At 44.9% G+C, this 105,000-nt stretch overlaps 6 protein-coding genes and 1 long non-coding RNA gene across 14 annotated transcripts; 2 read left to right on the forward strand and 5 right to left on the reverse strand.

Annotated features, from left to right (window-relative positions):
• The first annotated feature begins 685 nt into the window (after positions 1 to 685).
• On the forward strand, positions 686 to 21,483 carry zcchc2 (zinc finger, CCHC domain containing 2). The gene is made up of 14 exons (XM_027021169.3): positions 686 to 2,194; positions 4,617 to 4,728; positions 4,973 to 5,043; positions 10,236 to 10,307; positions 10,734 to 10,831; positions 11,760 to 11,854; positions 12,654 to 12,737; positions 12,972 to 13,032; positions 13,142 to 13,262; positions 13,368 to 13,459; positions 14,543 to 14,634; positions 17,794 to 17,871; positions 18,121 to 19,191; positions 19,415 to 21,483. The coding sequence occupies exons 1-14, from the start codon at positions 1,430 to 1,432 to the stop codon at positions 19,474 to 19,476; spliced, it is 2,874 nt and encodes a 957-aa protein (XP_026876970.2). The 5' UTR covers positions 686 to 1,429; the 3' UTR covers positions 19,477 to 21,483.
• Positions 21,484 to 21,907: 424 nt separating this feature from the next.
• Positions 21,908 to 28,634, reverse strand: exoc3 (exocyst complex component 3). 2 transcript variants are annotated; one of them, XM_035527849.2, is made up of 13 exons: positions 28,503 to 28,634; positions 27,771 to 27,937; positions 27,318 to 27,537; positions 26,249 to 26,930; positions 24,939 to 25,056; positions 24,642 to 24,767; positions 24,414 to 24,514; positions 24,205 to 24,315; positions 23,923 to 24,064; positions 23,709 to 23,831; positions 23,244 to 23,405; positions 22,994 to 23,115; positions 21,908 to 22,685 (listed from the first exon to the last, which is right to left on the reverse strand). In XM_035527849.2, exons 2-13 carry the CDS (start codon positions 27,912 to 27,914, stop codon positions 22,496 to 22,498), a joined length of 2,241 nt encoding a protein of 746 aa, XP_035383742.2. In that variant the 5' UTR covers positions 27,915 to 27,937; positions 28,503 to 28,634; the 3' UTR covers positions 21,908 to 22,495. The 2 variants fall into 2 exon arrangements, with proteins under 2 accessions (XP_035383742.2, XP_081578677.1); XM_081722551.1 differs by lacking the exons at positions 27,771 to 27,937; positions 28,503 to 28,634 and having other exon boundaries at positions 26,249 to 27,034; positions 27,318 to 27,455.
• Positions 28,635 to 28,930: 296 nt separating this feature from the next.
• On the reverse strand, positions 28,931 to 48,560 carry ahrrb (aryl-hydrocarbon receptor repressor b). 4 transcript variants are annotated; one of them, XM_027021164.3, is made up of 10 exons: positions 47,775 to 48,560; positions 47,556 to 47,638; positions 47,178 to 47,266; positions 46,277 to 46,461; positions 36,268 to 36,374; positions 35,255 to 35,344; positions 33,454 to 33,565; positions 32,945 to 33,078; positions 32,526 to 32,707; positions 28,931 to 30,805 (listed from the first exon to the last, which is right to left on the reverse strand). In XM_027021164.3, exons 3-10 carry the CDS (start codon positions 47,237 to 47,239, stop codon positions 29,824 to 29,826), a joined length of 1,854 nt encoding a protein of 617 aa, XP_026876965.2. In that variant the 5' UTR covers positions 47,240 to 47,266; positions 47,556 to 47,638; positions 47,775 to 48,560; the 3' UTR covers positions 28,931 to 29,823. The 4 variants fall into 4 exon arrangements, with proteins under 4 accessions (XP_026876965.2, XP_081579876.1, XP_081579875.1 ...); XM_081723750.1 differs by having other exon boundaries at positions 28,932 to 30,805; positions 47,178 to 47,318; positions 47,556 to 48,000; positions 48,406 to 48,560; XM_081723749.1 differs by having other exon boundaries at positions 28,932 to 30,805; positions 47,178 to 47,318; positions 47,556 to 48,000; positions 48,255 to 48,560.
• A 69-nt stretch (positions 48,561 to 48,629) lies between these two features.
• On the reverse strand, positions 48,630 to 55,590 carry mcm6l (MCM6 minichromosome maintenance deficient 6, like). 3 transcript variants are annotated; one of them, XM_081723746.1, is made up of 18 exons: positions 54,856 to 55,590; positions 54,638 to 54,776; positions 54,377 to 54,523; positions 54,125 to 54,235; positions 53,489 to 53,738; positions 52,923 to 53,088; positions 52,688 to 52,833; positions 52,281 to 52,431; positions 51,895 to 52,036; positions 51,656 to 51,797; positions 51,444 to 51,551; positions 50,897 to 51,052; positions 50,603 to 50,731; positions 50,228 to 50,389; positions 49,984 to 50,098; positions 49,554 to 49,724; positions 49,027 to 49,166; positions 48,630 to 48,844 (listed from the first exon to the last, which is right to left on the reverse strand). In XM_081723746.1, the coding sequence occupies exons 2-18, from the start codon at positions 54,730 to 54,732 to the stop codon at positions 48,722 to 48,724; spliced, it is 2,454 nt and encodes an 817-aa protein (XP_081579872.1). In that variant the 5' UTR covers positions 54,733 to 54,776; positions 54,856 to 55,590; the 3' UTR covers positions 48,630 to 48,721. The 3 variants fall into 3 exon arrangements, with proteins under 3 accessions (XP_081579872.1, XP_026876973.3, XP_081579873.1); XM_027021172.3 differs by having other exon boundaries at positions 49,990 to 50,098; positions 54,638 to 55,590; XM_081723747.1 differs by lacking the exons at positions 54,638 to 54,776; positions 54,856 to 55,590 and having other exon boundaries at positions 53,879 to 54,235; positions 54,377 to 54,414.
• Positions 55,591 to 55,725: 135 nt separating this feature from the next.
• Positions 55,726 to 67,178, reverse strand: cul1a (cullin 1a). Its single transcript, XM_081723748.1, has 22 exons — positions 66,953 to 67,178; positions 63,591 to 63,980; positions 62,832 to 63,009; positions 62,281 to 62,448; positions 62,125 to 62,175; positions 61,889 to 61,979; positions 61,459 to 61,622; positions 61,124 to 61,286; positions 60,735 to 60,865; positions 60,463 to 60,570; positions 59,984 to 60,090; positions 59,802 to 59,850; positions 59,509 to 59,640; positions 59,132 to 59,249; positions 58,955 to 59,031; positions 58,522 to 58,653; positions 58,063 to 58,155; positions 57,901 to 57,948; positions 57,371 to 57,453; positions 57,079 to 57,184; positions 56,742 to 56,855; positions 55,726 to 56,504 (listed from the first exon to the last, which is right to left on the reverse strand). Exons 2-22 carry the CDS (start codon positions 63,728 to 63,730, stop codon positions 56,424 to 56,426), a joined length of 2,334 nt encoding a protein of 777 aa, XP_081579874.1. The 5' UTR covers positions 63,731 to 63,980; positions 66,953 to 67,178; the 3' UTR covers positions 55,726 to 56,423.
• A 416-nt stretch (positions 67,179 to 67,594) lies between these two features.
• cntnap2b (contactin associated protein 2b) lies at positions 67,595 to 103,281 on the reverse strand. Of its 2 annotated transcripts, XM_027021188.3 has the most exons (25): positions 102,775 to 103,281; positions 86,577 to 86,687; positions 85,606 to 85,799; positions 84,650 to 84,797; positions 83,949 to 84,152; positions 83,471 to 83,655; positions 82,587 to 82,730; positions 81,860 to 82,118; positions 81,349 to 81,498; positions 80,526 to 80,688; positions 79,178 to 79,284; positions 78,679 to 78,798; positions 78,345 to 78,463; positions 78,119 to 78,203; positions 77,082 to 77,238; positions 76,617 to 76,744; positions 76,233 to 76,403; positions 75,770 to 75,988; positions 75,269 to 75,505; positions 74,641 to 74,844; positions 73,990 to 74,123; positions 73,264 to 73,357; positions 71,583 to 71,813; positions 69,899 to 69,973; positions 67,595 to 69,710 (listed from the first exon to the last, which is right to left on the reverse strand). In XM_027021188.3, exons 1-25 carry the CDS (start codon positions 102,860 to 102,862, stop codon positions 69,511 to 69,513), a joined length of 3,927 nt encoding a protein of 1,308 aa, XP_026876989.2. In that variant the 5' UTR covers positions 102,863 to 103,281; the 3' UTR covers positions 67,595 to 69,510. The 2 variants fall into 2 exon arrangements, with proteins under 2 accessions (XP_026876989.2, XP_035383690.1); XM_035527797.2 differs by lacking the exon at positions 81,349 to 81,498.
• On the forward strand, positions 69,980 to 71,680 carry LOC145659947 (uncharacterized). Its single transcript, XR_014126136.1, has 3 exons — positions 69,980 to 70,093; positions 70,269 to 70,388; positions 71,544 to 71,680. It is a non-coding gene; the product is annotated as an uncharacterized LOC145659947 (long non-coding RNA).
• Positions 103,282 to 105,000: the final 1,719 nt, after the last annotated feature.

Genomic DNA, 105,000 nt, shown 5'->3' on the forward strand with positions numbered 1-105,000 from the left:
CGATATTTTCTGTATAAAAGTCATAACTGCGGCATCGAAATCGACATCTTATAATACAACTGTTCGAATATTAATCGGTTTAAATCTCCCAGTAACTGGTTAATCTGTCGCAGTTGGAGTTAGGCTAAATTATAGATGAGCACACAGGTAAGAAGGATGATTCAAAGTATAATAGATGGGAGTCATTTTACAATCATCTGCTTATATATATTGACTTTACAACGACACAATGTTACAAAGTAACATCACTCCTAGCATATATTATGCACAAACAGATTAGCATCCGAAACTTCATATTGATCTATTGTTACAATAAATTAATTAAAGCTGAGGAAATTGGAGTGGAGACACATTGTTTTTTATAAGCTTGCTATTCAGTATGTTAATGTATAGGTGTTCGTATTCACTTCCAATAGAGATGATCTCCTAATTTTCTTTGCATATCTCAAACAGCTCTAAGTTCTGATATCCTCAGTTATCTTTTGGTAATGTTCTTGTCTGCATCCATATTCTTCTTGATTATTTTTGCATTATATCTACGGCCTCTTTTCTAATACTCACCGTAGGCCCTTCACTAGCATCAAAGCCACCAACAAGACGTCTGTAAGCCTCACTGCCCAAATATGATCATGGCGCTAGAAAGATTTCTAGATGGTGTCGGGGATTCTCCCGAGGAGAATTGCGAGGCATATTAAAACGGGATTTATTAAAACAGGAGCACGGTGTTTTTATAACACCTATAAAATCGCTGAGCACATAGTTTAGTATTACTGGCGATTTTGAGCAGGTAGATTTGAACTCAGCAGTGATGCAACATCGCCCCATAGTGGAAAGAATGAGCTTTACATTTTTCCTTTTAGATGACTACACCACCGTTATGATGGACCGTTTCAAAAATGTTGGCAGAATTACCTATAATTTAACACGAAGAGACTTTTCATGGGATTTTGTAGACCTTCGTGGTCAGCATGGATGATGGAGAGATGCGAATTTCTCACCAAATGACGAGGGCTTCTAAAGTTTCGGGGGCGAAAAGCCTCTGCGATACTCGTGACATATCTGGCTTTACTAATAGAGGAATGGTAACTGAAGGTTTATAACTGTTGTTTATTATTTATCATCAACTGTCGCCGAAAACACCGTCACTTCAGTAACCCTTACTAGGATAGAAGTTTAGGACCCAGCAGTCCAGTGGCTGGGTGGGCGGAGTCCCACTTGATTGACATAATTTTCTGGAGGCACGGCAAACGAGTAATCTGGCGAATTGACCACAACCGCGCCGCCTCGCTCGCCACCGTCGTTTTTAACGAAAATTCCGACCGAAGTTGTCAATCGTTTCTTATCGAATGTATAACCAGCAGTTAGCGGACGATATCGGTGGATTCACATTACTGATGCTCGTCCAACAGACCGTCTTTCGGAGTTGATCATGCTTACGATGAAGCCGCCTGTACGCGCGGCGGAGGAGGGAGACGACACGTTTGAAGGCAAACAACAGGAAAACGGCGAGTGCGGGTTCCACCCGTTTAATTCGTCGTTAAACACGGCCACTTGCAACGGATCTGACGAGCCGGCCAGGAGCCCGGGGCATCCTCCTCGACTCGATAAGGAGGCGGTATTCGAGTGGTTCGGCTTACACCTTAGCCCGGCGAAACGAGTGGAGTTCATGTGCGGGCTCCTCCATATGTGCCAGCCGCTGGAGCTCCGCTTCCTGGGCTCCTGCCTCGAGGACCTTGCGCGGAAAGACTTCCACGTCCTGCGGGACTTCGAGTCGCGGGCGAACAGTCCGACCGACCTGGGGCTGCTGATGGACGTTCGCGACCCCGTCGTGCTTTCGAGACTGCTGGTCTATTTGTCCCTTCTGGGATCCAAAAACAGGGAGTGCGCAGGGATACTGTATCGGACGTTGAGCCATGTCGACGCTTTGCACTTGAGGAACTGCGGGGTCGCTTGCCCACATGGACTTCCCAGGCACCACCACCCCGTCCACAATCGCCGTGAGAGCGCGGGGGACGCCACCGCCAGATCGGAGCTGTTGAGCATGTCGGAGCCGGTGTCTCTGGAGCAGTTGGCGTTGCTCTTCACCATGGCCTCACTACACCCGGCGTTCACTTTCCATCAGAGGGAGGTCGTCCGGACGCGGCTAGAGAACGTCGACGCTCTGATCGAGGAACGGAAGAGACCTCAAACATTGGTAACCAGCTAAACCTCCCCGACTCACGTTATCTCGCGTTTCCTACGTTTCAGTTAAACATCCGCGACACATGTTGTTTAAGCTTTTATTTCCTCTGCGTTCATCCCAATCCGGGATGGAAAAATATCCACAGGAAGCTGCGAAAGATCATTCACTTGTTTGTTTGTTTCCAATCTGAATTACAACGGCAACATGCTCGTCTTCTCTTTGAGACTGGCCAAGGCCATGTTTTGCTGGGTATTCTTGTTATCGTGATCGGATGACTGAGTAAGGAGTTTCACATGACTGACAGCTGGTCAGCAGGCATTCATTCACGTGTTAGCCAGTAGTAGTCACTCTGTCTGGAGTGGGTGTGCCTTATTAAACACAGGACGTCCTACTGGTCACGCATGGCAATAGGAAATACCTGGGGAAATCCGACGAATTTGTTAAAGCTCATTCTGAGGTTAGCGGTCCATGGGTAGGTGCAAATGTTTAACCATAACTTATTAGTTTGTTATATACGTGTTGAGCGAGTGAATCTGGATTTGGAGCTCGAATGTTACGGGATGGATATTTTATAGCTCTGAATTCTGTCATGGATAGACTACTACCTACTCATAAGAGTTTAAGGCAATATTATGTTGTCATGCAAGTCCTAAAAAGTAACTGTTAAGAAATAATTAGATTTTTGTGAAGTGTGTGTTCTAGGTGAGTCTATAGTGTAACAGCTTTTATGGAATTGTCTTCATACACCTCATTTGACCGATAAGGAAAGACAAAGGTGCCATTTATCACGTGAATTAGATTTATTAATAGTATTAGTTATCATATATATTCTGCTGTGATACCTTTTCTGGATAACAGTTATCAAGAAATAGGGAAGCCTATAAAGATTGTGGTGAACCAAGATACTTATCCACTTAAAGTCACACACTTAGACTCTTCTCATATATCTGAGAACACGCTTCTCTTTCAACATTTCTCTAGGCTTCGATTTCTGAAACAAAGATGGCTGTATCACAATAAATAAATTAGTCATGAGAGAATGAGCATTCTGATCATCTTAGACTGTCATCCTGTCTTTTCAGTAACGAGCCGTGAGCACCTGTTTTCCGCCCAGTATGTGCATGGTATGTCTCTGTCAGAATTCCACCCACTTTTCAGCTTCCGGTCGCTGTTGATCGGATACCTCGGGCGTCTATGCAGAACGACCCCGTCTTGGGCTCCGCTGGCATTGGGCAACCAGGACGTGAGGCAGCTTTGTGGTGTTCCAATGGCCTGATGGATAGAGCCTGCTCTAGTCATTAGATCCAGTCAAGTCTCCTAAATGACTCAACCTCTACTGGCCAGCAGGTGTAAACCAGGCGCCGTTTATGTATGTTGTGTCCGGATTGCCAACAGCTAAGGTCATGCTCTTCCCGGTGTGTTGTCGCGGTTACTTCATTGTGTGATTGTGAAATTCTGATTGATTTGATGGAGGGATTGCTTGGTCACGTGGGTCAAACATCATTGGATTTGGCCCTGAACATCATCGGATTAAACTGAACAGAGGCACTTGGCATTGATGGTATTAAAAAACAATACAAAGTGATATGAAAAATGTCTGAATACTCAGACAGAAGCACAATATGAGGACCTAAGCCAAGCGGCTCCTATAGAACTGGCACGCAGATATAATGGGCTGACCTTGTGCTATCGCGTTTCAATGGAGGGTGTGGATTGGGTTTTGAACGGTGGCAGAAGGTTTTGATCGGATGTTCTAGTTCAAACCGATGTCGCCTTTTGCAGCACCAGTGCCTTTTTGACTTCTAGCCCCCCTCGTCCCTTTCTTTGCGATCGGACTACTCTCCATCCCGCTGGAGTTCCCGCTGACCCTGCGCATGTTGTGTCTTTCGGTCTGACCTTTAGCTGCCGTGACGTGGTGGATAAACCACTCGGGGCAGGAGAGAGGAAATGCCTTTGGATATTGGCCTGTGTGTCCTAGTATACACACACACACACACACACACACACACACACACCCAGGACCAATTTGTCCTTGTCCATTTTTAAGCATGTGAATGAGGGAACAAGAATGTGTGCTTAACCTCCTCGAAGGCCCCCTTAAAGGAGGTTTATTTATTGATTTATTTATTTTTTAATTACTAATGTGACCAGCAGCAAAATGCAAATGGGAATTTGTGAGCTGTCCGTGTTGGCACTTCGACTCTCGCGCCCCTTTATTCCATTCACAAGTAAGACACAGCATGTAGCCCTTATGAAGTCAGATTAGCCTACACTTTTCTAAACTGGGGGCCTTAATCCTCATGACAGTGGCAGATCGTGTAATTTAACATGCAACCTCAACAGAAGGCAGATGTTTCTAATAAGGAGCATACACTGCAGACAGTGTTGGTACCCTCACTATACAAAATTCACTCCCTCTTTTCTATTCTTTTAGCGGGACCAGCTTTCCCGGCCAGACTACCTTTGCCCCCACGCCGACGGCAGCCGAACGTGGTCATCGTGTGCTGGTCCGGTCCGGCACCTCAACAGCACACCCCAGAGGCAAGGTACCAGTATTCAGTTCTTATATGATTACACTGTTGTGTCTCTGCAAATGTAGCAGGTATTCCACAGTGCACTTACACACGCACATCATGATCAATTGTAAGAGCACATATTTTTATAATGAATGAAATTGCTATTAAATATTCCATCTTCAGCATATCCCTGGATTAACACATATTAACTGTTCCTGTACTGTTGCTTAGCGATCCTTAGAGCTGTGATCCGTCTGCTCCTTTGTGTTTTCAGTGGTGCACATTGAAAAGGTCACCCTCAAGGAGATCTCGCTGGGAGCAGACCGCGGACAGTTCAGTTTCGAGGTAGGTTTGCTCTCTGTCTGCCAGCTCCCATCCAGGTTGGCTAAAAGAGGCTTCTCTCAGTGGTTGTGCTGACCAAAAACGTCATGATGGTGGGTGTGGATGAGCCAACTGTTTGATGAAACCAAATCTGTCCTCCAACAAAAAAATTTTTTTAACACCGTTGATTCCTGCCAGTCCTGCTGATGACAATCAGTACAATCTAGAAAAGCAACCAGAAAGTAACAGAATGGGGAACACCGATATAATGTGTGTATGTACTCTTCGCTGTTGTTGTATCTGGGTGCATCTTGCATCATTTGCAAAACCCCTGTGTAATGTGTCAGAAGTGAAATGTGGTTTCCCACATAAATGCGCGAAAGCACTGTGCTGTGTCTACCTCAGCCTCTTCAAACGCTGCCAGCGTCCTTGGTGGCATGGGGAGGCATTCACATGTTTGTCACAGGCTCGTGCCACGCTTCTGTTGCTCTTCGTTCCCTCTGTGTTACTCTCGGGGCGTCTGAAGGGAAACGGGAAAGGCTTTGTGCTGCGCCCCACACTACAGCGATGCCTCCTTCTGTTTGCCTGAGGCCAGGGCTTCAGGGGGACAGCGGCCCGAGGCGTGAACATCCGCTCGCTGATGGGGGTTGGAGACGCTCTGGGCCGGCGGCTCAGATGGAGCGGGGGGAGGGATTGGCCCAGTGCCTCTGTGCTGACACACACATACACACACTGACCTGCTGGAGGATACAGTGGGAGGGGAGGAAAACATCTGTATGTTGGCTCTGATTTCGCCTCCATATTGGCTGCTGTTGTCGCAGGCCGTGGTTTCAAGGGGAAAGTGTGTACGTTTATCCAGGACTTTCCTTCCTCTTCCTCTTTTGCATCCCGCCAGATTCCCGGATGATCCCTTTTCCCTGTCAAAGTATCATTGAATTATGTTACGTTTAAGTAGCATTTGCATCACCATTGGTCGCCGCCCCTAAACGAGTCACTCTCCGTTGTCACTGGGTGCTGGACTGGGCCACAGCACTGTTCAGTGTTCTGTCTGCTTCTGCAGACCACAGTGGACTGAGCTAATTGTCCAGCATTGAGATGAGTCAGATGTTCTTGTACCAGGTACAACAACAACAAAACAATGGTTTGACCTATTCTGGAATAACGCCACTGTTTTAGACTTCACCGTTTTGGTCAATAGGGAGACTCATCTCTATCACAAGGTCCTAGATTTGGGGGGGGGGGGGAATCTGAAGAATCTGGTGAAAATGTGTGGCTTTATGTAGAAGGTTCCAGCTTCTCAGCACTTCAGTTTGGCCTTGGAAAAGGTTATTCTAAAACAGAATGTGCTTCCCTGACACGTTACAGCTTTTTCTCAAATCTAAAAAAAAATACTTCACACATCATTTTGTTCTTTCAAGTTCCATTAAAAATAACAATAATAAATCTGATGTCATCTTCTCAGATGCAGTTATGCCTGCTGCCAACCCTTCATATCAAAGGAATAGATTTTGATTTGCTGTTCCTTGAAATATGCAGCTCTTGGCTCTGACAGGAAAGGCGTTTCTCTGGCCTAGCTTTTTTTTTTCTCTCTGAGAAAGGAGTGCATCATTTCTGAGGTTCCTCATTTGCCAGAGGTGCTCACCAGACATATTGAGGACAGGCTTTTGGCCACCTCCTTAGCTTTACCTGACGCCAGGGGAGTGAGGAGGAGAGTCACTATATCTACGGAAGCTGTTCTGGGACACCCCTACTAGTCGCTACTGGGTCTGCTAGTGGCAGTAACCACCAGAAGCGAAGCAGTTTGGTCTTTTGTGAACAAAAGAAGAGAAAGAGAGGCCTTGGTAGGTTTCTGTCTTTGTGCTACCTTGTCTGGCGACGTGAGATGTTTGGGTCATTTTTGGATTGGGTCATTTCGGGTCCTGAATGCCAGGCCGGTGTCGGAAGCGTTTTGGGTTAAATGTGAAGGAGGCATTGACTTCTGACAACTAGCTCTCCCTGGACACACATGCAGACACACGCACATGCACAGGGCTGCCTACTTGAAGTGAGTTGGGGCTTGCTGGGCAGTACCATCTGCTCATGGGTATGGTGTGCGGGGGTGGAACTTTCTGCCAGAACATCCATCTTCCTTAGCTCACTCTTGGAGCAACAACAGCGGCCTGCTAGCAAAACCAACCAATAAAGGACTGTCGTCTCAAATTAGCTAGTTTTCTGATCGTAGGTTTTTTTTTTTTTTGGTCAGAAAAAAGGGTCCAACTTATCCTTAGCACTTTATTAAAATTGTGGGCTGTTATTGATGCTCAATATAAACAATTGCATACAATAGTACTGATGGTTTCTTACAGTTATAGTGTAAGCAGTTTTGCAGTTAAAAATAAACAGAAGAAGTGTGGTAGCTCCTGTTTCATTACAGGTAAACAGGCCTAAATGTGTTTAGTGCACTTCTACAAACGTGTGTGCTCATCCAATGACGTTACACTAATTGGTTTGTTTTCTGGAACATCAACAGGTTCCCATGTGGGGGTTTTACACATTTAATTATAATATGATGTTTTCAGTAACATTTTAAGAGTTATTCATTCAAGACATCGTGCCTCACTGTCTTCAAAACAAACAGATTCGGTCTAAAGTTGCTCTTAAAAGTGCTAATTCACAGAGTCATTAATGACACGCTCATGTGCGAACGCGTGTCCTATTTAAATATCTGTTTTTTTATAAGGACTTGCAGACTAGTGGGCTTAGCTAGCAGGTTCCCGATCAGGTCTGACAGACTGAAGTGCTATCCAATTCTGTGGTTCATCTAGGCTGTTGGGGGAATCTTCAGTACATTTTGCATGTCGAAAGAAGAAGGATTTTGGCCAAATATTTTTATTATTATTGTTGTTATTTTATATATAAATGTTTTTTATATTTAAATTAGCTTTATATAAGGGGTCATTTGGTTTGTTGTTGAATTGTACATGCTTAACATCTATTATAACTTCTGATCTTCGATAACAATAACACTAGTATGATTTTATTCTGTTATCTGTATAAAAATTATTCGCATAGCGGTCCTGGAAGGCAGAAACTTGAACAACAGGATCAGGTAATAAGCCTGTATGCCTCCGCTTGGTCGCAGCGGTTATTAAATGCAGAATAACTTAAACAGGGTCTACGATGATCTCATATTTTGGTGTCAGTGTTAACCATAGAAACTAGTCGTGCCAAAGTCCCTTTGGCACGTGGCCTATCAGACTGAACGTGATGTTGTTGACCGTTTCAGCAAATGTCTCAGAACGCAAGTCCAAAGGCTGTGAGCCCCGAGTCCATAGTACGCAGATAAACATGGCAGAAGTTTAAAGATTGAAAATATGGAAATGATTTTACCTGAAGACATCACGTACTACATCAAACATATGCTTCCTACCACAGATCTGTTATAAGTAATATCGCCGAATAGCTTTATTAGATCAGTACTATTGCATGATTACAATAACAACAGTCCAGTATTGTCAGTATTTGGCTAATAGGGATAAGTAGACATTCTTAATTTTGGTTATTTATCTCCAAAGGATGGTGGGGGGCGTGCATCGTGGTTCAGTCCACTTCCTGTTTTAAAAGCACAGGAAACAATCTCTGCTCTCTCTCCAGCTGAGCAGCCAGGCGCATTTCAAAGAGTGATCCCCATACATTACTGCCCGGCAGAGTTCTAATTTCCCAACCTCTCCCATTCTAGTTACAGAACCTTGCCTTCCTCTGTGTGTGCTGGCGAGAGCCGTTTTGCGTGCTGGCCTGCTATTAAGACATCAGTATGCACTCGGGCTCCTGAAAGCCTTACAAACAGTCCGCTGGCAAGCGGGGACCCAGACAAAACAGCTTGCCGGCCCTTATTAAGGCCGAGATGTTTACCCGGCGCTACGGGCTGCCTCGGTGTTGAAAGAGGCCGATTTAGAGTCACAGATAAACACTTCGACACCCTCTCGTTGGCGTCTGGGGAATGATGAATTGCTGTAATTACAGCCGTCCTCTTATCGACTCTCACAGTGCGGGTAACTGCCAAAACGTTTCCTCGTTGCAAGGCTTATTTCCCGCCGTTTGTTTTGGCTCGCCGAAAGAGCGTGGGTCGCGTTGACGCAATGCTGACATGGAAGCCCTGTCCACCCCGGCATTACTGTAAATCCCCAAACGTGATTGGAGTTTCGCAACCTTTTTTATTATTAAGGGGAGCTCAGGAAGGCCAGCAGTCCATGCACTCATTTCTGCAGATGAGAAACGCTTAAGTTTCATCCTCCCATCTTATAGCGGATCTTCCGGATTATTCAGAAATCTTCAGCGATTACTTGCCACGTGCTGAAGCGATGACCTCGAGTTCTATAGTGAAATTAAGACTCTTGCTTGGTTATCTTGTTTGCAGCGAACTGAGACAAGCTCTGCGAGTCTGGACTCGAACAGGGAGGAAGTATTTAGTGGCTGAGCTGCGCTGTGGTTTTCACACGCAATCTAGGCTCAATCTAGTGTAGTTTATATCTGCCTTAGTGATAGACAGTTCCATGTCTGCAACTGCAAGCCCGTTGCCTGTGTTCACTGTTATCAATGCAAACGGTTGAAGGCCTTTGTGTAAAAGCCCAAGCTAGCTTGTCCCCACTAAACATATTTTCTCATACGTTAGATGGGTTACATATGTTTCTCATTTGTACAGCGAGTGTAATTTATGTACATATGCACGCAACAGATTTCGACATGCGGGTTGTCCATTCTCAAGAACATTAAAGTGCCGTAGAATGTCATTGGCCCAGAGATGATGTGTTGACATCCTGTGCTGAGCTGGTTGGGCCGCACTGTCCGGTTCAAACACTCTGGTCGTTGCACCGCGTAGTTAATGTCACTGTCATGACGCAGGCTGGCTCTGATGCAGCAGTACGGCCAAATCTCTTTGGGAAATCAGCCTAAAGTTTGTCATAACCTTTATATAACCTATATTAAGTAAAACATGAGGTGATGGTGAAAAATTTCATTTGACATTTTATGTCCCCGTAAGAGTTTCCGAACCACGAGGTCATGTTGCGCTCTATATGCTGGGGAGACGCGAGTTCCGTCAGCTGAAGGCAGCGAGAGAATTTGGCCGGCGCTGCGAAACAGCGGAGAATCACCTTCCGGGCAAAAGCAGCCGTGGTGCGCAGCGTGGTTTTTCCGAGTGACCCGCTCTAAACCTGTCCCCGTCTCATCCTTTCCAGGTGCAGTGGTCGGACTCCACGTCTACCGTGGTGAGCAAAAGTCGCCGCGAGCTGCAGGAGTTTCTGCTGAAGGTACGTCTCCTCTAGGAGTGTGGCCGCCTCAGCCGTCGTGCCGGGGGCGGCTTTTAAATGCGACTCACGTTCGTGCGGCTCGTGCCTTTTGGTTAAGGTTCTGGCGTCTTTTTTTTTTTTCCTTCTCATCGAAAATTGCGCCTTGCGGCTCTCATGGCTGTAGAGCCGAAACGAAGCCGTTGGCCCTGCCGGTGCACAGACGGTGGGTGGTAGATGCCCATGCGATGGCTGTGCCTTCCAGCAGGCTTTTTAATAACAGCACATTGCCGGAAAAGACAGAAGTGTCCACAGTCAGGAGTTGGGGTGTTTCAGGGTGCCTCCTTAACTCAACCCAAGTTTTCAATCTCTCTCTCTCTCTCTCTCTCTCTCTCTCTCTCTCTCTCTCTCTCTCTCTCTCTCTCATGCCCTAACTATCTTGCCTGGCAGCTGTGTAAAGAACAGGGTACAGAGGGCTTCCAGCAAGGCATTGTGGGACTGCTGAGTCAGCCTGACGGGGATCCTAGGGCACTGGAGAGAACACTCAGGTGACTGACCCTTGACCTCTTTTCTCTTCCAGCACTCTCCACACAGGTTCCAGTGTTGCTCGTCACAGCGATGGTCACCCACTCAGAAATAGCCCTCCCAACTTTATATTAATAGTGCACTTAGTTTCTGCTGCTGTTCTAATTCCTCTAAAGTACATTTAGACTGCCGATACCACGTTAGATGGAACCTCGGAGCTCTTCCTGTAGATGGAAGACGAGTGGAAAGTACATCAGGATCTGCCATGGAATCCAGCCTGCGTTATTTGTTTAACTGCACTGGCTGCGTTAACTCCATATATCTATAACGCAAATACTGCCCGGCTCCCTATACAAAACGAGACACTGCACAGAATAAATGTTTCTGACACGAGTTATTTGTCACCCTTCCGTAGCGTGAAAACAGGTTTGGAGATCATGATTTGTGTGATTACAATCCTGCGTGAGGGGGTGTGATTGTATACGTTGCTGGCTAGTCCAGAAATGGTTCGGAATGTACATTTGGGAGGGGGGTGTGGGGTTTTTACGGGTTACGGCTCTCTCCCTTCTTAGCACACTGCACAGCAGAGGGAGGCAGGACCTAGTCTCTGCAGCGTACAGACTAAAGCAGCAGGGAGTCGTGAGTAGAAACGGCGGTAAGCTGAGGGAAAGGATGGGCCGTGGTCTTCCGCCGGGCAGGGGTCGGAACTCCTTTCTCACGTCATCAAGTAGTCGCGTTAGAAAACAGTAAATCAGTTCTGTTCATTTCAGAGCTGCCTTCCTGGCGTACTCGTTTAGAGTGCCACCAAAGGACTGAAGTCAATCGAGGTTGCTCCACCCCCCCACCCCCCCTTTAAAAAAATATTTTGTCACTCGGTCAGGCTAATTGTTTGGTTCTCTTTTTCCTCTCTCTCGTTCACACTCCTTTCGTCCGCCTGCCTGCCTCGCCCAGGGAGCTGTTCTGGGCCGTGCCGCAGGAGTTCCTGCGGACGTGCCAGCTCTCGGGGTTCTTCCCGCCTCAGACGCCATCCCTGCACTGCAGCCACTGTAAGCTCCCACACACACTTGCGCACTCTCGCGCGCACACACACGTGCGCATGCGCTTATACCTCCAGCGCTAACGAGCGCGTCATTACGTCGTAAAAATGCAGCCAGCGCCTGCCAAGAGATGGCGAGCAGAGGCCACAGAACGCACCGCTCTGAGATAGAAGAAACGGGTCGTTTCTTAGTGCTTAGTGACTTTTGCTGGATTATAGCAAAGAGGAGGAACATAAAGGCCCTGCTCACTATGGTGGTGATGTCAGGACACATGTGCTGTTACTGAAAAATACATGCAGTATTTAACGTATGATATACAGCATATCACATAGTTTCCATGGTAATATTGTTCTAGCGTCTTTTTTTTTTGCTCCATAGAACTGTAACCATGTAAATGTATTCCCGTGAGAGCCTGTTTAGGAAGGACTGGATTGGTAGGTTGAGACGGCTCGTGTAAGTGAGCGTTCCCAGTGCTGGCACTGGTGACAGGGAAGCGGTGCCAGAGCCAGAGGGAGAGGTGGGAATGGTAACGCCATGTCTCTGAAATGGAAGAGCCAAATGTGGCCGTTCTGATCCTGATTCTGTCCCACATGTTCGAATGCCATCCTGACATCTGCAGTGGGTTTGAAAAATGGCAACAGGGGTGAACGGTGTGTTACTGGAGGTTCCTGTTTTGTGTGTGTGTGTGTGTGTGTGTGTGTGTGTGTGTGTGTGTGTGTGTGTGTGTGTGTGTGTGTAAGCAAGCTTGTGCATGCGTGTGTGTGTCCCATGGGAGTTGTATTTACTTCCAGTTGGCTCTCCTTTGCAGGTAACAACGCACCTGCAGCCAGAACACGCCAGCCGGCTCCCCGATTCTCAGAGGACTGCTCAGAGACCTCCAGTCTGGAGGAGGGTGAGAGAGAGAGAGACACACACACACTCTACACACCACAGCGCAAACACCTTGGTGCTTCTCACATCTGCCACTCCCAGATGTTTCTATCATTTATCTTCCCGGAAAGATTCAGTCAGATGTGTTTGTCTGCTGGGCTTCACTTTTTTTAGCCCACTATTCTGAGGTTCTGTAACATGTGTGTGTGTGTGTGTGTATGTGTGTGTGTGTGTTGTGTTTATGTCTCTCACTCAGATGTTGAGGCATATAGGCTTTCCTGTTCGAGGAGCCACAATGTCAGGAACACAGGTTATGGGTGAGTTCTACACGCACCCAAGATGTTCTGAGCAAATGAGCACAATTGCATTCTAACTGTTGCACTGATTTATTTATTTATTTATTTTTCTGCGTGTGCGGGTGTGCAGGAGGGCGTACCCCGATGGCAGCCAGCGGGAGTGCGGCAGGAGGAGCCTCCACGCCGAGTTGAACGGGGAGGTGGCTGGACGGAGACGCAGCTCCCCACAGTGCAGGACCGACCCAGACCAGGTCGGCTCCCTCTCGCTCCCACTCACCGTGGCCCCTGGGGCCCCTGGGCCCCGGGACGTCTGCCTGCCGCTCTACATAGTCTCTGCGCCCCTGTCTCCCCTGCAGGACTATGCCAACCCGGCAGTGTGTGTGTTGGCTCAGAACAGCACAGAGGAGAGGACCTCTCTGAAGACCAAAGGGAGACCGGCAGGCAAAAGGTACACACACACACACACACACACACACACACACATTCCATGCTTCTTTTCTTTCCCTCGCATTCTTTTTTGGAATGAATGAGCGTTTTTTTTTTTGTTTTTTTTTTCCTCCACAATTGCTTTGCTTGTTGAAAGGGTGGAGGGTGAAACCCACTACCCCACCCTCACCCCCACCTGCAACATCTCCTCCCGTAGGCCCCAGTCGTCTCTTTATCTGAGACGTAACGGGGGGTGGTGTCGTGCTGCTGGCCGCAGACGTGAAACCCCGAGAGCTTCCAGAGCGAAACGGTTCCATTTTTATTACAAACCGACTTCCCCGCGAACAAGAATAAGAAAATCCAAACTTGTGAATTCAAGGAGGAGGTTACACGTCGATTTGGCAAACCTCACGTTGCGCTACGGGACGCGCTACGGGAAAGCTTCCGGCAGTACCCGCAGGTTATACGTTATAATGGCTGTTTGGAAAGGAAAGGAAAAATAGCGTTGGAAGAGTGGGGGCTGTTTTCACACTGCATGGAATAACACGCCGGTGTTGCAGCGACTGTTGTCAGGTGGCCGTCGAGAGTGAGACCGGCACGTTTTCTTGCATGTAGACTTTCTCGTAACACCGCCAGCTTCTTAGGACCTGCGGTCGGAGTAGTAAGTTCCCCTTACGTCTGAAGTCAGTTGGTTAAGCTGCACAGAGCTACAATGTGATGTGAGGGGACTTCATATCAAAGGCCAGTATAAGCCAGGGGTCATGTAGATGTTTCTGGAGGCACATTGAATTGTTAGTGAAATCAGCTCTTTCATCTCTGGTTATAGCTGGTTCAGAACCAGCTGTTTTGGACTGCGACAAGATGTCCCACTCTATCACAGAGAATTCTGACCAATTGGGTGTGAGGCCCCAGACACCGAGCAAGCTGGGGTCCTCCAAGGGGTGTGAGGCCCCAGACATCTAACAAGGTGGGGCCCTCCACAGGGTTGTGTGGCCCCAGACACCACTTAGGCTGGGGTCCTCCACGGGGTTGTGGGGCTCCAGACACCACGCAGGCTGGGGTCCTCCATGCTGTGCCATTAAACTAATTCCTGCTTGCCTCACAGGGACCGAAGTAGGAGAGGTCTGCCCGGGAAAGGCTCCATCGCCAATGGCAACCTGAGAACACCTGCATTACAGATGATGGGCCAGGCTACAAGTAAGTGTGTGCGCGCATGCGCGTGATTGGACAGTGACACAGTTCAGTCTTTTCGCTCTGTACAATAGAACATTTGATTTGAAACACTGACATGCAGAATTTCAGCTTTAGGGTATTAAAAATCAACACTGAGTAAACAAGATTGAAATCCTGTGCCTTTTCATTTCAGGAGAGCAAGCACGATTGGACAAATGATCAAAGCTTTAACTTAAAATGTCACGATTTAAAAAAAAAAAAAAAATGTTGACTTTTTTTTTTTTAAAGTCAACATTTTTTTTATTTTTTTTATTTTATTTTTTTTTAAATCATTTGAAGTGGATGTCTGGTGCTGCTCAGCTAGAGGCCTGCCAGGACATTTTCAGTTGTTGCTAATTTTAGGGGCTTTCTGCCCTCGGTCCGAGGGAATGGAGTTGGGTTTGAGTGACTGACTCCACCAGCAGCGATCCATTCATGTGTTCCTGTTTGTGAGAGCCATTTCTGAGCAGTTAAGCGGTTCTCGTGAGCCAGTTCACTCGTTCATAAAGCCATGGGAGCCGGTTCACTCGTTCATAAAGCCACGGGAGCCGGTTCACTCGTTCATAAAGCCACGGGAGCCGGTTCCACTGGCAGCCCTACACGCCCATGTTCCCATGTCTCCCAGCTGGTTTTAATTTGTTCGTAAGGGTTTCTCCCCAGAGCAGAAAGTGCAGAGCTTGCATTTTTTTGTTTGTTTGTTTGATGACTTCTATTAAATTCATGAGACCTTGCAAAACCATATATCTAGTCCAGATATGTTTTTCTGGTTTTTAAATTTGGCGCTCTGAGCTAAATTTAATCACTCTTGCACTTTGTTGTATGTGTGTTCTAACCCTCACCAATTGCCTGTTTTTCGCTGGGTTGAAATATGTAGTGAACATCCAGGACACCCTAAGGCTAATGTTCAACATGTATTTATGTAAAGATTTATTGATTTGTTAGTTTTACAGTAATCCGATTAATAAACATAAATCATTTTACCCAAAGAATATTGGTATCTCCATTTAGTTTTCACTTTCTTGCAACCAAAAGTTTCTCTGTAGGATTAATTTAGTTCTGTCACACAGAGAAGTGATTTTGGTGCTGCTTTAGCAAACACTAGCACAGATCTGCTTCATGTAGCTGGATTGTTCCTATTTCCTTGAACATTTTTTTTTATGGGAAAGTGTTATTCATTGGCAATATATAAAAGAATTGGTGCTGTTGGATTACTCCATCATTCAATATTTTTTTGGAAAATGGCTTTTCATGATAATAGCTGGCTGTAATATTACTTTTGTCATAGGTAGATATTTGTACTAAGTTGACTTCAAGCTTTTCTATCTCTGTGGATCCTAAGGAGCCTGTTTATCATCGGGGTCAAGAAATTAACAAGTTACAGTTCATAAGTAGATTAGTACAGCTGAACTAATTTCTCACATCATCAACTAGTCGCATTAGAAAACAATAAGTCAAGCCTGGGCTCACACACCACCCCCGAAACAGGTTTGGTCTGATTGCAGAATTGCTACGTACCCAGAAGTGTATATACTCAGAAGTGCAATCCAAAAGCACTGAATCATAAAGCAGCTCGACGTGAGGGTTAGATGGTGGAGCCCTGCTCTGTGTGGAAGAAGCGCAGGAGAAAGGAGAAACTCAGAAGACAGTCGACACTACTGGAGAATTTCATCTTTCAAGTTTGGCTGAGTTGGGAACAGAGAAGCAACTACTGAAGTGGAGACATTGCGGTTCTGACTGGTCCGATGGTTCCATAGTTTGTTTGTTTGATCGGAAACATTTTTTGGTGAACTATAGTTTTCCTCAGACACAGATGCAATGCCGTCAACTTGCATCCTACTTGTATTTCTCAGCTTCAAGAACATTTGAATATGTAATGATTCTTTTATTTTCTGCTTTGACCGCCATTACAAGTGTAAGAAATGCTCATTAACAGAAAATTATTAAATGGAGTAATATCACATATTTAATTTGTTTATACATCAACATTTTATATATTAAAAGCTTATAACAGAGTAATATAGCAGCTTTAATTCTTTTGTATATTGCCAATGAATATTAACACTTTCCCATAAAAAGTAATTAGAATAATCCTTCTTGGGAAAATATTCATTTAGAGCATCTTAAAGGGAGTTTTTCATGTGACAGAACTAAATTAATCCTACAGAGAAGCATGGATGTGAAACGTGAAAACTAATGGAGATATAAATTTTTGAAAATGAAAGATTACTTCTTTGGGAAAGAAATAATTTGTTTATTGATTTGACTACAATTTAACATTCAGCAACAAATATTGAACATTATCCTTTTTATTTTTTTCAATACCAATTTCAACCCGAAAAATAGGCAATTGCTGAGTATTAGGACATGCGTACAACGAACTGAAAAGGTTTTTAAAAATCATACCTAAAAAGGTATTTTGAGTAGAGATAAAGGGTTTTGCAATGTTTAATATTTTAAACACATTCTATTAAAATAGGTTTTAATAGAAGCTTTCAGAATTTTTTTCCAAGAAAATAGATGTCATGAACTGGGATGTCTAGGCAAGTTGCCATGGGTGAACCCTCTCCTTTACTTGCTGTGGTGCAATCTATCTTTGGATAGTAGTGTTCCAGACATCTGTGTATGTGATGGTCTCTGTATGGTCGTCTTTGGCACATCTGTGCCCACTTGCTGGATGCTGTTCTTAACTGATTACATCTGGTCCGCTAAAACAAAATTGCTGTGTTTGTCATCAAATACCTTGAAGCTGATATTATGCGTGTGAACGTAACGTTATCCACTGACTTCCTGGTACGGCAATGGGGATAAGAGGGTGGTGTATCTGTATCATGGGAGTGAATCACGAACACACATGTCTGTCTTACAGTCAGATCAGGAAGACTTGCTGGTGTCTGTGTGCCAGTGTAGTTTTGTTTATGCGTTTACTGATGGGCTGTGTGTGTGTGTGTGTGAGAGAGAAACAGGTGAAAATTGCATGTGTCGTAGGATGGTCATATGTGTCTGTGTGCATCATGTAAGGGGGTGTGTGTGTGTGTGTGTGTGAGAGAGAGAAACGGGTGAAAATTGCATGTGTCGTAGGATGGTCATATGCGTCTGTGTGCATCATGTAAGGGTGTGTGTGTGTGTGTGTGTGTGTTGGTGCAGGCAGGGATGTGTATGGAGACACGTCGTCTGAAAGCTCCAACTCTGTGCCGTCCAGCCCGGTTCACCAGCAGCCACAAGGTCGGTCCTCCCCAGTACTGCACATGCTCTTTGATTCCATCTCTGACTCGCTGTCTGACTCCGTCTCTGACTCCCATAAACTGACATGCATGCTAGAGTTGTAACCCTAGCAAATCCTCAGCGGCAGCATTGCCAGTATCTTCTCTGATGGATTTCGCTTTGATTTAGTGCTTCATTTAACAAGAGAGAAGGACGGAGAATTGAAGTGGCATTAGACGTAATCGCGTGTGCGCGTGTGTGTCTTTGCAGATACAGAGAGTCAGTCGGATAACTCCACCCAGGAACCGGCCAACAAGCCCCACCTCCCCAAGAGTCTGGGAAGGAAAGCGGTTGCCATGGTGAACCCGCTGAAGGCGGAGCCCGAGCAGGCGGGGGCAGAGCCGGCCCTAAACCCCTGCCTCTCCTATGCCCTGCAGTACAGCCCCGCCCCCAGAGAGGCGGACAAACCTGGAGAGAGCAAGCTCACCGTCACCCCGCTGACCAAGCAGGAGAGGAGAGCGGGCCGCTCCGCCTCTAGAGACCCCGCGGAGCCGCCTGCCGTCCCCCAGAAGCAGCAGCTCCCCCTGGGGGCCATCAGCGTGCTGTCGCCCTCCCAGTGCCCGCTGCAGCCCGCCGGCCCCGAGCTAACGCAGGCTGCCGCGTCTGCAGGGAAGCCGTGTCCCAAGACTGCCGCCCAGCCCCTCCCACCGCCGCACACCTCCAGCGCCTGCTCGAGCCAGGCCCCACCTCCTGTCGGCGTGCCCGTCCAGACGCCCGGTCCGGGGCTGCCGCTGCCCGGCGCCCTCCCCCACGGCGTGGCCCCGGGCGAACCCGCCGCCTACGTGGGCCCCGTCGCGCCGCAACCGCAGCCGGGCTGCAACGCCTGCGGTTGCCGCGGAAGCTGCGGCGGGGGCAACGCCCACCAGTCCACCAGCTTCTACCTGGCGCCCCACGCTGCCCGCCAGGTGTTCGCCCCGCCGGCGCCCTTCTTCCACGTGGCGCCCTCGCTGGGCGCCGCCCCCTTTCCTGGCCAGGCACACCAGAGCAACGGCACGCCGCTGTCCTTCTACACCCACGCCTCGCCCGCTGCCGCAGCTGCTTTCGCCGCCGGCGCCCTCCTCCACGCCCACGCCGACCACCTGCTGGCCGCCCAGCCGGGCTACGGCCTGCCGCAGGCGGGGCCGTTCGGCCGCTTTTACCCGCCCGTCTTCCCGTCGGCGGGCGCGGTACCTGGAGGGGCGGGGCCCAAGAAGGGCGGAGCCGGGTCCTGCTACAACTGCGGCGTGAGCGGCCACTACGCCCAGGACTGCAAGCAGCCGTCCATGGACGCCGGGCAGCCAGGTAACGGCAGGGCCAGGAGGTGACGAGGGGCTGATGCCATGTCCGCTTTAGCCGCGCAGGGTCTGTGTGGTCACTGAGCGCGTGGGGAATCCGAGTGAAAGCCATGTTGCCTGACAGAAGCCTCGCTGTTCCTCTGGGCCGTTACGCTGACTGCTCCTTTGTGTGTTCGTGTGGTTGTGCTTGTTTCGTGGTTTGTCGTGTGGTTTGTGCGTGTGCGTTTCAGGTGGCTTCCGGCTTAAGTACGTTGTCCCCCACTCTTCGGAAGCGCTAGACAAACCTGACTGACAGCGAGCAGAGGCCCGAGGAAAATCTCTGTTCTCCAGCCATTCCCTATATTAAAGACGCCAGGCCCCCCTTGATAAAGCGATGGCATTTCTGTGTCCTTTGTGTCGGCCGTCTTTAAAAGCTCAGAGGCAGACTGGAAGAACCTGCCCTAAACGAGTGCAGCGCCATCTCTCTCCCCATTTTTCCAACATGGTCTCACTCATTCATGACACTGCAGGAGTAAGTAAAGGTGGACGTGGGTGTCTGTGTGCAGATTCTGTAATGTTTTTAGTGCTCGACTGGGTTGGATGACCGGAGTATTTTGTTGTATATTCACAATGCTTCCATGTTTTATTTAGTCAAAAGATGTTTATCTCTCTGGATTTCAGCTAGTTGGGGGGAGGTGTGTGTGTGTGTAAAATCTGATGCCAATACTCATACTAAGTACTGGTCTTGAGTACTTGGTCTCCTCTACTTTTTGAAATGGACAACTTTTATACAGCCATTAAGAAAGAGTTAAAATAATTTTATACTTGCTATGAGCAGCTATGAAGAGCTTAAGTTTATTTACCATTTATCTGAATTACAACCCTTTTTTATGACACCTGAGTATTTTCTTTCCTGATAGTCATGAAAAAAAAATCCCCCCCCCCCCCTCAAAAACACAGACATTCCCATTTTTTTTTTTCTTCTAGTGTGAGTGTTTTGAATGTAAAATGTATGGCTAATCTAGTCAGATATTGTACTGTGAAATGGTCTGAGTTTAAAATCATGCTTTGGTCATTCTGTTATATGCTGCTGGTTTGCTCTGTTTAGTTTGTTTCGATATTATGCACTATTAGTATTGTTCTCAGATGAAGCCTGCGTGTAAGTGTGCCAGGTGTCTTAAGTGCACTGATATAGCATATTTTGCTGTATACTCACTGCCTCCCGTTATTCGGAACATGCGCCGCTTGTGGCCACCAGGAGGCGCCGAAGCGCCTCGCTTTCCTGAAGCTGCCTTGACCGATGCATGACGTGCAATGCATGCGTTCAAAGCCCAATATCACGACGGACCTTCCCCCGAAAAAAAAAAAAAAAACCGCATGGGGCGGGGACGTGCCATACGAAGCAAGCGCACATTTCACGTCGCGATGCCGTGCTTGTGAAGGATTTTAGATTTCAGAGGCGATCCTTTGTGTCCTCTTTCAAGCCTTACGAATAGAAAAGTTACAGAGACTCTCCTGAGGAAAACGGCACTCGGACAGAGCGAGGGAGAGCGCGTCTGTGTCGGGGGGAGAAAAGCCCCTCGTTTGGCGGAACTCGGTGAAAAACTCGATGTCACTTATCGTGCTTGCTTACTTATCAAAAAACAAAACAAAAAAAAAACAAACAAAAAAAAACAACAAAAAAAAACACCCACCCACCCCCCCCAATTCTAGAAGTGGTGGCATATTTGTGCCTGTTTTCATAGACGGCTAAAATATTTTGACTATAATTCCAAGTCTTGGTTTGCCCAAGTGTCGAGGTTGTGATTTATTTCGAAAAGCAATCGCCAAAGCAGCAAAAGAAATCGCTTTTATATAGAGATTTGGCATGTTTTGTGCTGAATCATAAAGGGAAAAAAAAAAAAAATTTGATGTTCAATAGAAACATTGTCTAAGAACCGAGGGCCTTTAACTTATTATAGCACCTCCATAATTTGCAGTGGCAGATGCTTAGCTAAGCGATTCCTTCTATAGCAGTGTTGCCAGTTGCCACCTTTCATTTCACTTTATTTGGCCCTGTACTGTAAGACTTGTCCAAAGCTGTTGGATCTCTGAGGTGGAACCCAGAAACCTGCCAACTGTATTAGTTTAAGGTATAAGATGCTGTACTGTATACAAGAGGGCTTTATTTCTTAGGCCTCAGTTTGTTTACTGTATTTCATATGTAAATGTTGATTAATACATACTGGAGAGGTTACAGTTTATCTCTGATATTTGCATTTTAAGCAAATTGAGCATTTTCTCTGTGAAGTTAGCAATAAATGTTGGAAAAAACATCCCATTGACCGCAGTTGTATTGCTGTATATCCACTGCATGGCCAGCTATTGGCAGTATTTCACAAATCCTGTTTAACTGCAGTCCTACTTCTGTCCATTGTTATAGATCAGAGCTCCAAGATGAGGCTGTTAGCGGTCAAAAGCATTTTAAAGCAAAGACTGTTAAGAATCCTTGAGTCAGTGTGTGTTGTCAGGATTACAGCTTCAGATCTGCACGACCTGTTTCCTGAACACAGCAGTGTGCCACTCCACAGATTGGACCACTTCATTTCACACACACACTGATGGGAACCTGGGAGAGCGATGGGAGCTGACCAAGAGGCGAGAGCTGATCACGGGCAGCATTTAACCCTCACCCACAGCCACTCCCACCACATCACTGATGTGTGTATGTATGTATGTGCACGCTGAATGTAAACGCAGTCCAATTTCATCATAAATCATTTTATTTTTGATTCATCTGAGTGGAGCTGCTCCACTTGTACTACCTAAACTCTGTGTGAAAGGATCATGCGTGACTTTCCTGGGATCGCTGCAGTGGTGAGCTTCCCTTACCTAGGAAAGGGTCACGGGGAATGTGGAGCATTATGGTGTTTCGAACATAACGCACATTGGTGAATGTGCGTTGTAAAAAAGTAAATTATTCAGTGAAGCCAAGCACCTACAGAAGTATTACAGTGAGAACTTTGTTTGTTTGTTTGTTTGTTTGTTTAAAACAAAACCAAACGAAATCAGAGATGAAATGGCAGCGAAGCAATTATCCAGTCACATCGTGTCCAGTGTTAAGAAAAGCAGGAAGAAGGCAGGGTATTTTTAGTGTTCAACAAAGAAAACAAACAAACAAACAATACACTAGGAATTTCCTGTACATCAAGTCATCGTAAAAACAAACCAAGTCCTGACAGCCCTCTTCTTATTTATTGCAAAGTCCTAAAGATGGCACGCCCCTGCCTTGGCCCGTTAGTCTGGCGCTACCTCAGAGGTGAAACGGTCGGCCTCCCCAGGGGCCCCGATTATTATTTCAGCAATTTAGGTACGGCCATGGCTGTCATGGTTGCGATGGTTGGCACGGTGATGTCCCTGAAGACGGGTGATGAGCGGGTGGAGATGGAGGGCTTGCTCTGGTTCAGTGTCTCCACGATAGTCTGCCTCATGTCGCGGGAGGCGTCACCCCGGACGGCCAGCAAGGCCACGATGTGCTCCTCCCTCGTGGGGCATGCAAGACAACAGTCATGTGTATCAGAGAGCCGCACAACCTCACGGTCAGACTACTGGCCGCAGTGGAAACTGACTTAACACCAGCTCCTCTAAGACACCCTCACTCATGTCGACAGCTAGGTGTGATTCCAAGTCGAAGCTATTCCTAATGAACTGACAAAGCGAGGTGATTGACAAATCAGTCACACCAATTAGCCTAATAGCCAATGACTGCTGAGGTTTGACTGGGGAACCAACAGAGAAGCACGTCAAAGTCATGGAGCTACAAACAATGACAACAGTGAGTCAGGGCTGACCTGATATCTGGGTATTTGGAGACCAGGGTGGACACCTCCAGAAAGAGTAGACTAGGGTCAGTAAGCTTGAACACCTCCGCAATGGCAGTGATGGACCCACACAGCCAGTCTGTATCCTCACCCTGATCGAACACACACACACACACACACACAATCTACGGCAGGCATAATAACCATTCACGGTGACAACATCTAATAACCATGCTACACTCAGGGGAGAGCAGGATGAGGCAGAGGGGGTGCAACTCACGGCAGAAAGCTTCTTAAAGAGGAAGCTGAACTGCTCGGCCTCTTTGATCATGCGCTCTGCTCCGTCCTTCCTCTCCTCTGCGTTCTTGAACGTGATGCGCTTCTGCACCACCGCCTTCAGGTACTCCACCACCACACGCCGGTGGGCCTCCGCCGTCATCTCCTGCACGCACGCGCGCGCTTTTACTTGTGTGGGGTTTTGTTTTTTGTTTTTTTTAGCTGAGTCTCTATTTCAGTTGTTTACATTTTCATGTTTTATAATTCCATTTAGCATAGCTCTAACATCACCTCTAAACATGATCAACACTAACAATTATCTCCAAACGTGTGAAATGGAGTTATGTTTACTATGATGTTACATATATATTTAAGGTTTCTTACACCTTACATCCACAATAATGACTGACAATCTACAAGAGCTGGGGAAAGCTTTCCTGTCCTCTCCTCCTGTCACCCAACAGCACACCTGGTTATAAGGCTTCTTGATCTTAGCAAAGTCGTTGAAGTAATCCTCCACCGTCACGCAGATGGTGTCCACGGCGTGACAGCCCGTCAGCCACTTCCGGGTCAGCAGGTCGTTCAGATGATTCTGTTCGACAGGCAGGAAAAATCAGTTGAGGATACCGTGGTAAAGGTAACAGCAGGACTGGCAACCTGTGGTCCAAGATCCCCCGCCTCACCTCCAGGTCCAGGAACACCTCATCCAGCAGGAACTGGCAACCCTCCTTGGCCACCTCGCTCAGGGTCTTCTCAATGGCCGCGTCATTTGGAGTGGGATCTGTCGAATGCGAGTACTTGCGCTTCAGACTGTTTATAGACTCCCTAAAAAAATGTGTAAAAAGGGTGGGGGGGTTTCGGTGTCAGGGACAAGACCCACTTCAACAACGCAAGAGGATACCGGATGTTGCTGTTCGGCTAAACCAGTGATACTTGGACGTCTGCGGGTGTTGGGTGAAACGTACTTGAACGTCTGGCAGTTGTTGATGATGGCGATCATGTACTGGACGTAGAACTGGGGCAGCTGCCGGTCCTTCAGGTGCTCTTCCTTGTAGGCCACTACCTCGTCCCTGTACCTACACCACACGACGGGATGGGGTTTGTGCAGGCACGGGTGGAGCGCGAGCATGCCCATGCTGCGGAGGAGAGGCCTGGGAAAAGCGAGGTGTCTTACCGCACCAGGAACGAGGTCATCTGCTTCAGGCAGAGCTTCAGCACCTCCTCTTTGAACTCCTCGCTAATCTGAGCGGCCACCTGCAGGTTCTGCTCAAACATCTGACAGGGAGAGAGGTGGGTGTGTGTGTGTGTGTGTGTGTGTGTGTGTGAGAGGTTCTCTTCGGACCCAAATTACGCGGACCAGTAAGGCAGCATGGTTACAGTACCCGGCCGGGGCTGTGTTTACCTGGAAGACAATGGCGGGCAGGGTGGTCTGGTAGTAACCGTCCTGGTCTGCCTCCGGCTCCGTGTCCCTCTGCCAGTCTTTCTTATCGGTCTCCAGGGCTTTCCGCAGCCATCCCGTGATGTTGGACTGTTTAACGAAAGGCAGGGTGTGCTTTAGAAGAGGGGCCACGCCTGTGTCTCCGAGGCAAACTTCTGCTATTTACTGAGAGCACTATTCCAGTTCATAACGTGCAGAGATGGAGTGTGTGTGTGTGTGTGTGTGTGTGTGTGTGTGTGTGTGAGAGAGAGAGAGACTCACAGTGAAGGTCTTCATGTATTCACTGAGCAGCCTGTCCACCACTTCCTGTGGCAGCAGAGGCTCCAGCTGCTTTATGTCGCACTCGGGCTGCAGGTCTGGATGGCCCATCATCTCCACACTGGTATACAACCCACACATGGAAGTGTACCGCAGGTAGCGGAAGTGAAGAGAGTGTACACTGTAGATGGTTTTGGCCAGTTCTACTATTTGTTAGTGGAACCAAGATTGCTGTGCAGTGTCTTTGCTCTGTCCAAACACTATCAAAGCATCAAGCATTTTAAATAGGCATAATGTGAATTTCCAGTGTTTTTACTGTCACTTAATTTACAAATAAACTGTAACTTGTAAATAAACTAACTAATAAATTGTAAAATGTTTTAAATGGTGTTTAAATTGAACTTTTGGAACTTTGATCCAGTCACACTGCACAGTTTCCAAGTGTGATAACAGCAGTGTGTGTTATTTTTGTCTCAGTGGTGCCGGTATAATAACAGCATTGCATTTTTGTTTTACGTTTTTTAATTTATGTGGATGAATTAATAAAACTTCATGGAAGAGACAAATCTTTAAATGAGAAATCCCATAAAAATCAAATCAATATATACTAAAAATATCTGAAAACAGATCTGGATGGGCTTAATGGATAGCCTTACCCTATAGTGTAATTGCCACCAGAAGCTGATCCACAGACAAAATAACATCTTATTTAAAAGTCCAGACAACACAGACACACTCGCATACTTGTCCAATCAAACAGCATTTTTCAAGACATTTCTGCTTGAGATCAGTACTGCATCCCACCACCTCTCTGATTCTCAGACTGGCCACCTCTGCCCAAACACCTCAACCCCACACACAAACTGGACTGAACACAATTCCGTGCACCTTTATCCCGGTCGTGCCGCACGCAATACACACGGCTGTAATGTACTCTGCGGGACACTGCTCTGCTAGCTTGTGTGTTGTGTCCACACTACTCAAACTCTACAGAAATGGGGAAGGTGTGAGCGCAAACTGCCAAGGGACACATAAACCAATCGTGCCGCTACAGATCACAGCCAGAATGCTCCACATTCCTTTCAAGTGCCATCGGCTGTCTAATAACACTGCCAGTACCTGATGTTTCAAATAAACAAAAGGTTTTGTTAAATCCATGTTATAAATATATAAAACATAACCACAGCAGCTTTCTAGATGGAGTTGCCATTTCTCCACAAGCCATCCAGGCCATCAGAAAACCCCACTCATTAATTGGCACACTGGTTGCTACAGCGCTCCCTCTGCCTGTGTTCGCCCAGCCCAGCACTGACCTCTGGTACGTGTTGAGCACCCATGTGAGCAGCGAGACAATCTCGTTGGCCTCCAGCTTCTCGGTGGCGAGCTCCTGCACGCGGGCCGACAGCGCGCAGCGGTACAGGTCGAAGAACAGCTGGAAGGTGTTGTAGTGCGGCGGGAAGCACTGCACCACCAGGTTCTTCACCACCACCAGGTCATCCAGCACGTACTTGCGCGTGAGCTCCAGCAGGCGCACCAGCCACATCTTGTCCGAGTCACGCGTCTCCGACTGCGTGCTCTCGATGCGCGCACTCACCGTCCCCTCCAGCACCTCATTCATGCGGTTCTTCCATGCTTTGGGCCGTCCGGGCGGGATAAAGCCCGTCTGCCGTTTGCGGTCCAGCATGCGCCGGTCAATCTTCTCCTCACGCTCGATGACGCGCATGGCCGACACCAGCAGCGTGGGGTCGCGCCGCACCGTCACCAGGGTGCGCTGTATGACCAGCCACAGCTGCTTGGCCAGCTCGTCGGACAGGCCCTGCACATGGTCGAAGTAGGCGCGGATCAGGTTCATGTCGTGTGCGTTCCTGCTGTCCATGCGGTACTGCTCGTACATGAGGTCGTCGCGTGAGCACTCCAGGTCCATGAGACGCCGGTGTGCCTGCAGCAGCTCACCGCGCTCAATCAGCTCGTGCGTCTCCTTTACGATCTCGGGCACTGCCATCAGGATGGAGAGCCATCCAGGTGGAAGAGAGAGACAAGCTCATTTCTTTTACCCAGGATGCAATTCAATGGCATTCTATTTACTATACTTATTCAGCCTGAGACACAGAAAGATGTGGACAATGAGCATCAAGAATCCAACTTCACAAACACAGAGCATTAACATCTATGGGCAGTGCCATTCCTGCAGTTATAACTAACATGAACTAGACGTCAAACATCTGCTTTCACCTTTAACGCAATGTCACAGACAAATAATGAACATGGTCCTCACTAAACACACGTACAGATTTGGACATTTTTAAGAACTCGGTGGGCCTTTAATTTCATGTCAGACAGACAGATTATACAGTGGTCTTTAAAGCCAGTGTTAGGCTTCACCTGAGAAGATGTTCTTGAGGTTTTCCACAGCAGAAGCCAGCTGACTGTGCTGGACTACAGCATCCTTGACGTCTTTCAGGTTCTCTATCGTGTTGATGCTCTGCCTCCAGTCCTTACTGACGTCAGCCAGTGAGTTCTGGATGTCCTTCACGTCGCACAAGGCGTTGTGCAGCTGAGTGAGACCTGTTCTCACTCCGTCCAACTGGGACTGAATGGCTGCCTGCAGAAGAGACAGAAGGAGCACTTCACAACCAGTGGAAAAGGCTGCACATATTCAAGCCTCCTTGCCTTAGCATCAACTGCAGACACCATCACTGTATAGATATATAGTACTGCGATATACGGATGAATGGGTCGAAATGAGTACTGTACAACTAAATGCCGTAGTTTAACAATTTCAGAGTAATAAGACAGAAGCGAATACGTAACCAAGACACAGACAAATCTCCTTACTTTAAGTCTGGCCTCTACAGATCCTTTTTTCCGTGCCTCTCTTCGTCTGTACTGCTCCACTTTGTCAAGCTGGTCTGAGCGCTGCAGCATGCCAGCCACTCGCTGCACAGCCGTGGCCACGGCCTCTCTGTTCGTCTCCTCCATGACCCAGCAATAGCGCTGATGGACTGCAGTTGCGCATATGCAAAGTGACAGGCTTAAAAGAAAGAACTAGCTAGCTAAGTAGACGCTGACCACCTAGCACTCTTAGTACCACTAATAATTTTTGTATTTGAGTACTAAGACTCTTGGAAAATACTAACGTAACGCTACCTAGCTAACAACTCGAATATTGTTGACCGTAGCTAAAATAGCTAGCCAACTACATTATTGAGCGGTTCGCGTCAGATTAGCAACATAGCTAATTACTACAAACCTTCCTTCACTATTCCATTCCTGAACATACACTGACCACCTAACTAACTAGCTAGCTACTGGATTCAACACGAGGGACAATGTTTAGAAATGGAGTAGGACTGTTTATATAAAGCTTACATAGTTGACTAGTTGGCTATATTTGCATAGCTGGTCAACAAAACACACTGATCCGACTAGCTTGCTAACAGCTACCACTTCAGGGACTAACGTTAAATACGTTAGCGTCAGCGAAATGACTCTTCATTTTATTGACTCTTGATTTCATTCAAAAAATTCTAGTAAGACAAGACAAAAAGAAAGTGTGAAGTAACGAACCCAGGCGCTGCTTTATGTTCCTACGGGGTGTGCGTCGCAACTTGAGGCATTAATTTCATATTATTTGCTAGGTAGCTAGCGGGCTTATCTCTCGCTGCTACCCTTCCTGGTTGATGAACCGTGGTGCGGTACCGCCCAACAACAGCAGCTGACAAGCTGTGTGTGTTACTCAATGTGGTGAAGTCTGCAATTTATTTACGCAAGGGCATTGCAACGTTATCTAATAAGACGAGTACAAGCGTTCAGTATTATAGAATTGTAGCATTTTAAATGGCTGACTGAATTTATCACTCAAAGCTGTACATAACGCCCTACAAGCATGGACATTTGGAATAGAAGCATGCTTTCATTATGCTCTTCCAGGGTTTTCTTGGGGACTATTAGAGTATGCTAGGGAATTTTATAAAACATTACACTTCTGATCCAATATGAAGTGTCCCTATTTAATCTTTTACATTATTTTAAAATGTATATTGAAAAGACTATACATCAAGTATGGAACAATATATACAATGAATATAAAAATACAACATAAAACTTACATTTTATTTATTTAGTTTTTATATTTAATTCATCCTTGCATTAACTGTATTAAAGACTGTATCAAAAAGGAACTGAAACCAACAAATCAAATCGGCAAATATTGATCCTTATAATTACACCATTTTAAAACAACTCTGCAGGAAATGTCACTTTGCATGGTAAAAGACGTTTCAGCGATTGTATCTTAGCAGCTAAATTGTGTACAAGAGTATGTAAACCATGTTTAGACTCCAAAAACATATGATTCATAAAAAGACAATTAACAGTCAGTACAGGTACACAGCACAGATGGACCATTAGTGCTTGTAAACCCAGAAATATTTGATAAAAATGCTCTAACATAAAAAATACTGCTATATATTTACTTTTTGATTATTGTTACCCCAAAACTGTCTCTTTTCCAACTTTAGTAAATTATATAAGTATCAACAAGACATAGCCAAAATAACACTATTTCTTTTACCTAAAAAGTTTAAAATCATTGGACACTGACATGAGAAGATCCAATGCAACATTATATGCAATCTAAACACTCATCCCTATCGAGTTAACACAGGGGTTTTAATATCACATAATTACATGTTACATACATATATTCAAAATGTTAATATTTCTTTATCACTGAAAAAGTGCCAAAATATAGAACCCCTTAAAGATCAGTATTGCTATGGACACTTGCCTCTCAAAAGGGGGTAAACCTGAGCAGTTCATCCTACACGTCTAATACACTTCGACTTCAAAAGCATATCTTGCACAGAAATGAATTTAGCTCTTGGGATTATTGCATGTACAAATAGGAACTGGCTTTGTTCGCTGCTGCGTTCATTGTACAGTTGTACATGTTCCTTTCTGCGCGTGCTCGACTGAGGTTACGGCTGCTGTCCTGCCAGGGCGGGGGGGAGTCTGCTGGCTCTCTCTTGATGGAGTGGAGAAGGCCGTGTCTCCTGAACTCATAGCTCAGCATGTAGTCTAGCTGCATGAAGACCTTGGGTTCGGCTGAGCCGTCTGCATACTCATGGTTGTCGAGACAGCCTGGGCCCTGGTTGCCAGGAGGATCAGGATGCACAATGTCTTTGTTGAGGACGCACATGGCGGGTTTGCTGGCCCCCGTGCAGAGATACTTGTGGTGCCCGTTGACAGGAGGGCTAACACCAGCCTTGCTGCACTGGCACGGGCCGTAGTGACTGTAGTGGTCTTCCTCCATCTTCAACTGCCGTCCCTCGGGAAAGGTGGAGCTGTAGCGCCACCCTCCGTTATGGGGCGCGGTGTAGGCGCTGCAGCTGCTCTCCGAGTCGGAGTCGTGCTCCGTCTTAATGGCAGTCTCGGGCAGAAGCAAGCCATGATTATTCTCACTGTGTGCCGTGTACCTGCTCTCCGCCTTCCCAATGTAAGCCTCCCTCGCGCTCTGCCCATGGTGCCTGCCCTGCGATGGCGCAGCAGAGCAACCCGGCAAAATGCGGAACGTTCCGGGTTGGGTGTGCTTGTTGAACTTGCCGGGGGAGGGGCTGGCGGGCGCAGTGCGTGAGAGCGAGCGCATGTCCCAGGGACTGTCCGCGGCCTGGGCTTTGGGGAGCTCCGTGGAGGACAGGCAGAAGTTGAGGGGCTCGTCCCGGGTGTAGACGTTGTTGCTCCTGAATTGGGTGCCCTCTTTGGCAAGGGCTGACCACAAACCCCCATGGCAGTGGTCTCTGAAGGGCGTGCTGGGCAGCTGCATGCCCCCCACATCACAGGAGCCACGGGAACCATGAAGCCTCTTTTCACTACAAAAGAGTAAAAAACCCCTTGGGGATAAATATAGCAGCTGTGGGAGAAGTTCAAAACCCCCCATGTCTAGAGCAGGGCTGCCCAACTTTGATCCCGAAGGACTGGAAGTCCAGCACACTTTGGTGAACTCCTTGCTCGACCATTTCTACATAATTATTAACCTGTGCATTGAAAGATGTGTGTTTGAGCAGGAAGGTCACTGAAGTGTGCTGTACTCTAGTCTTCCAGGACCAGTGTTGGGCATCCTTGGCCTATATGGTAAAATGTTCTCCGAGATAATATCTAATCACACGACAAATGCTACCAGATACACAGTCAGTTCTTTTTGTTCAACACTTTTCACAGTGCTTTTTGGGACCAAGCAGTTTTGCTACACCTTAACAGAGATGTGTGGTGTTGCCTACAACCATAAGTAAAATATTGCTACTTAAATGAAATAAATAAGAACTTGGAGGAAAAGGTAGTCTCTACCAAAAAAGGTTGAGTTTGAATATAAAATTTAACTTGTATTATCATGTGGTGATTCTCCTTTTTGATATTGGTATTTTAATTCTTATTCTGCTAATTTCCTAAGACAACCTAAGTCATGACACTAGTCATTCATTTGACTGAGCTTCAAGGCCACTGGAGCAAAGGCCACAGGAGCAAAGTGGATTATTCCAGTTTGTTTTAGCAACAGGTATCAAGTGTCATCAATAGTAGGTGGGCAAAATTAGAATTTTTTTTTTTTTTTTTTTTTTTAAAGAGAAGCCTCTCATTTGAATGTAATGGTACCAAACTTCAGCTGGTATAAGTATTAAATATCAATCTGCACAGTGGTAAATAATGCATGATTTGGATATTATGGTGGAAACCTCAAAGGTCAATATGTAAAAAAAAAACAAAAAAAAAAAAACGCGGGGCAATTATATAATCGGCCTTGGAAAAGTATATAAAAACTAGAATTCTGCTCAGACATTCTCTGGAGGGCGCCTGAAATGCATGTTAACTTGCAATAAAGAGCGGGACTGGCTGTTCTCTTCCACCAATTCCTGAGTCTGCATCTTTAATTGCTATTCAGAATTCTAAATTTAAAGTCAGTTAATTGGGAATTTAAGGAAGACAACACCTGATAGGACATTGCCACTGGTCACAACACGTATTTGGTCGTCCATCTTCCCTTGATCTCCTGTTTTAGTTATCTTTTCTTTGTTTGGCATGACTTTTTTCATTCTATTTTTATTTATTTATGTTTCTCTCATGTCTGTGATGATACGGATTCCTTGGCTTCATCAGCTCTTAATTTCACTATTGATATTGGTAATGTGGGGGGGGGGGGGGGTGTTTGTTTGTTTGTTTTTTATATAAAAATTTCTGAAAACGAATTTTTTTAACCCAATATGACAATTTATGTAACTATGTATCTGAAAAAAAGGTCACTGCTAAAATATATGTAGGTAAAATGTAATCCTTTAATAGTATTTAAAATCGTACATATCCATCAAAGTACATATCCATCAAATGATAGCTTAGTACTGGTAACTGATTAAATATAACTATTGACTCCCACCCTTGAAAAGCAATGAGATAATACAATTATCCATGACATCAATTATTGTTGGCTACTAATGCCAAAATTAGAAGCTGTACATAGCCTATTTTTATAGCTCACAGCTATAAATGAGTTGTTCAAATACTCCAACTTGAGCTCTGAAAGAAAAGCTCTGAAGTTCAAACCTGCTGCTGGGGCCTTTAAGCTTGCTCTTCATCACCGTGTTCTTCATCTTGAGCTCGATGGAAGGCAGCACGAGGGGCGTGGCCACGCAGAACAGCGCCAGCCGAGGGGGCAGCAGAGTCCCACACTCTGCTTTCTTCATCTGACCCTGTAGGACCTTCAGACTACCCTGGAACTGCATGTTCTAAGGGGGAGAGACCATCCAATTATCACTGCGAACTCACACAAACTCACAAGCGTGTAAAAGGGCACAGGTCAAGTTGTGGTTCCTAACGTGTTGTAGTGCCAACCCCAAACGACATTCCAGACATTTTTAGGCACCCCCATTCAGTTACGTTCAGCAATTCAATACAGGCTCTCACAGGATGTCGTTTTCGAAGAGAACTAAACAGAGCCAAGCTCGCGAGGCCGGCGTGACTACCAGAAAGCCGGAGGTGGTGTCGAGCAGGCAGCGCACTCGAACGACGAAACAGCGCGTGAGGAACGGCGCGAGTTCAGGAGGGACGCTGCCCGCCTCCGGAGTGCTCCTCAGACCTCTCGCCACGAAGTCCTCGCCTACGCCATCAAGCACAAACCGCAGTTACATACTAAAGGCATTGCAAGCGATTAAGAAGCACTGGGACACATTCACTGATCGCACCCAGTATCGTTTTGCCTTTGTTCAGAAGTTAACACTAATTCAGACATTGCGCTACGTACATGACGGTGGCCTTATATCGGACAAAACTCAGACTACATCAATTGAAAGCAAATTATGTCACACAAGGTATTAAATGAAAGTTATTCTGTAACAGGCTGCATGGAACTGAGTACAAAATCGTGTTAGTGCTTGGACTTATCAATCACAGTTAGTTCACCAATAGGGCTTTAGCTGTGTGGCTAGGGTTCACACACACACACACACAGACACACACAGACACACACACACACCAGCATGGTCCTCCTGTGAGCTGGGGTTCATAGCCCAGTGGAGCTGTCTTCTAAATTCCTGCCTCTCTTCCACATGGATGTAATCAAAGACGTTCTGGTGCATCACATCCGTCTGTCACAGAGAGGAAAAAACACACACGCACACGCAGGCGCGCACACACACAGGCGCACACACACACACGCAACTTTAATTATGGCCTTTGTGTTTGGGACCTTTGTGTTTGGCCGCAGCAGCGGTCAGTTGGTATGTTGGGTGAACAGTGCATGGCAGCTGCCCGCTGGACCAACGCCGCTAGTGCCGGTGGCGAGAAAGCCACAGAGCCGATGCCGCCGTCCTCCTGTCCCGCTTACAGAAAGGACGCACTCACTCGGAAAGTCCGCGCTTAATGCCACACTCTTGAAGAAGTCTCGTTAATCTTGAAGAAATGTTTTCTGTGTAAAGGGCAAAAGAAAACTGAAACACTCTTGCTCCTACATGAATGCCATGGGTCACTCGAGAACAGCCTAAATTCAACAAGAGAGTGTTCTGTCTGTAAAGTGTCCTTCAGTCTGAGAAAGGCACTATATAAATGTAACTAATTATAATAATTATTATTATTATTGTTATTATAATTCTTCCCAAGTTTTCTCTCCAAGTATTCTCCCTGAGTATTCTCCCCAAATATTCTCCCTGACAGAACAGTTAGACTCTTGCTACTCCTTGCTGCTTTCAAGACTGTGATTGGCCATCAACAACTCTAATGGTGTCGACTTACTAACAATTTTGGGGACCAGTTAAATGCACTCACACTTGTCTGGTGCTAACTGGCTCCTGATGGCTGTATTTTATCATCAGCCATGTTAAAATATTTTAACGAGCTGAATGCCACAGTTTGCCAGTTCGAGGGATTTTCCTCTTTACAATAGGATGTGGGGCTAGAGACATGTTTTTGTGTCGCGTGACACCAATTCTGCTTGCATGAGGAAAGATACATCCCTGCTCTGATGATGAAAGAGATGGGGGGGGGGGCGGGGGGCGTGAAAGGCTAGCACACTCATAACTCCCCAAGCTACGGCTGTACTCAGTTTATAAAACAACAAAACTCCTAAAATGTTCAACCTTTCCATTATATCCTCGGCCCGAGTCACGCACTGCTCTAAACGCTCTGTCCCACAAGGCCGCGCTCGCATGCCCAACGGTGCAGTCTCAGTTCCTGTCACCCAGTCACATTCCTTTTATTTAGGGAGTTGTTTTACTCGGGTGCCAAAGAAACGTGACACTCCGGTCCCCTGTAACAGACTTGTGAATGAACCATGGGGTGAAGAGAGGTGACTATTTTGGTTCTTCCTGGTGGGAGAGACTAGAGGCGAGCTGTTGCCAGCCCTGGCCTTGGGCCTTTTACGGCCAGACACACATTATTGCTGGTTTGATGTCTGAAGCTTGGGAGACTCCACATGCAGAGGGAACACAATCTCCCAGGACTCCGACACATTCCGTGCTGTTATGATTTCTAATATTTTATTGAAGGACTTAGAGATAGGTGTCTAGTTGTCAGGAGTGATAAAACAATACAGGTCATGGTGTTTGTATCATACCTTTCATCAGCGTTTGTATTTAATGGTAATTGTTTTGCATACTACACTCTCTTTAGCTAAAGTTTAAAATACAACTTCCAACAAGTCAAGATCGCTTCTGAAATCGTTCCACGTACTTAGCCTGTATCGGTTTAAACACAGTCAAACAAATTCCTGCCTGAAGGTAAAAAAAAAAAAAAAAAAAAAAAGGCCCAAAGTTTTGTTGGTCCTGAGGATGTACATTTACCTGATGGAAGCCCAGGTAGTCAGCGATGGTGGAAGAGGCATAAAATATCACTCCATCTGAGCTCACAACCAGAGCAAACCCTGTTAAAGACTGGAGAAAAGGAATCACCTGCATGAGTACCCATCAAAAGATCAGACAGATCAAAAGAACCTGCCTTGAAGTTACCTTGTATCAATCAATAAAGACCTTACATATATGTGTGAAAGCTCCGTTATCCTATACTGAGATGCTGCAAGTTCCTCCAGCGTGGCAAAGTCACCGGGCATAACACAGACGGTCCCCTAGCCCATCAACCCCGGAGGAAGGAGGCGGAAAGTCTATGCCGCTTTTATCTAGCGAGCGTGCAAGGGTGCAGGCGTGGGACGTTCCGCGTGACGCTGCTGTACCACCTCACCCCCACCCCGAAGCTGGCTGGGTCACTCCGGGGTCAGTGCTAGCTTCCCTCCCCTCCCCTCCCTGCCCCGTGGCACAGAGACAACGCCCTCTTGTGTGCCACACAGGGCTGGTCGCTAGGCTGTTTTGTGGTAAGAGAGGAAATGCTATAAAGGTGAATAAAGGAAGGAAATACTTCAGCTACTCTTTCCACTTCACTGTTCTAATAACGTTCAACACTATGTTTCCTAGAAAATACCTGGAAATATGTCCGTAAGAGCTTCCTCTCTCTACTGCTGAAGAGTTAAGAAATGCTATGTTGATGGCTATGGTGGGGTGAGGCAGTGTTTGACAGTATTATGGTATATGTCCACTCAATAAACTCACACACGCGCACACCCAACACCCACACACCCACACCCACACCTCCTTTAAGGATTTCTATGTCATTTACATTTGCAGAATAAATCACATGACAATTTATCTGACTTTTATCCTCCAACATTAATTTTAAGGGCTTTTGTTTTGTATTGTTATCAGGCTGCTTTGCATCAACAGGGTCAGCCTGGGACAAGCAGATCGAAATCCCCCACACCTACTCCATCCCCATGATAGCTCACACACCCATCCACCTCTCTCACCTCGAGCAGAAGATCACTCTCTAGAACGCTGCTTCCCAGGCTGGGTTTTCTTAACTCCGGGCTGGAGGCCTCAATGCTGTTCTTTCTGCACGGTTTCTCCTGAATAGCTGTGTGGAAACAAGGCAGAGAGAGAGAGAGAGAGAGAGAGAGAGAGAGAGAGATAGATATGGGTTCCATGCATGTAGCCAAGGCAAACCTTTCCGAATGAGGTATGTGGAGAGGTTTACGATTACATTTGGAGAACAGCAAATCCACCAAGGAGTCCACTTTAAAAACATCTTTCTCCAATGTACACACACTCCTGACATAAAACAACAGATCACACTCTTAGTCAGCCTTGGATAGTATACACACACACACACACACACACACACACACTGTACACAGTAAACCATAAGCATGCAGTGTAAAACACTAAACTGAATGAACTGTCAGGGGTGGTGAATTGCAGTGTACTTGGCGGTCATAGTTCCCCTTAGTGGTCAACAGTAAGCCCCTGCCTCCAACGCCCCCGCCCCAACTCTCCAGACTCCAGCAGCAATAGCCGCATCCTGCCCTGCTCTCCCAGGCCACAGTGTCAGTCTGTGTGGGATTCCAGCCCCCGGGCCATCAGCCTGGTGCGGAGGTCTGCGGCGTCACTTTTTCCTCTCTGAGATTCTGCTCCTGATGGCTTTCTCAGAGCTCGCCACGCCGCCGTTCCGTGACTGGTCGAGGGAGTCGGAAAAAACAACTCCGAGCGTGCGTGCCGTTGCGGAATACGACAGGTCGAGTGGCCTGCGTTTGCTCTGCAGATTAAAAGGGCCGAATTCCTCTGCCCCGGCTCTATGGTGAAGAGTGGCACTAAAGGACAGGCTGTGTGCGGAACGTTCCCTCAGCTCAACATGTTTTTTTTGTGGCCAATGGCATGAGAACGTTCGCTTTTCTTTCCTAGGTTTAGATGCTTGATGATGATCACAGGGTTACTGCAAGAACATTTACAGAGCTATGCATGTTGAGTTTCACTGTGGAGTAAACACATTTGAGATTGTTGTTTTTTTTTTGGGGGGGGGGGGGCAGTTAAACTGACCCAAGTAAAAAAACCCACTAACGCTTCTGCACCCGAGACACCCTCCAGCACGGCACTGCCGTGCATGTGTTGATGCTGTGTTGAGAATGTCCGTGAGGAAGTTAACAGATGAGCTACAGCCTGTTTTTCTACATTGGAAAAACCTACCAATAATATGTATGTCAAATTGGCGAGTATAGTAAGTGTAAAAATGTTTCTAATAAAGTTCTTGGTGAGCAAGATTATTTCAGATTATTGCCAAAAGATAGCAAAACTGTATAAACCAGTTAATTACGAACCATTTTTGTTCACAGTCGCTGTATATCAAGTTCAAGTTTGGTTTATTATATTGGTTTGGTTTATATGAGCGTACCATTCAATTTTCAGTAATTGTAAGAGTGCACCCTACTGGTCAAAGAGCAAAACTGCAGCCTCCCTCTTCCAACCACTACCGGCCCACCGTCCAAACCCCGGACCCTCAGCTCTATTTGCGCGCTCACGGCACAGACGTATTTACCAGCGAAACTGGAGGAGATCTTCACTCCTCACCTATTTACTAACTCGAATGTGACGAAACTGGCCTCCCTTTTTAAAAGGTACAATCTATGGCCATAGACTGACATCCCTGTAGACCATTTTAAGTGAGTTTTTGTGTAAGATGTTAAACAATGCACTGGACCCCAGTCTACATAGCAATGTATCCTTCTGTGTGAAATACTAGTACAGGACCATATACATCTATAATACTGCTCTTCTGAATATATTCTACAAATCAAAAATGATAATATAAAGAGTTATTGCAAGTTTTATTTTTAAATGCCCACATGAATGAAGTAAGGTATGTCTTAATAAAGCATATTTAGCATTTTAATGTAATTTTAATGTAAAGGTTGTACAAAATCAAGAACTAAAATAACTGATTACATAAAAAGGCAGGAATGGCTGATATATGGTTTTCTTTGCAATGGCTCAAATTCTTTTCTCTCTTATAGAAGAATGGGATGAGAGCTCAGAGCCGACACACACACACACACACACACACACACACACACACACACACACACACACACGGATACATCCATATATATACAAAGGAGGCTGTACGGTGGCTGTTGACACAGGACGGAAAAAATTACAGCCATGCTTTTGAAATCCGTGGCATGCTGGGCCCAGTCACGGAGAGCAAGTCTGTTTCTATTGGAGAAACACATTTACTGCTCTAGATTTCTATGGAAGCAGCACAAAATATCAAAGCGGGAGAGATGATGGAAACTGAGTCACTGAGCGGCCATCCCGACTCTAAACCGAAGGTGTAGTGCGATTCGGATATTCACTTTCTCTTTTTTTAATTACTGACAGGGTCATGAATTTGGCCCACGAGCACTTGTTAGTCAGCATCCTTCTCACGCAGGTATCACATGTACAGTATACAAATTAAACTGATGAACTGACGTGTTTTCCTGGCTACGCCCACAGCGCATTACAAAAGGTTCTCGCCAAGTCGCCTGCCCAGCTGCAAATGGACTTTTTGGGCTGGGCAGACTCTACATCAGTGTTCAGTGCCTTTATCTGTCGGTGTGAGTGCATCTTTGCTTTAAGGGTGAAGGAGGGTTGCAAGAGTGAGAAAAAATTCTGAACTGGAAGCAGCTAAAGTGTCATGGACACTTTCCCACAAGGCCTGTTTGGCATGTACCGTACCAGGTAAGAGGAGAAGCGTTACGACTTAAGATCATCCGGTCACTGACATGGATGAAATGCATGGCAAAGACATTTTTGTCTTCCATTAATTCGCATCATATTTTTAATAGGATAATGTGACAATGTCACATTAAGTCATTTTAAAGCAAAAGGTCAATTAGCACTTTCCTGAGCAGAGCGAATCGAGGCTGTGTGGAGTAATGGCGACCGGGAGAGAGGAGTTTGCGTTAGATCCCCGCAGCTGTGCAGGAGAAGCAAGTGATTTCACCTGATTTATGTTTGCTGCGACAGTTTCCCATCAGTTCCAGAGAAAAGTCAAGAGTGGAGAAGTGGGGCTGACGGACAAAGCGAAGACACTCGTAAAGGAAGGGCCAGGTGAGGCCTTCTCCAATTCATCCTGAGATGATCCTTAATCCTTCACCTCTCTGGAATGAGAGGGAGGGAGAGCAGAGGTTGGGGGAGTGCTGCAGACGTGTAGACACGGCACGCCAGAGCGGAGCTGGCCTTCCTCTTACCCCAAAACAACCCCCCCGGGGTGAGAGTGAACGAGCGGTAGGCTGTGAAGAACGATCTCTTCAACGGGCTTCAATAAGCTTTCAGTTTGGACTGAACACTTGAGGTTAAAAGCCTGCTGAGGAACTACTTCTATAGTGATCAGGTTCACTTATGGTGTGACACTCCACACCCCCGGACCGCATGCGTGTGTACACACACACACACACACACACGTTTAATCGTTTTTGCAATATCCATATCAACATTTTAACAACACTGATCTTGAAGGCTGCAAAATGGGGCAGTGCGTTTTAACGTATTGCAACTTTCGGTTTCTCAGAAGACAAATCATTCTCCATTGATTCACTCCTAACCCAGAGCCAAAACCTGCAGGTGGTCTCCTAAAGGTAAGCAGATAAGCTACTTTAACAGGACGCTTGTCCCCACGTAGTGGACCACCTCCGCCAGGCAGCGGCCCCCTCGTTGCATCTCACTGCTGGTTTGTTTTTCGATGACAAGACGGAAATGAAAACCAGGCGCGCTCTCCACAGCCGATGTTTGGTTTTTACGAGCAGATGTGTGTTTATGCCCCAGCTAGCTTATATAGCGAGGAACAGAATAGTTCTGCTGCCAAACACTGCACTTGACCCAATCCTAGCTTTTACCTCCCAGCATACAGCGTCCAAAGACCTGGAACCCAGATCAAGTCCTCAGCCCACAAATTCAACTTCAGGGGAACGGCTCGGCAGCCGCTTACTTTTTTTTTTTACTTTTAGGTGTCACTGCAGCCAAAGGTAATGTAGCCTACTGCAGATATTTCGCCAATACTAATGAACAGGTAGGACAGATGAACAGCATAGCTGTTCATCAGTGCTGTGTGGATACCCGCTGATGAGAACCAGGACTATAAATCACACTTGTGCGCTTCACTCGCTACCTGTTCACATTTGTCAGCAGATCAAGGTTCACTGAACAGCAGCAGAAGGGCTTGGAGCAGGTCAAGCCAGAGCAACAGTGAGAGGTTATAATGAAGCAACAGTTAAAGTCTGGTTGAACCTTACTCCTCAACTACCTGTAGTCAAGTACTACTAAGTCCTCGGTGAAAGCATTTCTGAGCGAGTTTAGGTTTCTCCGACCCCCACCCCCCAACCACCACCCCCCCTTTAAGTTCAACCGGTTCAACCCCGCTGTTTGGATTCCGTGCACACTTTCTTAAAGGTGACTTTAAGAATCAAACATGCCTCTTATGCCTTTGAATGGTAAGGTATTGACGTTTATGGTTCAGTTGCGGACTGTAAACATTATGGAGGACAACGTTTTGGCCCTGATGGCCAAGACTAAAAAGATGATCTAGTCTTCACTATAAAAACAGAAACATTTTTACTCCCATAGAGTAATATAACGAGTCCCCTCGCAAAGCAAGCCTTGACCGTGCAAACAAAAGGACCTAATTTTGCCAGTCTAAAGGTAACTAGATTCATGAGGCTCATAATATGTAGATTCATATTTAATAATATGTATATAATATGTATATTTATGCAAGACAGATGAAATAAGCAAAGACAGATGGATAAAGACAGACAGAGACAGAGGAGACCAGGAAATGTTGAGGAGAAGAAGAGGAATCTGTCCAGAAGAAGGCAGTGTGTGGACTCATTTTTGCAGTGCTGGTCTCCGGTGCTCTGACAGACAGATCCGGATCGTTTTTCATACGGATCTCTCTGAGGTCAGGGCCCGGTCTGTTACAGTCACGCAAGCTCTGTCTTACTCCAGCCCAACTACACGAACTGTCTCTTAAAGGGCCAACGCAGCCATCACAATGCCAGCATGATACCGCCACCCGAGGCACAGGAAGCACTACTATTCTATTTTGTCCCCTGTTGTTTCGAGGAGAAAGTGACGAGAGTAGGCTTTGTGGCTCTATTTGTCTATTTGAGCACACAACACCAAAGCTTAGAACAATTCCTCTGAATAAATCGGCTGCTTGTCCCGGCAAGCAATCCTAAAGCAAATAATTCATATGTTAAATATTTTCATGAAATATGAAAATGTGTGACCAGGTGTTTACATGACATCTGCACAGGCCGGAGAGTTCTGCACATTAGGGTTTTGGCCTAATGGTTGTGCCTCCTATTGATCACTTGCTTTGATAAAAAAGATTTAAAAAAAAAAAAAGACATCTAGAATCACAGTGAAGATGTGGTTCAATAAAACAGATATCAATCAGGAAGTCTTTGATTAGAAAAGTAATCGAGGAAAATCTTAAGTGGATTAGTTATGATTAACTAGTGCAAAATCGTGATTCATCTACTGAGCGTCATGATCTGGCACCGTAATCAGTGGGCAGACCCTCCACGGGACAGTGAAATCATCCCAGTGCTTCACTGAGTCGCCAGGAGCAGTTACATCGGCATTGCCCATCATCTGCTGTCATTGAGCGCTTGCCCCTCATCATCACGGGGCTGTGGGAAGAGAAGCCCTGTGTTTGAACCACACAGCCTTCCGCGCTTTGGTCCCAGTAAAGAGAGTGAACGTCTAAGGCTCATTAATAATCATCTGCAGACAAAGTGAAAAGTAAAAAAGTCAGAAGTGCATCGCTGCAGCTGTCGTGCACCAGAACTTTACTCCAAGCTCCTTCGTAACATATTTCGGGTCGTTTACTGCTGGACGGCACGGGATTGTGTGCAGATGAAGCGCTTTCAGCTGCCAACGAACACAAACCCCAGAATAATAATAAAATGTTATTTAGGTTGAATGCTGTTACTTTCAGTGCCATGGCCTAACAGTAATCTCTACGCTGTGACCAGATCTGCATAAAGAGGGATTTTCCATTAGTCAAAAGATGCCACCGAGAAAAAGGGCATGCCTGAGAATTTATCGTCGTCAAAATGAAAAATACATTTAAAATCACGCTCCCTCTCCTTCAGGGTATGTGAAACACCTTTCCAAATGGGTGATAAGCCAGACACAAAAGACAGAGGCATACGGGGAATAAAAGGGCTTAGCCATTTCTCACGAAAAGGTTGTGCTTTTAATGCACAGTAGAAATAAACCCTAGTCATTCACGGGGAGCAGGGCAGTGTTTCGTAAGACATCCCAGCTGCAGTGGGATTTCCGCTCATCTGCATTCCCCATGATCCGCCAAAGAAAGCGTAGTGATGTCAGGTGCCGATCTGAACGCCACACACCTGGATGCCGCCCTCAGCTCCTCAGATGGGTCAGGCCTGGTGGATTCCCAAGAGTTTTTGTCTTTTGAGAGATGTGTGGCTTTCGCATTTTTAAAATTGTCGTTTTCCCAATAAAGAGAAGTTGCTGAAGGGGACACAAATGCTGGAAGTAATTTTGGGCTGCTTGAAAAAATGGTTCAATCTGAAATTAATTTGCTACAGTGTAATAATTACAGAGCTACTCCCCAAAAGGTAAGAATGAGATGACTGAAGGAGTGCATTACTTGACTCTGGGCTGTAATGCAACACACCCAGAGGTTTACTGTGGCAATACCCACAAACCTGGCACCACCTCAAGCACAGTGCGCCACATTCGTTTCAGATCAATTACTCGATTCAAAGCTCGAGAAATTTAGAGAAGGACTGCTCGTCATTATTGGGTTCAGATATGACGCTTAAGAATGGCAAGCAGGTTGTTTTTGTGGCCTGACCACATCTAAGCCAAAGCACCCAGAAGCAAAACAGCAGCGGTGCTGAACCACTTCGGGGGGGACCGACCTCTAGTCAGCTAGACACAAAGCCTGAGGACATGGGACTTTGCCAGGAAGCAGTCACGCAAGCACTCCCTCGGTAGGCACTGGTGCATTCATTACCCATAAGCCCCCTCTCTTGGCGGCTGCCGGCCTCTCCATGTGGAGCTCGATTACTCCCTCATGTGCCAGAGTGCAACCCAGCTTGCTCCTCTCCTGTGTAGATTTAATGTCGTTCCTCCACAACACCAGAAAGCACACTGTGTATATAGTGTGTGAGATTTTATATATATATATATATATATATATATATATATATATATATATATATATATATATATATATATATATATATATATATATATACACACACACACATATATATATATATATACATATATATATATATATATGTATATATGTGTGTGTGTGTGTGTGTGTGTGTGTGTGTGTGTGTGTGTGTGTGTGTGTGTGTGTGAGACACACATACACACCCACACACCACACACACGGCTTGAAGGGATAAAGCCAGGTGAAATACACACTTGCTGGAAGTGATCAGATCTCATCAGGCACACAGTGGAAAAGTTTTACCCAATAAATCACTCACATGTGCCTAAAAATGGCTCAGATGGGGAAAGCAGGGTCCCGTCCTGCTGGCACCAAGTGACACGGCAGCCGAAGGAGCACGGAGACGGATCTTTGGCAGGGCAGTTTCCTCCGCCGCGACGGAGCACAAAGGCACCTCAAAAAACTGCCCAGGCACTGGGCCGTGAGGCAGCAGTATAATCAGTGGGGACGAATAGGAAACTTTAGACTCCCAGACAGACATGTAATATGCAAAAGGAGAAAATACCAACAAACTGGGAGAGGTCATTGTTCTACAACTAAAATTCCCTGCCATTACTAATGACTTTACTCTGACAGTAACAGAAACAGAGCTGTAGAGCACTGAACATATAAACTCTTTTACCTTTAGAATTTATTATAAAAACATCAGTGGATACTTTATGATTTGGAAAGCCTAGAGGTTAACATATTTAAGATGTATTTTGTCAAGCTAAAGAACAACACTATAGTGTTGACATGAGTATTTAAACCGCTTGTCACGTAAAGCACGAGCTCTTGGGGTTGTAGCTATAAGAAGGACTCAATGACTAAAGAGATGGCTGCGAATGGCACCCAGAAACATTAGTCGCATGTTTCTGAGGAAGTAGTAGGACTAAATTTCAGTTGATTTTTTTTCTCTTCTTGTCTCCAGAAATAAAACATCAAAATGAAAACGGTCAACACTGTAAATCAGAAGATGAGCATTCCACAAATGTGGTGAACACACGCAGTTTGACAGGCTTCCCTAAGGATCAAGTATCTTTATTATAGCTCAATTATATTATATTTTTATTGATGTGTTTCCTGCGATGTTCTATGGCAGCGAACATAAACACCGCACATACAGACCAGACAAGGTTTGGGGTCATAAGTTCATGACCTTTGTCATGCTCCAAACTATTCAATAGAAGACAAAACACAAAACTTTTAACCGGGATTTGGTTTCATGTTATGGGGGACAATAGTCAGATCAGGTATTGTTTGAAAACTTCACCCCTCATCAAGTGAATAAGGTGGAAAGGACATTCTAAAAATCTCCTGGGACATGGAGATATGAGTACACGATGTTTATATTGCTGTAATAAATACAGATGATTCATATATTAAAACCCTCTCTCACTTTTAAAATGTCCAGCTGCCTTTTCAATGCCTCTTTTTTTTCTGTTGTTCCACATTGAACTATAAGGTCTTCGCACGTCAACACAGTGCTTGCTATAATTATTTTTAGTCTGACCACATTTCACTGCTTGAATCAAGGCAACTGGAAAGGAGCAGGACAGGGCTGAAGGCACAGGTGACCATGAGAAGATGAGTTTGGAAGAAAAGGGGAGTCTGAAATGTTCAAACGTAAGATGACTACCAATCACTCATAAGGCAAAAGATCAAGGCGACAGCATGCCTGTTATTCATGATTTTTAATAACACTGCATTCAGGGTCATGTGCAATATAAATGATGCTATCAAGGCACTTCTGACATTTATGGCTTTCATTATCCAAAATGGTCGCAAGCTGTCAGAATAGGAAAACACATGGGTCAAATCTGCCATACACATAAACAAGTGCAACCACACCCATATGCATGCACATACAGCCAGTCTCACTCTTCACTCAGTATATAGTACTCCTCAAACACACACACACCCAAATACCCCAGACACCATACAGAACTATAGTCAGTCATACTTATTACTCGTACTATATTCATACTTAGAAAGTATAACAATGCACATCTCAGCCTCTGCAGGGTGTGTCAGTCTTGTGGTGTTAGCGAGAGTCAGAGCTAAATTCATGTATTAGCCCACAGCATAACTACTTTAGCATTCCAGACAAGCCACATTTAGTGTATAGACCTGTCATTCTATCTACCACAGTCTTAGAGCCTGAGAGAGAGAAAGAAAAGCAAGCTCATTTTCAGTTCCTAGCCTAATATATCCCTTCCAGAATTAAATCGCTGTGGACAAAAAAAAACCAAAAAAACAGAAATATGCAGACCCATCAGAAACTTCAGAAAATTCAGATGACATCCATTTGCTTTTAAAATGATGATCCATTGTTCTTTTTTCTGTTACATTTCTAGGCTGTTAACAGTGTGTTTCCAGAGAGAGGTCAGCAAACTCAGTGGGAACCATTAAAGCACTTAGCCTTAATAGACAGCTTATATTCAATAGATTTATTATATGTGGAAGAAAACAGCTACATGAAAGTATACTGCTGGATTTCATAACATTCTCTTAATTACTCATTTACTCTGTACTTGTCATTTATGTGTGTGTGTGTGCGCGCGCACACACACACACACACACAGAAACACAGGCATTTCAGTGCAATGAAACCTTGAGACTGCTAATATAAGCCCAACACGCAACAAAGTCGTGTGGGTACCACATCCTGGAACATTTCCAGTGAATTTACAAAACCTCTGATGACATTTACTGGGCCATCTGGGATGAGTCACTGATCTTACCATGAAAGAAGCTCTTTACGCGGAGGTAGCTCACACTCAGCCGCAGCACAGACAGCTTGTCCAGTTTGGAGATGACATCTGGCGTGAAGGGCAGCAGTCCGGCCAGGCGGTCCAGCTCCGCGTTCAGCCGGTCGCGGTGTCTCTTAGACGGGTTGGGCTTCTGGTTCGCTGCTGTGGCAGGTTTTCTGTTGGAAATTAAGGGAAAGAAAGTCACAAACAACCTTGCCCTACCACCATATGAGGATCGGAAATGAGGTAGCGGAAATTAAAACATAAACTTGCGTTATGATCTAGTCCCACTCAAAAAGAAACCGCAAAGATCTACGTGCGATTTGTAGGAATACCCTAATACTGTATGGAACATACAGGATATTGTGAGGTTATAATCTCTGCTTTTTGAGCTTTAAAAGGTTAGTGCAAAACCTTTTTTGAAAATCCACAAATTGAAACAAATCTGAAAACCACAAATTAGAAATCATACCAAAACAGTCAAGAGGTTTTGTATAACTAATTCATACAAAAAAAAAAACAACCGAAAACATAGAAAACATTCATTTGTTACTGTTTTATTATCATTAAGTATAGTTAATTAACGATTTTAGTTCTTATGCATTATCTAAAAAATAAAGCTCATAAATAACTTCCAAACTAATATAAACAAACAGATCAGACCATGCATGTCTTATGACATAGAAATACACAAGCAGGAATAGCTGTACCACAACAGTAGCCTACATATTTACAAATTTTAAAATGTCATTTGAACCTAATCAATAAGGTGGTATGAGTCTTACTCAAAACATCTACACTGATTCCAGACAAAGAAAACTTGTGAAGTATCATAAGTGGTAAAGATTTAGCTACTTTTAGAAATGCGGCTGTAGACAGGGGATTACTCAACTGTTTTTGAATGGGCTTTCTCCGTTTCCGTCCAGCATACAGGCAATCCCCAGGTGGAATCATGCTTTGCAGTTGATGTTTGGCTAGTCACTAACAAAAGTCATCAGGCACCTGTTAAGTTCTCACTGAAAACGCCTCATATCTTTGGACAGGAGAGGTAAGAAGGCTTTGAGCAGAGCTTTACCTCACACTTAAGTTTCCATTAAAATGTAGAAGAAACTAGGACTGCTAAACAAGTAGCGTAAAACCGAAACACATTCCATTATCAAAACTTTCTTTTTCGATCAATAACCAATTTCTAAACACTGCAAAGACCGGTATAGAGCACAGATAGCTCCGCGCAATTATAACATACAAAAGCAAAAAGCATTTTACTTACCAAAAGTTAACCAAAAGGGCTCTCGGGTAATAAAACTGCTCTTCCCTCGAGTGAGAATATAATGTTGCATACGATTTTTACACCTACAGCATAAATAGTTATTTCAGGCTACTTGTTCTCCAAAATCAAATAAACATCTTCCTCTAAAAAAGAGAGTTCTGCGTGTAAGCTTTGAGTAATTGAAAAGCGAGTTGACAGCTGTACTTTGATGCTTTATACCCGCTTGGGTGGCGTTTCCATCCTCTTCTTTCAGGTGGAGGATTCCTCTGCGTGACACGACTCGAGCTTCGCACGCGATGTTTCAGGACTCGCACGTCCTTTCGCGCGCCCTTGCACGCGCGTCCAGACGCAGCGGCTGTATGCTGCAGCTGTCGCAATCGCCAGTTAATAGCAAAGGTCCGAGACGAGAAGCAGTTTCAACTCGCCTGTTGCTCGAAATAAGCAACTTTAAAAGGGAATGGAAAAAGTTAGAACAATAGAGCAGTGTCAAAGAGAACAGTGGGCATGTATCGCCGTAGTCTTTGTGCCATTTCCTAAGGGGCTGCTTATGACCTACGAACCGCTTCGTCTGCAGCAAGATAACGGGACAACACATTTCACGAGTGACGCCGTCATAACAAAACGTATGGCGAAAGGTTAGGTTACGCTGAAGTTTTATATAAATGAGAAGAAAACAAATCCACACCTAGTAACTCTTACCCTCAGGGTTGTTTGACTGGATGCAGGTATAATTTAGCGGCGAGTGAAGACCCTCATATAGAAATATTTTTTTTAATGTTTAGGTGCACGGCCATAGTCCGATGCTTTTGGGGCATTAAATCAGTTCACTTAAAATTAAACGAAACCATACCGTTTGCCAAAGCGTACATCAACGATTTGTCCACAAGCAGAAAGAGCTCAAAGTCGTTGAGCCTAAGGATAGATGCGCAGGTTACTTCAAATTTCCCATAGCGTCTTTGTTTAGTTTGATACAGGCTAAACGTTTAGCGGACTGTTGGCCAAGAATCCCTGCACATCTACGTCCGGACGCACGGAAATTGCGCCATCTTGTGTATACAACAGTACAAAAGTAGCCAACATTTCAGAAGTTTATTTTCATAAATACTGTACAAACCATACAACAAACATAGCAAACCCTAGGTGAAAAAGACCATAAACAAACTCCTCTAGTCTTCCAATACGTAATTAGGATTGACCACTAGGAAGGGGTCTTCCTCCACAATGGGCTCCTCTTCCTCATCAGTAACTTTCTTCAGGCCTGTTTTTGTCAACTCTATGATGACATGGTCCTGGAGGAAAGAGGAGGGGGTAATTACAACTAGTCACCAAGATCCAGCTGAATATGGTTATATTAAAACAAACAAACAACCCCACACACAACCACTCACCGAAATCCTTAGAGTCAGAAAAGCATTTCCTGGTCTCTTTTCAAAATGAAATGCATTAGTTCATCAAGTATTAGCATACTCACATAATGGATCAATCTGTGCAATACTTTCTCAATAAGATTCTTCCTGGCAATGAGTTCAGCCTCTGACTCGATCTCATTCTCAATTTCCTTCAAGTACCAGTTGATGAGCTCACTCTTCGTTACAGAGGACTCCTCATCCACTAGGAACAATAGAAAATAAACCAACCAAAAAAAAAAATTTTTTTTAAATAAAAGTTGTTGTAATTGAGCTTAAGTTTAAAAAAGAGTTCAAGTCTTGAATATTGACATGATTAGAGCGATGGTGTTTCAATCCACTTTTGCCAGTTCCAAACATACTGTACATTCTTTTTAGATTACTCATACATTTAAAATGGTAAATTCCCCCACAGACATTCCGACTAAGTCCAGGACCAGGATTAATCTGTGGCCAGAAACCTGTTTTTTAATTAATGAAACGTGATCCTTGATAAGCTGGTTGTTTGACCTGGAGAACAGGTTAAAAATCTAGCAGCGCAACTAATCTCCAAAGATGGAATGGGGGTTTAATACAGGGCAGCAATACTCACGCTGCTCCATTTTCTGCATGTGAAGCACCAGCAGATTGGAGAGGCAGCGGTACTCTGCGAAGGACATGCGGAGGGCCGGCCTGGCCGTTGCCAGCTTACTCCCTGGCTCCGCCGACCCAGCGGCGACCCCGTTCTGGCCCGCCACGTTGCCAGCCAATGGCTCGTTCCAATCTGGAGAGAAATGGCCAGGGCTTCAGCATACACCACTTATGGGGCCCTTCATCCACTTGGAAATAGCTTTGATTTCATTCTTCCACTGAAGTGCCTTTTTCAAGGTGAAAATGAATGACCGGTGCATCAATACTCAAGGAGAAATGATCATTCATTAGGCAAGTTCAGTGATTGGTGTTACCCATGTGTTCTACTGTTGCCCATTGTGTGAAGGCAATGAATTCATTTTGTTTTTATATGTAGTAATAATTGCAGATACCATTACCAGTCATATCCTCATTGTTGTCTTGTTCAAAGTTGATATCAGGGGAATCAACACGAATAATGGACTTATTTAGAAGACGAAATGCTTCCTTCACATGTTTGGGTTGAACCTGGGGAGAGGGGTGCATTTCCACAGGGTGCATTAGTATCCAACAACCCTGTTAAGTAATTTAGAATCCCAGTTTAAAATGCTGAATTTCTCCCCAATGTATGAAGAGATTGGCAGGAGCTTCTCTGACCTCATCGGAGCAATAGAGGCGGGCCATTGCCTCTGAGAGGCGGAGCATGCTCTCCAGCTGCCGCACAGTGATTCGCCAGGCTGATTTAGTGTTGCCACCTGCATCTCTCTGACGTAGCCGCTTATACTGCTCCACCACAAAATCCTGCGCCTCTGGGGTGATCTAGGGCAATATGTACATGGGGTAATACGGGTAAGACTAGACAGTATACACGTACATCCCAACTGATGGGAATGTGTACTGTGAACTTGTGATGAACACGGAATGTTCAAATTTGGTGGGTAAATGCATAATGTTATATTGTAATTAATTGTTTACAGAAAAAAAAAGATTAAAAATAAATAAATAAATTCTGTTGAGTAGATTCCCTCTCACCTTTGGCTGAAATTGCCGGGCAAATATTATGTATCTCTGGATGTCTTCTGCAGCATAGACCCGTTCTACTGACTCCATGTTTCTGGCATGGAGGTCTACAATTCGCCTGGCTATGGCATAATCTGTCACCTGACAATTAAAGAAACATACATATTACTCACTCAAAATAAAGGGTAACTTGATGCATTCAGATCCAAACTAATCTTGAATGCGCAGTTTAAGACACCAGGAACATACCCCATAGAGGTACTGCAGACAGCCCTTTGGCAAAGCCATGAGAGGAGTTAAGCTCACCTCATTACACTCATCCACCACAATGAAGAAGAGGTCAAACCTGGACATGATGGGGGCAGACATGTTGACATTCTGCTTCAGGGACTTGGAACGGTTGTACCTACCATCAATGGGATTGGCTGCTGCCAAGATAGAGGTGCGGGCATTCAGAGTAGCCTGAATATGTACAGATGCAAGAACGAAAATGTTAGCACTGTTGCTTGCACAATAAATTGACAATTGTCATCTTCCCAAAGTCTGAGGTGACTGCAGCAAATGAGCAATAAAACAAAAGTGGATAGCAACTTAACGTACTGCATGTCTGCCTGCTCTTACAGCATTAAAAATGTCATTCCAGATTGGGACATTAAAACAAACACCAGAAAACAGTCTAGAATAAGGCACTTGGGCTTCAATTTTGTATCGTCATAGCACAAACATTGCAATTTTCTTTGCTAGAACAACTCGTTAGCCAAGTCATGCCAGCAGTCAAAGGAGAGTGCTGCTTTAGACATCTGTGCCCAACAGGTTTTCCTGGATCTTCAGGGATGCTAAGACAATGCCATACCTTGACCCCAGCCTTGGTGATGGAGATGGTCTGCTGCTCCATGGCTTCATGGATGGCCACTTGATCTTTCAGGTCCATCTTGTCAAACTCATCAATACAGCACACACCCTGAAGAGAAGTCATTTATGCTTCAGAACACCCCAGAAAAAGCAGATACACAGGCACCAAAAGGTTGAAGAAACCCCCAAAATCCATAAGTGCTGGCTGCTTACATTGTCAGCCAGCATGAGGGCGCCGGCCTCGATGACAAACTCATGAGACTCCTCGTCCTTGACCACAGCGGCCGTGAGACCTGCAGCGCTGCTGGCCTTCCCGCTGGTGTACACCGCCCTGGGGACAAAGTCCTCAACATGCCTGGGGAATACAGCACACAAATATGTAGTTTTCATTGAAGCAGTTTAAAGCTCCCTCACATTCTTAACAATTGCACACAGTTGTCCATTACTCTTACTTGAGAAACTGGCTTTTGGAAGTACTGGGGTCTCCAACAATGCAAACGTTGATGTCTCCTCTCAGAGACGTCCCCTCCATAGTCGTTTTGGCGACACCACCGAACAGCATGAGCAAAATTCCACGCTTGATTTCATCATTTCCTGTTGGCAGTTACCTCAGTCATCAAGTGGAAAATCCTAAATACATCTCCATACATTCAACAGAACTCGGATGTGTCTGGGAGATTTATGATTGAGTTCCATCCTTAAGAAAATCTACATCTTAGGTTTGTTAGGGGTTCAGGGGTAGTTTCTACAGAGTAGCTACAAAAAAATAGGATTAAAAGGGAGTGGAAACTCCAGCACTAAAGAGACGCAGACACACAGACCGAGTCCTAGAGCCCACCGTGGATGGTGGGGAAGAGGCTGGTGCAGAGATTATGGTAAAGGTTCTTGTCCTGGCTCATCTCAAACACCTTCTCCCACTCCTGCACGGTCATCTGGTTCTTCACGCTTTCTGCTGTATGATCCTCCAGACGTAGATCCTTGCCTCCAAACTGAACAAAATAAGTCCATGAAATGGTGGTCTAAAACACCATTAGCGCTGTGTGCTTTTGTCTGAATTTCCATAAACACAAAGACAACCTTAACATGGCCCTACACCAAGATGATTAACATCTGATAACGGTACTCCAACACATAGGTGAATAGTCACGAATGTGGGAAATGCAACAGTTAATTCTGTACGACAGTACTTTATAGGAAGCCCAGGTTAGTTTGGTTGAGGATTCTACAGTGATCACTTGCGCTCACCCTGGGGTTTGTGGGTGCAACGTGATTGGCGAGAAAAGCCAGCCTATAGGATAGCTCACGGACACCCAAAGCCTTTAGGCCCTGGATCCCATCTGTGTCAAAGCCCTCCTTTCCTGTCACTCTGCTGCTGGTTTCAGCCCTGGTGCCTGGGGGACCACACGCATGATAAGGATTTTCTGCAAACATCTGTTGGAACATTATAATAGTTAACACTTAAGAGCATTATGGTCCACACCAGAGAGAGCAAGGGCAGACACATCAGGGACCACAATGAGGGTCCCGGTGAAATCGCAGCGGTCTCCAGCCTGTGCCATCTCCACGGCCTCTGCCCTCAGGATCACCTCCACACTGCGCGGGATGGCACCTCGCGGCAGCTCCGTCTGCGTCTCCTGGATGCGCACCTGAGAGAGCGCAAATGAACACACACACACCTTGCGTGTGAGAGAGAGAGTGCGCTCAAGTGTTACATGGTATGCAAACCTCTAAGAAAGTATGCTCCCAATTCCCAATTTACTTTTAATGCACAACAGAGATGTTTATTGATGGCTTTTTTGAATGCAAGTAAGAAGGCCATATTAAAGGTTGTGTTGAGCCAGGAATCACTCAGACTAGCCTGGGTTAATTACAACTAATGCAAAAGTTTACTTGTTCTTGCCATTTTAAACTAACAGTGCCCTTTTTCTGTTGTCTCCTTTCTTTGTGGGTTTTATTCATATTTTATGATTGCATTGTTAAACAAAAGCATATACATAAAAAAGGTTCAGTATGGGTTACTGTACTTTAAACAGTTACTCCGGTTACCTTCTGGAAGTCGACGAAGCGTGACTTGTTGGTGTCCAGCATGAACCTGCGTCGGTTGGCGCACACGGGGTTCTTGCAGATGGTGGGCTGCGTGTACTTAAACTGCTGCTCCACGTCCTTGATCACAGACTGACAGTCCATGCAAAGGAACGTTCCGCTCACCAGCTCCGGGTGCACGGGGTGCGTGCGCACCACCTGCCCGCTAATGCGCAGCAGAGTGCCGATACGCGCCGTGGACAGCTCCCGGATCCTGGACAGAGAGGAAAAACGCTCATATGGACTTTACGCTCATAAACCACAATAAAAACGATAAAGATGTCAAAGTCACTCGGATAAAACAATCAATCGTGTTGAAATATCCCGATTTCTTCGTCTCCTATTTGCACTTACAACGTTTACTTGTCCAGGGAAGTGCCTCTGCCAAGATCTCGAATAATTGAGGACTGTAGATAATGCATACCAGTTGGAGATAAATATTTTAAAGTTTCTTTATAACATGCACCAATCGCGTTCTTGAACTCATTCACAATCCAAGGCCGAGTTTCCTGACGATTCACCACTGAAAGTCATTTTAACTGTAGGCTTAGGAGTAATCTTGGTCTGAGAAACTGAACAATCCGGAAGGTAAATGCTTACTTTTGTCTGGACGGAAAGTCAGAAAAAGCCACGTAGAATTCTTTAGAGGGTGGGATATTGCCCTGGTCACGGGCAAAGTGGCGCACTGCTCTATTAAGAAATGGATATACCCTGAAGAGAAAGACATTATCGAGACTGTTGTAGACGCTCAGTAGTATAAACGCTCCCATCGGCGCAACAGAAAATGTGATTTAATTAATTTATTTTTTATGCAGGTGGTGGGCAAAAGTTCCAGAATATACACAGGCCTACCTGTAGAATTCCTCTTGAATAGTGGTTGCAAGTTGCTGATTATAATGTTCAATATTGGCGAAGCTTACAGTCAGTGTGTTTCTTTCCGGCCTGATAAGCTCTTGGGCCTCAGGTAAATACAACTGCTCGCCGTTTTTATCCTGAAACCTAAATAGTCACAACAAATGTCTATGGATTACGTTGTTTTAGCGTTCGCTTCTGTAGCCCATTAAAAAGCGTTTCGAACACAAAACCACACGGGGGGGGGGACACTCGACTTACTCCTCTAAGAATTCGAGAAATAATTTTTGACATTTCTCGGCAAGGTCATCACGTAGTTGCCCTCCTGCAGCGGTGGCCACTGTGGCAGGTTCCATGTCCAGAAGGAGTAGAGCTGGTCAGCCGCTGGAGTCACTCAGCGCTGGAGGACAGGTGAAAAAATTAAATTAAAAATGTACAGGTGGGACGTGATGTTGCCTGATTGGCTACGGACTTCATACTTTCTTCAAGAAGGAACGCCACAGGACATCATTTTGCGCTTCTAAATGCAGGTTTGACACAAGATTCACTGGGTAATATTCCGTGGATGTCCTTTCTGAGTAAAAATGAAACGCGTTACTAAAACACCTGATACCATGATCCTCTAAACAGCTTCCATTCTTGTTTTCTGACTGTTCGCCGAGGTTTCACTATAAAATACAGGGCCCCAAAAGAATCGTAATACTTCCATTTTTTTCACGTTATGAAGCAGCCAATATACTAACACCTAGTTACTTGTTTGTGTCAGATTCTGTACTAAATCTTTTTCAAACATGTCCGCCTCCATGTGCCCTATGCAGCATAAATTGGCTAATTTGAGGACTATAAAGCAATTTGATTCTTCATCTCACCTGAGCCGCACTTTATAGAAAAAATGTTGTCGGAAAAACTTTTATTGTTCCTTTAAGACTATGGTTAAATGAGAGTAATGTGATACTGGTTGTAGCAATTAACAATGATCTTTATTTTAATACGCTGTTGAGATACGGCGCCCAAAGCAACTCCCCGATGTGAAAATAGCCCATGTTTTTCTACAGACGGTAGAAATGATAAATTAGTTTTATATACTATCTGCACACTCAGGTGTTGCTAAATCAGTTCACATTAGGGTGATGAGATATCCCATTTTTCCAGGAAATTGGCCATTTTCTGCGACCTAAAAATATCCAATTGGAAAAAAAAGGTATAATTCTTAAATCTAAAATGTTCATAATCTGATTTTGATCTCATGCGATTTGCTTCGTAGTCTACAGTGCCTCCTTCCTGTCTGTCAACCTAATCTCTCACACACCCACCCAGCAAACCCAATGACATCAGAGCACGAGAAGGCATACGGAAACGTTTAATTTTTATTTACCCCACATTTAAAAAAGTGAACCACAGTATACAAATGGTTTTCTGATAGCAGGTAATGTTGTCGAGCACACATCTAACGACCTGGCCAAACACACATTCTTCTCCTGGATGTGCAGCTAAAATTGCACGTTCTTCCTCCCGCGTTAAACAACGTCCTGGCATCCCTGCCGCTCCCCGACGCGGCAGCGCTCCTAGATCATCTAGTAATGCCTTATCTTTTCAGGTTGTTCGGGATTCTCTTGCTTGTTTAAATGCAGATAGGGAGTTTGCATGCAAACCCTAGCACGAAGGGGGATTTTCTCGCTGGGTTTCTCGGTAATAGCTTTTCGCAAGATTTAAAAAAGGTAGTAGGTTTCCATCCACGGTTTATTTACAGTGCTGAAGTCCGTGCGCCGCGGGGTGTAGCGAACTGCTCCAACACACCCGTGGTGGTTTAAAGGGAAGTCCAGCCCAGCAGACGCTTGCTACAGTCATTTACACACACAAATGCGCTCTCTCTCTCTGCTCTTCCATGTCTTTTTTAAATATTTTTTTTTCTCCTGCAGCCGTACATTCCCAACAACATAGGCCGAACGTCAAAAGGAATGATGTTTATTATGTAAGAGACAACTTAAAAAGAGAGCGAGTGAGATGGGTAGGGGAGCAAAAACAAACAAACAAAAACAAACAAAGTTTAGGCCAAGTAACTGTAGGTGTCTTTCTCGCCATCCACTCTTTCCAGGTACTCCTTCTCGATGAGAATGTCGATGCATTTCTGGAACAGAAAAGGCAGCGTTCTGATCAGTCGCATCATCCTATTCTGTGCCTTTAGGTGGCGTGTGTGTGCACGTTTAATTTTTTTTGGACCATCCAAACTTACTGGAAACTCCACCCCTGCCACACAGCACAGTACGGGGGAGAGTTAACGAACTCACAGGGCCGTCTATACCGCGACAAGCGCGCTGATAGTTGTTGGAACAGAGGACAGAAATGTACTGCAGGCCTTCTTTACCTTGATGACAGGGACTCGAGGCTTGAACCTGGAGGAGAGCTGGTTGAGGACCTCGGCCAAGAGCTGCTGGTGCTTCAGCATCTTCCTCATCTTCATGATTCGCACGATTGCCGCCTAACAGGAAGTGCAACGAGGGTGTGAGCAGCCTGGAATTACTAACACCTCAACATGCCTACACCCCTGACACGCTTTGCCATCTGATGCACTTACACGAGGGTGAGTGTGTTAGGCATGGAGGAAATAAGTTATGCCTATCAGCAACTTGTTTTTGGCGTAGAGCCAGGCAGATGGATGAGGGGGCAGAGCAGCTTCTCGGTACGCTGCGGTGAGCGCTCACCTGGATCAAGAGCTTCCTGTCTTCCTCGATGTTTTTGTGAGTGGTTTCCTGTTCCTGCTTCTGTTCTGTCTTCATTGGCACATTGATGTTTACTCGCAGCTTTTTACTGTGCAATGGTCAGAGGTCACGTGGTTAGACAACATTCAGCACTTCAGCTACATACGATCAACATAAATGTGTCAGTTGGCTAGGAGGTCATTTTCACAAGTAGAATACGGGCAGTTTTGCTTCAAATTCCAATAAAACGTCAAGCAAAGGGCATGAGACACTCGTGTGTTATGGGAACCCTTACTTCTTATAACCCAGGTAGAGCTTGATGAGCGTGTCCGGTTTGAACTCCACCTCGTCCACGTTGGCGTTCTCATCCTCCAGGACCTGCGGCGAAACAGCACAGCTTCAGCACGCAGTAAAGGTGCAACAGGTTTGTGGTGCTTTTCTGTTGCTTAAAGGGAGACCTCACTCATAAATGCTAGTGTTGCTAATTACCGAACAAAAACATACGCAAAGGAGTTATGCAAATAAAGCCAGGTGCACAGGTAGTGAACACCTTCAGGCTGGAGTTGCACAGAAGATTATTGTTCTTTGTTACAGCAGAACTGGCCTTGGCAATAATAATTTTGGTCAAAACATTGCTGAATGGTCTTTAAATGTCGCCTTATGAATTTAATGTGTTGCAAAATATATCAAATGGCAGAATATATAATCAGTTTTGTGTTTTATTTTGTCTATATTGTGTAGTGCTGTTTTAGTTATGATGAGCAACATTAATATAGGTGCATGAATTGTCCCATTAATGGAATTCGAAGGTAAAATTTTACTTGCCAGCAATTTGGATTTCAATAAAATCTGAAGAACCTGCACCAAAATGTCCTGCAAGAAAAGCACACAGTGTCATTACAGTGCCTCAGAATTATATTTTAATCATAAACAAGAACGTAAACATCACTGTCATGTTATCTGGTGTGTCTGATCACTTCTGCTTACGATTTTGATCTGCGTGCTGTCAGTCAGCTGCTGGACGGTGTACGAGTCCTCAGTGTTGTACTGGAGCAGGATAGCCATCTGGAACGTGGAGGCCTGCAGGCAGAGAAGCATTTTCCAAACCTCGTCACTTAGTCTCGGGACTACCGATTTCCACTACTTGTTAGCAACATTAGCCTGTGTAGTAGTAGCAGCAGTAGTATTCAGAAGGAAAACGAACTGAAATCCTCTCGGCTTGTGAGCTGCACTTATGGTCGGATTTGGAAAGTGTGGCGCCTGAGCCGACGGTCCTTTTTGAATGGGCACACGCTTGAGTTTTTTCGCACATCCCACGCGGGCTGACGGGATGCCCCGTCGATCAGGCCATCTGCAGCCTGGTTTCTGCAGCAGTGAAGGCCTGATGCCGCGTCTTCCCTCTGTCCACGCACGGCCATCCTGACAGGAGCCGACAGGGCGTCCTACCTGCAGGGTGTATCTGTTCTTGAAGCAGTTGGTGACCAGCTCTCCTTTGGACAGGTGGTAGAGCCAGGTGAGCTTGCGGCCACTGTGTCTGCTGGCATAGAAGGCTGTGAACCTTTGGTAGCTCCTCTCCAACTGTGTGTGTGTGTGTGGGAGGGAGAGAGAAAAAAAATGAGAAAATACAACAGCCCTGAAAAAAAACCAGGTTCCTTAGCAAGAGACATTATTTGAAAATGACTTTGAAAAGCCTTAGTAGTACGAGAAACATCTCTGGTAAGAGATGCGGATTACTAAAAGGTACTATATGCCACCCAGAAGGGAAGCCCCCAGAAGTTGAGGAAATGAACCCGAGAACGAGATTTTAAACCATATCATGCCGTTCGTGGCAGTCTGCCCATATCTGCTCCCCCCACGCACGCCATGCTGTGTGCCGTACCTCAGAAGGTAGAGCAAAAGTGCAGGACTGCTGGAAAGGCCAGGAACCGGAACTCAGCACCTGGATACTGAAGTCCACTGTGGAAGAGAGACACCGCGTGAGCGATCGGCCAAGAGGCCCTGCCAATGTTTGGAACGGGAGGCCAGATGTCGGCAGCGCAGCTGCGAGCGTACGTACGGTCCAAGGGTTCCGAGTTGGTGAGGTGCTTCTTGAACTGCTCGTTCAGGTCTTTGCTTACGCCGATGTCCTGGAACATGCGCTGCAGCTTGGACGTATATTCGAAGCCGCACGCTTGCTGCAGGGCGAGACACAACAGGCCGCCCCGTTACTCACAGTGCAAACCGATGACTCACCCTCAAACGCTGCAGGAACCGGGAGAAGCCTTCAACAGAAGGGGGGATTGGGGCACCCACAACAACCTTTCTGCTTTCAGTCGAACACTTCCCGAGTGTCTCTTTGGGCAGAGGTGGATTTAAAGTGGCAGAGATTTCACGGACACCCGACACTTATCTATTTTTAATCGCATGACTGCATGTAAAAGCGTGACACCAAACCTTCAGCTTGGAGATCATGCTGGCCTCGGCGTCATCGCTGGCACTGTTCTGATGCACTAGGCGCTTGGCCAGCATCTTCGCGTAGAACTTCTGGAACACGTCTTTGTCCTCGATGTACTTAAAGACCACCATCTTGCAAAGGAGTTAAGAGGGAGAACTCAAATGTTACAAATTAACTACAGCTGTGATGATAATACCCAAGACAGTGTATACATTAGTCAAACCAGTGACAAGTTCAACATTTAGTACTCCAGCGATGAGCAAGGTGGTTATTGTGCAGTGCTAAAACTCACCACTTGATTTAGTGTGTCTTCCAGCTCTGCCTCTTCTGGGTTCTTGGAGCTGGGTGGAACAAAGCATTTGACAGACTCACTCCAAACTGAACACAGGACAACCAGCCATACTTACGTTCACAAAGAGTAATTGTGGCACCATGTTCAGATGCACGTTAACGCACGCACGCACACACACACACCTTTTCTTAAGCAGAGAATCACAGTATCTGGCCAGCAGCTCAGGAGATTTGCTGGAGGACTGGACCATCTTGGTGACTGCATTGTTGTTGATAAAGCGCCCACAGGCCTGTCAAGAAATGCAGTGTGCCAACTTTGATCAACAGGAATAAGTTATGGAACCTATAACAAACAAACCAGCTACACACACATTTAGAGACACTGCTTCCTTAAAAGCTCATATCACAAGTTATAAGCATTTAAAAACCAGTCAGTACCTAAAGCCACTGATAACCAATACTTACACAACCTGTTAATCATGAATAATTTGTCCTAGGCCTGTATGTGAATTTGATGTGCATTTTAAAAACAGCGCAAGTTTAGTATCAGGCCTCTTTTAAAGTTCTTTGTTGGTGATGTATAACTAAACAACAATAGTAGTACTGAAGCATTTATGTCAAGCTGAGACAACCAAGTGAAGGAGCGCTGATGAACAGAATACCTTATCCAGCGCAGCCACAAAGCCGGCGTCGTTATTGAACGCAGACATCACCAAAGCGTTGTATTTCTTATGAACATCCAAAATTGTCTGGACGTACATTTTGGGGTCCTGTGTTAAAAGTCAAATTGTATACATACATGCTTTTACACACATCAAAGGGGGGGAAAATATAATTAATTACAATAAAAAAAAAACCCCAGCGCTTATGATCAAAGATGTTTGAGGTGACAGACGAGGTGGGTGTTTTTAGTGTCTGGACTCGCAGTACGCACGTTCAGAGCAGCCTCCCCACACTTCTCAATAGCAGCCAGGCCCTGGTTGTAGATATGTGTTTCCAGAAGCTTCTTGAGCTCTCCCAAACCGTCGGTGATCCGTGACACCAAGTTATACATGCGACCAAGATCTGGAGATGGAGATGAAAAATTATACTGAGCGATACATGATCTATTAGCAATGTCACAAAACAGACGCATCCAAATGTTGTACCTTACTGGTCAAAATTGATAAGTAATCAATTTGCATTTGATTTATTTATGGAGGGAATGTGTCAAAATACCTGGAAAGAACCATGTTCGTGTTTCTGTATTAGCCCAAACAGTAAATTTCCCTTCTTATAGCGTATGAGTAGACCACATTCAGTGCTCCATTTATATCTCAATACCTTCATTTTTGTCTGCATCCAGGAGGTTCTGGAATTCTGTGTGGAAGATCTCTAGGTGCTTCTCAATGAGGACTTGCTCACACTTCCTAGCCAGCTCGTCCTGCGTGCTCTCGTGGAGGTAGACCTGGACCCTCCTCTGCTCTTCCAGCAGACGTGCCTCTGCCTGCCACGCACGCACACACACACACACACACACACACACACGAAAATATGTTTTTTTTAACATAGTTTTGGAGTTGCAGGCATGGCAAGCCTTCACTTCCCGACTCGGGCTTTGGGGTCATGGAAGTCCACATTTTCGTAAGTTCGTAAGTTGGACCTCCTCCGCACCTCACCTTTTTCATGTACTCGGTGACGGGGTTCTGCTGCAGGAACTCCGTACTCTCCCTCGTGTAGAAGCGCTCCGTGTCGGCCAGGAACTGGCTCTCGAAGTACTCCTTGTAGACGGAGAGGGTGGGGCCCTTGGCGAAGGCGTCGTCCTCGTTCAGACCCAGCTCGACTGTACGGCAAAGCAGAGGCAAGAGTCCTCGTGTCATTGGCTGGTGGCAGGCTCAACACAACTGGGACATTTCATGCGTTTCCTCACCCAGTCAGCGCATGGTTTGCTGCATGGCAGCTCCCGGCGCCGCTGTACCGGCCGTTCCGTGTTCTTGCCTGCCGGGTACAGTGGCGTGTGGGGCTGCTATGGAGCAAAAGCCTCGACCTTCAGAGGTGAACAAGGAAGGAAATGCTGGTCTGTGCACGAAAGGAAAAGCGAGCTCGCACCGTAGGACTGGACCACTCCGCTGATCAGTCTGGTGTTGATGGTCTCCCCGTTCCGCTCCTTGTCAATAAGCTTCAGCACTGCATTTGTAACCTGCGGCAATTGGACGAGAAGACCAGCTTGTGAAACTTGTGGTGGAACGGACCGACATTTGGGGACACAGTATCTGCTTTCAGCTGTATTTACTAGATCACCGGTCCAATAAAACAAGCGAACAAATTGTTACCACCACACTCACCTGCTTATTCAGAGGTCGGAACAGGCACTCTCTCCACGTTACCAAGGCCAGCTGGAGAGAGCAAAAGTCCACGTTACACTCTGGCAAGCGCACGGAGCGGCAGAAAATATCAGAGGTGAGGAACGCGGGCACGACGGGAGCCCGAGCGAGCCTTACCGAGTAGATCTCATAGATGCCCTTGCGGCCCTCGTCACACTCGCGCCGCACCCAGTGGCGGTTGAGGTAGGCACAGATACCGTTGAGGACTTTGCTGGAAAAGCGGTAGTCCTCCCACTGTTGCGTGTAGAACTTCAGAACGCTCTCGTCCATCAGGTCCTCGCCGTCCTGGGGGGGGGGGGAGACAGACAGACAGACAGAGACACACCTGTTTATCAGAAAGCCAAGATCACTCATCTATCTGGTAAAGAATCCATTCTGTACGCGAGGTAAGCTATAATGTGCCGTACAGTAAGTCCATGTACAGAGAACAGAGTTAACTGAGGTCATACATCACAAGTCGCTTTAAGCAACATTCAGAAAAAATTATGAATAACATCGAATGAGCTAAATCATTGGGGAAAAGGAGTGAAAATCCAGAGCAGACCAATGAATGCAAGAACAAGCAAAGACAAAGAAATCCATCTGAAACTAAACAGTCAGCAATAAAACCGCTTCGGAACCGTTTATTCTACGACCTTAACAAGGGTGTGCAAAAACCACCAGCATACCTTTAGTAAGTTCGTCAGGTAATTCTTTAGGAACTCCTTCAGTCTCTTGTAGAGCTCCAGGCCCACAAACTGGGCTCCTCCTGGAGTGGGGGCCTTCTTAGAAGGCTTGGGTGGAGGGACGCCCGGCCCGCGGGCCTGGTTCGACTGGTGCACACTGGTGCAGTAATTATATACATGGCTGAAAACAGGACATTAAGGCCTTAAAGACTACAGAGACAGAGTAAACCAAGTGCAATACCAATCAGATAGGAGGCATTAACACTTAGTCTCTCAGTCGCCCTGTCCAATGATTGGCTCAGTCAACGATCTGTCTTCTCATTTGTTTGTTTACACAAAACATACAAGTTGATGGCCAAATCGAATACATTTTTCACAAAATATTCAAATATTCTTTCAAGCCAAATTTGGATACTTTGTACTATTATATAATGACCAAGTCTTATTTGACCTCATTTTTAACCAAATATAAGCTCATACTTTGCTTCTTAAAACTACGAGTATAAGACTTCAGTCACGAGGCCAGTGCTGGAATAATAAATATTTAAATCATGCAGCCCTTGCTCAAATTAAGGCTTTAGCATCATCCCCAAAGGATTCAATCTGTCTTTTTTCCCCTTCTTACTATTAATACACAGTATAAAATAAAGACTAAGTAGAATTGTCACCATGCCATGTCACTGATTAAAGCCATGTGCTAAAAGCACATGACCTACACACACACACACAAATGCACATGGGGGTGTCTAGAATTGAGGATACGTGTAGAGCTCCATGTAGCGCGACTTAGCCATGCTCTGGCGGGTGTACACCTGCTGGATCCCCGCCCTCAGGTCATCCCAGATCTGGTCCAGCCCAATCTGCTTAAGCCCGTGCGGGTTCTGGCTCCGGTTGGACGACATGGTCTCCGCCCGCCCCTCGCCTTGGCGCCCTGCTGCTGCACGTCGGATGCTCCCTCCTCCCCCCGCTCCTCCTGGCTGTCTGACTGCTTGCGTCCCCTTTCTTCGACGAGGCAGCGGGAGGCTAGCCTTCCATAGGGCGCGGCGGGCAGAGGCAGCGGCGGAGCGGAGATAAGGCGAGGGGCTCGGAGCCGCGCGGCACAGCGCCTGGCGACCGTCGGAGATGCTTTCAGGTCACGGTCAGGAAAGAGACCTTCACGGACAAGAGAAACGGGATGAGTCAAAAACACCCAAGGCGGCTCCGGATTTCTCACGAACAGGGCCTGGAACTATACTTAGAATTTCATCTGCATATGATCATATACCACTAGGTGTGACCAAATTTAGATGTGGCAACCGTCCTAGAATAGATGAGATTACTCAATCCTACAAATGGTAATTTTGGGCAGGGGGGGATGGGACTAACAGCAAGAGTCAAAAGTGCAGGAGTTGTAAATGTGGCTGGGTACAAATACAATACAGGTATACAACACCAACCTCTGACCTAGTCTCCCTCCACTACATGGAGGGGAGATTAAATTACTCTGACACTAGTCGCGAGACAGGTGAGGTGTTTTATATGGGACGAGATTAAGCGTGGGTCTATATTAAAAAAACAGAGGGGGAGGTAGGCCATGCAAACGTGTGCGTGAGAGGGCTGGAGAGCCCCATCCTTCAGGAAGCCCTGGCTGTTTACCGAGCGCAGCGTCGGAATCATGGCCACCTCCACTCGCCTTTCTTGTGGCATGAAACCCAAATGTCTCCCTCAGCATGACAAATTCTGTGGAGGGCGACAGGCCAGTGCCCGAGACGGCAACATCGGTGTGTCAAACGCAGAGGGGAAGTAAAGGGGCAAAAAAGGGTGACACCATGACGAGCCCAGAAGCCCCCTTTTCCAGAGCCCACTGGTTCTGAATATGAACAGTAACTGCTCCAATCACATTTCCACACAGACAGGGTTCAGCACACAACACTTAAACGGTGCACATTATGGTAGGCTAGCCATGCTCAGAGCCACAGAAATTTTGGGGCAAGGTGGCTTAAAGAAGCAGGGATTTAATCATCAGTTCCACGCAAACAGAGGGTCTCTTCTTGTTGCCTTCTATCTTGTCACCAACGCTCTGCCATTTTTCACACACAAAACGAAACCCTCAAAACAATTCAACCAACTACAAATGAACCATCTTGTCAGACACATGCAGCGACTGGAGTTGTTTGGTGTCATCCTAATCACGAGAAGCTGTCACCGCCACAAACGTTCTTCTGGCCCCGTTTTCCAGCACAACGCTTGCGGAAAAAGAAACTGCAAGTGGCCTCAGGAGTCTAGAATGACACGGAATGGCCTGACATGGCCTCAGTAATTGTTTGCCTCCACAGTGGAAAAAAAAGCCAGAGAGAAGGCAAACTCAGCCTGCCCTGCACCCTTGCTTCTGATGTCATCTTATCGAAGAGGAGTCACAGCAGTTTTCCCTAAGACATTTGCAGCCTGTACAGAAGCTGCACTATTCCCGGGGTTCCCTCCTTGTATCCATGGCAACAGTTAAGAGAGCAGGGAACAAGGAGCAGGGAACTTAAAATAGGCATTGGCGTGCTCCGAGCCTGGAAAGGGTGTCGCAACCGTACATTTCTCACGTCGGGCAAGCTCGGCGACATGGTCAGCATGTGCGGAACCTAACGGAGTCACAGCAAAGCACCACACTACTAAATCTGGGCCATGGATGCGAACACTGCATGGAACAAGCAGCCTAATTTTACTGCCTTAGATTGAAGCGCATCACTTTGCTGGGAAGCACACCAGAGGTCCGTTGATTGAAAGACAAGATTTGCGCACGCAGTCCCCAAATTCTAATACTATTAGAAGTTATTGTTCGTTTTTATGGCAGAGTAAATAGGGCAATGAGAGATCAAGGGGCCCAGTTCAGGTGGGTGGGTGGTGGAAATCAAAGGAGTTTAAATGCTTCTCAAGGAAGCGGGAATTGTTTTACACGTGCCATATACCCACATACCCAAATAGTCCTTTCATGCAAATAACCTTGCGAACGACGAATCCAGGGCGCACTCGTTTGGAACTGCCCTGTAATTCTGCAAAATACCCATTACAGATAAGGGTCTTAAAATTGTACATATAACGGTAAACAGGTATTTAAGTTAGCTAGCTAGATAACCTAGCATTAAACAGAGATGGCACTGCACCACGTTATCTTCTAGCGACGAAACGCCATTCAGCTGTACGATCAACTCTGCTCACATACCCCACTTTATCTCTTTTGCTCATTTATTAAAGCCTGGTCAACTGCCCCCAAATAACTAGCGTTTATCAGTGATCAACGACGGATAATCGCCAGTCGACTACCAGCTACCACCATCAATTAACAATTAAGAATAGACAAAAACGTGACATTAACCTTTAATGACTTTAATGGCAGTTATTACAATACAAGCAAATGCCCATCTAGCTGCCTGGCTCTGTGGATAGTTGGGTAATGTTAACGCTATCGGTATATAAATATTAACTTACTTATTTAGTTTGGTAATACTAAATTAACCTATCTTAGCTAACTTGCTCCATTCGGTGGGATGAGTCAGGCGCTCGTCGCAGCGTAGGACGGCCTATTTGGCGCAGTATAGCCAGCTAGCCAACATTAAGCCTGTTAGGAAACACAATTCTTAGTACAAGAGTGAACCAAGTAGCTTACAGCACCGCGTTACGTGGCGTTGCTGGCTCTTTCCAGGGAGGACTGTTACTTGCCTTCCGATCCTAAACGCTAGCCAGCCAGCTAGTTAATGTTAGCGTAGCTACTTATCCGCTAAAGCTAACAAACTACAGGACTCTAATGTTAGCCAACGGTGCCGGGTGTATTGAGGCCCAACTACCTTCTAAAAAGCAACCTGATTTTTTTATTTTTAGCCCGTTTGAGATTTCCTGCACACGACCTTTCAGGGCAGGAAAAAAAATATATACCGGCGAGAAAAATCGCGTTATAGCTGTAACAGACGTCGTAGCTGAGGACGTTTCTGATAACCAGCTCACCCCTTCCCCTGGTCGCACTGAATTGTTTGCTGCACAATCACCAGCTAGCTAAGCTAAGCTAAGACAAGCTAAGCTAAGATAGCAAGCTAACTTGCTACCAGGGTAACTAACCGAACCAAGATCGCTAAGCTAGCCAGCTAAGTTCGCCGTCTTACCATTGTCCAACAGAGCACGTCCAGACTTCGGATCACGAACAGGAAAAAAGGAAGTAAATGTACAGTTTTCTGACAGTATTCCAATTCGTAATTCCAAAAACAACCCTCTAAGAATGTACTCCCGTGTAACGCTGTCTGGATTTCGTTATCGATTCCACTGCTAGCTACCCTGCAGTTACATCGAGAGGAAAAATAACACTTCGTCAGATTGTGCTCACAGAAGACCTCCCTGGGAAACACAGTTCGGTGGTGGATGTTCCGCTATGCAGCCCTTTTCTCTTGCTGCCGCTTTCTCGGCATGCAGCGATTTAGTGTTTCAGTTCGCAGACGGGACACTTTCTCACACATATTAAGCGATTAATGTTAAATCAGTGACGGCGACACAAGTGGGATATAACACACGGACCTAATCAATGTGTTGTATGACTATTTTTTTCTTTATTCTACGAAATAAAACTATTCAATTAAACGGTGGTAAATCCGATATTCGTTTCTAGCATTCCTGGGTTCTCGCCCATACATTCGTAGTTCTTTACTGGGTTGCAAGCACACCAGTCACACTTGCTGTTGGGACAGGAGTACCTGCCTGATAGTACTCCAAGTATACCATAATGGCAGTAAAGCATATACACTAGTCTGGTATTGCAGCTTTGTTATCAAAACAGGAACAATGCAATATTTTATTGATATCTGCAATGCTTTCATTACGGGACTCAATATTCTTACAATAATTGATTTTGTTCATAATACAGTAACACATTACTGGGTATGAAAAAACAAAACAATCATCCTTTGCATTGAATCAAGCCAGTAGTCCTATTACACATAATAATGTAATTACAACATAATCTAACAATGATTTGAAATTATCCACATTTGTAACCAGAACGTTCATCTTAAAGATAAACTTACAATGTTAGTAGTGGCCCATCACAACAACCAGGGCCTATTAAAATAAATAAATAAATACATTTTAAGAAAGGGTAGATGTAGGATTATCATGTGTTGATGTGTTAGGATGCTTGTAACATGTGCTGAATGTTACCATGGTGGCAAGAAAGATCACAATGGTCTGTGCATTCAGAATCTGTTGAAAAGAGTGCAACTGACCTGGCAAAAATCTTGGGGATGACAGGCTATAGGCCCAGGTTTTTTTGTTTGTTTGTTTTTTCAATGTGTCAAGTTTTAGCCTGTCAAGTTTTTCCAAGGACGAGACAAACCCTGCCATGTGGCCCAAAGTATGCAAGCATTAGTCAGAACATCAAAGTGACACTTATTGCTCCTTTGAAACAGAGTGTTATTTGCACTGGATTAAAAACCCAAAATGTGCTTGTGCACTCTGTAACACGCATCCATAAACTGTACCCAGACTATCATAATGTATTTTAAAACAACCAGTCTCTCATATTTATGATAGATTAGATTACAGTCATACAGTCATATGAAAAACCCCAGTGTTTGCTCATCAGTTAAGACAATGTACATCTACATAAATGTGAGAATCCTATGGAAGCAACAAAAAACAACAACAAAAAAACCCTAATGCAAATAATAAAAAAATAATATAGAGATAAAATATATACAGTACCTGGGCTTTGTCAAAGTGGCAAATGATGAAGATGATACTTTAATGGTCTTCTTAGAGCTATAACACACCCCAAACTAGCAATACATTCAGCTGCAAAATAAATAAGCATTAATCACTTACAAAAGGTGCATTTCTGTCCATTCAATTTTCATGTAAAATAACAAATGTTACCATTATGTTAAGTGTTTGTCAAGAGACAGAGACTTAAATCCTCCAGGCACATTAAATCATTAAAGTTCATTTGTGTTAAATTATCTGTCCGAACTAAACTGAAAAGTTCACTTAAGAGTAATTGTTTTGAGAGAATTAATCTGAACTACTGTTGTGCATAAAATGTCCTGATAACAGTAAATGAGACTTCTAAATATATTTTTCATAAAGATGGCAAAAGTTATGTATATTCACAACATGGTGAGGCACACTACAGAATTCACGTAAGTATAAGAACAAACTACTGTGTCAGATAAAAGGGCTGCTTTAACATTGTGGAATGTAAGTCTCATACCATGCTACTGTGCTGTATCATTGTCTTAAACATATCAACATTAAAAACATTCATACACAATCAAATGTCATCTGCAACATAAATATACATTGTACTTTTGGGGTTCTTGATCACTTTTATGGCAGTCAAAGATACCATTGATAATTCTCAGTTGTGGTAGTATAAATGAACATGACAGAAAAGCACATGATAGAAATTGCTTGAATATTTTAGTCCGTGGAATGCAAAAAATTGCTTTCCTGTGTGCATGGGATGGATTCAGATAGACTCAAGTTTTTGTATTGCACTCACTTATACACATATGATGTAACACTTTACAGACGTGCCAGCCAATGCACACACATCCTGATGGACCTCTTCTTTTAGTCCACTTTACGTACTCAAGATTCATTGTGGAGACCTTGAACGTGACGGCACCGTAAGGTGGCACTCTCCAAAAACGGGCCGCTTCTCCCTGCAGTTTCACTAAATAAACCACTCCTTCTTGCTTTCATCAATGGTCTCTGTGAAGGCGGGGTCATTGACAATGATGGCAGCATCTGCGCAGTCTGCCGACTCCGCCCCCTTCGCCTCGTTGGTGTGATAAGAACCCTTGTGGCGGAACATGTGGCGCACCAGGAACACCAGCGTGCAGAGGATGGTGAAGATCACCACTGCAATGATGCCTGAACAACAGGAGAAAAAAGTTCAGAGGTGCATTAAGAACAGCCCTTCTACATGACACATCCAATAGCGCCTTCAATTGTTCACTGAGATTTTACTGAAAAAGGCAAAATGTGGACATTCTGGGCTTTTTTTTTTGTTATGCTGTAAAAGCAAACTACTATACGAACATATTCTTATTGTTCTTTACCTCCAATTATCGCAGAGTCCCGATTGACACCATCCCGACTTACCAGTTCTTCATTGAATGGAAACTGGACTCCACCTAGACGTAGATTTGATGGCACAAGTAAACTGGTGAGTATTCACAATCTGTTTCAAAATCACACAAGCCTTTATCACTCATGTGCTTTCTTACTCATCTGAGAGTCAGTAATTTAGAAAGGTAAGTAAAATGCTGTTATTTTCTGCTGTTATTGACTTACTGAACTTGAAGTACAGTGACCTCATTTGAGTGTTGGACGTGTAGTGGACTATAGTTTGAATTTGGAGGAAGGAAAAGTTGGAGGCTAAACTTATAGATAGTCTCTATGAGTATACAGTGTGTTTGTTGTCAGCAGGAGTCATGGGATACAGGTTGGCATGGGAACAGTTCTGAGATAAACCGTCTGCTCCTTTCAGCTGCCATCTGGGCAAGAGCTCATAACCTATGGTGTCTGGAACCCAAGTCAACAGACTGGGTACACATTATACACACTACACACTAACTAACACACAGACAAACACAGTCGCAGTCATACATGCATACACAGTTGCGTGCGCGCACAAACACACACACACACACACACACGGTTTTGGTTTCCGCCAGCGCCACCCTAATCCGCTCTATAGGGCTCTGATCACAGATGTCTTTCACTGTGGGTATCAGAGTGTCCTCTTCCTTTAAAGGACAGGAAGATCTCCCACGCCATTCACCCCATATAAGGTTTTAACAAGATGCACACCTCACCTTACAAAGAAAAACACTTAAAAGTAGTACACTCAGTGTTCTTAAAATAGCACACTATGAAGTGTTACTATAAAGGCCACGTGGGCGTTTTAAGTCAACGTTCCCTGGGATGTCTCGCTGGAACACTGAAAGTTATTTGGCACTCGTGCGACTCACTGGTGTGGGATGAGGAAGCGGGTGTTACCATAAACGCTGCCGATGGGAGAGCTTTGGCCCAATTCATTTTAAGACTGTCAACAGAACCATAAGTCACTCTTAAAATGGGCCACTGTGTGCAATGAAAGCTGGGATCTTGGGAGGGTGGAAGTAAATAAAAAATAAATAAAATAAATCAACGCTCCTTCTGTTTCGCTGTTACCGCCAAACTAAAGCTCTCCTCACAGAGTTTGCTTTTACTTCGTTACGTCGAACGAAGTCACATGACCATTAAATAACAGTTCGACGGACTGGCTTTTTCCTGTCATGAACTGGAGCAACTTTAGGAAAAAAGAACTTAGATCTTAGTGTTCTGAGCCTGTGCTAGCTGATACAGCACAAATTCAGAGCAGCAGGGGAATTAGCATAATAATGATTCATAATGAGATACAGTGACCTCAAGGGCAACTAACGGAGCCCCAACCCCGATCATATTTGATAGGGAATTTCAAACAAATTGTACATATATACATAAACAATTTTTACCATCCTAAGCAACTGCTTGTATATAATGATAAGTGGCCAAGCGTACTGAGCCACACTGAGCCTCGTCATTATTTACTACGTTCAAATTTCAACATGCGCGCACACACACGCACACACACACACACAATAAACATAACCTGCTCTCTTACAGTCTCTACATTGACTCCTACATTGACAAACAACTGTGTTTATGTTCCCCTGATAGTCATCATCATCATCATCATCATTCTCCACAGCGCCTCACCCGAGTCTGGCTTCCAGGGGTCAAAGGCCGCCGACATGGGCGGGACGGTCAGCGGCAGGGCGCCGCAGTTGGACTCCACCAGGACTCCCTGCACAGACACGGTGGACGGCACGGCCGGCCGCAGCGCTGCCTTCAGAGGGGCGATGCGGTTGAAATGCACCCTGGACAGGCAGCCCACAAAGCCCGGGGTGTTATAGCGCTCGATGAGCACCGGGTCTATCTGTCCCGTTTCTGAAATGCAGAGGAGATGAGCTCATAGCCCACATTAACGTCCCCAAACTGCACTTATGATAGGAGGCCGGTTTTCTGTCAAATTAAATGGAAAAAAAAGAAAAATATTCCGAGATGAATTGTAAATCTATTAATGATCCCTAATGATGGAATATTGTCAATATCTTCCATGCATGACCTTAATATTAACTAATGCCATGTCCCACGACTCTCTGTGATACCCGTGTAGTTCATAACACGGGTATTTGACATGAAGCAATGGTCTACGCATGAAAAAAAAGGGTTTCTTCTTTTCTGTTAATGGCACAGTAAGAGCTGCAAAAACATGCAGGGATGTGATTATCCAACATGTAAAGCCACTGCTAGCACACCCTACAATTACCCCCATCGGCAACCTGAAGGTTCAGTCTCCTGGCATTTTGCTACACACTGAATGCATGTATGTATGTGTGTTTGCGTGTGACAGAGACACAAAGGATAGATCGATAGATCGATAGATAGATCGATAGATAGATAGATCATCACCCTAACCCATCCATCACCCTAACCCATCCATGACTCCATCTCGTGACCTCTGAAAACCAAACCACTGCTGCGGCCATGCGCAATAGGCCCCGCCCTCTGCCCGGCTTTCCCTCTCCCCTTGCAGGTCACCTGGCTAGAGAGCTGTTCTCAAACGCTAACAATATAAACACGGTGTTACACACGAGAACCTTTCGCAGCTGATCGCGTTGCTTTCTGTAAAAGATGACAGCGTTACCTGTGAGAGAACTGGGTGCGAGTAGCTGGTCTCTGAATACAGCAGTGTTTCCTCCCAGTCGCTCCGAGCTCCACCGGCCCTCCTCTAACTGTCTGCATATATGCCAGTCCCCCTCTGCCTTTTCCTTATTCTCTATTTCAGTCTTCTGCCTCATCTGTTTCTCCACGACCACATCCTACTTAGCTAGTGTCCTCTTAACTAGAGCTGCTTATCTTAGTAGGCTAGCATTTTAATACTCGCAAAGTTAACCGTTCGACTTTCTGAGCCGTCTTCCTGGCATTCTTGCTGCCCGATGACTGGGTGCGATGGCTCTGAATGCAGCTCAGCGCATTCCAGCATGCGTCTGCTCCACGTGGCAGCTGTAAGACCCGGGGACCGGAGCAGGATCAGGAGCTGTGGAAGCAGCCCTCTGGGGGTGATGTCAGGAGCTAATTTGTTTGCCAAGAGCAATGTATGGAAAACAAGGAGAATGGAGTCGGATGGGAGCCAGGTGGTCCTAGCTCACCGGAAGTCATTCTGAATGCACGGATCTGAGAATGGACATAAAGACCTTCGCGAGAAGGAAAAGGAAAACTAACGGACACAATGATGACATAATGGCATCCACTTATGAGGCTGGCAGATAAATGCACACGTAAACAGAACAGAAACAAGGTCAACTGTCGCAAAGAAACAAAAAGGTCTGCTCACCAAAGACTTTCCCAAGGAAAATGGTTTTGACCAGGTTGAACTCTGTGTCCGAAGCTTCAGGAAGAGAGTAGCTGACCGTGGGGTAATGATCTAACTGTACACATGGAAGGACACACATACACATTAAAATACTTTAGTTTGCTCTTCATGCAAGATAATTTAATAACAGAGAACTAAACATATATGAAAAAAGTATGAGATCAGTCCATGACTAAGCTATTCCACAAATAATTGTAAAGAAAACTCTAACACTTCCAAACTGCCATGCTTGCTATGATAGCAGATATGGGGAAGGACTTCAGGTCTACTATAGACTGGAACAATGATGGCATTCGTAACCTAGACTACTAATGGTGTCCACCAGTGCCTGGTACTTGTCTTTGAAACATGTTTGACCCCTATACACATCAAAAACCTTCAATCTCAGTTATGAAGGTTTCCCTTTGATTCCTATACACACAAAACACACACACGGTTTTGTGTAACAGGGCTTGTAAATAGGAGTTATTAACTCTAGCCGTGGGTTTGCACTGTTTGACGCAGTTTCAAGTTTTTTTTTTATTTTTAACTTTAAACTTATCATGCCACAGGGAAGACCTGACAACATGCTGGACACAGCGGCCCCGGGACCCTAACCCCCTGACCTAGATGTTTGGTACACTGCTGCAAGCTCGTTCCTAGCGCAGTGAGGGTCCAGAGGCACCCGCACCCCGGCTGGAGCCCCACCTGCAGCAGGACGACCCTCTCCTGTCGGCTGATGTTGACGACGTGGGGCTGGCCGTTGGCCATGTTTCGGTGGTCTAGGCTGAGGGTGAAGGGTTCCTTCAGGCCACCCAGGCTGTAGCGGATCTGCAGGGTACCTGGGAAGGACGGAGCCACCAACAGCACAGCATCACAACATCGCATCGCAGCGTGGCAGATCGACACATTCCGCCTATGTGTGGCTTACGTGGAACATGCGTGTTGTGCAGACTGATCCCAGAATGCTGGAGTTTAAATGCCCTGCAGGAAATCCTGTCATCGTGATATGAAGTTAAATTAGTTCTCAAATTCATATTAAAATTACTGGGGCTAAAGGGTGGCATTTGAAAACAATCACAGGAAAATGATTAATTAAAATTGAGAATTTAAATTTGCAAACAATGTGGTTTCTCTCCGATTCTCAAGCGAAATAAACACACAAAGCGTTTGGACTGAACGCTTAACCAGATTATGAAATGTGTCTTAAGAAATCTGAAACGTAAATTATGTAAAACTCAGGACGCGAGCTAAAGCAGACAGCTTCCGCCGTGCGTGTGTGTAACATGGAAGATCTGGGCTCCGCCCAACACCCTTCTCAGCCGCCCCACGCACACAACCCACTCTGCCACGTCTTACCGTTGTGGCGTAACACCACGGCCAGGTAGTCCTGGGTCCGGGAGCTAACGTAGACAAGAATGGTGGGAGCGTGGGACGTGCTGAAGCTGAAGGTCAGCTCCTCGTGGGTCAGGTTGCCCGCCACTCTGGAGGCGTGGCTGCTGCCACCATCCGGCACGAAGTCGTAGCGGACCAGCGTGCCGCTCTCGAAGTAGCCCCCCACGTCTAGGACATGGACGAAGAGTACAGCGTTAACCAAAGGCTTCGGCCAAGATGCCTACTTAGTTAATGCAGCATTTGAACATGAGAAAGCTCTGAGTGGAGGACTGTGTTTATTGTACCTTTAATTTTCTCCTGCCAAACACACACTGACAGCCTGCAAGGGACTCTTAGGGTGTTCCCTAGTTCGTCCACAAGGTGGCACAACTAGCTTACACGGCCGGCATTCCTCATGTACAATAATCCTGAAGGCTAGTTGGTATTCCTCTTTATATTCAATTCTAGCTATATTAATACAGGTGATTTAATGATTACAGGTCATTTGATAATAATGGCAGCAAGACACAGATTTGAGAAGTCAAGCATCTGACACGATGTGTCGTATATGGCGGTATGACGGAGATGACGTGGGGCGGAGGCGGGGCCCTACCATCCGTGCAGTAGGGCCCGTCGAAGGCCGTGAGGCTGCAGTCGCAGGTGTAGCCGTTGTACTTCTCCACGCACTTGCCCCCGTTCTGGCAGTGCACACCATAGCTGGAGCAGTGGCCCGAGCAGCCTGGCTTCACCCCCGGGGTCACCGCAGCGCGCTCCACCAGGTCAAGGGTCACGCCGTTCACCTTCAGGGAGCGGATGCATCCCAGGAACCCCCGCTGGCCCCCCGAAGCACCTGCAATGGAGAAATCGATAACCCGCCGCTCAGGCTGTGAAGCGGCGTATCCCCCTATTCTGGTACTCCGCACTTCCATAAAATTGAAGTGCTTTTACAGTGAAAATCCTGCCAAGAGGCTCCTACTGGGCAGAAAATCTTTATGTAAAGGAACACAGTCCAATGACTCCAAAGCTTTTCCACTATATGATCAATAAAGATATACAGTAATTGAGATTAATGCCGTGTCTACCCGAACAAAGTGTCTCCTCCTGCCACCCTTACCCACAAACAGCTGACTGAAGAGCTCCAGGCGTGTGTGGCCCTGGGGCGGGGCGGCCCGCACCTCCCTGTGTAGCTTGTCTAGTCGCAGCACTGCCTCCTTGACGTTGCGCTCCGCCTCCACCCTGTGCCACTGGTCGTCGTTAAGGGGTGCTGGCGAGCGTGCGGTCAGCTCCACTGGACCATTGCCCACGTCAAAAGAGAAGGAAACTACACTGGCCGCTACAGGGCAGAGGGAATGTAAAACCACGACTTTACTCTCTCTGATGCACAAGAAATTCACACTCAAAATTTGCCTGCAAAGGGCCTTGCGAAGATAAAAACAACCGTGCCAAGGGCAGAAATCACGTAAGGACAAAGTCACTATATCTAAGAGGAGATGATATTGCACATTTGACCTTTAAGCGTTTTTTTTTAACATTTCAGGCGCATTAATGTGACATCTATGGCTGAATGGGTCACTCACACTTCAGCTCCAGCCGAATAAAGTCGGCGTTGCCCAGGTTCTCCAGAAAGATGCCATGCGGAGATGAGGTCTTGAAGTAGAAGGAGATGTCCATACTGGTCTCGCCTTGTAATGTGGGGAAGTGCAAATACGATGCCGGCGTGTTGAAGGAAGCAGCGTTCCAGTAGTTGCCTGGACGATGAATGGCAGCATAAATAAGGCCGTTGACGTCTCACAAACCTTCCACAAAGCTTTCAGATTAAATCTGGAAACATTTATCAGAAAAATGTTCTCCAAACGGCCGACTTAACATGTGAAATGGATGAGTGAGAAGGTACCTCACAAATCCTGAATATCAATCTATCAATCGAGATATAGGTGTATATTTAGTTCATTCCACATAACTGTCTCCGTGACAGCGGAGAGGCCCCACGGTAAGCTTGGCCTCGGATCCAGAGCGGTGTGTATCTCCCACCACCACCTGAGTGACGGGTAGATGGTCCTTATACATCAGCACGCCTGCATCCTCTTGCCTGGGGGCAAACCAACGCCATTCAAAATACTGCTACTGACCAGCAGAGGGCAACACATCATCATGATAAACCTGATGCCGTATATGCGGGGTTTTAGAGTAGTTTAGCTACTCCAGAATTGTACATTAAAATTGGAATGCTGCGTATATTTAGCAGAACACAAAGTGATGAAACTAACCCTGGATCAAAAGTTAACCAAAAAAAATCTATTATGAGGGACTGTGATCCTGTCTGTATACACTTGATTTCAGATATAAACAGCAAAATTCATGCACAGGTTATGCATGAATTATGCCTGCGCGTTTTTTGCCAAGCTGGACTGAACGGCGGTCTCCACCATTGTCGCTGGTCGGCGTCGCAGTTACAGTAGTGGTTGGGGTCCGTGCAGTTCCGTTCGATGCCACAGGCGCATTTCTGGATTCCCGGTCCTGATCCGCCCCAATAGAAGTGCTTCTCGTTCCCTCGGCCGACCCACCATGTGCTCGGAGATCCATCTAACGTGCCACAGATCATTTATTGCAAACAATGTCAAACACTTCAGCAGTACAATAAGTACTGATTGAATGATGAAAAGCAATATGTCTCAGTTACGCTCAGTCTAAATAGCGCCCTGAATCTGGCTCGAGTATCATGTAAGAGTATCGTGACTGCATAAGTCGTAGTAACTACACTGAAACTGTTTCAATGCACCAAGCTCTAATGAAATTATTATTCTATGATATATTTTTGTGAACTATGTTCATTTTTATGGAATTTTATGGAATACAGAAGGAACTGACATCAGGTTGTCTGCATAACTTATAGCATATAACTTTAACCTAAGAACCTTATGTAAGTTTGACAGATATGATGATTCAGATGTTATGAGCTACTTTACGGAACAGACCAAACCCACTGCAAAACAAAGGGGTCCATGCTACTAACGCTTTGTATTGCGAATGCTACTTAGTGTGGGTGTGAAGCTCTTTCTTTAAAAAAAACCAAAGAGCTGCTAGCCCAGTCCTGCCTTAGTGAATATCAAGAGAACTGACTCAGCAGGCTAGTGATGTGGTAAACTCTCTGCATCTGGAGTAATAAGAGGCCTGGTGTGCACGAAAACTGTGAGGCCAGACTGAAGAACGGCACATACACTGAGTCGTGCTGGAAGGAGAAGGGAAACACACACACACACACACACAGTCTCTTGCTGGGCAGAAAGCAAACAGAGACAGCATGGAGATGCAGTAGGGGTGTAAAACAGAATCAAAAATAAAAGGGAGAGACAGAAGGAAAGGAGGAGGGAGAGGAGACGCATTTATTCACACACACACACACACACACACAGACACACACACACACAGACACAGACACAGACACACACACACACTTCTTTACCTGGAGAATTGAGAAGGCGTGACATACGGCAGGCATAAGTCACATACTGTTCACAGTGCTCTGCATTGCTGGTAACGGCGTACACCTAGACAACGGAACACCACACACTGCTCAAAGGGTGAAAAAGTCAGCCAGGATGCCTATATTAGCCATGCTACCCGCGAGCACTCCACCCTGCTGTACAGGGCGGCCCAAGGCCACCACAGGCAACGAGAGGCAACGGCACCTGATCAGTGGACACGGTGTAGTTGAGCTTCAGCACAGCTCCCCGTTCCGGATCAGAGCTGAGGCTCACTGCACTCTGAGCTGGGAGATCATTTGCCAGCGTCGTCCACACTTTGTCCTCTGAAATGCAAGCATGCACGTGCACGCACACACACACACACACACACACACACACACACACACACGGAGCACAAGCACAAAGCCGCTTATAAATTTTTAAGCGGTCCAAGAAGGTAAAAAAAAAAAAAAGGGCTGAGATGTTTCCTTAGAAACTGCGGCGTGGAAAGGGGTGGGGGGGAGCGGCCGGATGACTGCGGAAAGATGTTGCTCCTCACCAGTCATGTCGCAGTTCACTTTAAAGGGCTCGAGAGGCCCACTGCCATCCGGATCGATCCAGTACGAGTCGGAGGTCCGGCCCAGGTACTTGTACTCCTCGCAAGACTGCTCATACACAGCTACAGAACAACAGCGTAAGCACATTAGCAAACACAGACACGTGCGCATGCACACACACGCTTCCCTGTAATAACTGCTACATCAGTTATATTAATGGACACGCTACTCAGCTATATTCAGCAGGACGGGCGAAAGAGAGGGCACAGCGAACTTCTTAGCACTCCTAAGGGAATATTTGGACATCATGTTACAACAACACACCCGTTTCTTTTTTCTCTTAGATAGGTTTATGCCCTATGCTATAGCACGTTAGCAAAGACCCCTCGCTTGCAACCCCAACTGGATGCATGGAAAACATTAAGACTGTTTGAGTATAAATGCGAAGCCTATAAACAAAGCACAGTTGGTATGTGCTGCAGGACTAATGAACTGGCGTACATGTGTGGCAGGTTGCGCCGGTGTATCCGGTTGCGTCGCAGGTGCATTTAAACGTGTCTCCAGTCTGCGAACACCTCCCGCCGTGCTCACAGTGGTTAGGCACACACCTGCAGGAGAACGAACGTCATTTTTCAAGTGTATTCGTGCTCGCGGACATGCCTATGCATGTATTCACAGCTGCTAATTAGGATAGGGGATGACAGATGTGGATGTCAGTGTGTTATTTTCTTTGAAACCAAGGAGCCATTATGCAATCACTACAACACACAGGTTATTGAAGGGTTATTAGATCCCACATGCAGTGTGGTTACACAGTAGCAAAATCGTGTCATTGTGAACCACATGTAATAATATTCCTAATTCTTCAGTGCCCTATATACAATAACCTGCTGTTTCTCTGGGGTTGAACCAGACCAGAAGCAACTTTTAAATCCAAGATTCCTTGGGCTTCTAGTGTTAAACAGCTCTTTGTTAAGTAGTTCTTTGTTCATGAGCATGTGTGTGTGGCATGTGTCTGTGACAGGATCAGCATGGCCCATACACTGCCCCATATGGCACGACCAGTGACTTGCTGTGAAGCACCATGGGAACTGTAGTTCTACACTCTTGCAATACTGTGGTGCTAGAACCCAGTAGTGGCACGTGTCTGTACTTTCAGATCAATGGACTGTTTTCGTTTCAAAAGGAGTGTTGAGACTGCCGGCCCGATCAATTGTAGCCATGTCACGCGAAGAGGGGGCTCTGAAGACGAACTCCTGCTGAGTTCACTCAGGGATATCAGAACCACGGAGAGCTTCACTCAACCACTATGAAAGCCTTTATACCAGTGGCGTATTAGCAAGCTGTCAGTCAAAAAAAACCCTGGGGCTTTCCAATCACAGAGCTACCATACATGGCACGTGTCTGGAAACTGTGAAAATCGGTGCGGTGTCGCCAAAACGACGATGGTAACATCAATTTTAAAAAAAAGAAAGATGTGATGTTTGCCATAGCATCCATTTGTTAGTATCTTGCTCCAAGGCATTGTGTGGGCACACACTGAGAGTAAAGGAAAAGAATAAGTGGGGCTTGTCATCATCTCAGGGAGACTGGCTTACTTTTCATTACATTATCCAATCCCAGAAGACAGAACAACCAAGCATATGTTCATATATTCAATGCTAATTATGAATGCACACTTAGGGCATATTTATTAAAAGTGCAAATGCATTACTAGTCTATACTCATACTTAGCGCATGCTTATCTGTGGTGCATACTTATCATTAGTTAAGAGCAATGCCTGCTCATCTCAAGAGTGCACACTTCCCAGAGGTCCATACTCAGCAGAGCAAACTTGTATAGTGGTACCTGTCGATGAGGGCGCACATGTCCAGGCTAACGTTCTCGAAGGATCCCAGCATGCCCTGCTCCACGGCACGCAGGTCCACCAGCTGCTCGTCAACATGGATGAGCTGCATGCAGCCCTGGAAGGCGCGCTGGGTCGGCGACAGGTCCGTCCGCGGGAAGTAGCCTGCACACCGGAACCCACAACTCTGACTCGTGCCCCGCAATCGCCCACTCATTTGGAGAGCATGCAGTCTCGAGTTGGAATGTAACCACACAGAACCCTTCCATCCCATCTACGCTTGAGGTAGTGTATGTCAACAAAGTTGAGAGGAATTTGTAAAAATACATGTACTGAAAGCAGATACATCTACAGTTCACAGCATAGCACATAATCTCCTAGATAATCTGGTATAAATAAATAAAGGAATAAATATAGTGACTGCATCTTCACTATTGCACACCCTTGCATAACTCGTGCAACATGCATATTACTACTCTGCATCCTGGCAAAAGTTAGTTAGTAATGCATTTAGCTGCTGCTTGGGCTTAGTTAAGCGTACCATTTATGGAGTTATAATTATACACACATACACATGCATGCACGCACAGCTACTAATTATCAAAGAGAAAACAGAAGTGCACTTCAATTTTAATTCATAACTCAATTTCAGATGTTATAACGCCCAATTAAATAAAATAAACATTCATATTCAGACTCTTTGGTTCAAATTAAAAATTTTAGTGGCATCCCCACAGCATCTGGAGGTTATCATTCTAACTCCACAGAATGGTGACTAAGAAAAGAGATAAGAACCACAAAGAGCCGTGACTATGTTAAAATTACCTCCAAAGTGGTAATCCCCTACCGTCCGGATTTGAATGGGGAGAGTAGCCCTCACAGAAGAGGTCTCATCCCCGTTTATGGTGAGTATGGCAAAGCTCTCCAGTGCCAGGAAATGGACACTGTGCCACTGGCCATCATTGAGGCCAGAACCTGTCCGAAAAACAGTCTCACTCAACCCCCAAGACATCTGGAAACCATTCCTTAACCATTCATTTGAAGCCGAACAGTTGTTAAAACAGAACACAAATAATGAACTCCCGCAGGGGCTTAGAGCTGCCCACTACTTAAGGCCTTCACAAGACATTCATAATGTATACATAACCCGATTAGCGCTTATATCAGCAATTAAGAACGGATATGCAGACAAAGCTGACAACCACAGGCAGCACTGCTAGCATTCCTTCTCCATTTACAAATACCTAGGATTTCTAGGAGAATTACGCAGGTCTCATCCTAAGCCTTTAGGAATCTTCAAACGAACTCCGCAAATCAGCGGCAGACCTGCCGTTACCTGAGGAGATGTCGATGCGCGAGTTCTTGCCCTGGCCGACGTAGACGTGCGCCACCACCTTGCCCTCCGCCAGGCTGAGCTCCACGCCTCCCGGCATGAGCGGCGCAAACAGGAACAGGCCACTGGCGCTCCAGGTGCGGAACTGCAGGCTGACAGCCACCGTGTCGGCGTCGGACCGGCCCGGCAGCTGCAGCGTGCTGGTGGAGTTAAAGAACGCCGGGAAGGTGCGCGAGGTCGCGCACGCGTAGGTCAGGTTGCGCTGCGACAGGGGGGAGACACGACAGCGCGAGCTGTGGCTAGGCTAGCTTGGGAAATTCATTCGGACGCACAAAACCAGTTGGGGTGGATGTCGAATCCCTTGCGTTATTCAGGGAATCTCACCTTGGGATATCTATGAATTTAGGAGAAAGAACTGACGTGCACAGTAGTTGTTTGTGTTTCAATAGGCTAGAGACTATGCTGGTTCTTTTTTTTTTTTTTTTTACAATCCAAAGCGATTCTCAATTTATCCTCTATACAATCAATTTTTTTCTTGAGGAGAGGGTGGATTTTAAAAAATCCCTTCAGAAAAATAACGCAGGACTCAGAATTTAGCCTTACCCCATAAATGTACACATCTTGTTCGATAAGTGTCAGCGCTGATGTGAAATATGTATTCGGTGCCTAATACCCTTATGAATCTGAGGTCTGCTAAATTGCTAAAAACAGATGTAGCCTGGAGCCTTACGAAGCTGGAAGTGTCTACTCTCTTCCTGCGGGCGAGGTTGGTGATGTTGTCTCCGTTGTAATGGATACCCTCCATGCATCCGATGAAGTTTTGTGGGCCCCCTGAGCCCGATTTAGCTGAAAGCGGCATACCCCCGAAACTGATCTGTGAAGTGAAGTACATATACATTAACAGCTCTTCGCATCAGTCGGATATTTCACCCGGACTAGCTGGCATGGCTACCAACGGATCCAGTAGGTGACGGTCAGCATCAGGATAACCGACACCCGCTAGCTTATAGTAGTTAATCGTCAACATTTTGTGGCAATACACCACTTTAATCTTCAAATGCCTATAATCTCAATTCTTTAAATGGAAGTTTTGGACAGGTTATAACTTAAATGTGAAGAAACACCATTCATATATCGTAGAGCGAAATCATTATCTTGCTAGGTTAGCTTAGTCAGTCAACGGGAATACATAAACCAAATAATTATATTTACTTCTATGATAAGGAACTGGGTTCCCTTTTTGTCGTTGTGATAGAATTAAACTGGAAGGGAACGTGCGAGCCATTGGTTGAGAGACGGAGAAATGCCGATCAAGCGAAAAAGCTGACTAATTATTTTTCAGCCATAAGTTTGCTTGCATTCAGTATTCATACCCTGGCCCCTGCAGGGACTGACAGACAGCACAGGCAGTGGGAGCTAGAAGCTCATTTAAAAATCAGATTCCGATTCTCATAAATAATAATAATAATAATAATAATAATAATCCCAGATGTATCCTGAGTCACAAAAAACTCCCCAAGACAAAACCCGATGAAATATTGCCCCAGAACCCCCGTTTCGTAATGGGTAAAGCTCACAGACGAGCACCGGAGTGGCGGAGCGCGGCGCTCTGACCTCGTAGTCCAGGTCTAAGTGGTCGAACTCGCCGTTGGTGCGGAAGTTCTGTGTGTGCTGGTCCAGGGTGAAGTTGACGCTGCGCCGGTACCTCTCGATGAGCACCGAGTGCCAGTGGTCGTCGTCCAGCAGGCTGCCACTGGACACCGAGGTGTGGCCCCGAATGGAGCCGTACTGGTTGCTACCTGGAGTGGGCCGGTGTTAGCTCTTTAAAAAGGTGGCTCTTTAAAAGTTGGACACCATTTACTGTATACATGAATGTATTTGAATAAACTGAATGCTGCAACTGACATTGACAGACCTTCAAAACAGTGCACAAGCATGTCTCAGTTCAGGTCAGAGTCTACCTGACTGTTAGTTAATGCAGTGGACATGTGAATTTAAAGTTGTTTGGTTTCATTTTGAAGCTATGAAGGATTTTCTTCATCAGATTTAATATCGTGTCATCTTAGCATTTCAGAATGAATACTTTATCTACCCAGGTTGATGTTCAGAACCAGCTTGGTGCTCTGTAGCTCCAGGGTGAGGTAATCCCCCTGTTGTCCTTCTCCATGGACCAGAACACCCTCTCCTTTATTGGTCTTGAACCTCAGCGAGATAACGTCCTTCAGGATCTTCATCTTCTTCTGTCGGAAGCGGTAGGAGATCACTCCCTGTCCGTCGAAACCGATCACATCCGCCCCTTAAACCACATCAGGAGTGTATGCGGAGGTTAAAAGGGTAGCATCAGGCACATGAGACCCTATCACATTTCTTCTTGGTTTCATTCATCGTTAATTTCGTTAACATTTTGGGGTAATATATTCTATTAAGCAGCAGATTGCTGTTTGAAAAACGGAACAGAGAGCAATTCTGAGAGTAATTCTGTAGGTGTAATGACTCTGCCCGATCCCGAATGAAAACAGTGTGTTGTAATGAATCAAAACAAAGTGGGGCCTCTACGAAAAATATTAATTAACCCTTACCTTCCAAGAACCCGTTTGTGGGTCTAGGCTCGTTCTTCACTGTCGGAACTACATAGCTTTCAGTAGAGTTCCAGTAGTTACTGAATAATTCAGAGTATTACTAAATAATATGACTTAAGAACAATGAGCCTAATAAGCCTGAGGTTTAAGCCGTTACTCCAGATAAAGCCACTCAGAAGGCTGCGCACACGGTTGCACCACGTGACGCACTCACAGTAGACGCAGCCGTAGACCTCCAGCCTCAGCCCAATACGGCCCTCCTCGCTCCACTCCAGGGGAAGGAAGCGCAGATACCGCGCCACTATGGCATGTTGCAGCTCATGCCGCGCCACCGTCTCAGAATTCCAGTTTCCCGAGAACGTCTGAGGAGAGGAGAGCGCAGACCCGTCAGCACCGCGGAAGTAATACGGGGCCCATGTCCCAAAACTCAACACAATATTATTGCCTAAAAAAAAAAGTCAGGGAATGCCCCAGCGCCCACTGCGCATGGAATTGCAATTCTCCATTCTAATTTACTTCGGGTCATTAGCTTTGTGCGATTATTTATTTATTTTAAGGATCCTTCATCAATATGTATTATCTGGTAATTATAAAAACATGTGAGTGATGAGTGTAGTAATATTCAGCTCCACTCCTGGACCCTCTGGTACTGAGCAGAAAAATTCAATCTCTTCCTGTAAGTATCAATGCAAAAAAGAAATGTGAATAGGGAGAATGTTATTTGGAAATTAGAATAGGAATGGATTTTTATGTTTGGATTGTATGGTAAGAATGAAGATAATTAGGTTTATTGCAGAAAATATATCTGGAGAAAATCTTTGTTGATTGTATAGGTTACTCTCACTCTCCTCCACTCCCTTAGTCTGTAAGACTGCGAAAAACAGTGCTTATATTTGATATAAATAATGACTAATGAGGTTCAAAGTAAAATGTCAGTTGTAATAAATTTTCCTCTATACTCTGTGAACCATGTAGTAACGTAGTCCCTACAGGGAGGGCAGGGGATGTTATTTGATAAATAGGATAATCCTAACTACAATTCCCATGTGTAGGATTAATTCTCAAATCCTTTGAAACTGATGAGTCCACAATAATGTCACTGTCCTGTTATTTAAAATGTATAAAATCCCTGTCACTTCTGAGAGGCAAATCATTTGATCCTGCACTTACCCATATGTTGCCATCCTGTCGATAAGGCCTCCAGTTATTTCCTGTGTCGCTGTATAGAAGCCTGTACTGCTTGGTCCAGTCTGAGCTGCTGTATCTGCCTTGGGTTGCGATGGCAGTGATCTGCTTCCTGCCTTTGAGGTCTACCTGCAGCCACTGGTACCTGTCTGAGTCGAGTGGTGACCAGCCGCCGTGGCCTTAGAGGACAAAGCGCCATGATATCTCTCAGAATCTGACATATCCCACTCTGCAATTAACTATAGGCCGCTATGAAATTATCTATATGCCATCATTATGTAATACAGTTACTCACAATAGCTTGTCAGAACCCCTTGACTCATGTATAGTTTAGTGTTCAGCATTCTATAAATTCGAGCCCACAAAGACTTGACTGCATGTCCCTCCTGTCTGTATTGACGGTAAGTGCCATCTCCATTATACCATATAGCCCCATCTGGCATTGCACCATGCAATACCCTTCTATAAATGCCGTCCAGTCAGGATGCAACGACAGGGGCCATTCATTCAGGAGATAAATGACTGCTGCTAAAGATCATAGCTCTACCCTACGCTTTTGGCAGCACAATACATTGTTTGATAATCATTATTGCGATACTGGGCTTTGCAAAACTGATACTGCACGAGGATGTAATATATAAATATAAATCCCTCTGATAAATCACCAAATTATTGTGTTGTGAGCATCCCAACCAGCCTCAGATGTTCTTGATGCTTTGACAATGTGACAGAAGAAAGGTAAACAATATTGGTCAAAATAATGCAAGCTAGTCTTCACTGTCACATCAAGGGCACACTGAATTGCTGGTGACATATTGCCAGGCATGCCATAATTGCTGTACTTAGTAATCTCAATGCAATATGTTGCACTGCTGCTCTCAGATCCGTGTCGGTCCCTTCTACTTAGACCTATATTACCAGATGCCAGACAGATGCAGGGAGTCATGCTTGCTCACCAACTCGGCGGTAGAGTTTAGCGTAGCCGGCACCGAAGTCATGAGCCAGCACGGAGGAGCTGCTGAAAGCACTGTAGGGTAGTGGAGTTGCCAGCACGTCATCACACTGCTCTGGAAAGTCAACCAAAAACACAAGACACAGCAGCGTCACACACAAGCTTGTTTTTGGCAGTTGTTTTTGTGTCATTACACAGTTCTACATACATGTTATATGTGACCTACAAGAATCTTGCGACTGACTCTGAATCAGTTGTGGCACTGCTGAGAATCAAATCTGGAACCCTCTGCTGATTCCAACAATTTGGAACATCAACATTATACATTCTCTAGCCACTTTATTAGAAACATCACTTCCTCAGAAGCGCATTGTAGATCTACCATCAGTCTATAGCCCTTGGGTTTGCATGGAAAATTAGCCTGGTCGTCTAATCTTTCATCAGCTGTCCATTACTGATCACAGTTGGCTGGGTTGTTCTCAAACTAACAGTAACAAGGATGTGAAAACCACAGCGACACTGATGTACTTGATACATTTAGACGAGTTGAACACTCACATCCATGCGTTTCCTGTACCAGTGTTAATGGTAAATTGAGAGTGGTCCCAACTAATACCCAGTGATTGTCAGTTGGTGATGCCAACAGATCATTTGTCTTTATTTGTGAAGTACTTTTATATATATACTGTCTAATAATGATATGGATATAAAATTTGCATTGCCCTTATATTGCAGTATGCTATGCGCACAATGTAAAAACATTTAATAATTTTCTCATATATTACTGTGCACCAATGACAGCTGACGTGAATCTCCTACCTCCGCATTTTATTACTGTGACATTTCACGTTGTGAAATTCATTACAATGATTCACACTCACCAGCAATCAGGCTAAAGATTCAAATCGCAACAGATCAAAGTACACAGACAAAAACAGTGTTCCCGTCATGGTTTTATGGCCACAGAGAATTTCAGCAGTGCATAAGACCAAGGCCTTGAAACATATCCTAAACATGGGCTAATCTGCTGCCTACGCCCGTGACCCACACGGCTGAGTCGCATTTGTTAAAGACCCCTCTGTGCCAGCTATTTAGCCATATCCATGTACAACATCTTGAGCCAAGCGTTATGTGGAAAAAACAGGCTGAGACAACCACAGATGTCCCATGGTCTGGTCACTGCTCTTGAACCAACATTAATATATTTTCATTCTATAAGAAAAAGCATGGGTGTATAATTATCACGGGTTTATGAGTGTTCATATGAAAAGATTTCTTAACCCTTTCCATGGCCTTAGCGTTAAAATTATTTAAAACAATCTGGCTCTGGTCCATCTTCAGCAGCACATTAATTCACTGTCGCCCTTTTAAGTGGTCAATTAATCCAATTTATTATGACTAATTAATTAATTTTTTCCATTATATTCTTTTTATTCATTATTTTCAATTACGATTTCTTATTATATTCTTTATTTAGATTAATTGTGTATTATATATACACAAATAAGAAACTGATTTTGGTTTACATTTCATTTTTCAATAAACCTCACCTTGCCTAATTGGGTTAATGTTGAAATCTTACTAAGTGTAGCGCAGTGGTTAAAGTACTTGACTAGTAATTGGAAAGTTACCACTTCAAGCCCCACCACTACCAAGGTGGCACTGTTGGGTGCCTGAGCAAGGCCCTCAATTGCTTAAGTTGTGTTTGGGCAGAACTGTAAGTTGTTTTGGATAAAAAGTGTAAGTTACCTTGTTCTTCATACTGATGTTTTATCCCCATCCCAAGACTCATAGGGACAACGTGATGAAAGTATAAATCTCAATCTCATATCGACAGCCTGATAGTTGAATTATCAGGGGAAGAGTTCTCAAGTTAGAAGCTTTAACCATTTAAAAGAATAGATGCAAACACTTCCTCTGTCAGGCCTGGTCAGAAATAAATGTTCTTTGTTCTTATCAGTAATTGAACAGGTGGCTGAGGACTTTGTCTAGACAAGCCACTACTGGTGATTAGTTCCTATTCATGTCATGTGAGCACCTAATGGAAAACATTCCACTAATTACAAACACTGTCGAATGAAAAGGTGTTGGGCTTGATAATGGATGCTGTGCTCCATTAGCGCTTATAATTGCAAAAGGAATCCACTGTTCTTATTGTGCCCGGCAACTTAACAAACTTTGTTGTGATGAGCTTGTTCGAAGTGGAGACCAAAATGACGAATTCTTCATTTGGGTAAATTTGTGCTTCAGTCGTGCAAATACTGTGCCGATAATAGCAGACCTAAAGTTCTGTGAGAGGCATGCTAATGGAATCAGCCAGTTATTTGGTTAGTGGGTGTGGAAAACACCTAGACAACTTGAAGTCTTTGTTGTGTACATTGGAACAAACTTATATTAGATGCACTAATTTCAGTGTAGCCAGGGGCATTGGGCAGCAGGTAATGTGGACCTGACTACCCAGGGCCCTCCTTGGATGGAGGGCCCTCTAGTAGCCTTGGAAATAAAACTGATTTTGGTTTATAGTTTTTATACTCAGTTAAATAAATAACAAATATAGATAACAGATTGTGTCCTCCAAGATAACGGTTTAACTGCTTATAGTTTCCTTTAAGTACCCCCCCCCCCCCCCCCGCCAAAAAAAAAAAGCAAAAGTGATTTCATCGTCCATCCATCGTGTAATTTCTATGTTGTTAGCTTTTCTCTAACTAGCGAGCAATTCCGAGCTGGTTAAAGTTACCAAAATCAGGATTGCAAAAAAGGAGAGAGAGAGAGAGAGAGAGAGAGAGAGAGAGAGAGAGAGAGAGCAAAAAGAGGGCAGGCAACTTCTGTCTCATTTATTTCTGAAAACAGGTGAGTCTGAGATATGGGGAAGGGGGGGTGGCCCTGAGCTGACTACTGCACCCAGGGCCCAAAATGTGGTGCTACGTCCCTGAGAGTAGTGCACTATAAAGGCTGTTTGGTAGGGAATTTAAGAGGATTATGAGATTTTCTTGCAACCATCATCAGACTTACTAAAATGCAAAAGTCAAGCCCCCAGTTTAAGCCATACACTGAAAGCAGTGGAGAACTGCTGAACTTGTATAGTCTAAATGAGTGCTTTAAAGTGCCATGGAATTCTGAAACTCACACACACACACACACACACACACACACACTGAGTTTTGTAATACTCAGATAAAGTTATAATGTAGCAGAGGAAATATTCAGTGGCTTGGAATGGAGGAGACAGACACAGAAGTGATTGAGGGAGAGCTACTGAGAAATGCGATTCAGCAAGTTAATAATCATGTCCCGTAGCACGGAGCAGACTCCCCTGCTCTTAGAGAGAAGCTCAAAGTGCATTGGTATCGATTGGATTGGCCTCCATTACTTTTCAGCCTTATGGTAAACCAGCCAACAGTGCAGACCAGACACACACCAGTGTTCATTTCAGCGTTTAGGCCTATAGGTTTCTATGATTCACTAAATTGAAAATGTACCAGTGCTTTAATACATTCATCCAGCTTTTTTTTTTTTTTTTTTTGCCTTAGAGGGCAATGAAATTGTTGTTGTATAATAATTTGGGAGAAAATGCCAAGTTCAATACCTCTCCATCTTAGCTAAAACCTCTCGTGTGTAACCCAAAACACTCAACTGTGCTCCTTACTGAATTTTTTGCATGCCACAGCCCTTTTACCCTCTACCTGTTCAGCCGAGCCTTCTCTGCCCAATGCCTTTGTCACATCACTCATAACTCCCATTAAACTTCTCAGACTTCTTTCCTATTCGCTATTCCAAATCATTCCCCACCACTACGAACGGAAACTGACACTGGCCCGTGTTCACAAAAATGTGTTATACTGCTGCCTGACCGAGAGGAAAACCCACGCATTGCTGGAGACAATACAGTAATGGGAGAAGAATAAAACCATTGGCCTCCATGATTTAAAAGAAAAATGGAAACCTCTTATTGGTGCCAGCTACATGAAAATCAGTGTAATCGTTTGAGGGACTTTTGTGAGAAAAACACTTTTCCCTTTCTCCTCAGTCTGAAAACTGAAGGTCTTTGTGCCAAGACGCAACAGCTGATCGTTTTCAGTAATATTTAGCAATATGCTATAAGATGTCCCAAAGAAAACATGCCCACCAAAATCCATCTCAGGTGTACTAAAGGCATTTTATTGTCATTTAATTCCCCCCTTGCCCCCTCCTCCATCGTGTGGCCACCAGCACGCACTAGCTGGGCATCCCATATTGTATGATGCCATACTGATGGGGTTGGCTGGCATAGCATAGTTGTGATTAACTAGTATGTCCATGATCAACATGAAAAGAAATGCCCCAGATCAGTGAGAACCTCAGGCAGGGGTTACAATCAGAAGCACATGTACCATTCATTTTAAGTGAAGAATGGAAGATAGCTGCTTTTCTCCCCATAGTTTCAAGCTGTGCTAATGTTTCATTCATCATAAAGTTTCTCTGATGAAGCAGAGGTCACTCTCAGGAGAAGAAACAGTTCTCCTTGACTTTATAGGGTAAAAGGAAAACGTACATAACAGGATCAGTCTTCCAAAACATGTTTCTCTATGCTTTATGCTATGAACAATTAGGTCATTTGTATCTGTAGAGTGGCAGAGAGTCACCACCAGATATTCCTCCATTCCTTCTCTGAGAACTTGGTGTGATTCTCTTTGATGAAGGAAATATTTTGTCATTAGGAGACCGTGGTTGAAGAAGGTGAGGTAAAAGTAGGTACTGGGGATAGATGACATTACATGTAAACACACATGGAAATCTTAAAAAATCTTGAGACTTGCCAACAGTACATGGAAGACATGCAGAACACTCAAAGAGTGAAACAAAATGTCACACAGTTACACACACAAATAGTGAGAGAGAAAGAGCTTGAGCCTATTTTCAGTAAATCATGATCCATAATCACATTCTCCATAATATCTTCTCATTACCACTTCACCAATACAAACATTAGTCTGTGTCATGAAGCCTATCTATAGCACCAGGAACTGTCCTTATTCAACACCTCGCCTCATTACACTTCTGAGCACACTCACCTCTAAATGAATGCATTTAGATTAACTGCTGAGCTGAGGTTATTATAAAAATAACCCCAGTGTCCTCTGCAGCAAATGACTGCTCCATCAGGTTCCTATTCCAGGTAGCAATTCACAATTATAAAAGTGCCTGAATTTAACCAAGCAATTTTAAACCCATCAACCCTTGTCTCATATCTATGCTTCTTAGAGTATGTCCATAAAATGCCATTTATTAGGACCGAACATCCCGACCTGACCTTGGTCAGCACTTTTAGTCTGAGGAAGTGTAACTATGGAACCTGAGTCAGTATTAATCAAGCAGGAACAAGCTAATCAGGCCTTTGTCGAGTCCATGTAACGGGATTCATTCATCTAGGATCAGCCATGTCCAAACACTGGATCTGCACTTATGCAGAAATCGGACAAGTGCAGGTGTAGGCCTCACATTGCTAGAGTATGAGCGTTCATAAGTAGTGTGTAAAGAATGTGGGCAGATGAAGTTTCCCCATGCCAGCCTAAACACTAAAAGCTTCCATTAATGCTGGCCTTATGTCTGGCTGCCATTCCAGAGAGCAGGTAGCAGGAGGCTAGTTGAGCTTTGCTCACTGCTGCTGTGATAAAGTTACTCAAGCATGTTGCCATTCTCCAGAGGAAAAGACACAGATAAGCCTATATTGCTTTCTATAGCAAAAAAAGCAATTTAGCTCTTCACAGATTTGGACCATTACCAGTATTCATCCCCAACCTTGCCGTGCATTTCAGTAACTCAAAAGTGAGAGAGAGGGGCATTAATTTATATCAGTACATTGTTCATTAATGGCTGCTAAGGAGAAAGACAGCCTGTAGCCTCCATCTATATTATATTAGGAAACAGATGGATATAGAGAGATGGAGAAAAAGAAAGTGCATTGGTAGATATATAGTAAAAGAAAACAAAACAAAAAAAAAGACTATGTCCAGTTTGGTATGCACAGCAGACAAGCAGACCATTAGTCTGTCAGACACAGAGCACATGTATCATGTAACATGAGGGAGGTGAAGAATGAACACACTTACGAAGTGCTTGTGCCTTGGATGTGATGCGAAACAGTACTAAGTGGGGAAGCCATAATATGGACAACAGACAGACCGGATAGGAGAAATGAAAAATAAGTTTAGTAACAAACGGACTTACCAGGGACACAATACAGAATAGAACAGGCTAACAAAATAACAGGCTAATAGGGTTTAGGGCGAGACTAAGTTAGACAAAGTAACGTTGACTAAAGCACACAAAGTACTACAGACGAGGGAACAGCAGGGAACTAAACAAGGAAAGCAACTAATTAAACGGAGCGCGGGGAGAAAATATATGAACGCGGGCCGAAGAACGAGTGCGGCGCATGGACGGACGAGATCTTCACAGAGACAATGAATGACCGACAAACGAAGCAACAGAGACGGGGGTTAAGTAGACACACTAATGAAGGCTAACCGATGATCAGCTGCAGCGAAAGGGGAGGAGACAGGGAACTATGGAGACGGACGAAAACCGTGACTCGGTTGCCATGAAAACAGGGAATGCTCAGGTCTGCGGACGTGACATATCACAATTATAAATGACAGCAAAAAAAAGGGGAAAGCTATTTTTCTCCTGCTCAGTAACACGACTAAATTATAGAAGAGTGAAATGAATGGGTGAAGTTTTACCCAAACATCAAAGATGTGTGGCAGAGAACCTCTAAAAGAAACTTGTGCAACTTTGGAGTAGCATGGATTCATGTTGATTGAAGAGAAAGTAAATCTCTTGAAAGGCTTTTTTAAAAGAGCCAATTTAAAAACAAAACAAAGCTTTAAAATGGTTTAGACAAATGCGTCTCTCTTCAACAACTGTCACTATGCACATCAAAAACCACTAAAAGCTCCACATTTATTAGGAAGGAGCACAAGAACCTTGTGGACATCGTCGACAGTTGTGAGAGCCACTTTCCTCTGGCTCTGGGGAGATTCCAAGCTGCCAAGGGCCCTCAGACTTGTTCAACAGACTGCGGGGGCTGCTCGGAGTCGTGACTGCAGACGAGAAAGCTAGTAGGCCTCACTACCAGATTGCATTCCACGTGCTTCTGGACAGGTGGCCCATGGCAAGCATAATCGCATGCCACCCGCCTCCAGGATTCAGTTGATGCTGAACACCTGGGGTGTCTCTGTCTGGCGGCTCCATTACGACAAGAACCGAGTGTTGCAGGGCTGGAGCTAGCTGTTCTCATTTGCAACTTAATAATGCAGACACATCATCTGACAGTTACTTGAAGGAGCCCTGATACTGCACACTCGGGACAGCTGATACCACTGTTAAGATTTGTATCTGTAATATTTTGTACATCACTGTTTGGGCAATGATCTTGGCTAGGCATGCTTATTTGTATAGCACTTTTCATATTCAATGACAGTTCTAAAAGCTTTACACAAACCTAAAATAATAAAATAATAAATGTTATTACATGCCGAGATGTAATCATCTCATTAAGGTAAGTAAGGCATAAAATACATAAAAAATATCTTTTAATACATAAAAAATATAAAAAGACTAAAAATGCAATAATAAAATGAAGTGCTACCAACACACGGTGCAAGATCTCAACTATAAGCAAGAGAACACAAATATTTTAAACCTGTATTTAAACATCAATGCATGTGGGGTTGGCACTTAGGCTCTACTGGAAGTTGGAACCAGTTGTGCATTGCATAAACATTATATGCTGCTTCTCTATGTTTGGTTTGAATTCTAGGCTTTACAAGTGTGCCTGTGTCCATAGGCCTAAGATACCCCCTGGTTTCTACTCTTTGAGCATATCAGAAAAGTATTCTTGGCCTAATCCATTCAGTGATTTATATACTAGTAATAGTGCTTTAAAATCAATTCTATAAGTAAATGGAATCCACTGTAGGGCTTTTAGAAGTGGTGAAATGTTCTCTCTTCTCTGTTTCCTGGTTAAATCTCTAGCAGAAGCATTCTGAAGAAGGTGCAGTTGAATGCTCTCTTTTGGGGAGTTCAGTTAGATCATTACAGTAGTCATCTCTGCTGGGGATAAATACATGCACGAGTTCCTGTGGAGACATTAAACCTTTGATTCTAGCTATATTCTTAAGTTGATAGGAAGCTGTTTTGGTGATTGATTTGATATGGCTGGTAAAAGTGAGTGTATTAGAACACAAGAAATTCTGCTTCATCAAGTTATTTATGTGCTGCAACATAGACTGAGTGTGGTTGTTACATCTGAAATGCATAACCTGCATAACGTTGATTGAAAATTTTATGTTGTAGAATTTGGCCTAAAAGGAGCATATGCAGATTTAATAAAAGTGGACCAAGAACTGAACCCTTTTTTTGCATGTTACGGCTATCCTATCCTGTTTATAACTGCCAACCCTGACAAAGTAACCTGAGCCAACATACATAAAAAATCTGTTAGTTTGTTGTACACCACCTTCTCAATGATTCCACATATAAAAGGAGGATTTGAGGCAGATCTGGTGTTGTTAAGTACAGAAGCATCCACAGGTTTCTTTTTCAAGGCTGGCTTAATGGCAGCTGTTTTTAGTTATTTTGGGAAAATTCCTGATAGGAGTGACCCATTAACTCACTGGATCCTGTTTTTGAGTCAGTTGGCAAAGTATCAAGACTACGTCTAGACGATTTAAGATGCCAAATTGTTTCCACAAGTGTTTTAAGGTCAATTATATTAAATTGCGACATAATAACCTGGTTCTTTTGGGTTGCATGGTATTCTAAAACATGCAAGGAAACCATATCTAACTGCACATACACATATGATACATGATACTCCAATCTAGGGGAAGTATTCTCCCTCAGATTCACTAAACTGATGCAGCTTAAAATAACATTCATTTACTATGTAGGGTAATGGACCTGACAGTAAGGGACAGTGCGTGACCTTGTCTCACTCTGGTGAAGTCACGCTATGATGATACAGCATGTGGTGGGGAAGCTACTGAAACTTTAGCAGGGAAAACCCCCCAGAGACAAAAGAGAAGACCTTTACTGAAACACAGTAATATTGGCAAACGGAGACAAACTCACACTCAGCTCCTACTTTAAACGTATTGATTTGAAACACTGCACTGGAACATATTATGTTCATTATGGTAATAGTGATGTGAGTTAGAAAATAGTGCATCACATAGTGGGCATTCATTCATTCATTCATTCATTCTCTAAAGCACATAATTCAATTTGGGGTCACAGAGGGCCAGAGCCTGTCCCGGCAGTACAGGGTGGAAGGTGGAAACATAACCCAGGCAGAATGCCAGTCCATCACAGGGCACACACACACATACACGCACACCCACTCACTCAGCTGGGCCAATTTAGTGACAACTTGTGATAATAAAATGTTCCTATTACCATATTTTCTAGTAGCTGCTGGTATCTTCATGGTTGAAGTCTCTCGTTTACATTAACACACGTTTCCAGGAATAAAAAGAATACTTAATGCTTCCTTCCGCTTCTTTAGTTTTAATTTAAACAGTTCTTTTAGTTACTAATTTATTTAGATCTCTGTTTGAAATATGTTTAAATCATTTTTCATTTTATCTTTTCAGTGACTATTAATAGTTTTATTTATCTTTGCAGCAATTATTTTATATGAAGCCTTCTGAATTGCTGCTGTGTATGAAGAGTGCTATATAAATAAACTGCTGTGTATGAAGAGTGCTATATAAATAAACTTGCCTTGCCTTCTAATTTTAGACTCAACGGCCCTCATTCATCAAAGCTGCATATGATCAAATCTGAGCATAAACTGTCTGCAACTTTACTGACAGTTTCATTATTTGTCATTTTCATCCTTGATGTATTTGTGCAATCAAACTCTGTTTGGATTGTGTGTAAATTTGAGCATAATAGTATAACAACCTGGTTTGGTTTGTGGTTAGATAAATAAAATTGCTATCAATATGATCACTGATATCAGTAATTATATCAAAAAATAGGATAATAAGATCCTTAAGAATAATAATAATAACAACAACAACAACAGCAACAATAGCACACAGGAATTCTTGCACTAAAATTGTAGTCCATTTAGTTTGATTACTGTTAACGTTGTAATCTGTCAGCATCAATAGCATTTGCATGGATCTTAATTAATAATCAGTTCTTAAACTAACAATAAATTGACAGTCACCTCTAATTCTGCTTTGTAAACCTTTGGATTTACTTTCTGTTTGTCTTGCATTTTGAGTAAGTAATCTGCTTAATGCTTGCTTTTTATTGGATTACTGGGGTACACCTGCATGAATTAGGGCATGCAAATAGTATATATATGAGGGCAATTAAGGACATGTTCTTTGCAAATGATATGTAAATGAGGCAGTGTGCAAGCACTTGTTTTTCACACAACTGAAGCTGAGACATCAATTGTACTCAGAGATTGTGTGAAAGTTTTATGAATCAGACCTGGAGTACTGGAGTACATTATTCTGGGTGGTCAAATCTGCACTCATTTGTACTCAACTTTGATGAATAAGGACAATTATGTTGAATTTACTCTGAAACCCAGCCACACTAATCAGTAACAACCAATTTCCCACTTACAGATCTTCCCATCAGCTGATCAGCTAAACGTCACTGTGAGCAGTGACCGAACTGTTCAGAACCAGAGGTGAGCCGATTTTGAATCTGAAACAGCATCGCCTGATCGAACTGCTGCCCACTCATTGATCCGTCATCCACTGGTGATGGGCATGGGTGTGACCCTGGATGAAGTGAGTGAGGAGTGCATGGAAAGTGTGAAGTGCAGCGGTGTGCGCCCTGAAAGTGATGTCAGTGTCTGAGTGTGAGTGAGTGACTGAGACTGTAAAGCAGGATGGTTAAACGGGTGCTCTGGGTGCTGGCTCTACGGTCACACGGTCAGTGCACATATTTATTACTGGTGGGACCTGGGTTCAAAACCAGCAACAAACAAATGCTCTTTTTTTTACACTGTTCTTTGATTCCTTTGTTCTTTATATGCTAATGCAGATCATATCAAAGGCTAGAAACAAGTTAGTTATGGCAGCTTCCCTATATACATGCTGTCACTTTGTCTGCCAAGCATCTACTGACCAAAATCATGCTTCTTGTGACTACGTACAACAGTGTGCCTGGCTACTGTTGAACCTACTGCATCTTCTGATCTGTCATTATTTCAGAACAGCTGATCGCCAATTTCCTTTTAGAAAAGAACATCAGCATTTTGGATTTTTTTCTGGAATTTTAGTCCAGACATATTCATAAGGTTGATCCTGAATTACACTCCCATGGCTTTGGTTCCAAGTCTTTCTTGACCCCAATATCATGTTTCCATATTTGATTTTCGATCTAACCTGACCTCTTCTTTTATGAGCCAGACTTGGACTAGTCAGCCATGACTGTAAAACTGACACAAAGACCTAATTGCAGAATTTTCAGAGAGAAGTCATCGAATAAATCAGCTAGCCTAAAAATGACAGTGTCTCTCAGAACATTTTAAGAATGAAGGAAATAAATATTTAGAGGCATTGTGCCACTATTCATCAAAAACCTTTAATCTGGAGTTTGTTGTAATCATTGCTCTAAGACAGTAAATGAAATATTCTGTATCTTCTCTTAAAAGCATAAAACTGCAATGCAGCCCAAAGATCAAGAGGATACCAGCAAGTAAAATCGATGCGATTTCGTTTGAAGTGAGGTATATTCTGCTTTTGAATATTTCATAAAAGACTGTGCAGGAAACTGTAAGATCTTGTGACCGAGACTCACATCATGACCGATGGAGTGGACCTGATCGAGCAGAAGCTGGGTCTCATCGGGAGTCTGACTTAGTTTTCACGGTGACCCTTCTCAGCCCAAACATCTATACCAGGCACACTGCTCTGGGGACCCAAGCACGTCCTCAGCTGATAGAGGTCGCTCTTTCACGTCTCGGAACTATCTAACCTGCCGTTGACACAGAGCTGGGCGTCCGGGAGTGGTGCGTGATACGACTCTGGCACTACTTTCCACTTAAAATAAGGGTGCCTAAGCCCAGTGCAGGAGATCTACAGCCTGGGAGAGTTTAGTTCCAACCCCAGTCTAACCCGCCTGATCCCATAATCAGAGTTGGATCAGCTGTATCCAGGCTGCATCTGAGTACTAGACCCGGGTCTGTTGGTAGCTCCAAGGAATTGGAACTGGACACGGCTGAATTAAAGGCTTTTATAGGCTCATAGGACCTTTCCATTTATAAGAATGCTCCTATAAATGCTAACATGGCTAAAAATAAATGAAAACCAGTGGCTCCAAGCTAGCGTTGTCTTATTTGCATAATCTAATTTACATAATGCTAACTGGCTCCTGCAAGCTCTTACACACCAATTAGCATTGTTAGTGGTTCTGGATGAAATACAGCTTTTTAAGTGTTGAAAAGTCATGACTTTTCTACACAGAGGAGGTTGCGGTACATCGCTCTAACCCAATTGGACAAAATGGACAAGAGCCCTGGCACACAGCCACTCCCGCTCTCACCCATCCTCTGCCTTTCCAGGAATCCAATTCTGGCTCCCATCATGTGAGAAAGCTTTCTCCAGACCTTTTTATCGTTAATCAATGTAAAATTTCATTTTCTGGCACCCGTACATTATCTGACAGGCAGCAACGTCTGGCAAGTCCCATTTTTATTCTCATTACAGTGGTTGCTGATCTCAATATCTAGTCCTCTTCTGGAGGAGCTCTGAGGCAGGCCATGAAATCAATGCTTACAGCTCTCGAAACTCTCTGCGCCTGAATAAGAGCTCATCTCCTGGCACAAGCTTCCTTCAGCCGTCGTGTAAGTGAAAACACATCGACCATAAAGGCACGCCGGCAGAATTGAAGAGACTTGACGATACTGACACTTTCACGCCGAGCGTCATAAAGACTTCAGCCGGTGCTGCGTGAAGTGGCAGCACTTTGAGAGGGATTTTGCATGGACAAGGCCGTATTTATTCCGCGTCTTCCTTGCTTTCAGTGCACAGATAAAAAGTTCCGAAGGTATTTGAAAGTTACACAATTTCCAGAGTGCTCGTGTCCAGATAATGTAACAATGTCGTGACACCTCCAATAATTGCTGATAATTGCGATAATCAGCTCTGTCTCCCCACACATCCCCCCAAAAACCCAAGACACGATAAAGACACATCAGAAATGTATTTTTCATGTGTTTTCATCCCCACATGCCTCACCCCGCTGCTTTGTTTTAATCTACTCTTTTCATACAAACCTCGTTCATTTCAATAAATTAAAACAACTTTAACCACTGCCTCATCATTAAGTCAGAAGCTGAGTCAACAAGCGTTATTGAGTTTATTATAAGATGTTGATTGTAGTCCTAGGATCAACAGCCACATCTTGTATTAATGAGCTGACAGAGCTTGTGAATGAGCCCCTGGCTCAACCTTTGTTCTCCTGACTCGCTATCCATGCTGTGTCTGCTTGTGCCCAGCTCACGGACAGATTGAGTGAGGAGGATCTGAATGGGACACAGGACACAGACGCTCTACAGGGGCACTGTCTTGGCTGGGGGGGGGGTGGGTGGGTTATGGTACTCTCTTTCGCTCTCCCTCTCTCCTCTTCTCTCTCCTGCTGAGGGCCTGGCTCGTAATCAGACAGGGAAAGTAACTGAAGGCTTAGCGTCTGCTGCCTTTGTTAACGTCTAGTGTGAAGCGGTAATAAGACCTGACTGTGTCGGAGGGGATGTTTACTTATTCATTTATCTGTTTGCCTCTTCATTCATGCATGGGCTCCATTAATGCATGTAATGTCTGGACATGCCTAATTGGGCAAGCATACATACGGATATTTGTGTGCATTAATGCATGTATGTTTGCACATGTACACATGTTTATGTCTCGTTATCCATCATTATTCAAGTTTAATATTCCGCTCATTCTCAGTGTCTTTTGTCTGAGAACAATATAGACTGCAGTTCGGTTTTCAGTGTTCAATTTTCCTTGCTCCCTTTTTGTCACACCATGTTTCTGAGTGAACCCCTGGGAGTGTGGAGCGAGACAAGCAATAACCTACCGCTCCAGCCTTTCAGGCATGGCGTAGGCATAAGGGTGGAAAATATACCGTGCTCATGCTTTTTCGAAACACGTTGGGCAGGTGTTTTTTCAAGCTTGGCCACTCCCTGCTCCAAGGCCTTTGTTCGGCCCTGTCTGTCTAGGCGCTGACAAAGGGAGGTGCTCCGAGAATGGAGGAGGGGCGAGGTGGTGGAGGGCCGGCACGTGATTGGACGTGTTGGGGTGGCAGGTGCCTCGCATTTTAACAAGCTTCCTCATTAGCATCACAAAACGCAGAAGTGGTAATCTCTACACCAAGTTGCTGTTAATGGGATGGTCTGATCCTATTAATCCAGTTCCCAGTTCTTCTACTTTAGCAAAATGATGTCATAACTGGTTTGCATGTGATCTGCCAACACATCCAGCTTTCTGTATTGCTGGACATGGAAATGCACATTGCCACTTCTGTGTGCACATTATCTGTTACTAATTGTGGCATCTCACTGGTGATCTTGACTCTGACCTCTACTGTTTGAGGTTATTCCCCTAGGTTCCTGTAATATAGGTCTTACAGCTATTTATTATCTGTTTACTCCCCAAACTGAAGAGCTTTATTTAACCAGACTGACAGTATTTCTTTGAGATTAATCTATGTGGGGATTCACAACAGGCAAGTTGATCACATTAATAATATCAGCTTTTGCTATCTTAAATTGCCATTGGGGAAAAAGACAGATAAAAAATTGCTTCGCTGTGCAGTTTTCATTAGGTTTGGATAAATACTTAATTGGAAACTCTAAGAGCTATAGCAGGCCAAACCCATTTCACAGCCAAAGCATCTTACAAAGGCAAGCATTTAACATTCTGTGTAACATTCTGTGTTGCAGCATTTTTTCTGTGCCCTGTCGAGCCAATTCTTTGTTCACTGTGCCTTCACTACAGCAGGAGATGTTCAATAATGCACTGAAGTGTGGTGTGCAGGTTCAGATGGACGCAGGTTCTATGATGCGAGAATGCTGCAATGAACATGTGACACTCCTTTGCTAAGGTCTACTGAAATCAAGCAGTGGGCACATTGCAGCCAAGGTCTCATATTTTTGAGTTCCATGTCACAGTCAGCCAGACATTTTATAATTGCTAGTAATATAAAATAGTCCCCCAGAAACAGAAACTAGAGGTGCAGTAGTTATATAAGACTTTGAACAACTTTAGATTAAAATAGGTATCACTGGCCTTTTGAAAGTACATAAACTATGAACACCAAACCTCTTAAAATCAAAACGGTCTTTATTTGAAATTCGAGTTCCACCGTGCTGTTTGAAATCTATATTTAAATCTTAGTGATTTTAACCTCATTTATTCAATCTTAATTGAATTTGAAGAGAGACTGGATGCAAGTAACTTCACACTCAATTAGAGTCATTGTCAGGTTTCCAGAGATTCGCTTGGGAGTATGAGAGTTGCCTGTCTTCGACTGTCGGGACTCCTCTTCCTTCCTGTATCCCTCGTGAAAATTATTTATTAAAGTTTTCTCGAGTGGACTTAGTCGCACGGCTGCATGTTACATTACTATTGATGGCCCGTTGCTTCAGACGATATTACTGACCCCCGGGCTTTTTTCTTAAAAATTAGGCTTAGGTCTGATTAGAGAGTATCGCCTAATAATCACGGATGCATCGTCGTAAATTTAAATAATAATCACACTTGCGCTGTAAACTTTTGTGACTCGAAGGAAACCAATATGTCAGAATCTTACGAAACACCTGTCCCACACAGTGTCTAGGATTAAAATCTCACACGTCGTCAAAACGACAGGGAATGTATTAGTCTTAAAATACTATAATACTGTCTGTGCACTACTAACACGTTAGGGCATTCGTCGTCTGCATGGCTCTCCAGTGTCAGTTAGAGCAGCGTTCTTTGTTACACAACCGATTGCAAAGATTCAACTTGAAAACCTATCATTCTACAAACGATGAATTCAAGACTATCGATTATCCGCGCCTTCGAATATGTTGGCCGGTGGGCTCCTCGCTGACGCAGAACGACGTCCTGCAATGCCCCATCACCGCACGGGCAACGAGGTTTCAAGGGAGGTAGTGTAATACCTTTTATTGCATTAGTACTCACGGGATGCTGAGCGTGCCGCACTGTTGTCCGGATAGATGTTGAGTATCCACAGCAATAGTGGCAACTCCGGTCCGGGAAGCCGACGCATCTTCACTTTTATTCCAATGTAAACAAAGGAATCCGTGCCTTTTTTCCCCTCGTGCGAGGGTGTAATTGCACCCCTCCCTTCTCGGAGGGAACCCACAAGACGGTGCGCTTTTTCTCAGCAATACTGAGGATGCTGCTGAGCGAAGGCGCTCCACACGCGGAAAACAGCCGTTTTTTTTTAATTTAATTTTTTTTTAATATCACCCAGTAACAAAAGGCCCTGGACGACGACAGAAGCCGCATTGTTCCTCACAGCATCCCTTGGCGAAGCATCGTTTGTCTGGGCGCTTGTCCGTTTGCTCGATTTGCATTGTTACACTGCGAATCTCCGACTTCCAGGGCCTTCGGGATGGTCGCTGTCCAGGTGCTGAAGTTAACGAGGTCCTGATTTCCCCCCGCTGTTTCGTAAGTTGGTACGGCCCACCTAACACACATGGGGGACACGAGTCAGTGAGAATGACAAAGAAGGGCGGCGCGGGGGGGGGGGGGGGGGGTGTTACTCTCTTAAGGTGGTTGGAACAGAAAGAAAAGCTAACAGCAGAGGACATACGCGTTTCTTTCTGTGCTGCCTTTGTTTACAGAGATTCAACCGTTGCGAGGCGTTTTAAATAACAGAATAATAAGGACGATGATGGCGATTACAAGATTGATACGGATAACGAGAACAAAACAGACACGATAGAAACCAAATCGCTTATATAGTTTCAGTTTGAAAGTTATGTTTAAATATAGAACCGTGTGTTTCATGTACACTACAATTAGTGAAATACCCTAAGCACATATAAGCATCGTCTATGGAAGTTTTGTACATTTTCATCGTGGTTGGCATTTTCAGGAAGCCTTTTCCCGCGAGGACTGAGTAATGTCAGTGTAAGTGCATCAAGGATGTGGTCTAAGTGCAATAAGTAGGACTCGTGAAGGTTTTACGTTTGCTGTAGTCTATCCTAAGCTGCCGAGGCAACAGGCATAATATTATATTGGGGAAACACATATCAATGACCATTGGAAGGTGATCACATGATGAACAGAAGCTCACACGAAATGAAGTAACCAACTGATTGTAGTCCTCAAATGAACCAGTTTTGCGCCATAGAGCTGGTTCTCCAACTAGAGGTGGCCATATTTAAAAGAGATTTAGTAGAGAATCTCTGAAATATCAATGCCACTAGGTATGGCTTCGTCATAATGAATTGTCATAAGAATCATAGGGAAAATGACTTATTGCTCCTGAGGAGCTATAGAGGGCGCTTTTTAGTAACGTCCAGTAGAGGGAGCTATTTAACAGTAATAAATTGCTTCCCTTGGGACTTTGACGTTCTCATCCTATGGTTATTGGAAACTTTTCAGATAATTTTCAGCTAGGCAGGCCCACTTTGTCAAGTATAAGAAGGTCATCAGTATCATGATGGCAGTCCACAGTGATGACAGATCATGATGACAGACAAAGGTGGCATTTTGTATATCCATGGACAGAAATGATAGACGTGATCGCAGAGCTGTATGTTTCTTGTACACCTCCACTGCAAAACAGTATGAGTCATATGAGCCTTGTGAGCCTTTCTGTGTGCTTATGATAGAGAGAGAGAGAGAGAGAGAGAGAGAGAGAGAGAGAGAGAGAGAGAGAGAGAGATGTCTAGATGTCTGTCTCTGTCCTCTTGGATCTGGGCCTGTGGAACAGCAAAGCTGGCCTTCTAAGCCATGACATCCAGCTCCCTTCCGCCCTGTTAACTCCATTCTTCCTGGCAGTGGAAGTCAGCAATCCTGATCCCCAGGTCATAGCCCCAAGGGCCAGGCAGCGGCGGTGTGCTCTGTCACTCATGCTGCCGTGCAGTTCCACGCTGATTGTCCCGGGCAGAAGGAAGGCCATAGCTTCGCAGCAGGTGGGACCACATGGCGCTGAGCGACGATTATCATTTAAAAAACAGTCGGGAAAGAAGAGAATGAGAGAAGCTGAAAGAGATGTCTCGATCTCTGTCACAGTAGCTAAATGCATCTCGTAGGAATGACTGCAGTGCATTGACCACACGGACCACGACAGACTACTTTCTGCTGAACAGTCTGTCTTGTTCCACAGAGAGGCAAAGGTGCCATCAAACTGCTTTACCATATCTTTATCATACCTCTAATGGCTGTCTTCCA

Source organism: Electrophorus electricus, chromosome 11 (assembly GCF_041902795.1).
Source record: "Electrophorus electricus isolate QZ-2024a chromosome 11, ASM4190279v1, whole genome shotgun sequence".
Taxonomy (NCBI): domain Eukaryota; kingdom Metazoa; phylum Chordata; class Actinopteri; order Gymnotiformes; family Gymnotidae; genus Electrophorus; species Electrophorus electricus.

Bases quoted from the DNA above. Each gene is read 5' to 3' on its own strand.
- ahrrb (XM_027021164.3), bottom strand. From the start codon at position 47,239: ATGATTCCACCTGGGGATTGCCTGTATGCTGGACGGAAACGGAGAAAG. The intron at 36,375-46,276 runs GTAAGATCAGTG...GTTTCCACACAG, and splicing joins CGTAAAGAGCTTCTTTCATG to CTATTCAGGAGAAACCGTGC. The intron at 33,566-35,254 runs GTAAATGTACAT...TCTCTGTGACAG, and splicing joins ACTACCTGGGCTTCCATCAG to ACGGATGTGATGCACCAGAA.
- mcm6l (XM_081723746.1), bottom strand. From the start codon at position 54,732: ATGGAACCTGCCACAGTGGCCACCGCTGCAGGAGGGCAACTACGTGAT. The intron at 53,739-54,124 runs GTAAGCATTTAC...CTCTCTGTCCAG, and splicing joins GACTTTCCGTCCAGACAAAA to GATCCGGGAGCTGTCCACGG. The intron at 49,725-49,983 runs GTATCTGCAATT...ATTTCTCTCCAG, and splicing joins TGAGGATATGACTGGTAATG to ATTGGAACGAGCCATTGGCT.
- exoc3 (XM_035527849.2), bottom strand. From the start codon at position 27,914: ATGGAGGAGACGAACAGAGAGGCCGTGGCCACGGCTGTGCAGCGAGTG. The intron at 25,057-26,248 runs GTCAGTGCTGGG...GTTGTATACCAG, and splicing joins GTGCTCAACACGTACCAGAG to TGTGGAGATGATGGGCCATC. The intron at 23,406-23,708 runs GTGTGCTGTTGG...GCGTGCGTGCAG, and splicing joins TCAAGAAGCCTTATAACCAG to GAGATGACGGCGGAGGCCCA.
- cntnap2b (XM_027021188.3), bottom strand. From the start codon at position 102,862: ATGCGTCGGCTTCCCGGACCGGAGTTGCCACTATTGCTGTGGATACTC. The intron at 83,656-83,948 runs GTAGATAAAGTA...GGCCCACTCCAG, and splicing joins GGTTCTGAACATCAACCTGG to GTAGCAACCAGTACGGCTCC. The intron at 78,464-78,678 runs GTGAGGAGCAAC...CTTGCATTTCAG, and splicing joins AGTGAACTGCGACATGACTG to AGGACAAAGTGTGGACGACG.
- cul1a (XM_081723748.1), bottom strand. From the start codon at position 63,730: ATGTCGTCCAACCGGAGCCAGAACCCGCACGGGCTTAAGCAGATTGGG. The intron at 63,010-63,590 runs GTATCCTCAATT...TCCTGTTTTCAG, and splicing joins CGCTACATGGAGCTCTACAC to CCATGTATATAATTACTGCA. The intron at 56,505-56,741 runs GTAAAGAAGGCC...TTTCTGTTCCAG, and splicing joins CTCGAGTCCCTGTCATCAAG to AAATGCATCGACATTCTCAT.
- zcchc2 (XM_027021169.3), top strand. From the start codon at position 1,430: ATGCTTACGATGAAGCCGCCTGTACGCGCGGCGGAGGAGGGAGACGAC. The intron at 10,832-11,759 runs GTGACTGACCCT...TGCCTCGCCCAG, and splicing joins GCACTGGAGAGAACACTCAG to GGAGCTGTTCTGGGCCGTGC. The intron at 12,738-12,971 runs GTGAGAGAGAGA...TCTCTCACTCAG, and splicing joins GACCTCCAGTCTGGAGGAGG to ATGTTGAGGCATATAGGCTT.